The 101,170-nt window shown below is 57.0% G+C and overlaps 3 protein-coding genes and 1 long non-coding RNA gene across 8 annotated transcripts in view; 1 reads left to right on the top strand and 3 right to left on the bottom strand.

Annotated features, from left to right (window-relative positions):
- EIF4H (eukaryotic translation initiation factor 4H) overlaps positions 1–6,182 on the bottom strand; it is a 25,727-nt gene extending 19,545 nt beyond the window's left edge. Inside the window, exons 1-2 of the mRNA XM_059416039.1 lie at positions 5,547–6,182; positions 5,351–5,409 (exon numbers count right to left, since the gene is read on the bottom strand). Of these exons, the coding sequence (XP_059272022.1) occupies positions 5,351–5,409; positions 5,547–6,182 (695 nt within the window). The remainder of the gene's footprint in view (positions 1–5,350; positions 5,410–5,546) is intronic.
- Positions 6,183–33,462: 27,280 nt separating this feature from the next.
- LIMK1 (LIM domain kinase 1) lies at positions 33,463–58,135 on the bottom strand. 2 transcript variants are annotated; one of them, XM_059414706.1, is made up of 16 exons: positions 58,026–58,135; positions 56,180–56,276; positions 49,991–50,129; positions 49,659–49,768; positions 48,405–48,611; positions 44,005–44,110; positions 43,748–43,914; positions 42,586–42,769; positions 41,765–41,851; positions 41,360–41,491; positions 39,932–39,991; positions 39,615–39,680; positions 36,728–36,884; positions 35,261–35,316; positions 34,868–35,025; positions 33,463–34,763 (listed from the first exon to the last, which is right to left on the bottom strand). In XM_059414706.1, exons 1-16 carry the CDS (start codon positions 58,078–58,080, stop codon positions 34,601–34,603), a joined length of 1,944 nt encoding a protein of 647 aa, XP_059270689.1. In that variant the 5' UTR covers positions 58,081–58,135; the 3' UTR covers positions 33,463–34,600. The 2 variants fall into 2 exon arrangements, with proteins under 2 accessions (XP_059270689.1, XP_059270690.1); XM_059414707.1 differs by lacking the exons at positions 56,180–56,276; positions 58,026–58,135 and adding an exon at positions 53,207–53,262.
- A 276-nt stretch (positions 58,136–58,411) lies between these two features.
- LOC132027163 (uncharacterized) lies at positions 58,412–63,275 on the top strand. Of its 3 annotated transcripts, none has more exons than XR_009407067.1 (3): positions 58,412–58,735; positions 59,517–59,699; positions 62,494–63,275. It is a non-coding gene; the product is annotated as an uncharacterized LOC132027163 (long non-coding RNA). The 3 variants fall into 3 exon arrangements; XR_009407066.1 differs by having other exon boundaries at positions 62,491–63,275; XR_009407068.1 differs by lacking the exon at positions 62,494–63,275 and adding an exon at positions 62,226–62,283.
- A 3,276-nt stretch (positions 63,276–66,551) lies between these two features.
- Positions 66,552–97,414, bottom strand: ELN (elastin). 2 transcript variants are annotated; one of them, XM_059414704.1, is made up of 37 exons: positions 97,069–97,414; positions 91,101–91,151; positions 89,968–89,997; positions 89,453–89,485; positions 87,346–87,375; positions 86,131–86,166; positions 85,679–85,771; positions 85,338–85,433; positions 85,185–85,253; positions 84,443–84,490; positions 83,508–83,579; positions 83,163–83,192; positions 82,576–82,647; positions 81,966–82,007; positions 81,528–81,587; positions 81,192–81,239; positions 79,762–79,851; positions 79,624–79,677; positions 78,906–79,097; positions 77,718–77,771; positions 77,052–77,168; positions 76,756–76,806; positions 76,329–76,415; positions 75,414–75,470; positions 74,424–74,543; positions 74,271–74,330; positions 73,731–73,835; positions 73,017–73,055; positions 71,558–71,611; positions 71,401–71,460; positions 71,089–71,166; positions 70,470–70,508; positions 70,225–70,278; positions 69,789–69,833; positions 69,355–69,384; positions 68,741–68,791; positions 66,552–67,570 (listed from the first exon to the last, which is right to left on the bottom strand). In XM_059414704.1, exons 1-37 carry the CDS (start codon positions 97,148–97,150, stop codon positions 67,527–67,529), a joined length of 2,373 nt encoding a protein of 790 aa, XP_059270687.1. In that variant the 5' UTR covers positions 97,151–97,414; the 3' UTR covers positions 66,552–67,526. The 2 variants fall into 2 exon arrangements, with proteins under 2 accessions (XP_059270687.1, XP_059270688.1); XM_059414705.1 differs by lacking the exon at positions 70,225–70,278 and having other exon boundaries at positions 97,069–97,411.
- Between the last annotated feature and the right edge of the window lie 3,756 nt (positions 97,415–101,170).

Raw genomic sequence — 101,170 nt, 5'->3', positions numbered from 1 at the left:
AAAAAAAAAAAAAAAAAAAAAAAAAAAAAAAAAAAAAGGAAGGAAAAGAAATGCAATGGTTATGTCCAGGAAAACACTCGCTCAAGTGAATTACAAGCTGAACTAGCTCTTCCTTTTGTGGACACCATTTTTACCTGAAGACCTAAACAATGGTTATTCAGACTTTGATATCAGGCTGACATTTTCTTTTCTCTAAAAGATTTATTTGACAGGGAGTGAGAGCGCACAAGCAGGGGGAGCAGCAGAGGGAGAGGGACAAGCAAACTCCCCACTGAGCTTGGAGGTCAATGTTAGGCTCAATCCCAGGACCTAGAGACCATGACCAGGTACCCAAGCCACCGAGACAGACACTGTCTTGAAAATGAAGTGAATCTGTCACTTCAAAGAAAATAGTATCTGTTACCAATGATAAAATGCAGACTGGGCTTTTAGGCAAAAAAATAAAGTTTTAGAAAACTTGTAGGGGCGCCTGGGTGGCTCAGTGGGTTAAAGCCTCTGTCTTCGGCTCAGGTCATGATCCCAGGGTCATGGGCCCCGCATTGGGCTCTCTGCGCATTGGGCTCTCTGCTCGGCGGGGAGCCTGCTTCCTCCTCTCTCTCTGCCTGCCTCTCGGCCTACTTGTGATCTGTCTGTCAAATAAATAAATAAATAAATAAATCTTAAGAAAAGAAAAAAGAAAACTTGTATCCATCAGCATAAGCTTGACAACCTCACAATACCTGAAATTTCTGATAAAATCAATGGTGATATTAATAAACATGATTTTTGATGCTCTATAACGAAACGTGCCAACAGCTGGAAGATTGGCGTCACCCAGTAACAACCAACCCATCACGCTGCAAATCACGCACTTGTGAAGAATCCCCCTGAACTATGCCCTGTGGGCCCTATCCCGAAATACAAGGTTTAACCAGAGATGCCATGTCTTCAACGGGGTCCCAGCAAGAACGTTTCAGAGGGGCGTCTGGGTGGCTCAGGCGTTAAGTGTCTGCCTTCTGCTCAGGTCAGGGTCCCAGCTCCTGGGATCGAGCCCCATTTGGGAGCCTGCTTCTCTCTCTCCAGCTCCCCCATGGTTGTGTTCCCTCTCTCTCTCTCTCTGTCATAAATAGGTAAAATTAAAAAAAAAATGTGGAAAACTTCAAAGAACCAAGGACATTCAATTAAAAAAGCCAACTTAGGTCTTACAGTTGTTAAGTTCTATCAAAAATCAAGCAATCACTTACGTGGTGGCCCGAGTATGCAGGTCGAACCAGCTGTACAAACGGACTGCAGAGGCACGACATGCTCTCCCACCCACCCCTCTCTTCTAGTTCTAGGAGAAGCTGGAGACTGGAAGGGGGGGTGGGTGTCTAAACTTGGGACTGCTACCCCTCCCCCACCAATGTTTTAACATGGTCCAAGTTTCTGGGAAGGCTACTTGCTTGAACTTGCATCATAGCCTCCCAGAACACTAAAGGTTAATTTCAAAACAGAAATATACTAAGAAAGTTTTTAGGAATCTCAGAAGCACTTACACTAAATATTCCAAGCATAAATTGTGTAAGAAACCAATTAACATACAAGAACGAATTACTCAGCTAGCATTCATTTATAATACAGTACGCTCCTCCTAAGATGCTTTATACCTATGTACTGAATAGATTTTGCTTACTTGGCTTTAGGAATGCAGCCAGGAAAGTAAAAATTCACTCATTAATTCAACAGAAATTTTCCCATTCTTACTGATGCAAGGGAAGTATTTTAAGAACTAAAAAAATTATAGATTTTTAGTAAAAATCATAATTTATAAAAAATTATAAATCAAGAGCTAAGATTTAATAAGCATACCGGACGCCATGCTGCATGCCTGAGACATCTCACTGAGTATTCCTGATACCCTCAGAGAGTTTCTATCTTACATGTGGGGAAATGAGGCTCAGAGAGGTAAAGGAACCGGTCCCCCGTCTCACAGCTAGTCTGTGGTTCAAGGCTCAGCTGACACCTGACCTTTGTCCTCTCTGCCTGATTCTAATCCAAATCTAGGCCTTTCCCCCAAACTGTGTCAGAGGCTCTTGGTAAAGCCAAGTACTTCATAGAAGATAATGATTTAGAATCAAGCACTGGGAGATTAGGGAGTGGGGAGGGGGGGGAGGAGGACAGGAACCCCAAGCTACTTGTCATTCAGTAGGCAAACAGGATTTTAAAAATAAGCTTTTAAATACTTTCATGAATTCTACCATGATCGATGCAAATAGTTAGTTTTTATAGACTGCTTTCTTCCCCCTTTTAGTCTTAAGATATGCTTAGAAATTTAGATGGAGATGCCAAGCTTAAGTCTAAGAAGACTCAAAAGCTAGAATTCCAATCCCCCTCCCCCCCAACCTAGAACTTGATGAAGAATACTTAAAACGTGTAGTTTTACCACTTTTCAGAAGGTACCATTTTCAGCAATTTCAATTCTTGCTACCTCCAAGTTCCACTGATTCTCAGAACTGATGGTTTTAGATGGGAGCACTCAAAAGCGTGTTGTAGTCAGCAATGTAAACACTAGTACTCTACCACCAATGGCAAATGAGGAATTAAAACCCAGGAAGAAAATTTAGCAAACTGCCGAACAAAATACACTCCAGATCTAGTACAGTTAACTACGTTAATTTGGAATTCTGATTGGACTTGTTTTTCGGCCGGCAATGCAGTCCCCAGGTCTCTCTCTGGCTGCCAGGGACATGCCTCTGTAAGTGGAGAAAATTAAGCAGTAGCTTAACCCTGCTTCCTGACAACAGCACTGATTACTACATACGACTACAAAACAAACTTACAGGGAATGTATAATTATTAAAACCAAGTTTTTTGTTATGACCATGTACTTCAAACCTGCGATTCCTTTAGTCTGTGACCCAAGTGGCTTAGAGTTGAGACCTCTTACTCAGCTAAGGTGTTTCAGACTAGAGGAAGGTGTCTTGGTATTGAAGTACCAAACACAGCGATGCAAAAGACTGGCTTTCCAGAAGCGACAACCTTCTAAAATGCCTAAGCATAAGCAGAGAGCACTGAGACATCTGTGGATGTGACACATAACGCGCATAACGGTAGAAATGATCACTGAAGGTTATCAACTAGCCTACCATCTTGCTAAATTTCAGAGAAACCAGTAACTTAGTAACTCCAGATACAACGAAATTAAAATTAACATTGACACTGGAAAAGGAAGCTTCGGCCCAGGCCACACAGCGGCATGTTTGATTGTCTGCGAAGCTTCTGGACCTGTTCCAGACACTGTTTACATCAACACACAAATTCACCAATAGGTTTTTAGAACAACTTTTAGAAATCTGAGTGGTATTTCCCGTGTAGTTTTACATGGATTTGAAGTCAAGCGGAAAGCTCCAACAAGGTCAGATGTGAAGAGCTTTAACAGTAAAGTGACTTTTTATCAGAAAGTTTAGGACATACAGGAGTGCCTGGGTAGCTCAGTGGGTTAAGCCTCTGCCTTGGCTCAGGTCATGATCCCAGGATCCTGTGAGGCCTGCATCTGGCTCTCTGCTCAGCAGGGAGCCTGCTTCCCCTTCTCTCTCTGCCTGCCTCTCTGCCTACTTGTGATCTCTGTATGTCAAATAAATAAATAAAATCTTAAAAAAAAAAAAAAAGTAAGTTTAGGACATGCAGAGGGCCTAGCTATTTTCCCACTGGAGCACATCTGGACACAGGGCTAACATCTTTTACTTGTCTTCTGATGTTTCTAACAAAGAGCAAAGCAAGAGAATTTCGACCACTTGATATCGTTTCAAGGCAACCCAACTGTCAAAATGTGACATCCACTGAAAGTCTGCCTCAAACACCTGAAGTCATCGGAACAGCTGGCAAGTCTGTCAAAAGGCAGAGTAAGGGGAAAAAAGAAAAGAAAACAAAACAAAACAAAACAAAAACCCATCCAAACTCCAAAACCCAGATTCAAAATTAATATGACTAACTTATTATAGTCCCAAACCCAACTAAAACTCCTCGGATCTGCCTTCAATCAAACCAAACCCCTCTGTTTAAGAGTTTTCCTGGGCACTTCCAAATGTTTCTTGGAACTGGAAAACAAAACAAAACAAAAATCCCAGTTATTAAATTTCAAGATGACTTAGCTGCAAATTTCACGTCTAGAAACATACCCCAAAGGCAAGTACTTTTACAGGTCGTCCGACATCTATTTCTTTTCTTTTTTTTTTTTTTTATTAGCAAATAAAATATTCTTTGAAAAGAACAGGTGGCTCCACCTTCCCGGACTCCCATGTTCCAGTGTCATTAATACCGGGTACACTCCGGCACCCGAACAGCCTTTGTCTGAGCCAGTCCCAAACCGAGGTTTTAAAAGATCGCTCTTCACCGAACAAAGATACTTCTCGGATTGAAAACCCAGGAGACCGGACACCTCAGTAGGCACTATTGTGGGGTTATCCTGGGAAAGGAATCCTTTCTGTCAAAGTACACAATGGCCGAGTGTGTCCTTCACCAACAGGAAGATGCCTAAGAGCCCATCTCCTGAATTCTGGAGAAGGAAACTTGCATTTAAAAAAAAAAAAAAAAGAAAGAAAGAAAAAATCGCGCAAAACCCAGCGTGGAAACGAGGTGTCTCCATTATATAGGGTCTGGATACGACCGAAGTCAGAACGAGGCTTAACTGCGATTCCTTCCCCAGGTCAGAGAAGGAGAAACCGGGGAGGAGCGGAAGATTTTCCGCCGGGAAGCACGGAGCACCTGTCACGAAGGCGCCCTGACCCAAGACACAGCAGGAGGAAATCCGACTGTGCTTTCCTTTGCTCGGGGCCCCCCGTCTCCCGGCGCCCATCGGGCCAGTCCCGGCCTCGCGCGCCAAGGAAGGGAGGCGCCCCTCGCCCTCCCGACCGTGCGCCGTCCGCTGGCCTCCCAGCGAAGCGGGCCGGGGAGCCGGCAGGGCAGCGACCGCCGGAGGCCGCGACTCCGACCGCGACCGGAGCGGGCCCGGCGCCGGCCCCCGCCCCGCGCTGCAGCAGAGCCCCGCGCGGGCCCGGCCGTCCTGGGGGATGGGGACGGCCGCGGGAGCCCGTCCTCCCGGGCGCTCGGGGCCACCGCGGCCTGGCCCTGCGGCCGAGGCAGGGCCGAGACGACGCGGCGGCCGCGGCGGGACACACGGGGACGACCTGCGCCGCGAGCAGGACGCGGGGGAGCCTAACCGCCGCCGCCCCTCCCGGAGCGCGCCATTTCCAGGCCGCGGCCCCGCCGGCGCCTCTCCCAGGCCTCCGCGGGCCCCGCCGGGCCGCCCCCCGCCCGACCGCCCGCCGCCCCCGGGGTCCCCGACTCCGCCCGCCCCCCGCGCCCGGCCGGGGCCCGCGCACGCCCGCCTCACCCTCTGCCGCCGCCGAAGCTGCGGTGAGCCCGATCGTCGCCGGCACCCAAGCCCGCCAGCTGCCGCCCCCGCGCCGAGAGGACCCAGGGTGAGCGAGGAAGGACCCCGCAATATAACTCCCCCCGCCCCGCCGCCGGGGCTGTCCGCCGCGCCGCCTGATCGCAAATCGCACGCACGCACGCGCGCGCGCGCGCACGTACGCCGCGCCGCGCCCGGCCTGGGCCGACGGGCCGCTGCTGGCCCGGCGCGCTCTGCGGCCCACGTGGTGCGGCGGCGCGGCCGCGGGGCGCCTGGCCTCGCGCCCCCGCCCATTGTGTGCTGGCCCCGGGGCTTCACCCGCAGACGCCCGCCGCCCCCGCCCCGCCCCGCCCGTGCGCGCCGGCCGGGCTGTCCCGCGGGAAGCTCGGGTGGGTGGCCGGCTCGGCGCGCTCCCACGGCCCCTCGGGCGGCTGGCCCGGGACCCTGCGCCCGGCGCGCTGCGCTGCCGGCTGCCCCTCAGCGTTCCGTACTCCGGACCGGACAGGCCCCCCGGAGGCCTGCTCCGCTTGGCCCCGCTCCCGACGCCCTCTTTTGGGCAGAGGGTCGCCCGCCTACACCCGAGTAAGGGCCGCCTCCTCCAGGGACCCCCTCCCTCCCCGCGCCCCCGCCCCCAAGCTGGGCACTTGCTGAGAATGCACGGGGACGGACGGCCCCGGAGAGGCGAGGATCCGAGCGTGCCAGGCGGTGGGGGTGCAGCTCGGGATCCCGCGTCCCGGGGGGGTCCCCCGGCCGCCTCAGGGCGGGTGGCGGGCGGCGGAGAGCGGAGCGGAGGTCGAGCCGGCGCCTCGCGCATCCCGATCTTGCAGAGGTCATCGCGCCCGGAAAGAATTCAACACGGACTTGAATTTCATCTAGCCGTAGCGGAGAGCGGGGATGCCACGAGAATTAATGACACCGGCGCTTCCCCGGGCTTCTCGGTGATACATTGTATCTAGATTTAAAAGAACCTCGGGATAGTTGCACTATACGCTCGGTGCTTTTCTGCTTAGGCAGTTTTTGCTGCTTTCTCCCGGTGCTGGGATGGACAGAACGGCTATGAAGTCTTTTATTTTTTTCCTTTTTTTTTTTTTTTTTTTTTTTTTGCTTTCATCTCTTTTTATCTCCAAGTGATAAAACCACTTGACTGTGCGGTAGATCCAGAGGTCCTTGGGCTCTGTCTCTTGCTAGCTGCGTGACTTTGAACAAGTTACTTAACCTCTTTACTGTCTCAATTTTATCATCTGTTCAAGGGGAGGGTATCGCCTACTTCCTAAGCGTTGTGTTGGGAAAATTCCTGGTGCACCATAATTTGTATGAAGCACACATCCATGTGCCTGGCCTCCTTAGGACTATAGGGCTGCTTCTGTCCCTGCAGAGTTTGAACTTGGACCCTCCTTCGACCTCTCTCCCCCATCACTCCATTACTCTTAGAACGTACGTAAATGCGTAAATGCACTTCACTGAATGGAAACCTTATTATTTTTATTTCCTTTCTCCCAGTTTTATTGAGACCTTAATTTTTTTAAGATTTTATTTATTTATTTGACAGACACATCACAAGTAGGCAGAGAAGCAGGCAGAGAGAGAGGAGGAAGCAGGCTCCCCGGTGAGCAGAGAGCCCGATTCGGGGCTTGATCCCAGGATCCTAGGATCATGACCTGAGCGGAAGGCAGAGGCTTTAACCCACTGAGCCACTCAGGTGTGCCCCTTAATATTTATTCTTAAATGGCCTTACACTTTTTTTTTGGGGGGGGGGCCTTACACTTTTTATCATAAAGTCTCCCACTGTGAAATCCTGGGGGACAGGAACCCATATTGGGTTCTCTGTCATCCCCCATAGGGCCCTACATGATAAGGGGGTAATTGATCATTAATGAAATAAAAAGACAGAAAACTTCTAGAAAGGCTGACGGCTGGCTCATCCCCTTAATTCCAACTTAATCCTCCCTGCTGTATCCAGCCAGCACCCAGGGCCAGCCTCCGGCCGCACTACGACTAGCTAAAACCCTTTCTCTTTTCGGGTCTCCAGCACACAGCCTGCCTCCTGCCAGGGATCCAAAGGATGGAAGCTAGCCCTAGAAAGTTCCAGAGCTTCTTCTGCAGAGTGCATATCCTAGCCTTTACAGTGCCTGGGAGCCCCCCGCCCAACCCCTTGAGGCCCAAGCAGAAGTCACTTTCTCTGGGAACCTTTTGTGTAGTGAGTGGTGAGGCCTGCCTGTTGCATTTCAAACTGTTTGTGTTTCATTCTGGCCAAGCCATTCACTACTAGCGATGTGACCTCAGGCAAATGTCAGTTCTTTGTGTATAAGACAGAATTAATAGTCATTGTGATCTCAGTTTTTAGTATTCGGCTGTTTTTTAAGTTCTGATTGGTGTGATCTTGTTACCATACCTAAAACAACCCCAATCTGAATCATTTTCATGTCACGATTACGGTCAGTGATTTGAATAGTCAGTTTCTGTGCAAAGACGCATGGATACTCGGCACGTGTGTACAGATCCTCTTCCTGTTCTCAGTAAGCATCTTTGTTGAGCTACAGTAGCATTTCTGTTACAAGCGTGTTACTCAGGGTCAGAGACTTTCCAAACAAGTGAATCGGAGTATGAGAAAAGTGGAAATTGACTTGAGGAGTTCTCCTTCTAGGCGCATGATGTTGTCTCTGTAACCAAAACGGTAGTCCTCTGGCACTAAAAGCGGGCGGACTTGGCAAAATAACTGGGGAAAAAAAAAACTGTTTAGAAAGATCTCAAATTTATCAGACAAAGGATGGGAATGTTTGAAGAAGAAGGATGCTTGGAGTCTGTCTTCTCGGTCTGGTCTGTTTGCCAGGGAGCAGCTACAGTGTTTCTTGGAAAACTGAAATCAAGGCGTACCACTGTCTCAGCTCCTGTCCTCCTGTCCTGAATAGGAGCCAGGCCCTCCCTGTCTCCCCTAGAGCTCTCTGCCCAGCCTCACTGGTTTCTTTGGTCTGTACGTGTAATGCCCCAAACTTCAAGCCTCTGCATCTGCTGTTCCCCTAATACCCACAAGGCACCCACCTTCCCTTCCTTTAGGCTTCTGCTCAGGGAAGCCCTCCCTAGCCCCTCCACTTGAAATAGCAGCATGCCTCAATTCCCATCTCACCGAAGATACCATCTGTTGTTTTCATATTTAAGGTCTGTCTGTCCTGAGAGCAGGGAGGGAGCTTGTGTTTTGCGCTTGCTGATAAAGTCTCACCACCTGCAGCAGGGCTCATCACAGAGAGGATGCTCAATAAATACTGGTTGCTTCTACGGAGACAGGAATCCGATGAAAATCAGATTAAAAGCCTTTCTTCATCATCCTATTTCCTCCGGTCCGTCAACTTGGGTGGCGTCGCAAAGAGCTGCTGCAGCTGCTGTGCCTTCATGGACCCAAGGACCCTGGGATTCGATGGTAGCACCACTCATGGGCTCTGTTAGAGTTATTTTTGACAATTTTATTGAGATATAATTCATGTACCATACCATCCACCCATTAAGGTATACGATACAGTGGTTCTCAGTATCAGAGAATTGTACAACCATCAACACAATTTTGTTTTATTTTATTTTATTTTTTTAAAGATTATTTATTTATTTATTTGACAGACAGAGATCACAAGTAGGCAGAGAGGCAGGCAGAGAGAGAGGAGGAAGCAGGCTCCCTGCTGAGCAGAGAGCCCAATGCGGGGCTCGATCCCAGGACCCTGAGATCATGACCTGAGCTGAAGGCAGCGGCTTAACCCACTGAGCCACCCAGGTGCCCCAGAACATTTTCATTACCTGAAAGAATGGGCAGTGCTCCCCTTAGTCTTAATTTCCAAATCCCCACCTGCTCCCCAGAGCTGGGACCCAACCAGTCCACCTTTTATCTTTACAGGTTTGCGCCCTTTGGACATCCGTGTAAAAGGAGTCCTAGAATACGTGGTCCTGTGGGACTTGCCTTCTGTCACTCAGCATGATGTTTTCAGGGTTCCTCCAACCTGTGGCGTGTTATCCTTCTTTTCATTGCCAAATAAAAATCTCATTGTCTAAGTAGACCCCATTTAATTTCTCTGTTCCTCAGCTGATGCACATGGGAGTTGTTTCCATTTTTGGTCACTTAGAAACAATGTGTGAGCATTTGTGTACACATCTTTGTGTAGACACATTTTCCCTTCTTGTGGGTATGCACCTAGAAGTGGAAACGCTAGACACTTGGGGAATTCTGTGTTTAACTTTTTTTTTTTTAAGATTTTATTTATTTATTTGACAGACAGAGTTCACAAGTAGGCAGAGAGGCAGGCAGAAAGAGAGGAGGAAGCAGGCTCCCTGCTGAGCAGAGAGCCCAGATGCCAAAGACAGAGGCTTTAACCCACTAAGCCACCCAGGCGCCCGTGTTTAACTTTTTGAGGAATTTCCAGACTGTTTTCCTAAGGGGCTGCGCTATCTTACGTTCCCACCAGCATGTGTAAGGGGTCCTGTGTCTCCCCGGCCTCTCCGACACTGGTTGTTAACTGCGTTTTTGGTTATAACCATCTCGTGAATCCGAAGTGCTATCTTGTTGGGTTTCAATGTGCATTTCCCTGATGGCTGCGAACATATTTGCATGTGCTTATTAGCTGTTTATAGATCTTATTTAGAGAAATATGTTTTCAGGTCCTTTGCCCATTTTTAAATTGGGTTGTTTATCTTATTATTATTGAATTGTGAGAGTATATTATATAGTCTAGATACAAGACCTTTATCAGACATAGGGTTTGCGGAATTCTCCTATTCTATGGGTGGTTTTTTTTTAAATTTATTTTTATTTTTTTTAATTGTGTCAATCTGGTAAATTTTAATCCTGTCCAATTTATGTCTGTTTTATTATTTATTTATTTTTTTAAGAATATTTTATTATTTATTTGACAGAGATCACAAGCAGGCAGAGAGGCAGGCAGAGAGAGAGGAAGGGAAGCAGGCTCCCGGCTGAGCAGAGAGCCCTGGGGCTCCATCCCTGGTCCCTGAGATCATGACCTGAGCTAAAGGCAGCGGCTTAACCCACTGAGCCACCCAGGCGCCCGGTAAGTTACATTTTTAAGGCATATTGTCTAATCCATCTGAAACTAATGATGTACTATAAGTTGGCTTAATTTAAATGAAAAAAAAAAAAAGACATATTACCTATTCCATGTGAGATTTAAAATTTACCATCCTGAATTGGTTCATAGTACAACATCCTATTTCCTCCCCATAGTTTTTATTTCTGCACGGTCTCTTTTTATGTCTTTCGCCTGAGGATTTATTAGGGTTTTAAAAGAACCAGTTTTGCGTTGGAGACCGCTCTTTTCTTTGTTCTCGATTTTATTGTTTCTTTTATTCTTTTTTGGGATTTTTGTTTTGTCATTCCCCCCTGCCCCCCACTTCCTGAGTTGACTGCCCAGCTCACTGACTTTTGGTCTTTATTTCTAACATACGCATTTAAGGTTATAAATTTTGCCCTAAGTATTCCAGTAGCCATATCCGCCCAGTTTTGTTATAGGGTGTTTTCCCTTCTTTGACTAGTAAATACTGAGAAGTGTATTTTCAAGTTTTGAATGCCTGGGGATTTGCTTATGTTTTGTCTCCCTGATTTTTCACTATATTGTAATATAGCCAGAGAATATGCTATGCATGATGGTAATTTTGGGGTATTTATTTATTTATTTTTAAAGATTTTATTTATTTATTTGACAGACAGAGATCACAAGCAGGTAGAGAGGCAGGCAGAGAGAGAGAGAGAGAGAGGAAGCAGGCTCCCCGCTGAGCAGAGAGCCCGATGCGGAGCTCGATCCCAGGACCCTGAGATCATGACCCGAGCCGGAGGCAGCGGCCTAACCCACTGAGCCACCCAAGCGCCCAATTTTGGGGTATTTATTAAGACTTGTTTCTTTTCTTTTTTTTTTTTTTAAAGATTTTATTTATTTATTTGACAGAGAGAAATCACAAGTAGATGGAGAGGCAGGCAGAGAGAGAGAGAGGGAAGCAGGCTCTCTGCTCAGCAGAGAGCCCGATGCGGGACTCGATCCCAGGACTCTGAGATCATGACCTGAGCTGAAGGCAGCAGCTTAACCCACTGAGCCACCCAGGCGCCCTTAAGACTTGTTTCTAACTTAGCATGTGATCAGTTTTTGAAAAGAGTCCATATGTATTCTTTAATTATCACATTTGGAGCTCTATTTCCTTTTCTTTCTTTTTTTTTTTTTTAGATTTTTAAATATTTTATTTATTAGAGAAAGGGGGAGGGAAATTGAGAGCATAAGCATAGGGAGGGTGAAAGGGAGCAGCAGACCCCCTTCTGAATGCAGACCACACCCCCCTGCATGCCCAGTGGCCAGACTCTGTCCTAAGACCCAGAGATTATGACCTGAGCCGAAATCAGATGCTTAACTGAGCCACCCAGGTGCCTCAATATTTTTTATTTTATTTTGTTTTGTGAGTAATCTTTACACTCAATATCAGGCTCAAACCCAAGATCCTGAAATCAAGGATCACACACTCTTCCTGCTGAGCCGGCCAGGTGCCCCTATGAAGGTCCTTTAAATCTTCATCGACACTGATTTTTGTCTGCTTGACCTAGCTCTCAGCTGGTGAGGGGGGGATTTTAATGTCTTTCCCTGTGATTGTGGATTTGCCAAATTTATTTTCGTAAGTAAGTCTGTAAGTTTTTGCAGTGCTTATTTGGAGACTGTTATTGTGGGCATCCAAGTTTAAATTCTTTTATCATCTTGGTCGGCTGATCCTTTTAACATCAAATCCTGACCCTCCTTTTTCCTACTAGTGTTTTGTTTTGTTCTGTTTTTGCCTTACAGTCAGCTTGAATATGTCCATACTAATGTGTCAGACACACCTGCATACCAGCTTTCTTTTGCCCTGTCTGTTTTCCCCTCATCTCCTTACATTTAGCTTTTCTGAATCTTTGTATTTTTAGGTGAGACTCTTGCAAGTAGCCGATGGTTACATATTACTAATAGATATAATCACTATACCCGAGAATTGGCAAGTTAGTCCATTTCCATTTATTGTGATGACTGATGTATTTAAATTATTTATGTCCTTGTATTAAGTTGGTCAATATCTTTTATTCCTTCTTCCAACCTTTCTTATAATTCTATTTCAACTGTTTTAGAGGTTGTCATGCAGTACCCAGCACGCATTTTTTAAAAAGATTTTTATCTATTTGACAGACAGAGATCACAAGTAGGCAGAGGCAGGCAGAGAGGGGGAAGCAGGCTCCCCGCTGAGCAGAGAGCCAGATGCGGGGCTTGATTCCAGGACCCCGGGATCATGACCTGAGCCAAAGGCAGAGGCCTTAACCCACTGAGCCACCCAGGATGCAGTTTTGATTCCACAAAGCCTAATGTTAATCCCAAACAAGAGAAGGGCCCTAGAACTCTTTATGTTTTAAGTTAGCTCAAACTCAGACCCTGCGGATCAGGAGTCGCCCACTCCTCTGTCTGAGCCAGCCAGAAGGTGCCCCTCTGCTGTCGGTCTTCCTGATGTAGTTTTAGAATGTTGGTGAGGTTCCATGCCCATGGCCGAGAACAAAATCTAGAATTGTCTGTGATGCAAAAAGGTCATTTTATTTAAGGCACAGAGTCAATACCCTTGGGCAGGAAAGAGCTGCACTGGGGTTATGAGGAATAGCTGATCATACACTTGGGAGTTTGGGGAGGGGAGGTAAAGAAAAAGGCCTTTCATCTGCTAAAGGAGACCCTCAGGCTACTGGAGGCCTTGCTATTGTCAAGCTAAGGTTGTTTTTCCCTCTGGCAAAGCATTAACATTAAGACAGCCTGGAGGGGCGGCTGGGTAGCTCAAGATGGTTCTGCCTCAGCTTAGGTCATGGTCACAATCTCCAGGTCCTGGGATCGAGCCCCACCCAAACAGGAAGTCAGTTTCTCCCTCTCCCCTGGTTTGTGTTCGCTCTCTCTCAAATGGCTTAGAGAAAGACAGTTGTGAGTTTCCTGGAGGAATGTCACATAGATCTCACATCCAGGAGTCTGGGGTGCAGGGAGTGGGGGGGCTGGAGGTGGTTTTGGGGTGTTAGCCGTCCTCCGCTTGCCTTCTGCTCCCTTATCATTATGGTCAGATAATCAACATTTTGACCCCCTCTAGTAGCTTTAAACTTCTTTTTTTCCATTTTTGCTTTTGTTCTGTGCATTCACTGTAATGGTTTCTAAATGAAGACTTACCATTTCTAAGCATGGGTAGGGTTTTCACTTCTTGAATCTTAAAAATCTTTAAAATACCTTTTGTTAGTTTTGAACATGTAGACTTTGTTAGTCTTTAAACCTTGCCCTTCCCCTGTTCTTTCTTTCTCCTTGGAGGATCCTCCTAGAGCTGTGTTCACTTCTGTTATTCTCTCTTTGATGCCTTCTAACTTCCCCTCATTTTAGCTCTCTGTGCATTCTGGGCATAGAAAATCTGTTCTGCAGACATGTCTCCCAGCTTGCTAGTTTTGAGTTTAGCTATTTTTCTTTAAAGATTTTATTTATTTATTTGACAGAGAGAGATCACAGATAGGCAGAGAGGCAGGCAGAGAGAGAGAGAGAGGGAATCAGGCTCCCTGCCGAGCAGAGAGCCCGATTCGGGCTCAATCCCAGGACTCTGGGATCATGACCTGAGCAGAAGGCAGAGGCTTAACCCACTGAGCCCCAGGGTAACAGGTTCTTAATGATCCTTGCCTCCAATAAAATGTGTTGTGGCCTGGATCGAATGGAGCATGGCTTCCTTCACTTATGCCCCAGGAGTATCACCAGACTAGGCCCAGTATTTATGTCAGTGTTTGGCCTGGGACTTTCTGGACCGTCTGAGTCTGGTACATTGACATCTCCAACCACATGATGCTGGGCTGGGAGTTGTGGATTCTCGGGGTGAAACAGACAAAGCGTGCTTGTCACCTCCCTGTAGATGGGCACATTTTTTCAAGGTCCCTGGTTCACTTCTCAGAGGTCTCAGGAACCCTCTGGCCTTGGGTGTGTCCCAGGGCTGTCTCCTGTCCCCACCTGGGCTCTATGGCCCAGCCCCTGCCGCCCACCCTTTCCTCAGCACAGGGCAGAAGCAGGATGAGCTCATTAGCTGTCAGCTGCTGGGGACAGGGCCCTCTTGTTTCCGGCATCTGGGGATTTCTCTTTCTTTTATGCCATCGCAGCTGTGCATTTGAAATAGTTTCTGTCTCATTGACCATTTCAAGGAGTGGGTGATGAGAAAAATTCCAGGTCGCTTTGATATGCAAAATCAGAAACACCTGAGGGGGTCTTCACGGAGCACTTGTGGCTGTGTCCGAATAATGTGGTTGTGGAACTGGTATTTAATTTTCATTAATGGACACTGAAGTCTAAGTAGTGACAGGTAGCTAGTGGCTCCCGTACCGGGCAGCATATTCTTGGGAAGGAAAGAGGTGCTCCCCGAGGGCCCAGGGGCTGGGCAGGCTCAGGCCAGATGAATCCCAGGGTGTGGACAGCCTGCATTCCAGCCTTGGTCCCCGGCTCTGACCATCTTGAAGGAGCTCAAGTGGGAATCGTGTGGGTTGGCCTAGATTCCATGCTGTGGATTTGATGAGCAAGTGCCTGAAGAATGGGTCAGTCTGCCTGGAGGACAGGCCTGAGGGGGTGCCCCAGGGACCTCTATTAGGCCCCACCTGTTTATCTGTTGAGGGCAGTTTCCTTAAGTGACAGTCAGGTCCCCAATGGGAACCCTTTTGTCCCTTGAAGCCTTGGCTTGCTTTCTTCACCACCCCCCACCCCTTCTGTCCTAAGCCCTTTCTGACCCTCAGGATTTCCCTGGAGGGCTCCTCCCCTGCCAGGGCTGCCCACCCAAAGGGCTTGAGCTCCCCAGAGGGCCTCAGTGACAGCCTTACAGGGCTCAGGATCCCGTAGACACATCCCGCTTTCCCCAGCCTGTGTGTCTGTACCTGTGCCATTCCTCCTTCCTAGCTGTCCCTGTCACCACCACCCCCCTCCCCGACTTTCTCAATGGGCGCATTTTCATTCTTAAGATTTATTTTTTTGAGGGCGCCTGGGTGGCTCAGTGGGTTAAGCCGCTGCCTTCGGCTCAGGTCATGATCTCAGGGTCCTGGGATCGAGCCCCGCATCGGGCTCTCTGCTCAGCAGGGAGCCTGCTTCCCTTCCTCTCTCCCTGCCTGCCTCTCCGTCTACTTGTGATTTCTCTCTGTCAAATAAATAAATAAAATCTTAAAAAAAAAAAAAATTTGTTAAGATTTATTTTTTTGAGAGAGAGCACAAGAAGGGGGAGCAGCAGAGGGACAGGAAGAAGCAGGCTTGCCGCTGAGCAAGGAGCCCGATGTGGGCTCCATCCCAGGACCCTGGGATCATGACCTGAGCTGAAGGCAGACGCTCAACCCACTGAGCCACCCAGGTGTCCCTCTTGGGTCCCCCCAAATTGGGTACCCCAATAATGGGTCCATGATTAAAGGAGCGAGACTGATAAAAAGCGAAGGTCAAGCAAAGCTTTATTTCGTGCCAAGCATCAGGAATCAGACCGACCCGTCAAACATACCGGTTGGGGGCGCCCCTCCAGAGAGGACAACCCCTCCCTGCTTCCCAGACTAACTTTTTTTTTTTTTTTAAAGATTTTATTTATTTATTTGACAGACGGAGATCACAAGTAGGCAGAGAAACAGGCAGAGAGAGAGGAGGAAGCAGGCTCCCTGCTGAGCAGAGAGCCCGATGCGATGCGGGACTCTGAGATCATGACCTGAGCTGAAGGCAGAGGCTTAACCCACTGAGCCACCCAGGTGGAGCACCCCCCCCCCAGACTAACTTTTATAGAGCAAAGGCCACGTGGTTGGGCCTGGCCACGCACAGGTGGCCAATGAGATTGTAGCACACACAGGAAACTCCACAGTGATGCTAGGCGACCAACTGAATTACAATTGACCCTAGTAGACATTTGAACCAGCCTATCACACCTTGGTTAGGATTGGTGCCAAAAGGCTCCCAAAGGGCGGGGCCCATACTCCTTGGTAGCTAGGGGATATTGTCTCCCTATCCCCCCCCCCATTGAATACCTCCACCTGGCCTGACCCACCCTTGTACTTGGACTTTGTTACCTGGGACTGGTTTCCCGGACTTGCTTTTAAATAAGTTCCCCTGGGAGGAGGGGGCAAGGTCAATTTAAGCTTTACAGCAAGAACCGCAGTTCAACCGGGTGGGGCTGCTCTGGCTGAATAGGCCCTTCCAGTGCCCCATTCTCTTTCAAACCGATCTCAAATTTCTGTACTCCCCAAACTCTCTGGACTCTCATACTCTTCTGATAGGTAAGTGTGTGTGTAGATCTGTATATGCTCAAGTACATAAAACGTTCATGGAAGGACATTTTATGTGCACAGTGGACAAAATTCACACCTCATCCCTGAGTAGACAGCAAGGTTCGTCTCCCCCACACCCTGGGTTCCAGGCCGCCCTCTTCCCCAGGGCAACTGCTGTCCCTCAACGCCAGGAACACCCTTCCTTCAAGAAGGACCTGAGGATTTTTTTTTTTTTTTTTGCTTTTGTTTTTGTTTTTTTAAAGATTGTATTTATTTATTTGACAGACAGAGATCACAAGTAGGCAGAGAGGCAGGCAGAGAGAGAGGGGGAAGCAGGCTCCCTGCTGAGCAGAGAGCCAGATGTGCATGTGTGGCTCTATCCCAGGACCCTGGGATCATGACCTGAGCTGCAGGCAGAGGCTTTAACCCACTGAGCCACCCAGGGGCCCCTCAGCATTTCTTTTGACCTGTCAATGGACAGCAAGTGCCTGGAGCCCGGGGCTGATCTTGCCCATTCTCTGCAGGCTCTCTGGGCACAGGAAGGCACTTAAGCCTGGGCAAACCACGGCCACCTGCGGACAAGGCTGCGGGGCAGTAAAAGTGAGAATAATGGAGCCTTAATGGGGGTCTGTGAGCCCCTAACAGAAGAATGGACCACTGTAAAAACCCCCCGCCCCAAGCTTCGAAATCAAAGGCGCAGGGCTGGAGCTGGAGCCTGGTCCCCGGGCATCACGGGCATCACAGACAGTAGCCTCCGTTCCTACCACCTCCCTACACAGAAGTGACACGGCTCAGGGCAGGTGTTTTGGGCTGGGATGCTGCCACCTCCTCTGGCCTACCTTTGGAAATGCGACTCCCTTACTTAGCAAGGTGTCAGGGAGACCCAGCCCCCTAGGGAGGGCAAGGACCCCGGGGAGGCAGGTGGGAGAGGGGGGGACCCGCAGAAGCCCTCAGCTTGGAAATCAAGGCCAACTTCGCCTTTCCAAGAATATTCGGACTGACCGATCAAAGATTTCGATTCGAGGGCAGCACGTTTCTGGGCGCCAGGCGTGGGAAGGACACTGATGCTCTTGCCAGGTCCCTCCAACAGCCGTGCAGTGCTGACCCAATGGAGAACCGAGTGGAAAGGCCATGCCGGGAACACCGTCCGGCACCTCAACAAGTAGGTGTTGGACGATTCCTTGAAAGGCGGACCGTTTCCATATCCAGGGGCATGGGGGTGACTTTTGCTTTTGTTCCTCTTGGGACTGGCTCAGAGAAGAGCGAGCGGAGGGGTGGAACACGCAGAATTGGGCAGGCTCGTGCAGAAGCTGCCCCGCTCCGAGCACCGCCAAACGTGGTTTTTATCCTACATTTGTTTTTCTAGAGTGGAGGCCGAGGGAAGGGAGAGGTGGCAGGCTGTTGAGGGGCGGGGTCCTGAGAGGTACCGGACAGTGGGGAGGTTCCACGGAGAGAGCGGCTGAAGCAGCAAGTCAGGGGAGGGGCGATGGGGCCGAGGTCGGGGTGGAGCCCCTCCCCCGAGCTCCGTGCCCTGACCTTGTCGCCACCAGAGAGGTTTATCTGAGGTGCGATTTTTGCTAACTGGAAGCCCTCCTGGAGACCTCAGCGGCCCTTGGCCCTTGCGGGGAAGACACTGGGCTTCCTGAGTCCCCTGGCCCAGGTGCTGGATGGCCAGTTGTGTTGTAGAAGCCAGGGAGCTTGGCGATCCTGGGGCCACAGGTGTCACCATGCTGGTTGGAAGTCGCCATAGGGTCCTGCCTTCCCGAGCAGCCCCATCCCCAGCCTGTGCCCCCCACTAAGTCCTCCTCTGGTGCTGGATACTCCCAAGTCCTTGCTCACCTCCGTGCCTTTGCCTGTGCTGTTCCCGCTTCCCAGAACGCTCCTCCCTCTCTGTCCCTGTTGCTCCCACGTGCCCACCAGACACCCACCTACCCCTTTTCTAGGCTCCCTGCACATGCCGCCTCCTCCAGGGAGCCCCTCACAGCCCTGATTTCCTCATCACGGTCTCTCGGCATGGCCGCCTCCCCGACTGTGCTGTGGGTCATCCAGACGAAGGGCCCCATGGGGTTCATTTCTATTCCACCCAGCCCCCCAGATCGCAGGCAATGGGCCTCTCCTGCGTGCTGAAGAAATGAATTTTCTAAAAACCTGGTAGCATTGCAGGACGCGTGGCTCTAGACCGGGCTGAGATGGAACTTGCGCGCACCTGGAGGGTGGTTCTGGGAGGCGGGAAGGCAGATGCCACCATTGTGGTTTCTCATGCCCGCACCCAGCCACCCCCCGTCAGCGAGGACATAGGATCCACGCCTGGGCTACCTGGGGACAGCGATCCGTCCGGATTGGCGTGCATGCGAGCCAGCAGGTCAATCGGTCGCATTCCTTGTGACAGATGCCCGTTTGCAGGGAGGCAAACCCTCCCTCCCTGGGGTTGCTCAGCGGGAACGCCTTGGTGAGCCACTGGATTTGATCTGTGCTTTGCTGCGTTTCTCTGAAGCCAGTCTGAGTTGGTTTCCATTGCTAGAAACCACAAAAGCTGGACTTAAATGAAGGCCAAGTCAAGGCAAGTGCGTGCTTCTGGGCAGAGAGCTATATCAGCCGGGAGCAGTGCAGCGTTAGAGGGAGAGAAATAAAATGCTGCTCATTCCAAGTGCGGTGAGAGGTCTGGAGACCTCGTCCTCTATGTAAAAGGAGCAAGACCTGGGGAGTTTCAGCCAGGAGTCGGGAAGCTCCCCTGGCTGCAGAGAGGTAACCTGATAGGACCGGACTTACATAATAGCCATAAGAGACAAGAGGGTCTTAACGACTGGACAGTGACCACAGCTGTCTGACAGTGGAGGTGCTGCCATGTTAGGTAGTGAGATCCCCGTCACTGGAGGTATTCCAACAGACATGGAATAGGAATCAAGAATACTGGCAGGGGTGGGAGGGCGTGCCTGGGTTGCTCAGTAGTTAAGCATCTGCCTTCGGTTAAGTCACGATCCCAGGGTCCTGGGATGAAGCTCCGCATTGGGCTTCTTGCCCAGTTGGGAGCCTGCTTCTCCCCCTGCTTGTGCTCTCCCTCTCTCTCTGTCCGACAAATAAGTAAATAAAATCTTTAGAAAAAGGGAGAAAAAGATTGGTGGGGGCCGTGTTTCAGAGTAACAGAGAATGCTAAAGACCCAGCAGGCAAAGTAGCCCCCGAGCTTTGACTGGCTCCTTCCGTGACCGACAAGACAAAACAGCCAGAAACTACTTTTCTGAGACAACTGGGGAAACTTTAACTAGGGACTAGATACCGGAGAATACTGGGAGTTACCGTTAATTCTCTCGAGTCTGATAATGGGATTGTAGTTTTGTTTTTTTAAGATTTTATTTATTTTATTTTTTAAAGATTTTATTTATTTATTTAACAGATAGAGACAGCAAGTAGGCAGAGAGGCAGGCAGGGGTGGGGGAGCAGGCTCCCTGGCTGAGCAGAGAGCCCGATGCGGGGGCTCCATCTCAGGACCCGGAGACCATGACCTGAGCCGAAGGCAGAGGCTTTAACCCACGGAGCCACCCAGGCGCCCCAAGATTTTATTTTATTTTTTTTAAGTAATCTCCACACCCAACATGGGGCTCAAACTTACAACCCCAAGATCAAGAGTCACATGCTCTACAGAATGAGCAGCCAGGTGCCCCAGAGTTATGTTTTTTTTTGTTTTTTTGTGTGTGTATTTTAAAGTTTTTATTTATTTATTTGACGGAGAGTGCAGCAGGAGGAGTGGCGGGCTCCCCACTGAGCAGGGAGCCTGAGACAGCGTTCCAATTCCCTGAGTGTATTATTCCCTGTGGCCTATGGTCGTTTGTAAACTAAGGAGAACCAAAAGCCCAGTTGATAATCAGAATGGCTCGGGGACACTGGGGAGGGCTTGGGATTTCTGGGATCTGGGAAGGTTTCAGAAGTACTGGGGTGAGGCCAGAGAGGGGGCCTGGGTGGAATGAGGAAGGGCCTTGAGTGCCAGGTTAAGGAGGCTGATTTTGTCTGCAGGGGCCTGGAAGCCATGGCACAGCCCGGCATGTCAGTGGGAGCAGTGAGGGTGCTGATGGGCCGGAGGACGGAGCCTTGGTCTCAAGTGCCTTGAGGGGCCAGGCAGCCTGGGGGGGGGGTCTGGGACCATCAGGGGAGATAGGAGTCCCCTTGGTAGGGAACAGCTGCCCCTGGGGGAGCTCCGATCGTCCCTCCAAGGGGGCAAAATGCACGTGGGTCCAGAGAACTTCTCAAGAGCATCTGGGATTCTTTCTTTGTATGAGAATCGTCTAGTTTGTAGCGGCTCATTTTTAAAAGGAGAAGCAAGGGGCACCTGGGTGGCTCAGTGGGTTAAGCCGCTGCCTTCAGCCCAGGTCATGATCTCAGAGTCCTGGGATTGAACCCCGCACGAACCCCGCATCGGGCTCTCTGCTTGGCAGGGAGCCTGCTTCTCCCCCACCCCACCGCCTCTCTGCCTACTTGTGATCTCTCTCTCTCTGAGTCAAATAAATGAATAAAATCTTAAAAAAAAAAAAAAAAAGCAAAACCCTATTGGAAGCAGACAAAGCCAGATTGAAGCCATGGTCAGGTTCTGGGGCCACCATCCCTGGGGGAGTGAGGAGGTGTGACAGTCCGGGGGAGGGGGGTGCTGGGGCCGACCTTAGGTGGTGATGGGGAGGCCTGACGGCAGAGGCATCCCGAGGCAGAGGCATCCTGAGGCGGCGGCCTCCAGCCAGGAGACTCGGTGACTAAGCAGATTCGGGAAGGGGAGGGTGGAGTCCACGGGTCCTCGTGTCTGCGTGGGCCCCGGATGGGCGGGGAGGAGACTCCAGAGCTGGAATCACAGGAGGAGGTCAGGAAGGGGAAGAAGTGGTGTCCTGGCTGGAGACCTGGAGAGGGAGCCTGAGGCCGTGGGGAGAGTGGCCCTCCCAGAGGAGGAGCCCTTAGGGAGAGAGTATGAGGATCCGAGGATCCGGAAAGAGCCTGAGCGGCTGGGGACCGGATGGGGGAGGCAGGAGGCGTGGGGAAGGACAGCCAAGCCTTTAAGGCGCAGAAGAGGCCCTGGCCTTCTGACAGTCCTTCTAGGTGTTCCTAATCGTTCTCAATCTGTGCCACACCCTCAACAGATAAACAGGTGGGGCCTAATAGAGGTCCCTGGGGCAGCGCCGGGGCCTCCTGTCCTCCAGGCAGACTGACCCATTCTTCAGGCACTTGTGGGTCCCAATCCACAGAATGGAATCTAGGCCAACCCACACGGTTCCCACTTGAGCTCCATCGAGATGGTCAGAGCCTGGGACTAAGGCTGGAATGCAGGCTGTCCACACCCTGGGATGCGTCTGGCCTGAGCCTGCTCAGCCCATGGGGCCATGGGGAGCCCCTTCTTCCTGTTTTAGGGGAAGGGAAAATGGCCTTTTACTGAGCAGTTACTATGTGCTGGGCGGTCAGGCACTACCTGGTTTGATGGCGTATCAGATCAGACCTGCACCATGGGCCTTATGCTACTCATCCAGTATCTCCTGAGGGCCAGTAAACTGCACTGGGCGTTGGGGATACAAAGATCTGAGACGCTGGGAATTGAATCCAGAATCTTGTGTGTTGCTTTCAAGTTACACAGGAACGATGCCCCCCTCCACCCTATTTCTGGCTCCAGCTCCCCCCAGATTTTGGCGTATTCCCTAGCAGGCTGTATCAGAATTCTGGCAGGCCAAGAGGGGCTACGAAGCTTGTTCTCCCGAAAATCCTCCCCATATGTCTCTGATTTGGCAGGCTCAGATAAGCAGAAAACTCTGCTAGTGAAACTCTTTGAAAGGTTTCATGAAATTTTGAAAATTTTTTTTTTTTTTTTTTTTTTTTTTTATTTTTTTTTATTTGTTTGTGAGAGAGAGAGAGTGAGAGCGAGCACAGGCAGACAGAGTGGAAGGCAGAGTCAGAGGGAGAAGCAGGCTCCCTGCAGAGCAAGGAGCCCAATGTGGGACTCGATCCCAGGACACTGGGATCATGACCTGAGCCGAAGGCAGCTGCTTAACCAACTGAGCCACCCAGGCGTCCCGAAATTTTGAAAATTTTATTTTAAATGCACAGCTGAGCTCCCAGGACAGAGAAATCCCAGGAGTCTAGGAACAAAGAGGGGACGAAGCACGGTAGATGATGGCCCACGGGTTGATAATGTTGGTGATTGCCTTAGGGGTCCCTGAAGGTCAGTAACCAGGAGAGCCGGGAGCGGAGACCCTGCCTGCACTAGGGTTGCTAGGAAAAAAGTACAGGATGCTCATTTGTGTGTGTGTGTGTGTGTGTGTGTGTACAGATAAACGCATCACATACATAAACACACATGTATGTAAGTATGGGGGCTTTTTTTGGCTATGGCAACTTGGACCCATTTAAAATGGAAATTGTAGGGGCTCCTGGGTGGTTCAGTTGGTTGAGCGTTAAAATAATACAAAATCAGGAGCGTCTGGGTGGCTCAGTGGATTAAAGCCTCTGCCTTCGGCTCAGGGATCGAGCCCTGCCTCAGGCTCTCTGCTCAGCAGGGGGCCTGCTTCTCCGCCCCCTGCCCCCTCCACCCCGCTTGCATCTCTGCCTACTTGCAATCTCTGTGTGTCAAATCAGTAAGTAAAATCTTTAAAAAAATTTAAAAAAAAAGATAAAAAAAAACCCCAAATCAGAGAGGGAGAAAATTGTGAGAGACTCTCAGCTCTAGGAAACAAACCGAGGGTTGCGGAAGGGGAGGTGGTTGGAGGGATGGGCCCTGAGGAGGTCACGTGATGCGATCAGCCCTGGGCGTTGTTTGCAACTGGCCAGTCACTGACCTCTACCTCCAAAACGAATAATACACAATATGTTAATTAATTGACTTTCAATAAAAAAAATTTTTTTTAAACTTTTTAAAAAAGATTTTATTATTTATTTGACAGAGAGAGATCCCAAGTAGGCAGAAAAGCAGGCAGAGAGGGGGAAGCAGGCTCCCCCATGAGCAGAGAGCCCGATGCGGGACTCAATCCCAGGACCCTGAGATCATGACCTGAGCTGAAGGCAGCGGCTTAACCCACTGAGCCACCCAGGCGTCCTAAATAAAAAATTTTTAAAAAAAGAAATATCAGAGCCTTGAGGGGATAATTTTCCACATGTGAGACTCAGAGGCACAACAATTAGGACAATCAGAGCCCCTGCCCCAATCTTTTTTTTTTTTTTTTTAATTTTATTTATTCATTTTACAGAGATCACAAGTAGGCAGAGAGGCAGGCAGAGAGAGAGAGAGAGAGGAGGAAGCAGGCTCCCTGCCAAGCAGAGAGCTCGATGTGGGGCTCGATCCCAGGACTCTGGGATCTTGACCTGAGCCGAAGGCAGAGGCTTTAACCCACTGAGCCACCCAGGCGCCCCCCACCCTGCCCCAATCTTGAGATTATACAACAGGAAAGGGAGCATAAAATTCAATATGTTGATGTTGATTATGGTCATCAAATAGGAAACCCAAACCCTAAGAAAACAAACACCATAAATGCCCCCCCCCCCCGATTTGACAAAGAGCCAGAGTTTCTAACAATGAAAAGTGTAGACGTCGAAGCAGATCACAGATCACATCCCGCGGAAGAGAGGATGGGTGAGCTGTGATAAGATTCCAAGGACTGTAGAAAGCTGAAATGATGAAAGAAATATGAAAAAGACGTTAGGAGACGCAGACAGCGGGATCCGAATATTCAACGTCTAATAGAATTTCCAGAAATTGTACGATCCGCAGAACGAGGCAGAGGTAACATCTGAAGACGGAATGACTAAAGACTTTTCTGCAGCGGTTGGGTCCTGATTTCTCGAGAAACGAGGAAACACTGTGAATCCTGAACACGGTGAAAGATGGTGCGTGTAGATTTCTGCAGTAGAAATATGCAGAAGAACAAAATGTATAAAAAAAGATTTTCTCTCCCACAGACCCTTTCTGAAAGAATTGTTAACTGCGAAGTTGAGGAAGAAGAAACTTCTGTTTGGAGTATTGTAAGAAAGGAATGAGGGACAAGGAGAGCAGGTGACCCAGGCAAGACCCTGGTGAAGGTCTTGGCTCAAAAAAGCAGTGGGAAAAACTGGCAAAATGATCAAAAGCAATCATTTCGGGATCCTGGAAGTTAACCAAGGCAGACAGCAATTTGGAAGGCATTTATTCGACAAAAACTCGAGAGTCTCCTTCATAACGGTGGCATCTGTGACTTTTTATCTCCAGGTGACTCCCGTTTCCCACCCACCCCCTGCCCCCAAAGGCCAGGACACGGTGGCCATGAAAACTGGCAGCCTCACTTCCGCTGGAGGGGCTGACCTGATTTGGAGCTCTGCAGAAACAACTCATGGTGAGAGGCAGTGTTGAAAATAATATCAATTAGCGGCAAGCAAATGGGCGAAGGCCAATGTCATGGCCACCTAAGGCTGCAGCGCCGTTTGGGGCAAGCAAATGACTCGACACAATTTTGAGAAGGGGATCTAGGGCACAAGATAGCCACAGGGGAATACGGAAGCCTCCAGCATATAATCCAGAGTCAAACGCTCAGCGGACTGAGCCACCCAGGCGCCCCGAGACAGATCTCATTGAATCTGTCCCACAGAGGACATTCTAGCTCGCATTTGGGAAAAACGAGGCTCAGAGAGGTCAAGTAACTTGCTCTAGGTCACACAGCTAACACACGGCGGGGCTGATACAAGGACCCCGGTGTGCGGGACACGCAGAGAAACAGGAGAGTAGCCCGAACCCAGCAGAAAGGCCAGGAACCGTCAGAGGGGGGTCCAGATGCTAGACTTAGTAGACAAAGATTTTAAGTCGGCTTTACAACTGTGTTCAAAGAACCAAAGGAACACGTGTTTAAAGAATGAAAGGAAGTAGGAATGTCACTCATCATGCAGAGAATATAAAAAAAGAGATACTGATTTTGGTTTTTCAGAACTGCAAGACAGACGCTTAATTGATGGAGCCACCCAGATGCCCTAAGAGTTTATTTTTTTATATATTTTTTAAAGATTTCATTTATTTATTTGACAGAAATCACAAGTAGGCAGAGGGGCGGGGGAGCAGGCTGTCTGAGCAGAGAGCCCGATGCAGGGCTCGATCCCAGGACGCTGGGATCATGACCTGAGCCGAAGGCAGAGGCTTTAACCCACTGAGCCACCCAGGCGCCCCGAAAATACACTTTAAAGGGAGGAACTGTTTCTAGTTCACTGCCTTCTTCTTGAACGGTATTTTAAGTCTTCCGAAAATGACAACACAACAGCTTTAGGGATGACTTCTGTTAAATGTTGGAGGTATTACACAGAAGCGTAATACAAATGCTTCCAGAAAATAGAAAGATAAAAGGAAAAGGAACCGTACACACGGATTCTATGAGGTCAGTATAAGCTCAGTGCAAAACAAAGCTAAGACCACAGGACAAAGGCAGAGGACCATCTTCTTCTGAATTATGGGCATAGTAAAAAAATCTCCACCAACAGAATCCAACTGCATGCATAAAAATGAGGACGTTAGAGCAAAACTAGGCTGTTCCAAGAATGCAAGTTTTTTTTTTTTTTTTTTTTTTTTTTTAAGAATGCAAGGCTTTTAACATTGAAAAAATACTAACCTAATTCATCACATCATCAGTTTAAAAAAAACACCAGGGGGCCCTGGCTGGCTCAGTGGGTGGAGCAAGTGACCTTGGTCTCGGGGTTGTGAGTTCGAGCCCCATGTTAGGGGCAGGGATTGCTTACACATAAAATTAAAAACTAAAATTTTTAAAAATATTGTATTTATTTATTTGATAGACAGAGATCTCAAGTAGGCAAAGAGGCTGGCAGAGAGAGAGGAGGAAGCAGGCTCCCTGCCGAGCAGAGAGTCCAATGTGGGGCTCGATCCCAGGACCCTGGGATCACGACCTGAGCCCAAGGCAGAGGCTTTAACCCACTGAGCCACCCAGGCACCCAAGCCAATGATATCTGAATTGGAATAGATTATGTTGGTTCACAAAAAAAAAAAAATTACATACGTGATCATCTGTATTTTGAGGGTTCCCCTATTTATGGAAGTCTTTTTTTCTTTCTTTCTTTTTTTTTTTTTAAAGATTTTATTTATTTATTTGACAGACAGAGATCACAAGTAGGCAGAGAGAGAGAGAGAGGAGGAAGCAGGCTCCCTGCTGAGCAGAGAGCCCCATGCGGGACTTGATCCCAGGACCCTGAGATCATGACCTGAGCCGAAGGCAGAGGCTTAACCCTCTGAGCCACCCAGGCGCCCTATTTATGGAAGTCTAACAAGATTTGAAAAAGGTAATTTGTTATTGGCAAGTTTGAGGTTCTTAAAGTAAAAGTTTAAAGACTTTCATGAGTGGTTTGGGCCAACCTGGGCAGGAATCAGCACATTTTATAGCTATGTAACTGCCGGGCTCTGTAAGCTCAGCAGTTAACAAGGTGTAATGAAATCTGAAAGAAGGAAATTGCATAAATTTAAAAACTATAGTAATTTGTATAAAACAACCAGCTCTGCGATAAACTGCCGGAAAGACAGTGATTTGACTTTACGCTTAAACGGTTGTTTTTGTAGTCGAAATGGTCACTGAGGTGATACAGAAGTCCAACAATTGCAACCTAGTTTTACTGGATTACAAAGAACCAACAGGATCGTATGCATTTGGCAAAATTTTGTCATTTGGAGAAGGAATTACCCTCTTTAGATTTGTGCTTCCAAAAAGTCTCTCCGACGTAGAATGCTGTTATCACAGGCTGATTATGTCCCTTGAAAACCATTACTTACACCTCGCTGTGCTCTAAGCTTCCATAGAGGAACAGTTGTTCCCATCTTTTAGCATTTTAGATTTGCCTAACTTTTATAAAATTGCCGTGTGTCAAAAATCACACTTCCGTCATTGCTAAAGCATGATATGTCGGATTATCTGAATGCAGTGGCGTTTTGAAGTAATCGTGGCCACAAAGCCGCCTTCTTCTTCTTCTTCTTCTTTTTCTAAAGATTTTACTTATTTATTTGACAGACAGAGATCACAAGCAGGCAGAGAGGCAGGCAGAGAGAGAGGAGGAAGCAGGCCTCCGGCTGAGCAGAGAGCCCGATGCGGGGCTCCATCCCAGGACTCTGAGACCAGGGCCTGAGCTGAAGGCAGAGGCTTAACCCACTGAGCCACCCAGGCGCCCTAAGTTTTGTCCACTTAAAAGATTGTCTTTGGGGGCACCTGAGTGACTTAGTCTGGCTTTGGCTCAGGTCATGATATCAGGGTCCTGGAATCGAGCCCCATGTGGGGCTCCGCACTCAGTGAGGGATCTGCTTCTCCTTCTCCCTCTGTCCCTCCCCTGCTTGTGCTTTCTACCTCTGTCTCTCTCTCAAATAAATAAAATATTAAAATAAAAAGACTTCAGGGCTCCTGGGTGGTTCAGTGGGTTAAATGACTGGCTTCGGCTCAGGTCATGGTCCTGGAGTTCCAGGATCGAGCCCCGCATCGGGCTCCCTGCTCAGCGGGGAGCCTGCTCCCCACCCTGCTCATTCTCTCTCTTTCTTTCGAATCACATCTTCAAAATAAAAAATCCTGAAACAAAATCTTAGTATAGAATATGTGCTGTTGCCTTTCAGCTGCACAAATGCAGACACTGAGTATTATGAAGTGGTTTCTAATAGAGCGGTAACTTGAGAGCATTCACAGAAGTATCATTTCTGTGCTAATGCCATTTCTGTACTACTACGGAGAGTACGCGAATGTAGGATTTTGTATAATTTGTTCGAATGAGTCTTTTTTTTTAAATTTTATCTATTTATTTGAGTCTTTTTTTTTTTAAGATTTTATTTATTTATTGGACAGAGATACTGCAAGAGAGGGAACAGAATCGGGGGAGTGGGAGAGGGAGAAGTAGGGTTCCTGCAGGTTTGGGCGTCCGATGCAGGGCTCCATCCCAGGTCCCTGGGATCATGACCTGAGCCCAAGGCAGATGTTTAACGACGGAGCCACTCAGGCGCCCCTCAAAGGAGTCTTATAAGACAAGCAGACTTCAGGGTTTTTTGCTGTATTCTGTGAACTCTATTCAGTAACCCCCCAAAGCCGGCATTCTAGTTATTTAATAATTTGTTGCCCTTGTAATGATGGTTAATTTAATGCCTGTATACTTTTGGTGTATTTAAGAAATATAAATAAGATTCTTTTTTTAATTCAGGAAAGGGTCCTTGGCGCTTTTTTCCTGGCCTTACCTCTGAATCTGTTGAAATAAACCTCTGAATCTGTTGAATTTCTGTTGAATCTAATAAACCTCTGAATCTGTTGAATTTCTTACTCACACAGAGGGCGGTGAAGTCTGAGCCTCAGTTCCATGTCCAGTCCTAAGAAGTGGAAGCAGAAGGGGGTTGACGGGTTGTTTGATGGAGTGGCCAGAGGTTAAGGATGGCGGAGACTGAAAGTTGAATGATGTAATTACTAAATGTAATTACTGAAGGAGTAATTCAGCTCTCCAGCCTGAAGGTAAGATGGCAGCTGAGGGTCCTCCAAATCTTGCAAGTTCAATTACACATTATTATTTATTTTTTTAAAAGGTTTTATTTACTTATTTGACACAGAGCGAGAGATCACAAGTAGGCAGGGGAGGGGCGGGGGAAGCAGGCTCCCTGTTGAGCAGAGAGCCTGACACGGGGCTCGATCCCAGGGTCCTGGGATCATGACCTGAGCCGAAGGCAGAGGCTTAACCCGCTGAGCCACCCAGATGCCCCTCAATCACACATTATTTTATTCATTAATGTATCCAGCACATACTCCAGCCCCCTCTCCTGGTACCCAGTACTATAGCCATCAGGGGCCAGTGACGATTAGGGAAACCAAAACTTGTAATTTACCAGGGCTAAGAGCTCTGAGTGGTGTTCAGAACCCTACGGAAAGGATGCCCTTGCTGGGTGCCCAGACTACGGTGGAGGTGGTGGGTCCTGCAGCTGGCGCTGGACCCTGAAGAGAGAGCCCCGGGCAGCTTGGGCTGTGCATTCTGCACATGGATGGGGACAGAAGCCAAGTGGTTGCCTGCCGTTGTTGGAGAAATACAGACACCCCCGGGAGACCGGAAGGAAGGTCTTTCTCCTCTTGGTCCTTTTTCCAGGGTCCCTTTGGTGCTTCCCGTTGTCAGAAGTTAGAAGGAAGCCCGCAGGAAAGAGAAACGGACCTTCACAGGTGGGACTGTGAAATGCACTTGGTTAGATTTTCGACCTTGAACTCAGAGCATCTTGCTAATTTAAATGGGATTCTGGTATCTGCTGGCAGAGAGAGACCAGCAAGAGAAGAGATAATCTAATTACCCAATGAATTAGATAACCCAACGTGCTGTGGAAACAAATGGGTAAGGAAAACCTGGAAGAAAAGGTTTAGCTTGGGGCTTTAAGTTCTCAGCTCAAGTCAAGGTCAAAGAACCAGACGGGTTTTGTGCTGGCTCTGTCAACTATCTGCAGCTGTGAAACAAATGACTCTAGAGTTTAGTGGCTCAAAATAATAATAAATACATCTCTCTCCCAGTTTCTCGGGGCCTGGAATTCAGGAGTGGCTGATCTAGAAGGTTCTGGCTCTGGGTCTCTCCCGAACTTGCAGTCAAGAGACTGGCCGGGGTCCCCAGTCAGCTGAGGCCTTGACTAGGCGGCAGGACCCATTCAAAGGTTCTGCTTCACATGGCTGGAAAGTGGATGTGATGTTGATTTTTCCTTTCAGTTCTAGTTTTCACTTCACGTATTTCAAAACGTTTTTAGGTGTGTACACATTTTTTTCCCCAAGATTTATTTATTTGAAGTGGGGCACAGGGGGAGAGGGAGAGAGAAGCTGTAAGCAGACTCTGTGCTCAGTGTGGAGCCTGATGTGGGGAAGCAGAGCCCAGTGCCCGTGTTGGGGCGCAGAGCTGGTTGTGGGGCTCGATCTCATGACCCTGAGGTAAACCGGGAGTCAGTCGCTTAACCAACTGTGCCTCCCAGGCGCCGGAAGGGGCGCACATGATTAGACTAGACAAACCTGGTGGTTAGTCAGCTGTTTTATTACTATGCAAATGCTCTTTATCCTTAATCATTTTCAGTTTTTTTTCTTTAGACAGTTTTTTTTTTTTAAGATTTTATTTATTTATTTGACAGAGAGAGATCACAGGTAGGCAGAGAGAGAGGAAGGGAAGCAGGCTCCCCGCTGAGCAGAGAGCCCGATGTGGGGCTCGATCCCAGAACCCTGGGATCATGACCTGAGCCGAAGGCAGAGGCTTAACCCACTGAGGCACCCAGGTGCCCCAGCAGTGTTGTTCCATATTCACATCAGCGTGGGTTCCAGTTTCTCCACATCCTCTTCCACACTCATTTTCTTTCTCTTTTAAAAGAGTATGGCCATCCTGGTGAGTGTGAAGTGGCGTCTGGCTGCGTTTTTTGCAAGCCTTGACTACTGGACTGTGAGTATATTCCCAGCGTCAAGCTGGGAGCATAAAGTTGGAGTATATTGTTTTTAGACGTTCTCGATTCTACTTGCTGATACTTTGCCGAAGATTTTTGCTTATTTTATCCCTGAATGCTATTGGTGTGAAATTGTTCTCTTCCTATACTGTATCGGATTTTGTGTCAGGGCCATTCTGAGCTCCTAAGATGAATTCAAGAGTGCTCCCTGCTCTTCTGTTTTCTGGAAGAACTTGTGTAGGTTTGGTGCCTTTCCTCCTTTAAATTTGCCAATGACCCCTTCGGGGGCCTGAAGTTTTGTTTTTCTGAGTGTCCTGAACTATAAATTCAGTTCATTCAGTAAATAAATGAGCGGTCACATTTACTGTTTCTTCTTTGGTGAGTTTTGATTGTGTCTTTTAAGCCACACGTCTATCTCATCAATATTTAACACTTCTGTGCATCAAAGGACACTATCAAGACTGTGATGAAAATGTTCTAAAATCAAACTGTGGTGATGGTCGCACAGCTCTGTGAAGACATCAGAAACAACTTTATAAGTAGTTGACTTGCGTGTGAATTGTCTCTCCTTCTAAGTGTTAAAAAATCAATTATGACATCAGAACCGGTTTTGTTAGTGAGGACCACAGCAGCTCTGGATATTTCCTTCGTTGCTTGCGTGTCCATGAGCTAACTGCCCCTCCCTTCCGTTATCTGATGTGAACGTATTGGTGAAGATGGGGAACTTCGTGATTTAAGTTGCACGGCACTCCAGGGGAACCCAAGGGGTGGATATGGTGACTCCGGCATGCTGTTTGTCCCTCCCTTTTAGGAAGAGAACAGTGTGTGCACAAAGGATCCTCACTCCCTGATAGGGGGAAGCAAGAAGTTGTTAGACTCGTATGGAAATCCAGTACAGTAGAAAGGTGTGTACGGGTGACCACCAGCCAAAGGGTGGACTGTGCTGGTTACTGTTTCAGCCCCAGACCCACTCCACTTTCTGTGATGCTGTTGCTGGACCTCGGAAAACTACATTTCCCAGGCTTCCCTGGCAGCTGGCTTCCTGTTAAGGGCCACCTGCTAATAGGGGCCAGCTGGGGGAGACCTGGAACTGAAACAAAGGAAGGGTCTTTCTTGAGCTCTCCGGCGCTAGTCAGCCTCGGCCGATTTTGGCCCCCGGGATGACTGTTTTTACACCCACCTTCTTAGAAGTTCCAGCATCAACTGCTTTGAATTCAGCCTTTCCCCCCAGCACCCATCAAAGATCCAAGCACTGCAGGGGCACCTGGGTGGCTCAGTCGGTTAAGCATCTCACTTGATTTTGGCTGGGGTCATGATCTCAGGGTCGTGAGATCGAGTCCCGCCTTAAGCTCCATGCTGAGTGTGGAGCCTGCTTAAGATTCTCCCTACCCTTACCCCTCCCCTGCTCTCTCTCTTTGAGAGAGAGAGAGAGGGAGCACATACACACAAGTAGGGGAGAGGGACAGAGGGAGAAGCAGAGTCCCTGCTGAGGAGGGAGCCTGCTGCGCCGGCTGGATCCCAGGATTCTGGGATTGTAACCTGAGCCGAAGGCAGACGCTTAAGCGACTGAGCCACCCTGGTGTCCCTCAAAATAAGAACTTTAAAAATCCGAGCACTGGTCTCCCAGGGTCTCTCCAAGGTCCTAGCCAGCTTCCAAGACCCCCACTGATCTCTTCTGGTGGCCTTGTGTCGTCCGCTCCTACAGGGAATCAGGGTGGCCCACGTGACCAGCGGAATATGGTGGAAGGAATGTTGTGACTTCTGAGATGGGGTCATGAAAGGCAGCACCGCTTCTGCTCGGCTCTCGGGATGCTCCAGGAGCCCGGTGGAGAGGCCCAGATGGGCACCGAGGCCTCGGGTCAGCAGCTGGCATCAGCTTGCCGCCATGTGTGGAAGCCCCAAGGGTCCTTGAGTGGGGACCCTCCAGCTCCCATCACGTCCTTAGAGGGCTGCAGCCAAGACAGTATGCGAGCACAACCTCAGGAAGAGACCCCAGGCCTAAACCACCGACCCAAGCTGCTCCCCAATTTTTTGGAGCTGCTGAGTTTAAGGGGTGATTTGATACAGCAACAGCAGATAGCTAAAGTAACCCCTTCTTTTCCTAAATGCCCCCGCCAGGGCCACGGCAGCCTTCTATCGAAAGCCTCTCCATGTGAAAGAGCCGGTGACCTTTCCTGACTGAACCCCTTAATGTCGTAGGAAGAACATTTCTTAGTCCGTGAAAGCAATACATTCCCTGGTACCTCGTCCTCCCGGCTCCCAAACCCAGCTTTGGAGAACTTTCCATTTTGGGGGGGCCGCCCCTGCCCCCCACTCCCGCCCTGCCAGCTGTCCCCACCCGCGTTCCTCTTTGGTCTTCCCTCGGGGCTTCTGTCACAAAGTGCTACTCGTTCCCGGTTCCTTGGGGCCCCAGACACACACGGCGACGGGGAATCCGCGTGGGGAGTATGGAATTTATTTTATTGTTCTGAGTCTGGATGCGTGTTCCTTAGACATCACGGTTCCCGGACGGAGGGGACGTGTCCCCTGTCCTGGCCTCGTAATGCCATGGGCCTGTTGGGATTGTTTTCCAGGTTCAAAGTGCACTGAGAAGGCTTCACAGTTTTAATACTTCCTAGATGCTCAACCGAGGCGAAGTGACAAAATGGCCCCCCCACCCCCGCCCGCCAGAAAAATAAAACCCCAAGCCCCCCCCGACAGCAGCTGCTACGGCCGTATGAAAAAATAATACAAATTCTTCTTAAAAAATAGATTACACAGAAAGAACCCAGAGGACAGAGGGCCACGGCGGGGGAGGGGGATGGGGGGAGGGAGACACCTGGGGAGAAGCCCCCCCCCCCCGGGGGGGGGTACTGAGATGAACTGCGGGGGCGGGGATGCTGGTGGACACCTGCCTCGTCCGCTCTGCCCAGCGTCCCTCTGGGGCTCCGCCCGGCAGCTCTGACCCGGGGCCCCGACTCCCCTGTCCCCCGCGGACCTTCCCTTCACCCTGAGGCCTGGTACCTGCTTCTCACTAAAGTGGCTTCAAGAAAGACACGAAGAGACCCAAAGCCAAGAGAGGCCTGCGGCTGAGCGACCGGGGGTTTCCATCCTGCAGGGGCAGACCTCTCCGCCTTCGGGGGTTTGAGTAAATATGGATACCTCCGGCTACGAGACACCCCCGGGGGCGACGCACCCCAGCCGCGGGGCCTCTCCCTCACTCCGCGCCCTCCCCTGCCTATCCGGGCGGTGGGAGGCGTCTACCAGTCCAGCCTCAGAGGCGCTGCAGACGGGTGGGGGTGCACAGGACGGCTGGGGGGAGCGCGGAAGGGTGCAGGATGGGGCTGGACTCACGCGGGCCCTCCGGCTCATGCAAGGAGAAGCGAGAGGGGGCGGCCCCACCGCGGCGGAGGTAAGGCAGGGCGAGGTGACTGTGTGTGCGCGCAGCCAGGCCAGCTCCGGGGCCTCGGCCCGCAGGGGAGGAGAAGGCAAGGCAGGGCCCGGCGCCAGGGAGGAGTCTGGGGGCTCCGCACCCCGCCAGGACCCGCAGAGGAGCAGCGGTGCCGGCGGTGGGGATGGGGGCGGCTGGGTGGGCCGGGCTCAGTCGGGGACCTCGGGGTGCGCAGGCAGTCCGCTCTCGCCGCGCCGGTAGGTCTCCCAGAAGCCCTTGTCCAGCTGCTCCAGCTGCGGGCCCAGCGGCAGGTGGCCGGCCAGGTGCATGCGGAGGGTCTCCAGCCACTGCTCCAGCTTCCCGAAGGAAGGCCTGAGGGGGCACAGGCGGGGGCAGGGGGTGTTGGGTTCTGCCCCGGAGGGGACGGGGCCCACCCCTAGGGCTGCCCCTCCCTGGGGAGCCCAGGCTACACTGACCTCTTCTCAGGGTCCAGATCGCAGCAGCGCACGGTGATGGGGAAGAAGCTCGGCGGGCAGTTCGGGGGGCAGTAACGGTCCAGGAAGCCTCGCACATTGAGGCCGAAGTCCATGGTGCGGGGCAGGTAGTCGGGGTCTGCGTTCACCCGCCCAATGATCTGTCCAGCGCAAGGCCCAGCAGTTACCCAGGGTAGTGGAGGGCTTGGCCGGGGCAGGGTGGGGGTGGAGGGGGTGCCCCGGTGGCTGGGAGCAGGTGCCAGGCCACCACACTCCCCCAGGGGTACAGCTGCTGTGGGCGGCTCCTGCAGACTTCCAGCCCGGGCCCCGGGAGTGTCGGGGGTGGACCGGAGCCACCAAGCCTGATGCCGACTGTCGCCCGCCCCCCGGACCTACCTCGCACAGGACGATTCCAAAGGAAAACACGTCCACCTTCTCATCGTAGCTGCGGCCTGGGTGGAGAGACCGGCTGTCAGCAGGCGAGGCTGGCTCAGGGACCAGGCGGCCGGGGCCAGGAGGGGACGCTAGCGGTGTCCACAGGACCAGGGCTTAGGCTCTGCCCCCTTACCCCCCCAACCCTACCAGGTCTGCGCAAACCTTTGGGGGATGAGAATGAGAGCCCTGGGCAGGGCTTGACCACTGACCAGCTGTGACTTTAGGCAAGTCATGGACCACATGGTGGCCTCGAAATATATCCATGTCGGGTGACATGGATATCCGGGACGGATGACCCCTGCTCTCTTAGAAATAAGGTCTTTGACCATATGATTGCTAAGGACCTGGAAACGAGAGAATCCTGGGTTATCTGGGTGGGCTCTAAGCACCGTTATGAGGGTCTTAGGAGGAAGAGGAGACAGGAGAGGCGGCGGGGGCCACAAGCCTGAGACAGCTCCCGGCAGCCGGGAGTGGGTTCTCCCCTCAGATCCCTGGAGGGCCCACGGCTCTCCTGAATTTCCGACTTTGGGTTTCCAGAACTATGAGAGAATTCATTTCTGTTGTTTAAGCCGGCCAGCTGGTGGAAGTCTGTTGACGGCAGCCCCGGGGATGGGCACAGGCTCTCTGAGGCTTGGGTTCTTCAGCTGTGACGTGCGGCGTGCGACTGTCTACCACGCGACATTAACGACCCGTACAGCTGCTCCCCCATGTCCGATTCTCACTAGTTTACAAGCCTCAGCTCCTCAGCGGATGCTCACAGACCCCCTTAAAAGCAGGGAGCGAGCCCCGTCTTGCAGGCTGCCAGCGGGCCGGGACGTGGGTGGTGCTGCGCTGAGGGGCCCCATCCCCTGGCCATCCCGACCCCGTGTGTGCACCTGCCCGCGCGGGGACTTTATAGCACGCCGTGAGGCCACACATGGGGCACTGGGTGATGGGCCTGACCAAAAAGAAATGGAGCAGGAGAGGGGCCCCACCACCTACTCCCTGGGCCCCGTGGAGATGTCGCCTTGCGTGGGACATGCTCATTTGATTAAGCTCAGGATCTGGGCGTGGACAGAGGACGGTACAACCACGTTCCTTATGAGGGACGCAGGCAAGGAAGGAGACCTGACAACGGACAGAGGTCAGAGAAGGGGCCAGGGTCCTAGCCTTTGTCGGCGAAGGGGCCTTTCGGGCCAAGGGACGGAGGCAGCCTGTACAGGCCAGAAGGGAAAGGGGTTCTCCCCTCGAGCCTCCAGAAGGAACCCGGCCCAGCTGACACCCGAGACCGACGTGGACTTCCCACTCCCGGGACTAGTGGTAACTTGGTCTCCAAGCCACGCGGGGGGCGATCTGTTACAGTGGGACAGGGAACGGGTCGCAGGAGGCGAGGAGGGAGCCGAGGGGAGGAAGCGGAGGCCGGGGACTGGGGGGGGGGCGCCCACTCACCGTTGATCATCTCGGGCGCCATCCAGTATGGGTTACCCACCACCGTGTATCGCTTCTTACGGTCTGGCTTCTTGAGGCTTCGCAGGTCCGCGGGCTGGGTCTTCTCTTCCACCATGAGCCGGGCCAGCCCGAAGTCGGCCACCACCACGTTCTTGTTCTAGGGTGATGAGGAAGCAGGGCCACGCTGGGACAGGCTCCCGGCACCACCAGCCCACCCCACGCCCGGTCGGGACCGGTCCGCCGCCGGCTCCGAGGACATGCCCCGGACTCCTGGGGGCCTGGGAGTACTGTGCCCGCCCTGTCAGGGTGCCAGGGCCGCCGGGCTGCATGGGGACGGTGGTGGCTCCCCTTCAAGACCCAGGTGCTCTGCTCTGCCAGGGATAGCTTTGTCTCTTACTCCTCCCTCCAGCAATCTGGGGAGGTTATTTTCACACCGACTTCACACAGGCTATTACTCAGGCCCAGAGAGGTTAAGAAAGCTGCCCGAGGCCATCCAGCCGGTCAGCTCCACTGTTTGAGGTTTGCAGGAAGCCCCTGTACGCCCCGAACCCTGCGGAGTGGAGATGCTGACTGCTGTGTCTACCCCGCAGGATGGAAAATCAGGGGGCGCCTGGATGGCTCAGTTGATGGGCCTCTGCCTTCCGCTCGGGTCATGATCCCAGGGTCCTGGGACTGAGCCCGGCATCGGGCTCCCTGCTCAGTGGGGAGCCTGCTTCCCCCTGACCCCCACCGCCTGCCTCTCTACCTGCTTGTGATCTCTTTCTTTGTCAAATAAATAAAATCTTAAAAAAAAAAAAAAAGATGGAAAACCAGGGAAGGGCCCCCCTGAAGGGCTGGGGGGCACCCCAGGGCACCGGTGACAAGTCAGGGCGCTGGGGAGGTCCTCTAACGGACCCTCTGTGCCAGCACCAGGATTGGCCATGGTGCCCGGACACTGAGGAGTGGGCCCAGAGTGGGAGGCCGCGGCCCCGGCCAGGGGGGGCTTAGAACCAGGCTCTTTTTTTTTTTTTTTTTAAAGATTCTATTTATTTATTTGACACAGAGAGATCACAAGTAGGTGGAGAGGCAGGCAGAGAGAGAGAGGGAAGCAGGCTCCCCGCTGAGCAGAGAGACGGATGCGGGGCTTGATCCCAGAACCCGGGGACCATGACCTGAGCCGAAGGCAGAGGCTTTAACCTACTGAGCTACCCAGGCGCCCCAGGACCAGGCTAACTCTTAAGAGAAGGACTCTGTGTCGCCTCTAGGAGTGACACGAATGCGGACAGCTGCCTAGAGGACACTGTACAAGGACAGCAAGCAAGGGAGGGGCTGAGCACAGGCAGGGTCTGCCAGGATCGTTCAAGGGCTCCTTCCAGCCCCATCCCTCTGTGCAGGCCTCCACTTTTGAGGGGCCCCCCAGGGACTAATGATACAATAGCCGCCCAGACCCTGCAGTGGGAAACAGCGAAGGCTGACCAGCCAAGGGTGACCAGTGGATCCTCAGAGGCCCCAGATGGTGGGCAGAAGTTCTGCTTTGTGCAGAGATGGATTCTGGGGATGGCGGGCGGGGAGCTCACAACTCCTCATCCTCAAGGGATCCTCATCCTCAAGGGATCCTCATCCTCAAGGGATGCCCCCTGCTGCGGGTGTCGGTCACCCTCTCCAGGCCCTGCAGGCCACAGGGGCTCAGCCCTGCAGTGACGCTCATCACCAGCAGGGGCAGTGTGAGTCCCGTGGATACAGCCCCGCCCACCTCGGTGCTCAGCTTTCTGCCACTTTCCAAGTGCAGGTGGCCCCAGAGCCTCCGGGAAATTCCCAGTGGGCTGAGACAACCGCCCCTGCCCCCCAACCGCACGGACTCTACGGCAACCAGCTCATAGCTTCCCCAATGTCATACTGCCGGTGCCTGAAACCCTTCTTGTGCTGAGTTCATTCAGCAAACACCTGCCTGGAGAAACTGCCTCCTCCACGCCTGGATCTCAACCTGCCTAGTGGGATGAAGAGTTTCCTTCTCCAAATTTATGTCCACTTAGAACGTCAGATCGACTGTGTTTGGACACGGGACTTCTGCAGATGCTACCAGTTCAGATGAGATTATACTAGATCGGTGGGGAGGGGGTCCCTAAATCCAGGGCCTGCTGTCTTTGTACGAAGAGGACACACCGTGAGAAGTCAGTCTCTGGCAGAGGCTGCAATGATGTGGCTGCCGGCCAAGGAGTGCCAGCAGCCTCCGGAGCCGGGAGAGAAGCACGGGACAGATCCTCCCCCAGAGTCTCCAGGAGGAGCCCACCTTGTCAGCACCTGGTTTTGGGACTTTTTGCTTCCTGAACCCTGCGAGTGCGTTTCAGCCACATCCAGGCTATGGTTCCCCCAGGAAACGAGGGAGCCCCGTCTCTAGCTGGGCATGGTCGGTCACCCCCCGCTATGGGGCCTATGGTCCCTTCCATCCCCACCTCTCAGACCCTGGGCTCGCAGCCCCTCCGCAACCCCCACTTCCTGACTTCAGTGCGTGCCCCCCACCCCCCAGCCTCTGGGAAGCCGGCCTTGACCACGCCCACCCACACACCCAGGCCTCCCTCCAGATCCGGGGTTGTTGGCGTTGCGTGCAGCAGGCCCAGTCGCTGTGCCGTGGGCTGTGTTGGCGACAGCCGTGCTCACGAGCCGTCACGGGTTACCCATCACTTTTTCCTTTATCCGTTTATCAGAGCCTCCCAACAACCGGGAGCCACGGTCCAAGCAGATGGCCGCGCCGGGTCTGGCGGCGGCCTGGCACTGCTTCCCCGTGAGCCAGAGGAGGCGTGGAGGAGGCAAGCCAGGATCGCCGTCCCTGCAAGGCCTCCCGAGGCCAGGAGTGTGCGGGGTGGCGGCGGGGGGGGTGTCCTCCCTCCCCGGGACCCAGGCTGCTCACCTCTCGGACCAGGCAGTTGTGGGAGTTGAGGTCCCGGTGGATGATATTCATGGAGTGAAGGTAGGCCTGGGGGCAGGGGGCACGGAGGTCAGGGGGCCGCTGTGCCCAGGGAGCTCAGCCCAGCCCGGCCCTGGCTCCCCCCACTCAGACGAGGGAGGGGTGCTCCTCCCGTCCCCCCGCTGACGCCCTCTGCTTGCTCTCAGAGCTTTCTGACAGCTTCTGCCTCTGACTTTCCAGTAAAGAGTTAGGTTAGTGGGACAGAGTTTTGGTACAAGTGGGGTCAGCTCACCAGCCCCCCCCCCCCCGAGCCTACTCACCATCCCTGAAGCGATGTCTTTGGCAAAGCTCACCCTCTGACTCCACGGGTACTGGCTGTCCTGTGGGGGAAGAGAAGGGCCAGGCTGGGCAACGGGGCCACGGCGGCGGACGGTCGGGTGAGAGAGATCAGCCAGGGCAGCGAGCGTCCCGGCGAGTCCCGTGACCGCCCCCCTCCCCACTCTCTGGCACCCACGTCTGTCCGCATCGAAGGGGTGTGTCTGGAAAACTCGAAAACATCATTCTCGGGGCGCCGGGTGGCTCAGTGGATGAAGCCTCTGCCTTCAGCTCAGGTCATGATCTCGGGGTCCTGGGATCGAGCCCCGCATCGGGCTCGCTGCTCAGCGGGGAGCCTGCTTCCCACCACCCTGCCTGCCTCTCTGCCTACTTGTGATGTCTCTCTGTCAAATACATAAATAAAATCTTAAAAAAAAAAAAAAAACCAAAACAAACAACAACAAAAAAACCCACATCATTCTCCACTATGGGATTTCAAACACAAAGCGGGGAATATTCCTCTATGACTCCTGACCCCTCTCTTTGGAGGAAAAAAAAAAAAACACCATCTTCTATCTTCAACACAATCCTGTTCTTTCAGGTTTTTCGAAAATCCGAACCTGCTTTCCTGTAAGGGCAGACAGACGTGCCCAATGAGAATGCCTACGGGGCACCAGCGAACAGGGCTCTGGGCTCAGATCCTCCGGGGAAATGCTTGGTTCTCCCCACTGCCGGGGACCTTGCTTTGCGGGGTGAGGACACTGAAGCATATCAAAGACGGGTGTGCAGTGAGGAAGGCCCAGAGGGTGTAGCTCGGCATTTCCAAACTGAACTTGACCAGAGCACCCTTTCCAGGAAGGTGCACCTGTTAGGGGCCTGGCCTGCAGGGACCCAGCCTGAGGAGGGGGAGGCATCCGGGGAGCAGGACCGCTCGGTCTCGGTGGTGGTGGGGGGGGGGGGACACCAAGGCGGGGCGCCATCCGCGAGCACCGGGGTGCTGCCGGCTCCTCCCTAAATCTGTTTTCAGTTTGGATTTGCAGTTTTTCTTCAAGCCCTTAAAGAAAGTTCCGAATTTCGCAGAACATAGTAAACAGTATAAAAGCCCCCCCATGGGGACCGCACAAAGGTGCCTCTCCTGAGGGGTTCCACCCCCAGCCCAGACAGGTAAGGCTGGGTCCGGCTACCCAGGGCCCGGGTGGGGTCAAGCCGGGGGTCCACAGGATGGCCACCCCAAAACAGCCTGTGTGTCCGCTCGGAGGAGCTGCTGCCCACTCTGGACCTCTGCTTTAGGTGGGAGTGGGCGGTTCCCCGTCTCCCTGTCTGATTCAGAATCACTGAAGGGGCTGGGGGGCCCAGAGAGCAGCCGCCCGCCCAGGGCCCGGGGTGCTGGTGGCGGGGGTGGGGCGGGGAGCGGGCAGGATCTGGACGCTCACCATGCTCTTGATGATGCCCCGGAGAGTGCCGCCCTTGATGTACTCGGTGATGAAGTTGAGCCTCTTGTCCTTATAGAGCACCCCGATGAACTTGAGCACGTTGGGGTGCTCCAGGCATCTCATGACCTTCACCTGGTGGTGGGAGAGATAGGCTAGGCCTGGGGCGCTGCCCCTCCAGAGGCCCCCACCGGTCCCGGAGGTGGAAGAGTCCCCACCCGTCTGGTCCCCGTGAGGTCTGCGAGGGCTGCACCCACCCCCCAGCGATGCCCCTGCCCGCCTCATTCTCCAGGGGAGACACTTTCTCTTCTTCCAGCCTGTGGCTTGAGTGTCTCATCCTCCCGGAACCCCGTGCCGCCCCCTCGACAGAGAAGTCTGGGGAAGGGCGGGGCGGGTCCGCTTGCCGACCTCCTTGAGGAATGTCCTCTGGGTCTCTTCGTCGAACCTGATCAGCTCCTTCATCACCATCACCTCGCCCGTCTCCCGGTGTGTCACCTGTGTGGGGACACCGAGGCACAGAGACTCAGCACCGGCAGACAGAGGCTCTGCTCTCTGCTCACCGTGCAGGAGGCCCAGCTGCTCCCCAAAACTGCAGGGGAGACGGACACACCCGGCTTGAAGCTTTTCATGGGCATTTCAGGGGATGTCCCCAACCCCCGAGGGGCGGGACTTATCGACCGCCTCACGGATGAGGCTTCCTGAGAGCCCGAGGTCACCCAGCAGGAGGGAAAGCGGGTGGCTGGGGTTCAGGTCCAGCACCGCCCGACCCAGAGCCCAGCCCTCTTTCCTCGGCTCCGCTGGGAGGTCAACTGGCGGCTCTACCAGGGACTCCCGTCCCCCGGGATGGGGACCAGGCACAGGGCACCTTCTGCAGGATCCTGAACCTTCCAGCCCTGTCATAGTCAGGGGACATCAGAGCCAAGGGTTTCTCCTGGGGGACTGTGGGAAGGGGTAAGCAGTTGAGGCTGGCCTCAGGCTCGGTGCAGGGCCCCGGAAGGACCCTTCTGGATCCCTCCCCCCATCTTCCAACCATGTCCTCCACATACAGTTCTGGGTCTCCCTGAAGTGGGTCCCCCCGTCCTGCTAACCAGCTCAGGGAAGCCCGGCCGGATGAGAGTATGGGCCAGGGAGTCTGGAAGCTGGGTGCCCCTTCCACTGTGCGTTCCTGGAGGCAGGACGGACAGGTCTCACCGGGACCGCCCCCATCCCCGCACAGGTGCACCCCGTACCTTGATGGCCTGGCCAAAGCAGCCCTTGCCCAGCACCTCCCCGTGGATGAGGTCCGACGGCCGGAAGATGCGGTGTGGCCGGCAGACCACGCGCAGGGACTCGGAGCGCCCCAGGTCCTTGCGCTGGGAGGCCGGGGAGCTCAGGGAGCCGGCTCCGGGAGACCTGTCGATGCTGTAGCTCCTCCTGGGAAGGTGCACGCGGGGCTCAGTGTTCCCGGGGCACACAGGCACCAGGCCTCAGCCCTGACCCCTCCTGCCTGCCACGCTCCCATCCACGCCCGTGCACTGCACGCAGTCAGCACCCCCACCCCAGCGCGGGAGAGCGTGGCACGGGGCGGCCCCCCTGGGTGGTCGTACGGCCCTCACCCCATCCTGACCCGGTACCCAGGGCCCTGTCCTAGGCCTGCTATCCTGCAGGTGCCTCTGCAGCACCGTCTGCCCTCGGCCTTCTCTGCCGGGGGACCGGAGGTCAGGGGCTTCATCTCCCAGCATTCGGGCGCCAGGCCCTGGGGTGTGGAGCCAGATAGCCTGGCCGGGTGCTGTAGCCCTGCCGTGTGAGTGGCTCCCCGGGCCAGCGAGGCCTCCAGGCAAACTCAGACAAGCAGGAACCACAGCCCTTCCCCACCACCACTCTCAGAGTACGTGCGATTTCCCCAGGAGGTGCCCCTTCCCCCAAAATCTTTGCCCGGAGTCCTGAGCAGGCCTCACGGTGTGTGCTGTGAGGACCCAGGCTGCCTTTGGGTTTCTTCCTCGTGCTCCCCCTCCCTTCGAGAGTTTGGGGCTCCTGCACCGCCTGCCTGGGCCCCTGCCATGGCCCTGTGAGCCATCTCTGGGCTCGGGCACCTGGTGCGCAGGGAACCAGCGCGTCTCTAGAACACTCCCAAAGACATTCGATGCTCCCACTGTCCTGAGCTACCTGTCTATCCTCCCTGAAGCCAGGGTGCTGGTCCCCCCTGGAGCACTCCGTAACCCCCAGCCGGGGCAGCTGTGCCCCTCTCCCACCTCTCATGACCCTTCTCCTGTCTTAGCCTTCTGCACCCCCGACTGGCCTGCTTTTCTGCAAGGCACACTCGGCCACCAGACTAGGGGAGCCTCGAGAGCAGGGACCAGGCCCCATCCCCCGAGACCTGGTTTCCAGTTACATGGCACAGGGCTGACTTACAGGACAGGCTTCTGCCGCGTAGAGCTGCCCACCTCCCCACTGGGAGTGGGAGTTGGGGAGCTCAGGGGGCTGGGCTCAGGCCCTGGCCCATGGCCCAGTGTGTCGTGGGGGTCGTGCTCGAGGGTGAGTTGCAGCAGGCGGCTGGTTTCCTGGATCAGCAGGTCAATCTGGGGAGAGCGGGTGGGCAGATGGGTTGAGTCCGAGGCGGGGGAGGAGCCCCGACCCTGCTCCCGGGACCCGGGACCCGGGACCCGCACCTCATCCAGGGGCACATTCCGGATGGGCGTGCCATTGATTTCCAGGATCCGGTCTCCGACGTGGATGGAATTCTTTACGTCCGGGCTCATGCAGCCTGGGTCCACCCTGGGGGTAGAGAGAGGAGTGGTCAGACCCCTGCCTGCCTGTCCCCCGGAGCCCTGATGGGAAACCAAGGCGGAGGGGATCAGACCGGGGTGAGGAGGAAGCGACTTTCTCTGTGGCATGCCTGACCGATGGCAGCGGTCTAGATCGGCAGTTCTGGTTTGGGGGAAAGAATTCTGTCACCGACGCCGGTTGTCGGCTGTGGCTGTGAAAGCGGAGAGAAGTGGGATTTGCTGCTCTAGTCCTGGAGGCTCAGACGGATCCTTCCAACTGTCTGGTGCGTTTCAGGCAGACGAGTGCCCCAGGAGGAGTCCCCTGCGGGTCTGGAACCATCGGCTTCCTGAGTCCCAAACCGGCCCCTCGAGATGAAGCAGAGGCTTCTCCTCCCGCAGACTCAGAGGGAGGGGCCGGGAGCCCACCCTGAGCCACAGCCGCGGGCTGGAGGCAGGACAGCACCCACGCTTGGACCTGGGGAACGGCCAGTTTGCCACATTTATCTGCTTCTCTGAACCCCTCGGCTACCTTGTCTCCACGCAAGCTTTTTTAAGGGACGTTCACGGTCTCTGCGCCGAGATGGGGAAGGGGCCGGCAGTGGGACGGAAAGGAGACCGGGGACTTGAGGGACAAAAGTTCCTAAGGGGGCGGCTGGGTGGAGCACTTGGTTAAGCGTCCGACTCGGTTTCCGCGCAGGTCACGGATCATCTCAGGGTCGTGAGATCGAGTCCTGCGTCGGCTCCGTGCTGAGCGTGGAGCCTGCTTGGGATTCTCTCCCTGCCTCGGCCCCCGCCCCCTCCTCGTGCACATGTATGTGCTCGCTCTCTCAAAAAGAAAAAGGTTCGTTCAAGTTCTCCATCATCAAGGGTATAGTCTCACACGGGGGAGAAGCTCTCCCTTACCCTGGAAAGCCAAGTCATTCGTGGGAGAGGAAGAAGAAACTTGGGGACCACCGCGGTGTAGCCATCGCAGGAGTAAGCGAGACAGCCAAGAATCCTGCACGGGTGCCCAGACCATCTGGGGAAAGGCTGCTGGGGGCAGGAGGTTTACAGACTCAAATCTCACAAATGACTTATTGATGATGTTTCAAAGGGAAAAAAAATATCCTGGATAGCAGAGGACTGTACTTCTGACCGAGGAATCAACGGCGGGCTTTACTGACTTCGTGGGTCAGGTCGGCGGCCGCAGGAAGGACACGGCATCACGACGCGGCATCAGGTCAAAACCCATAACCTGAGTCTGACGAAGTGGTCAGAGCACCAAGTCAGCCAGACCTGGATGGAGGGAGTTCTGCTTAACCGCTGGCCCGTCCTCTTTGTAAATGTCCAGCTCACGGAGGACGACGAAAAGCTGAGGACTGTCACAGATTCAGAGATGGAAAGGGACACACGGGTTCAGCGCCATGTATGGTCTTGTGCTGGAGGCTGGGTGGAGGGAAGTAGCCCTAAGGGTGTTGAGAAAACCAGTAAAACATGAACGTGGGCTGGCCAGTGGATCCAAGTATCACGTCGGTGCTCAATTTCTTTAGCGTCGTAACTGTGCGATGAGACACGATTGGTAATTAGGCAGGAGAGCGCCCTTGTTTGTAGAACCATGTCAGGTGTCTGGTGGGGGCAGAAGGGCCAGTAGAGCTTGGAACGGAATCTCGAGCCACTTAGTAAATTTTCTAACAGTAACGCGTACGTATGTGTATGTGTAAATATAAATCAGTCCAATGTACACATACGCATATGTAGAAAGAAACGCATACCCTAAATGTGCCCCCCTGCCAAAAAGTTCCATTAGTGAACATCCCGTAAATTTGAAAATTTCCAGATAAAAACTCGGAAGGGAGTCTATTTCGTCGATACAGTCTTCTTGTGGATGCGGTCTTCGAAGTGTATCCCCCAGCCTCCCTGCCTCCCCCTGATCTCCTGCTGGGGCACAGATGCAGAACTCTCCTTCCGATGCTGCCGGACAAAAAGCGAAGTGGTCCACGGGGGCGGGCTTAAAACAAACACGTAAATCCGCTCAGCAGCCTCTGGGCAGGCAGGGCGGCTCCTCCGAGGGGCGTGGTGGTCTGGGCCGAAACTGCCGGGAAAGCAGCTGCCGGCTGGGCTGGCGGAGGCTCCGCCGGCGAGGGAGGCAGGAGGAGTGCCGTTCCTTGGCTTTCTGTTCCTAAAATCCTGCCTGGCTTCCAGAGACCAGCTGGTCTGGGGGTTCCCCCAGCTCTCTCACCAGTCTGTCTGCCCGCTGCTGTAGACGAGGCAGCTGCTGGCCTGGCTGGCGTTCATGGGGCGCGAGGCGGGGGGGGGGGGGGACAGGCAGAGGCAAGGTTAAGACCGTTTGCATCCTGCACCCAGCACCTCCCCCCTCCTGACCCATGCCTCGCGGTGGTGCCACAGAAGCTGGCACTTGGCTCCCAGGCCCACTAGTGACTTCTCAAGGAGTCCATCAACGCCCAGGAGACATCTTAGAAGGCTCCAAGGTGTCCAACTGCCTCTCTGTACAAAGCCCAGAGAGGGCAGGGGGCTGCTTGGCGTCACACAGCGGGCTGGCCAACTCTGCTGGCTCCTTTATCTGCCTTCTTGCGTTTCACACCTTTTCCACATCCTTTAGAACCCTGGTTAGGGACCACCTGCCCATCGCTGATCTTGGTTCCCTGAATCCTGTCGGCCCGAATACGTTTTTTCTCCCCCCTTCTTGAAGACTACTTTCACCAAGGACAGAATCTTGGGCTGATGGTTATTCTTGGCTCAGGGCACCGAACACATCCTTCTGCTTCTTTCCAGCTTCCCCACTCTCTGTGGAGAAATCAGTGGCCCCTCTTCGAAGATGTCTATTTTTTATGTTTTTTGAGAGAGAGTGCTTGTGAGCAGGGCGAGAGGGAGGGAGAGACTCAGGAAACCTCCGCATCCAACACGGAGCCCGCTGTGCGGCTCCGTCTCACGACCCTGAAATCATGACCTGAGTGGAAATCCAGACTCAGACGCTCAACCGACTGACCCACCCAGGCTCTGTGGCCACTTTTAAGGACTTCTCTTTCACCTCAGGCGCAGTAGTTCCACGGGATGGCGTGACCCACGGCTGGATTTCTTTTTGTTCTGCTTGGGATTTACTGGGCTGGAGGTTCGTGGATTGGTATAGTTCTAGGATGTTCTCAGCCACTGTATCTTCAAACACCACCTCCTTCCTACCGTCTCGTGCTTCTCCTGGAACCCCAAATGGCTTCCCTATGTCCTAACCTCTGTCCTCCACGGGTCCTAACCTCTCTTTCGCAGCTTTCATCCTGTTGGTCTCTGCCTCTCCCTTCAGTAGCTTAAAGCCCTACCCCACCGTTAAAAACCTTGCATTGAGGTTTCCGTTATTTCGTTCCTAGGGGTTCTGTTTGATTCTTTTCCATTTACTTGGAATTTATTCGCTCTTTGCTCATTTCTTCCAAATCTCTCTTACTGATTACAGCACACGGAACGTACTGATGTTGTATTGTGTCCAATCGTCCCGGTCCCTGGAGGTTCTGTAGGTCTGGTTCTCCTTCCTGTGTTTCGGCTGGCTGTTCCTCACAGGCCCCGCCTCCGTATGCGTTCAGTGATTCTTCGCGGAACTGCTCATCTTCCTTGGGACACTTAGCTCAGGAAACTCAGTGAAAGGACCTGCATCTGATTCTTTCAGGGACTGGAAACACTGCTAGTGGGGAAGCACTTGAAACTTGTACCCTGGCGACTTGGGAGTTTCTGAGCCATCCAGGCCTCCGAATTTGGTTTGCAAACCCAAGTTCATGAATTCTGGGAGGAGATTTCCCCCTCCCCTTCCATTCAGGCTCCAATCAGTTTATCTTTCGGTTCTGGGAGTGGGGGACTGATGGAAGGTGTGGTCTGTCTCTCATTCATCCATACCCGGAGAGCCCTCTGGGATCTCAGCTTAATGGAGGAGGAGTTGTCTAATGGGACTGGCTTTCTGGAGCCGGTCAGGGCTTCCAGAGGCCCAGCCAAAAAAAGGACTTAAAAACTGAAGCTTAAGTTGCCTCAATTTCAATTGGGCCTCAGGGCATGGCCGTCTTCAGGGGTTCTGCTGTCTGTCCCGGACTCCCTGCATCCATTATCCTTGACTTGGTTACTCCCCTTTCTTGTTGGGTGACATATGGACTAAAGAAGTTTTAAAATATTTTATCTAACGCTGGTCGTGGTTTTTAAAGGAATGAGTGGACCAAGGATGTGGCATACCAGGTTGTCAGAGCTGGGTTCTGTGTGGCCCAAATGCTTCCCAGCCCTAGAGCCCGCCACCCCCCTCCACCCAGAGCACCCACGGGCAAAGCCGGACTCACCCCTGGACCCGGACGGTGTGGGAGTGCTCCGTGCTGCAGCCCGGCGGGCCGTGGGGGGGGTCGATGGAGACGGACAGGCCACGTCTGCCATGAGCCGAGGCCGGGATGGACACGAGGGTAACCGTGTGGGGCAGGCGGGAGCCGGGGGAGTCGGGCAGGATCTGCTCGATGACGGGGGTCACCACGGTCTGGTAGTAGCAGTGCCCACTGCGAGGGCCATGGATGGCAGGGACCCAAGGAGGGGGAAGAAAAGGGTGTGAGGACAGCTACCAGCATCACCGCTGCCTCCCCAGGCTCTACCCGCGCCCCAGGCTCTTCTCTCCTGCCCACCTCCGGCTCCCCAGGGCAGGAGGGGCCGGAGGGTCGTAACTGCCCCATAGGCCCGGAGCAGGAACTGAGCATGTCCAGCCCAGTCCCTGCCCCCTCGGTCATTCTGGGCTCGTCTACCACTGTCATGCTTGTGAGCCGGCCAGGAAAAGGCCAGGGGATGAATCCAGTTCAGGAGGAAGTCATTAAAAGCCCATTTGGGACTGAGCCATGCTGCCCGGGGAATCCAGCTTGATCAGCACCATCGAATAAAGAATCGGTCTGGTCTCTGTCCTGGTTCCTGGGAAAGAGGCTCTGAATCTTTGGAATGTAAGTGTCCCTCAGCCCATACCTGAGCTTGTGTTAACAGATGACTCAGGGTGGGGGGCAGTCACCAGGAAAAAACCAACCACGTGACTAGATGGTGGGCCTGGGACCCAGCCCGACCTTGGAGGCGGCAGCAAGGGTGGGCAGTGGAAGAGTAAAGCTCGATCACGTGCCCAATGACTCAACCAATGGTGCCTCCATAATGAGACCCCAATAAAAACTCTGGTGATGTCAAGGCATGTGGGGGCGTCACACGTCCTGATTCCGAGGTGCAGGGGACGCATGGAAACTCCACATTTGGGGACCCCTCCAACTCTGCTCTTTGTGTCGCTTCTGCTGGCTGGTCCTCATACAGGAGGATCTGCAGCCTTGATCAAAACCCTTGAACTCGGGGTCATTGTGGGCTGGGCCGAGCTTGTGGGGTGCGTACCAGAACTGCACCCCTGTGATGTGGAAGAGCGGGTTTCTGGGGGGGGGGGGCGCGACCTCCCTGTGACTCCCGCGTCCTCTCGGTGACTTCCGAACTTGTCCTCACACCTGCCCCACGCGGGGAGGAAAAGGATGCTGGCGCAGGAGGCTCAGAACGAGCACCCCGGGCTTGGAGGGGGCCTGGGCACTCACCAGTACAGCTTGGAGTGCTCCACGAGTGTGTAGGTGTCCCCGTCACCGATGAAGGTCCCGCACGTGAGGCAGATGAAGCACTCGGGGTGGTATTTCAGCTCCCCGGCCACCTGGCAGGGGGGTGGCGGAGACAACCCAGCTCAGCAGCCCCTTCCGCCCCTCCGGCTCCTCCCCTTGGAAGGACAGCCCCGAGCCAACTTTGGGGGCCCGACTGGCTGGCTCTCGGATGCTGGTTCCAGAGACACACAGATAGACCAAGGGGCTCAGAGGGCCGGGGGGGGGGGGGGGCAGAGTCCGAACCAGCGAAAAGGCGAACCAGAGAGGGCGCTTACCATGACCAGTCCCTTGGTGATGTGCTCTGAGCACCCATGGCAGGACTCTCCATAGCGGGCCCAGTAGTCTCTCTTGCAGAAGAGCTGCCCATCCTTCTCATAGTACTGGTGTGAAAGGGGGGCACTGCACTCACAACACCTGGGGGGAAGAGGCACAGGGACTCAGTCTGGCCCCTTTCCCCAACAGCAGGTGCCCCTGTAAGAATGAGAAAAAGGGCCACCTTCCTTGGGCAGAAACAGCGTGTGCTGGGGCCCAGGGCTCAGCAGGTGGAGTCTGGGATGGCTTCAGCCAGAAGCCTCTGTGCAGTGCACAGCCTGCACAACCACCCATGGCCATTCTGCCTCCAGAGCACCAGATCACCTGGCCAACCTGCCAGCCCCAGGGTGAGAAGTGCTCTTCACTTCTGAGCTCCTGTCCCTCGTCATGCAAAGGAGATGGCCCAGGGAAGGCAAACGACTTGCTCTTGTGCTCACCAGTCCGGTGGAGGGGGAAATGGAACCTGGGCACCCGGGACTCGGGTAGGGCTGATGCGGATGGCCGTGACCTGGGGGGAGCTGTGGAGAACTACCAAAAGCCGGCACCTGCCCACTGTCTGGGCTCAATGTACTTAATCCACACTGGCCACCATGAGGCAGATGAATTCTGGAGGCTCAAGATGGCTGAAGGTCATGGGATGGGTGCCACAACCCCAAGCAAAGCTCCTCCCTGTTCCACTATGATATAAGGCAAGAATGTAGCTTGGCAGACCCCAGCCAGCATCACTGAAGACAGAGGAGCTCCCTGATTCCTAGATCTTATCCAGCACTTGGGTGCTGAGGTCCCAAGAAGGGGGCACAGCCTGGGCCAGCTCAACCCTGCTCAACCAGGACTCCAGCGCCGGCCCCCGCCCTCAGAGGAGCAGTCACACCGTAGGTATGACACCCAGATGTGCAGTCATCAAGGCTGGGACCTCCTGCTTTGCCAGGAGGGGATACAGGACAGGCCCAGCTGGGGCTCCTTAAAGGACCTGGGGAGAAATGAGAAAGCTTTCTGCTTCCTTCCCTGTGTTATCCCACAGGCCAGGAACTGGACCTACATGCCTGGCTTCCTTCCACCCAAGTGAACTGGATGGGGACCAGGGGCTCAGCTAAGTCAGGACAAGCAACTGCAGAAATACATGATGTCCCAAGAGCCAGGAGCCATGCTGGGTTTTGGAGAGCCTGACGGAGGGTCCTGGCTGCTCAGGTACGTCTGGGTCAGAGTCTGCAGTGAGTAGACAATCTGTCAGGCTCCTCCACTGCCCTCTAAGCATGCTGGGTCATGTGCCAAGGTCATGCAGGGACAGGGGACCAGGCTCAGAGCTCAGTCCCAGTAAGGGAACAATCCAGGAGAGAGGAGGGGAGGAAAGACGGGGACCTGAGTGAGACCGCCCGGTCCCCGGCGGGGCAAAGAACCGTCAGTCTCTGCGGCCAGCCCCCTGATGGCGTGACCTCACTCACTGATGCTCTTTAGCAATGGCAGATGAAGAGGGGGGAGAGGGCGGCAACCCAGAGTAATGGTGGGACACTGTCCCTTTAAGAGGATCCAGCCAGTTCCCCATTGTCTGGGAGCCTGAGGGGAGGGGCTGGGGGACCACAGCCCGGGGGCTGAGGGTCGAGGAGGAGAAGGCACAAAGCGCCTGGGTGCAGAAGCACCCGGGTGGGGGTGCACCCAGGAAGGGGGGGCATCCAATGAGCTCCCCTAGGAAAGGTGGGAGTGGGGGAGGGAAGGCCTCCGGAGACCGCCCTGGGGCGAGAGAGGAGGCAGCGGAAGCAGCGCTGGCCGGGAGCCATGACGTCATCCCCAGCCCTTCCTGCCCCCGCACACCCGGCCCCGGGGCCCCGGCGCCCTTAGGGGGCGCATCTCACCGCGGGGTGGGCGAAGGGGCACGGAAGGCTCGGGGCCTGGAAGGAGGCCACCCAGGAGGAGGGGGATCCCCAGTGCACGCCCTCAGGGGCCCCCAGCCTGGCGAGAAGGTGCGCAGCCGAGGAGCCGGCTCCGCGAAGAGGCGGGCGCGCGCCCCGCACCGTGACCTTGGCGAGGCTCCCCCACCGCCCGCGCGCCCTGTGCCATCCGCGAGTGATTCACTTTGCCCTTCCACCGGCTAGACACTCGGCGCGTCACAGCAATGTCACCACATTAGTCTCCCCCTCACTGCGGGCTGCCGGGCTGCAGGAAGCAGGGCCCCGCCTGCCTCTGGTGGGTGGCCTGGTGGGGGCTCCCGGCAGCTGCCTTCCTCTGGGGGAGGAGAATGTTCCTCTCCAGCCGGCCAGCTCCTACACACCCGCACTAACATTCCTCACTGTAGTCGCCCCGGAAGATGGGGCGCTGACTCCCCCAAGGACTGGGAGCCCATTTGGCTCCCTGGTCACCACTTCCTTGAAGTCCACTCAGTCAGTCACCTGGCTGGAGTGCCCCCCATGCAGCCTCCATCACCAGCCCTGGCCGGCACCCCCACTCTCTGCCATCACCCCAAGGGCTCTCTGAGGTCCCATGCCAGAAGTCCACAAATGCTGGACCCAGAGAGAACAGAAGTGGTTCCTGCAGAACACTGAACCTGGAGAGGGTCCGCCCCGAGCATCCCAGACTGCCCCTGCGGAGGGGGTCTCCACCTCAGACAGGGGAGCAGCTTGGGGCCGGCACTCAGGGCCTCAGTGGACCTCTGCATGTGGAAGGCACAGAGGAGCCCCTGGCCCTGTCCATCTCTTCACCTCTCAGACTAGTATCTGGCCACCAGCCAGAGCAGGGAATGGGGGGGCTCTTAAGGGCACCCCACCCCTGCTGCTGCCTCCAGCAGGGATGTCAGGGGGGAGCACCAGGCACTGCGGGCCGCAGAGAAGGCCCTGGGCCGGACAGAGGAACTGCTGGAGGGCAGGCAGGCACAGGTCCATTCCTCCCAGGGATGCCCTCCAGCCAGGGCCACATCCCCGGACACCAGGGGTGAAGAAAAAAACAGTCCGAGGACCAGCCTCACGGGGAGACCGGACCAAAGGGCCAGAGGAAGGCTCAACAGCTGCCAGCCTGCCTCCCCCAACAGGCGGCCAACAGTGACCAAGGAGTTTCAGTTCTCCTGCCCCCGGAGCTGCCCGCTCCCAGGTAGGTCTGCCCCACAGGGCGGCCTCTGGCCCCAGGGGGCCCTCAGACCAGGCACCCAGCCTGAGGTGTGGGCTGGGTTGGGCAGGGGGATTTGCACTTACTTGGCTCCTCTGAGGAAGCGGCTTCTTCTCAGGGCCAGCATCCCTTGCCACAGGGGTGCAGCGTGGGGGGGTGGGCCCAGCCAGCTGCTTCCCCATCCTACTCTAGGCCCTCAGGATTGGAGGCCGCAGAGGGTCAGAGGGTGGGGCCAGAGCGGCCACATGGTGGGGGAGGAGGCTGCAGGGCTGCGGCTGAGGAGGCTGAGGAGGACTTGGTCCAGGCCCACAACAGGAAGCCGTTGGGGGGCCTTCTGCTGGTGCAGGCAGGGAGGCGGGCCCCCCACTCCGCCCTCAGCCCTGTGCACCTCGGAGACTGCCCTTCAGGCCCCTTAGCCTCTGGCTGGACCAAGGGATGCTTGGGACTCCCTGGGGACAGGGACAAGCCCCAAAGCAGCTGCTTCTTCCGGTGTTGCTCCCAAGGGGACAGAGGTCGACTTCCACGAATGGTCTGTCCTCCCTGCCTGAAAGGTTCCCCGGAGAGGGGGAGACCGCACCCTGGCCCGGGCTCTGAACTGCGTGCCTGCTGCGTGCTCACCCCTACTCGCCGGGGGCGCAGCCCACCCAGCCTCCGAGATGTCACCGGAGCTACGGCGGGGCCCCAGGGCCGGAGGGCTGCTGGCTTCTGGGACGGACTCTTTCCGGCCAGCAGCTGGACCTGAGCAACGCTTGGACCACTCCGTCTGGCCGTGACCTCCTGGGAGGTGGGGCCCACAGGAAGTGGGACAGCTAGAACGGAGAAAGGAGTGGGCCCTGTGGTGACAGTGACCCCCTGTGCTAATGCCAGAGGCAGGCGATGGGCCTGTGCAACTCTCCCACGGCAAGGAACTCGGGGCCCGGGAGCTGGTGGCAGCCCCGCGTCATGGTCCCGAGAGGCTCCTAGGGACAAAGCAAGAAGAGTCCAGAGCCCAGCTGCCGGGTGGCCTTGGGACTTGGGCACGCGGTGACTCCTCTCGGACAGAGCTTCCTAACTGTCACGGCGGTGGGGACACCACTGGCCTGGCTCAGGTCTGGGGGCCGTTGGGAGAAGCGCAGACCACTGGGCCAGGAGCACGTGTGGAGGCGAGAATGCTGATGCCGTGGTTCCCAGGGAGCTGAAGGAGCGCCACGCTCCCCAGCGCCCAGGGCAAAAGCCCAGGCGGCTTCAGATGCTCCCCTGCTATTCCCAGTCCCCATTCCTGAGCCCCTCCCCTCTTCACCTCTGCAGTGACTTGGGGCGAGGCCGACACAGGCTCTACCCTGTGGTCGTGTGTAAATGCACAAGTCGTGGTACCTCACAGGGGGATGGTGAGGGCTTCAAGCCATCCAGCTGGCCCTCGAACGATGCCAGAGTTAGGGGCACCAATGCCCACACAGCCACAAACCCATGAGTAACTTTCAACTCCCCCAAACTTCACTGCTCTCGGCCTGCTGGTGCCCGGAAGCCTGCCCCGTAACATCAACAGTCAATGAACACGGGTTTCCTGTGTTATACGGAGCACCTACCGTATTCTTACAGCAAAGCAAGCTGGAGAAAACGTTACTAAGAAAATCACGGAGAGAAGACACCTCTGGTATCAAACGGCAGAGAAATCTGCGTGGAAGCAGACCGGCGCAGTTCAAACCTGGGGTGTTCGGGGTCAAGGGTAAAGTCAAAAACACCCGATAAACAGTGGCTAATGTGGTCGCTCGCGGGAACTGTCCCCTCTCTTCATTTGTCGTCGCTGTCCTAGGTCAGGCCTTATGAGCTGAGATCCCTGAAATACTGTGAAGTCCCTTCCCTGCCAAGTCACCGCCATCTGCCCACTGGGATGGCATTTTTCACTAGCACTTCCGCCCACGTCCCTCCCCTGCTTTCTGCAAACCCTCGGCTGACGCCCTCGTGCCCTTGGAAGGGCCTTATCTTGGCCTTGAGGTCCTGCCACAGGCTGATCCCAACCTTCCTCCCCCGCTCGCTCTTTTCCAAACCAGATGAGCTCTTCCCATTTCTGTCTCTGTGCGTGTGGCTTTCTCCAGCTATCCAGAGCCCTCTTTGTCCCCAAAGGCCCCTTTGTGAACCCCTGATCGGGAGCCCTGGGCCCTGTGCCTGCCTCCCCTCTGGCCTCATCAGCCAGAATCATCGCTGGCTGTGTGACTGGTCGAGAGAATTAACGTCTGTGTCCCCAGTAACGGAGACAACACAGTATCTGATTAGACAAAGTCCTTAGAAGGATGCCAGGCCCTTGCTAAGTTGCAGAAAATGTTGGACGTTGTTCTTAAAGAAAAAACAAATAGACCAAACTTGTCCGAGGTTCCTGCCCGCGGAAATAAACCCCTGAAGCGGGCGGTGGATGCCTTCCCACCCCAACCCTGCTCTTCACCGACTGGCCCTGTCCTGTCACCCTCCACCCCTGCCGGGAGCCGTAACGCCTGGAACTGTTTCCTGCCATACTTCCCCGCGCAGCATGTCTCATGTCTCGAGATCCCGGTTCCGGCCCTAGGGCTAACCCTAAGGCTATCCCCTGCACCTGCCTCTCAGGATGGTCCTGCTGGGGGGCTGGGCTACGCTTGGGTCCCCAGTGCTTGGCCACAGCCCTGACCTTGTTCTCTGACGCTTGGAGCTGCTTCCTGGAGGAAGGGGCTGGTCTTATTGGGCTGTGCCTGTTCACAACCAGCCTGGGTTGTATCCTCCCTCCTCTGGAGTGTGAACACCCCATAGGCAGGGGCACACGGCCTTCCATGGCCTCCCCCTGCCTAGGTGCCAGAAGGCCTCAGTAATACGGGGGGATATGCAGGCCTCCCTTCTCCTCTCCTAAGAGATCTAGGATGACAAAACAGAAAGGCCCCTGGGGACCCCATGCCTCATTTTACAGGTGGGGAAACTGAGGCCACAGACTTGCTAAAAGTCACAGGTGGAAACGGTGCCAGAGGGACTAGCCAGGTCTCCCGGACCGCTGAGCCAGCCTCTGGTTGCTGGCAGGCCTTGCTCGGGGCACCCCCACCCCCATCAGCCTGGCTTACCTGAAGCAGTCTGCGTGCCAGTCAGCACTCAGGGCCTGGAGGTACTGGCCGTCATAGATCCTTTGGCCGCAGCTCGCACACACGGGCAGCTCACTTCCTGCAAGGACACAGGCAGTCAGCAGCCCCTCTTGGGAGGCGTGGTCTGGCGCAGGTCCGGCCTGCCCGGCCCACCCCACGGGGACCCGGCACCTTCTCCTGCACGTACCCAGAGCACCCAGATGCTGTGCCTAGCAGAAGGAGAAAGGACGTGGGTCTGAGAGTCTCACTGAGACCTTGGCTAACTTGCTAGGCCTCTGCGGGCCTCAGTTTCCCTATTTGTCAACTGAAGAGGAGGACAGGATGTCCACTCTCCAGCAACAGCGTTCTCCTGCCGCGACTCCTGTTTAGCAAGGTCAAAGCAGAGAAAGCAAGAGGCAGCATTTAGAGATAAGGCAGCAGGCGACACTCCTGTCATGGCCTCTTTCCTCCCCTGGCTGTCCAGAAAGAGGAAGCTTCAAAAGGGCAGGGACTGGACAGGGCTGGGACGGTGTATCCAGAGCTGAAGCCCCTATAAGAGGAGAAAGGCAGGAAGCCCAGAGGTGCTGGCCTCATCTGAGTTTCAGCTGTGCCTTGGCCTCTGAGGGCCTGGGGCTTTAGAGCTGGGCACTCGCAGACACCTGCTTTGGGGACGCCTGGTGCCTCTTCAAGCCGGCCATTAGGTGTGCTTAGTCATTCTAGGGCCTGGTATCCTTGGAGCTGGGTGGGTCCTGGAGGACCCCCCCCACCAAACCTACTCGTCCCCATTGTACAGATGGGGAGACTGAGTCCTGGAGGGGGCAGGCCTGTCATACAGCCAGGCTCCCAGGCCACAGCCTGGCCCTCCGTGAGGATGCAGGGACCAAAAGGTAGGGAGGGGTGACAGTGAGAAGGGCTCTTGCTCCAAGCAGGCCTTCAAGGGCCTGGGGACGGCTGGCAGGAGCCCTAGGGAAGGGCAGGGCTGGAGGAGTTGGCATCAATGGGACCTGGATTGGACCAGTGAGCCTCTGTGATGGCTGCTGGGGAAACCCCTAGGGGACACCAGGGAGGGAGTCTCAGAGGTCTTCATTCCCTAACTGTCGGGCAAGCCAATCCTTGGGCCCCAGGAAGGGGAAAGGGGCTGAAGAGGAGACTAGGATGAGACTCATCTTCCCAGCCACGACGGATGGCAGGCACTGGGTTTGGTGCAGGGAGAGGGGGTGGAGGCCCCGGGATACCGCCGCCGACGGCTCCCTGGAGGAGGCTTCTCAACCCGGCCCCAACCACCAGTACCGGGGGCCAAGTACCCAGCCCCCAATCGTAAAGACGGGGAAACTGAGGCTTGGCACGTAGCCCCCACCCCCATCTCAAGGTCAAGGAGCTGGGCGGGCGGCACGGACCCAGGGCTGCGGCTTTCCCAGCCCCTTTCTTCCCCGCTGGCTTAGAGACAGGATAAGGGGGTGGCCCCAGTGCGAGTACCCGGGTGGGCAGAGCACGCGGAGGGAGGCCGGGGCCGGCCCGGCAGCGCCTGGGACTCCTCCCGGGTGGTCGTCGGTCGGGGGAGGGGGAGGCGGGGATGAAAGGGAGGAGGGGCCCAGCCCGGGCCGAGCGGGGGGAAACGGGGTGGGAGCGAGTCAGGGAGGGGCCGGAGGGCTCGGGAAGGGCGAACTCAGCCCAGAGAAGGCAGGGGCGCGGCCTCGCGGCAGACCCGGCCTCCGCGGCCGCAGGACCCGGCCCCCTCCCGGCCGCCCGCTCCCCCCACCCCCCGGGCCCCGGCTGCCCCGGCGCGACGCCCCCGCCCGCTCGGCCCCGATGGGCGCCCCTCCCGGCCCGCGCCCCGCGCCCCGCGCACCTTCCTCTCCCATACGTTCTTCCCTCCAGGTGCAACAAAGTAGCGTCAACCTCATGCACTCGGCGGGGGGCGGGGCCCGGCGGGCTGGGGCTGGGGGCGGCCCGGGCCCCGCGAGCTCGCCCGCAGCCGCAGCCGCAGCCGCCGCCGCCGCCGGCCCGGGAGGCGGAGGCGGAGAGCGCGGGCCGGGCCGGGGTGGGCTCGGGGCTCCCGGCGCCGCCGCCGCCGCCGCCTCTCGGACACCGGCTCGGGCACCGGCTCCGCGCCGCGGCGGCCTGGGGACCGAGCGGAGGGGCGGGCCGGGGCGGGGCCTGGAGCTGCGGCACGGGGGCGGGGCGGGGCGCGGGCGAGCGGCCGAACTGCCCTGCGCGGCCCCGCCCCGCGCCCCCGGCGGCGCCCCGCCCCGCCCTTTCATTCATCTCCGCCCGAGCGCCAAGTCCCCGCTGGGCGCCGCGAGGCGGGGCCTCGTAAGCGCAAAACTGCGGCCTCGGAGGGGAAGCGTGCTCGGGTGCGGGTGCGGCAGCCTAGGAGGATGCGGAGGCCCGGACGGGGGGGCCTCAGTTTCCCCGCGGGGGGCCCCTGTGACCTAAGTCAGCTGATGACCAGGAGCCCAGACCGGCGCTGGAGGAGGCGGTGTGGACCCTGAGGAAGGACCGTGGTGGCCGCCTTGAGGAGGGGCGCCTCTCACGTCCTCTCCCTCTCTGACCCCTGCGGTGAGGTCAGGCCCCGGCGGGGGGAAGGCCATGGCCCACGTCTCAGGCCCTCACCGGCTAGGCAGGGAGCTGAAGGAGGACGCTCTGGGGAGGAGTGGACCCCTGGGGGGCAGTGACAGATGTGCTCAGGGGTCTGCTCTCCCCAGTGTTGCAGACTTGGAGCTCCAGCCCTGCCCAGGGTGCAGGAGGAGGCACAGCTTTGAAATGGCCAGAGGAATTGCGCTGTCCCCAAAGCACGGGTCCCCGGGCTAGCACTGAAGAGATGAACCATTCTGCCTGGAAGTGAAGAATCCTAGAATGCTGGACCTGGGGAGGGGTGACCCTTTCTCCCTTTAGACTCCTCCCCCACTTCTTTCCCTTGCAGAGAAGTGGTGAGCAGAGAGGCTGAGCACCGTGCCCAGGGGCGCCCAGTGAACAAGAATTATCTAGAGCTGCCCCCACTTGGGTTCTACATAATCACAAGTGTGTAGGCTCCTCTAGCCAGGGCCAGCAGCCAGTGCTGGCTAGGCAGGGGCCCTCAGCCCTGGATGCAAAAAACAGTTACCTGGGGGAGGGAAGAGAATATTAGAATTTTAATTTCTGATAAGAAAGAAGCTGGGCTTTAAAAATACTTAATATTTATATTGGTGTCGGTGCCCTTGCTCTGTCTTGGTCAGATGGCTTCCCGAGCGGGCCATTGTGCGGGCTGGAGGGGGGCACAGAGTGGACCTGGAGGGACCCTGCGCCTGTGCCGACTTAGCTGGGCGATTTTGTCAAGTTTTAACAAAACTAACCTTCACAGAACGGACCTGTGGCTGCCAAAGATTCCTGAAAAGAAATCCGAAATGGAAGACAATGCTGGTCCTGTAAGACCAACGAAAAAGACGGAGCATCTGTCCCTGGTAGGAACTGCTTGTCAGCCCCCGCTCCCAGCAGAACCAGGGACTGGATCCTCAGATCGGACATGTTCAGTCGCTTGTATAAGGTATTACGTCTTTTTTTTTTAGGACAAAAAAATGAGTTTTGTATTTTTAAATAATACTATCGTTCAAGTACTGTTTTTCATCTTTGGAGGACTCTTTGTGAACTCCGCTTTTGCGCGGTGATGGGATGACCGTGTTTTATTCGTGTGGTTGAGTACGTCTGTGACTTACAAGTGAGAAAGAGTACGTGTGTGGGGTGGGGAGCAAATTGAGAGCCCCGGCTTGGGTCCATTAAGTTTTAGGAGTCTGTTTGCCATATAATGACGTTTGCTCAAAAATATCTTACTGGGGCGCCTGGGTGGCTCAGTGGGTTAAGCCGCTGCCTTCGGCTCAGGTCATGATCTCAGTGTCCTGGGATCGAGTCCCGCATCGGGCTCTCTGCTCAGCAGGGAGCCTGCTTCCCTTCCTCTCTCTCTGCCTGCCTTTCTGCCTACTTGTGATCTCTCTCTGTCAAATAAATAAATAAAATCTTAAAAAAAAAAAAAATCTTACTGATGGGAAGGGCACCTGGGTGGCTCAGTGGGTTAAAGCCTCTGCCTTTGGCTCAGGTCATGATCTCAGGGTCCTGGGATCGAGCCCCGCATCAGGCCCTCTGCTCAGCAGTGAGCCTGCTCCCCGCCACCACCCCCCCTGCCTCTGCCTACTTGTGATCTCTGTCTCTGTCAAATACATAAATAAAAATCTTTTAAAAACTAAAAAAAAAATATTTTACTGATGGGGTTCACGATAAAAATTTTCGTGATGGGTCAAGAGCCCTGGGGGAAAAGGCTCATTTACTCCAGGTCACTGAATTGGATTTGTCCAAACTTGCTAAGTTGGTGTCTGGCGAGAAACACAAGCTTGTGACAAGCAAGAAGCTCCGTGGGGGATAAGGACGCTGTCACAGGATGAGCCCAAGACTGTCACCCAGGCAGGGGCCTACGCCTGAGCTGTCCTAGCCTTGGGACAAAAAGAGTTGGCACCACAGGATCCCTGTGGTCAGACGCAGTCTGCCCCCTTCTCGCCCACTCTGGGTGACCTCACCCAGACACGTCGCTTGGTGACTCGCCTGCCCCGTCTTTGAACTGCGAGACCTGAGCACCCAAATGTCTCCTCGGCGCCTCCACTTGGATGGCACATGGGCACCTCACGCTTAATGTGTCCAGGCCAGAGCTCTTCATGGGTGCCCGGGGCTGCCGTTCGCAGCGGTTCCTCATTTCTGTCGATGACATACCATCCTCTCGTGGTTCAGGCCCAAACTTGCCGGTGGCCTTGACTTCTCTCATTCTCTGCCTCTGCCCCTTGTGTCTGTTCCGTGGGCACATTCTGCTGCCTTTCTGCACAGCATATATCCAGAATTCCACCACTTCTCCCTCCTCCCTGGTCTAGCCGGGTGCACCGGGCAGTAATCCCGGGTCACGTCCTCCTAATGACCTTCGGAGCTTCTGAACACATGGGTCAAAGCGTGACATTTTCTTGCTTTTAAACCCAAAGCCCTACTTCGATCTTTACAGGACTTAGCCCCTGGCTAGTTCTTTGCTTTTATTTCTTCTCTCTTTGCTCACTTTTGTTAACCATCGTGGGCCTCCTCTGCTGTTCCAACGTCCCAAGCCTGTGCTCATCACTGGCTCTTTGACTGGAGGTCGGGTGTCCTCACCCATCCCAATGACTTAACATTCTCCGTCACTCCCTATCTCCTTCCCCGGCTTTTATTTCTTTCTAATTAAAAAAAAATTTTTTTAAGTTTATTTATTTATTTTTAAAAGATTTTATTTATTTGAGAGAGAGAGAGAGACAGAGAGAGCAGGAGTGAAAGGGAGAGGGAGAAGCAGACTCCCTGCTGAGCAGGGAGCCCTCTGTGGGCCTTGATCCCAGGACCCTGAGATCACGACCCGAGCCGAAGGCAAATGCTTAACTGAGTGAGCCACCCAGGCGTCCCCCAAAGTCTATTTATCTATTTTTTTAGTAATCTCTACTCCCAGCGTTGAACGTGAACTCACAACTCTTCCCACTAAGCCAACCAGGTGCCCCTATCCTGGCTTTTAATCCTGGTGGAGCTGATTTCCCTGACATTGGAGGGAATCTTTTTTTTTTTTTTATAAAGATTTTATTTATTTATTTGACAGAGAGAGATCACAAGTAGGCAGAGAGGCAGGCAGAGAGAGAGAGAAGGAAGCAGGCTCCCTGCTGAGCAGAGAGCCCGATGCGGGACTCGATCCCAGGACCCTGAGATCATGACCTGAGCCGAAGGCAGCGGCTTAACCCACTGAGCCACCCAGGCGCCCCTGGAGGGAATCTTTTATCGACTGTTTTCTGGGGGCTGCTCTAGAAAATTACCACAAACTCGGTTTAAGTGAGTGTGTGTGTGGGGTGGGGGGGCAAATCAAGAAACTACAGAAATTAATTCGCTCCCTGTTCTGGAGACCAGAAGTCTGAAATCAGTTTGAGCCCAAGTCAAAGGAAAGCGCCTTCTGGAAACTCTAGAGGAGAATCAGTGCCTTTCCTCTTCAAGCTTCTTCTTCTTTTTTTTTCTTTTTCTTATTTCAAAGATTTTATTTATTAATTTGACACAGAGGGAGAGATGATCACAAGTAGACAGAGAGGTAGGCAGAAAGAGAGAGGGGGAAGCAGGTTCCCCACTGAGCAGAGAGCCCGATGCGGGACTTGATCTCAGGACCCCGAGACCACGACCTGAGCCGAAGGCAGAGGCCCAATCCTCTGAGCCACCCAGGTACCCCTAAGCTTCTCCTTTTTAAAACTGCACTTAAAAGCACATAATATAAATTTACCATCTTAATCATTTTTTCTATTAAGTAGGCTCCACGCCTAGCACAGAGCTCCAGCACGGGACCCGAATTCATGACCCTGAGATCACGACCTGAGCCAAGATCAAGAACCCGACACCCAACCAAGAGAGCCACCCAGGAACCCCCAACCTTAAACCCCCTTTTTTTGTTTTTGAGACAGATCAAGAGAGTGCTAGCTCGCACGTGCACGTGACCAGGGGAGAGGGGAAGAGAGAGAGAGAAACTTAAACAGGCTCCACGCCCAGTGTGGAGGCTGATGTGGGGCTCGATCCCAGGACCCCAAGATGGTGACCTGAGCTGAAATCAAGAGTCAGGTGCTTCACTGACTGGGTCCCCTCTCCCCGGGGTGCCCCTGTTTGTTAAGCTTCGAATTTTGTTCTGTTCCTGATCTTGTTGAGTTGCATATCCGTGTCCTCTCATGGTTCCCCGGGCTTCTCGGAGACAATTACTTTGCATTCTCTGCCAGGGCGCTCATGGCTCTACATTTCTTCGGAGCTGGTCACTGGAGTTTCATTAGTTCCCTTTGGCACTGTTGTGTTTACCTGATTCTTGGTGATGTGTGGAGCCTTGCGTGGGTGTGCGGGCCCTGAAGGATGCACCTTCAGACTCAATTTTTTTTTTTTAAGATTTTATTTAGGGGCGCTTGGGTGGCTCAGTGTGTTAGAGCCTCTGCCTTCGGCTCAGGTCATGATCTCAGGGTCCCGGGATGGAGCCCCGCATCGGGCTCTCTGCTCAGCGGGGAGCCTGCTTCCCCCCTCCTCTCTCTCTGCCTGCCTCTCTGCCTACTTGTGATTTCTGTCTGTCAAATAAATAAATAAAATCTTTAAAAAAAATTTATTTACAGGCTTTGCAGACTCATTTTAATAGCTCAAGACCTTCCCCTGCCCGTTACCTGGATTTATGGGCCTGTCTTGGGGATTGTGTTATAGTGGGGCTGGAGCTGGGCTCATCTGTTGGGCCCACAGAGGGGTCCAAGGTTGGCTGGCCAGGCACCAAGTGGTGGGCGGGGCTTCTGCTGGGTCCCTGAATGTGCTTCCGTTGTGATGCTGGCTGGTCCTTGGGTGGGCAGGCCTGCTTCCAGGCCATGGTACAGTGGGGCTGGAGCCAAGTCGGGGCCGTTTTAGGGACTGTAGTCAGGTCTGAGGCCAGCAGGGCTGTTTACTGGGGGCCGGATAGGACCTGCTGCTCCTGGATCTCGTAGTGGTGGCCGGTGGCGGGGGCGGCGGGAGCCAGAATCATGGTCTGCCTTCAGCTTGGGTCATGATCCCAGGGTCCCGGGATCGAGCCCCTCATCAGGTTCCCTGCTCAGCAGGGAGTCTGCTTCTCCCTCTGCCTCTGCCACTCCCCCTGCTTGTGCTCTCATTGTCTCTCGCAAAAATAAGTAAATAAAATCTTTAAAAAAAAAAAGAAATTTACCAGAGAAGCCATCTGGTCCGGGCTTTTCTTTGTTGGGAGATTTTTTTTTTTTTTTTGGTTGGGAGAATTTTGGTTATTGATTCAATCTCCTTGTTAGTCATCTTTTCAGATTTTCTGTTTCTTCACGATTCAGTCTCGCTCTGTTGCGTGTTTCTAGGAGTGTATCCATTTCTTCTGGGTTGTCCCAATTTGTTGGCATACAGTCTGTCCCGATGGTTACGAGGATACTTGCCGGTGGCATTTAGGGCCAACCGGGAAAATCTCCCGCATCCCACGAGCCTTCGCTGAATCACACCTGCGAAGACTGCTTTCCCACGTAAGGTAACTGTCAGGGCTGACATACAGCTCTGCAAACTTCGCATGTTGAAGTCCTCCCCCCCAGTACCTCGGATCGTGACTGCGTTTGGAGAGAGAGCCTTTAACGAGACAATTAGGTTAAAATGAGGTCATCGGAATGGGCTCTGGTCCAGCCTGACTTAAAAGAACCGAGGAGATTAGGAACAGATACGGATCGGAGGCCACCGTGGGGAGACACAGGGGGAACAGGCCGAGGAGGGGGGTCTCCGAAGAAACCAAGCCTGTCCATACCTTGATCTTGGAGTTCTGGTCTCCAGAACTGTGAGAAAATGGATTTCCGTTGTTGAAGACCCTCGGTCTGGGGTGCTTGGCTGTGGCCCCCTGAGCAGATGAACACAGTAATATTCACAGGGTAGGGGAGCCGGTGTCTTTGAGGCTCTCATCAGCCCAACACAGTCACGGGCTGTCTTTCTACCAGAGCGTATAACCGAGGAAAGCCGAGGCGTGTAAGGATTTTTGTTCTTCAGACAGTGTTTAAGCCTCAGGGGAATTTATAGTCTGGGATGGAGCGCGGATGGATGAGGGACAAAGAGGGGAGACTGTCCCGTGTCACGTGGTGGTGGGCGCTCTGGAGAGAAAGCAGGCGGGGACAGGTGAGGGAGGAGGGGACAGTTTGTCATCTGAGACAGGGAGGCTGAGAAGGTGACATTGGAGTCACTGGAGGCAGCCGGGGAGCCAAGCACGTTGCTAGGCAGAGGGAAGGGCGCTCCAGGCAGGGGGAGACGGCAGATGCTGACCCGTAGGGGGGAGGCCTCCTCCCTGCCAGGCAAAGCGAGAGGGCCTGGCCTGGCAGAGGGCTGGGGAGCGGGCGGCGTGCTCAGAACAGCTGGTGCGACTCAGGTGGGGGCTCCGAGGCTGCGGGAAGGCCTCTGGCTCTGGCCCTGATGCCTTGACTTGAGTTGACTTGGGTTTGGAAGGGTTTGTTTTGGCTGCTACGTGGAGAGATGGCTAAGGAGGAGCCCCCGGGAGAAATGGCTTTTTCCGCTCCGCTGTGCTTTGGGATTTGCTCCCAGAGCATCAGCCCGCCTGCTTCTCTTTCCATCCCAGCCCCTCCTGGCACCGCGTGGGTCTTTGCAGGCAAAGGCACAGATACCCACACTCCCAACCAACAGCTCCCTCTGCAGCCTGCTGCGTTAGGGGGGGTCCCACGGGGGCCATCGGGTTGGCTCTCCAGAGGTCGGTCGGATGCAGGCGTGACGCCACATGGGCCCTGGAAGTGGAATTGGTGGTTGGGGGAGGGGAGTCTAGAATCTGGCCCCCAGGGCGCCCTCTGAAGGGGGAGTCGTGGGGGTGCCTGGGTGGCTCAGTGGGTTAAAGCCGCTGCCTTCGGCTCAGGTCCTGATCCCTGGGTCCTGGGATCGAGCCCCGCATCGGGCTCTCTGCTCAGCTGGGAGCCTGCTTTCCTGCTTCTCTCTCTCTGCCTCTCTGCCTACTTGTGATTTCTCTCTCTGTCAAATGAATAAATAAAATCTTTAAAAAATAAAAATAAAGGGGAGTCGTGGGCTCCAGGTGAGCCTGGGCTCAGGCCCCGTGGATTTCTGGCCCCGAGGGGAGGGGAAGGGGCTTGGGAATGAGGGCCTCCGAGGCTCCCAAAAGAACCGAAGCAGGGCCGGGTAGGTGAACAGCGCTTCCTTCCCGGGGATGTCTCACAGGGAGGTCTTCTGGTTCGCTTCAGTGGGGCCATTTCTCCCCTCTGCACGTGGCTGTGCACCAAGGCCAAGGGTTTGGTCTGGTCCACCCCTTCAGCTCTGCGGTCAGCATCTGGAGACCACCTGCCAGGCTCTGTGCTCAAGGTCTAGGGCCCAAGGGCTAGGTCTGGGGAAGGCGTGGCTGGCTGGGAGACCCACTTGGATGGGTTTGGCCCTGCCAAGGGGCTTTCCTTGGTAAAGGGCAAGCAGAACTTGGGGGAGGGGTTGGTACACCCAGGGGCCGGAATCGGAGGGCAGGTGATTTTGATAAATAGCTCCCCCCCCCCCCCGCCCCTGCAAATACACCTTGATGAACAGAAGTTCCCATTCCCACCCCGGGGCAGATGAGAGAGGACAAAGTAGACCACAACAGTTTCCTTCTGAAGGTTTTCATTTATTAGTCTTTTCTCAAGCAGTTAATTCTCTTTTCGTATTTCAAAGAAAAAAAATATGTATTTCATCCAGAGTTATACCAAAGTGATTAAAATTAATCTTCTACTGGGGAATATAGCTCCCCAGATCAGAAGAAAAAAAAATTTTTTTTTTTTCAATTAACCACGAAAATAAAACCAGGAGAACATCAACAATCAAAAATCATCCCCAAGTATCCAGGACAAAAAATAAAATATTTATTGATCTATCACAGCGAGACACAAAGAGACGGGCTCCCAAAACAAGGGTCCGAGGGAGGGACGGGGGATACAGTACTGCATGGGGGGGACCCAGGTCGGGGAGGAGATTCCTGCCGCCCCAACTGGCATGCTCCTCGAACCCTGGGTACTCAGGCCCCATCGTAGGGGTGTGTGGAGGGGGGTGGAGGAGGGGCACAGGCCGTCTGGACTGGTTAAACAGGCTGATGGTGGGGGCCCCCCAGCCAGGTAGCGGTGCTGGGCGGTCAGCTGGGGACCAGGACGGATGGACGGATGGACAGATGGCTGGATGAATTCCACAAGAGCAAGAGGGTTGTTCCCAATGTTGGGGGGGGTGTCTTTTCATCCGCAGGTGTCCCAGACTTGGGGAGTAAGTCAGGGACTGGGGGCTGAGAGGTGGTATGACCGAATCCAGCTTGAGCCTTTAGGTGCTTGGGTACCAACTGGACCACAGCCGGGGTGGGGGATGGGGGTTCCTGATGGGCAGGGGGGAGGTGGGACTGCCCAGGGAGTGTCTGCACCATCTTCAGAGGAGCCCCAGGGAGGGGGTTCCCAAGGGGCTGCCCTTCCCTCCTCCCTCCCCCCAGGAAGATGAGAGCACCAGCGCGTAGCACCAAGTTCCCCTGGAGATGGAGAGTGTATGGAGGGGGAGCTCCTGGGTAGGAAGGGGTGGGGGCAGGGGGCTAAGCCCACCCACCCCTGGCCTCTGAAGTCGGGGGAGGGGGGGCTCCTGGGTCCCGCTTGGCCACCACTCTTGTTTCCTCGCTTTGTGGATTTCCAAGGCCACCCAGCCTGGCCTGTCCCCCTCCTGGGGTGGGGACTGGGGAGGGGCGACGGGGGGGGCAGGGGGAAGGGGTCATAAGGGGTTTACATTCTCCACCAAGCAGTAGCACCAACGTTGATGAGGTCGTGAGTCAGGGGTCCTGGGACGCTCACTTTCTCTTCCGGCCACAGGATTTCCCCAGGCAGGCCCCAGCTGGGCGAGAAGAGGCACCCATGACGGTCTGACCCCTCCCAGGGTCTGCTCAAGCCCCTGCCCAACTCAGACCAGCTCCAGACTCTTCTTGGACCCACATCAACGCGGTGGGGAACAAAGGCCCCGAAGCCATGAGAAGCCTGGCCACAACCTCCTGCCCAGCTCTGAGCCATCGCGCTGCCCTAATTCCTAATCAGGCAGGGGGGTGGGAGCAGGGCCCACGGGATGGTGGTAATCAAGGCTCAGGGAGGGGAAGGGGCCTGGCTCGGACAAGGTCTCTATATTCTGAGTGCCCTGCGTTTGGGAAGCCTTCAGCAAGCACCCTGATTGGCAGGCCTTGTTCTAAGCCGTCAGGGCACCGCTGTAGGACCTGGAGTCCTTCGGCGCCTGATGGAACCAATGCAGCTGCTTACCGCCACCTGGTGGCAGTGAGCCGCCGAGTGGGGCCGGGACAGGCTTCTCCCAGTGAAGGGGTTCCGGGGGGGAGAGGGGGCTGGAAACCGGTGGGATTGGGCCACAGGCAACAAGCCATGCCCCGACGGAGAGGTGCGTATCCCGGAGAGGGTCAGGCTGCCCTTGCCTCTGCCTCTCCTGAGCAGACCAGGAGGGAGCTGGGCCTCTTTGGGTCTCCTTTGAGCACTGTTGGGAGGTTCCTTGGGGGGTGGTGACCATTACCTGCCCCCCACCAATTCCCAGAGGCACGTCTGCATCTTGGAGCCAGGGTGGGGCTCTGTCTGGGCCTGGGGTGGCTTCTGCCCACACTGCCTGGCTGGGGGCACCTTGGGTCCCCATCCACCCCTGAAATTCCCTGACTGTAGGGGTCCGTGGTCCCCTGAACCCTCTCTCTCTTCTGTTCCTCCCTTCTCTTTCTCTTGGCTCCTCCTGGTGGGGGTGGGGTGAGCTGCCCGGGCGGAGAAACTGCCAGGGCTGGCGCAGGGCGAGCCAGGAGGGTCCCAGGCCCACTAGTAGCTCTGGGTGTCTGTGTCAGAGGTAGACACAGGAATGGGAATGAGGCCTCTGGCTGCTCCCCGACCTCCCCACTCCCTCCCCGCTAGGCCTAGTCCAAATGTCGCTCCTCTCTCCCAGGCTGATGGACGCCCCCCCAGCCCTCTGTCTCTGTCTGACCCCCTCCCTGCACTGCCCTCTCCCAGGGGCTGGGTCTCTACTCACCTTGGTATCCCAGGGCTCCCAGGGCCCCTCCATAGGGCTTGGGAGGTTTGCCTGTGGAGGTAAGGGTAGGGGTTGGGAAGGGGGCCGGGCTTTGCTGCGTCTCCCCGAACCCCCACCATGTACCGGGCCTCCAGCCGTCACAGAAGGTTCTGAACACCTTCCTGCCCGCAGCCTGGCCTTCGGTCTCACCCAGCTGGAACAATGCTGTGCTCCTTGTGGAGGGTATCCTGCCCGTGGAGGTCTGAGCAGCTAGGAGGGCTCCCCCCCGCCCCCCAGCCAGACCCTGGACCATACAAACTGCCCCACCTAATATGCCTGAGGCTTTGGCCTCCCTGGTCACCTTACGTATTTCCTTTCCTTTTCTGTGGGTCCCTCAGGCTCTCCAGTTACACCAGAGACCTGGCCGGCCCAGGTCTCTGTCTCCTGGTGTCCCATCACATGCTGGGCTGGGAGCCCCAGGAATGGGCTCCTTGTCCCCAGCCCTATATCCCATGGCTGCATTTCCTTGACATCAGAGAGCCAGCCCCGGGGGGCCGTGGCCACGGTCACAGCTGCCACAGTAGCCCCTAACCCCTCCCATCCCCCCATGAAAATAGCTCAGTGCCCTGACTCACCACCAATGCCCAGGCCCCCAGCTGCGCCACCTGCGGGACAAGGAGAGGGGCTGTGAGTGAGTCTGCTCTGGGGAGCCCGCCCAGCCTCCCCAGGGGGCCCCCCTCCCCACCCTGGGGGCAGCCGAGTTCTGGGCCTGGGTGTCAGGAGCCCTGGGCTCGGCCTCACTCCTTGCATGACCCTGGGCGAGCCCCTGGCACTGTCTGAGTCTCAGGCTGCCGCATCTGGAGCGTGGAGCTTTGGAAAAGCTGATGCTCCCTGGCTTTGCAGGGGAGCGGGAGGGGAAGGAGGGGAGACCCAGCTTGTGTAAGGGAGGTCATGGGCCAACACCCGCCCCCCCCGCCCCCCGGGGCCTGACTCTGATCTCAGATGAAGCAGGGGTTGGGGAGGACGGGGCTGCAGCCCGGAGGGGGGGGGCCAGGGAGCCCGGGTGTACCTGGGAAAATAGGGGACAGTCCGAAGCCGGGTCTTGCTGCAACTCCTGTGGGAGGAGCTCGGGGTTGGCGTGGGGCAGGCCCTGCTTCCCTCCCCTGGCCTCCTGCCCAGGACCACCTCCTCCCTGCCACGTGCGCCTGGCTGGCAGATCAGCTTTCCTTACAAGCCTTGTGTCTGCCTGGCATCCTGGTGGGGGGGGGGCGCCCATATCCCCAGCTCATCAGCCAGGTGTCTGTCGCCCACGGTGTGCCCGCTGGCCTGAGGTCTGCTGCGCCTTTCCTGGGGCACAATGGTCCCTTTCCTGGACTGTCCCTTCCGCCCTCTCGCTCGTGTCCTTGTGCTGGCTATGGTTCCAGGAGCCCACCCCCCCTGCTAGCCAGACGGGCCTCCTCCAGACCCGGGCAGAGCAGAGGTTCTTGAAGAGAGGTGGCCCCTACCTCCAACTTGGAATGGCCTGGTGGCTCCCAGGACACCTCCAAGGCCAGCGGCACCTGAGAAGAGGGTGGACGGGGGCTCGGACGAGGCACAGCTGAAGGGGCCCTGAGCATCCCCCTCTGGTTCTGGGGACAGGGATGTCCTGCACAGGCCTTCAGGGCTCCTGTGAGCAGGACTGAGTGGGACCTGGGGCACGGACGGGCAGAAGCAGCTGCCTGGGCAGAGGGAGGCCGCGGAGGAAACTCACCATATTTGGCTGCTTTAGCAGCTGCGGCTGGGGACACACCTGGGGAGACACGGGGCAGAGGGCTCAGGAACTGCTCCCCGCTCCCAGAGCCACGTCCCCTCCTGGCCTGCTCACCCACTCGTCACCTGCCACCGTCCCTCATCTACCCGTCACCCCCCCCCCACACCCAGTGCGCACTTTAGTGAGTTCTTCCCCCGTGTCCAGTCTGGAGCACGGGGATGAGATTTGGGCCAATTTAGGCAGGGGGGACACCATGACAACCCACCAAAGAGTGACACGTCAACACGAGCCCCCCCCGCCCCAGGTGGTGGCAGAGACTTCGAGGAAACACATTTCCCTGCTGGATTTGCTGTTCTCCTCCGGAAAATGGGCACAGCCACCATCATCCCAATGAACTCCCGCTTAAAGCAGGTGGGTGGGCTGAGGCAGGAGACAGACAGGAGGGGGCGCGCGGCTGCACCAGGTGGCCCCAGCGGCCGCTTGCGGAAAGTCCTTCAAAGGCTGGGGCTGGTGTGGCAGGTAGGAAGAAATCTCAGTCTCTCTCTCTCTCTCTCTCTCTCACACACACACACACACACACGTGCCCCCTGCACCCTCTGATTCCACAGCAGTTCCTCACCTCCAAAGCCCCCAACCCCTGGGATGGCTCCTCCGGCTCCGAGCCCCCCGGCTCCCAGGGCTCCGGCTCCCCCGAGGCCTGTGGAGAGAGCTGTGTGTTAAACTAGGGGTGGGAATGGCAGGTCTGCCTGTCAGACGGTTGGGGGCTCCTCCCGGGACCCAGGTAGAACCTGAGCTTCCAGGGCCTAGTGGGGCCAGGGTGTGGCCTGAGTTCTGGGGAGATGATACCCCTGAGGGCACCAGGCACGGTCAGAAGCCCCCCTCCCCAACGAAGCCCAAGGGGCTGGGTGGCCGCACCCCAACCAGTGCTCACCATACTGGGCGGCTTTGGCGGCAGCTTTGGCAGCAGCGGCTGAGGCCGCAGGTCCGACTCCTGGGGACACAGAAGGAGCTCAGGGTTGGGGGGGGAAGGGGACTCTCCACTGGTCTGTCTTCCTCCCTGCCCAGCCTGTCCTGGGCTTTCGACTCACCTGCCACACCGCCTGGGACACCTGCTCCTCCGAGAGCCCCGGCCCCTCCAGCTCCTGCGGAGAGAAAGTGGGAAGTTGGTACCCCAATTTCTTTAGGATGGGGGCTCCCTGGCCCAGGGACGCTAGGCAAGCAGACAGGTGGCCAAAGCCATGTGACCCAGTGGGAAGGGGCATAGGACAGACACTTGGGTCTGAGTCCCAGCTCTGTCCTGCCCAACTGGGCAAGGCCCGCCCCCCCGCCCCCAAACCTTGGCCTGCCCATTTCTTCTCCTTCCCAGCCAGTTAGTGCTGGGACCCACTGGCGGCCACGAGCTGCTGAGGGGTGAAGCTAGTCTCAGGTTCTGACAGCCCTGTGTCCGAATTCTGCTTTCTCCTCTCCTAGCTGTCACCTCTCTGAGCCACAGAGCTGGAGGTCCTTGCTCTGCTCCTGCTGTGGGAATCTAGGGGAGCCAAGGGAGTCCCCCCACACCCAGTGCACACACTCTGAGTTCTGAACCACCTCCTAGGGCTGAGCTGCCAGGTGTGGTCACAGCTAACACCTGATGCAACGTTCACCGGTCTCTGTGCTTTGCACAGAGTCGCCTGCTTCTCATTCGCTACAGCAGGGAAGGGAGGGACCCTTAGCATCCCCATTTTGCAGATGAGAAAATTGAGGCACACCAGAGGTTAAGCAATGTCCTCGCGTTTCCACCGGCAACATGTGGCTTGGGAGCCGGTGCTCTCAACTGCTTTGTTTCCCTGGCAACGTGTGTTAGACTCAGACAAGCCAGCTGCTGGCCGGGAACAGAAGAGGGGCCTGTGGGTCACCAGGCCCGTGGGGGGTGGGGGCTGAGGAAGCCGGGATTTTCCGAGGTGGAAACTGGCCCCAAGCGGGCTTGCCAGGGCTGGTTGGCGGTTCCCTGGCAGGGGTCCTGGGCCGGCTTCTCGGAGGCCAGGAATGCTGGGGCCACAGACAGCGTGGGTCTGGCTGTCCAGGCGGGGCTTGCCACGTCCTCCGGGCTCGCTGCTGAAGGTCCCAGCTGCCGGAGGCTTGCTGCTGTGCTGACAGCAAGGCGGGCGGGAGGCCGAGGGCCTAGACGAGGTGTCCCAGCTCTGCTGGGGAGGCAGGCCTGGGCCCTGGCCCCTGGTCTTGGGTCCCATGAAACTGTCAGGGGCCAGGAGGGCCTTAGGGACCACGGTCCTCCTCAAGGAGCTGCCACCATGGGTGTTGGAAATGTGAGGGGCATTTTGAGTTGTCCCAGAGCTGGGGGCATGATAGGTATTTAGCGGGCAGGAACCAGGTCTACTAAACCATCATTAATGTGTCCTAGAAACTGCCTTTCCCTACCCTGACCCTCCTAGCCCTGTGCTGTGGGCTCTGGGCACTGGGCCGCAGCCCCACGGAGGGGAGATGGGTTGGTCAGGGCCAGGGCGGGCAGCAAGCAGACTAACCACAGGGCCCGTTGGGGAGTGCACTCACCGTATTTGGCTGCTTTAGCTGCAGCCAGGGTTCCAGGGACTGGGGGAAAAGAGACAAAAGGAAAAGGGAGCCGGTCAGCAGCCGAGATCTGGGCCTGGGCGTTCTGCCTCCTCTAGGGAGCCCTCCCTGACTTCCTCAGCCTTCCTCGCTCCTCTCAAGGCTCTGAAACAGTGGCGCCCCAGCCAGGAGCTCACCGTGCCAGGTAGAGAGCTCTGGTATCTAACAGCCTGGTCTGGGGCTGGTTGAAGGCTGAACCATGTCTCCTCCTTCTGTCCGCCCTTTCCTTCTCCTCCAGGCACAGTGCAATCTGCCTGAGGCTGGATGCGGAGCAGGCAGGAGGTGAAGACCCGGAGGTCCTAGTGGCCCCCTTACCATAGCATGCTCCTGGAGGGCAGCCAGACCGGCCCCCTCAGGCCCACTGACCCCACGGACCTCCACCCTCCTTTCTGGGGTAGTGGGTTACTTTTCTGTTTGGAACCCTTGTCACTCGTCTAACTGAGTGGGCAGAAACTCTGCAATCTAGCGGCCTGGGGCCCCCTTTGCCCAGCCTGCCACCCGTCTGTTACCCGGTCATCTCTGATGGCTCAGGAGAACCTAGTGGGGGATTCACTACAAGGCCCCGGGTGAGGCTGCTTGGGATGTGCAGGCAGGAACAGGGGTCCCCCTCCTCTGAGCTCAGGGGGCAGTTTCTGCCTAGGCTCAAAGGCTCCTCACCTGCACCAGCTCCAAACCCGGGAACACCAGCACCAACTCCGAATCCGGGAACGCCGGCTCCAACCCCAAAGCCAGGAACGCCGGCAGGAAGTCCGGCTGCAGCCCCTGGGGGACATGGGCAGTGGTGGAGGGGGCCCAGCAGGCAGTGAGCATGTGCAGGGAGCATGGCGAGTCCTGCCTGGGGAGCTGAGTCAGCCCCCCGCGGGGCGACCCAGACACAAGTAGGGGCCTCCTGCCACTGAACCTGCCCTCTATAGCGCCACCAAGAATGGTCTTCCTAAAACGCCCACTGACTGCCAGGTCCGGCCCCTCCCAGGCTGGCATTCTGGGCTACACAGTGGTTGTGGACACCCCATGTGTCACACTGGAGGACAGGGACGGAACTCGGAGGTCGCCTGGTTAGAGTGGGACCCAGGACTTGAACCCAGGTCTCCCTCGTGCTCCATCTGTGCTTCTGAGCCCTCTGGTGGCTGGTCTGGGACCCGATGAGGCTGCGTATCATGGAGGGTGGGGAGGGCGCCCCTCAGGCTCGGTACTCACGGTACTGGGCTTTGGCGGCTGCCTTAGCAGCGGCTTTGGCTGCAGCGGGGGTCCCTGCTCCTGCAGGGAGAGGGAGGGAGGGAGTTCAGGGTCAGGGACAGCACCCAGGGAGGATTCGGAGGCCCCTCAGGCCCGCTCACTCGGGCAGCTCACCTGCAACACCGCCGGGGCCAATACCAATGCCGGGACCGACGCCGGGACCGACGCCGGGACCTACGCCGGGACCCACGCCGGGACCCACACCAGGACCCACGCCGACCCCGGGGCCTAGCCCTGCAAGAGTAAGAAGAGATCGTTCATAACCAGGTCATGACCAAGGACGGAAACTGACAGAAAGAGCCACGGGCTCTTGTCCCAGCCCGGACAAGTGATGTGTGACGGCCACATTACTTTCCCTCCGGGGGCCTCAGCGGCCTCATCCCTGCAAGGAGGCACATACAGGACCAGGAGCTCTTAGCCTCTGGGGGACAAGGACCCCTTGGGGGCTTCTGAGGGTGGCGGAGGCAGTTACACAGTAAAGGGAGCTCGGCGAGGCGGGTAGACCCGTGTTCAAAGCTCAGCTTAGCTGCCATTGAGCCGAGCAAATGTGGGGCATGACTCAAGCTCCCAGACTCTCAGTTTGCACATCTGGAAAATGGGACTGGGGGTACCAACTCCATAGCATGTGTGTAAGGGTTGCCTCTGCACAGAGTAGCTTGGCCAAAAAGGGGTCATTTGCCATACATGAGTTTGGGGGTCAGCAGACCAGCAGTCAAGGTGTTCTCTGGCCTAGACAGTGCTAGACTTTGTGATCAGAACCTTGATGTCTGCAGGTTCCTAAGGCTAAGGCACAGGGATCCCCCCACCTGCCACTTTCTGGCCCAGAGGCTGGCGTATGGTGGGAATCTGTAAAGTGGAGCTGCTGTGGCTTGCTATATTCAGGAAGGTGTGGGTGCCTGGGGTTGCCAGGGTGGGTTTTGGAGGTAGCAAGAGATGGAGAGAGCTTCAGCAGGGGGCAAGAGGTCCTCCAGGAGGCTGGGAGTCCGGGGAGCCCAGCCTGAGGTCCAGAGGCAGGCAGGCCCCAGCCAGATCTGGGCTGGAGCTGGGGGCAAGGCTCCAGAATGGGGGCTGGGGGTAGAATCGGGGGGTTGGGGGGACACTTACCAAACTGGGCGGCTTTGGCGGCAGCTTTGGCAGCTGCCGCGGCTGGGGTCCCTGCTCCTAGAGAGATGAAGAGTAGGGGTCAGGGGGCAGTCCCCGACACCCCGCTCCACATCGCCTTTCCCGTCCCCTATTCTGGAAAGATCCCCTGTAGGGAAGTGTCCCCTCCCCTAGAAGACCCTCCCCACGCTGTCTCCTTCGACTGTAGACAGAGAGGGAAGCACAGCCAGCCAGCCTGGCGGCCAGAGCTGCCCTGAAGCTGGCCCCCCAGCCAACCTGGGCACTGTGACGTTCGGGCTCTGGTTGTGGCAGAGGGAAGCCCAGCGCTGATGGGGAGAAGCCCAGACCCTCTCCCTAAGCCTCTAGAAGTCTTGTGCAGCTTTCTGTGAAGCGTTTTGTTCATTAAAATAAATAAATAAATAAATAAAAAATCCTAAGACTGCTTGTATCCCAAACTGGAGGAAATGGTTCGTTTTGGTGGTGGTGGGGAACCTCAAAAGGAACATTTTTCTCCCAGGAAGAAGGCATGCCGAAGAGACATCGGGTGGGGACAAACAGGGGGTCTGTAACTTATCTCTGCGTGACTTTCTCTCTTCCCTTTGGCCTCTGACTGGTGGGGGAGAATGAACCCAGGAGAGCCAAAGGGTGGCCCAGGCAGGCCCTCCCACCTGGTCTGGGACCAGAAAGGCCACACTGGAGTAAAGGAGTTTCACCGCCGAGCTGGATGCCGGCTGGCTCCCGAGCCTCCCCAGCAAGCTAGGCTCCCTTGGACGGTCTTCGTTCCCAGCAGGGGAGTTTGCTCGCTCTCCTCCCCATTCTCTTGTCAAGTCTGCAGAAGGATGCACTTGACCTGGGCAACGCCAGGGATCCTTCCACGAGACGAGACAAACCCGTCTCGGGGTTGGCGACGCCGCTCACCTGGCACCCCTCCCGTGCCTGGGACACCTGCCACTCCGTCTCCGACCCCCGGCACCAGCCCTCCCAAGGCTCCGGCGCCTCCAGCACCTGGAGGAAAGAGGGACATCAGTGGAGGCGGTGCGGGGAACAGAAGGGCGGCGAGGACTTGCTGGTTGGGGCTGGGGGTGATGAGCAGGACCCCAGTAATTGCAGTGCCGGGTGACTGAAGAGAGCAGAAGGGTTCAGAGTGGCTTTGGAAGATGGAGCCAGGGACCCCCGACCTTGACCCGGACAGAGAGGGAAGCAAAGGCCCGAGGGCAAGGTGGCTTTGTCCTCACGCTGGCGGAGGGCTCTGAGCTTGGGGCCTGGGCCCCCTGGGGGAGCAGGGCTGGGGAGGAGCAGAGGTCACTGGCCTTGGCGTGGGGACAGACAGGGCTGGGGCACTTACCATACTTGGCTGCCTTGGCCGCGGCTGCCTGGGCAGCTGCTGCTGCTTGAGCTGCAGATGTTGGGGGGAGCAGAGAGAGAGCGAGCCCTTCAGAAACCCCCCTGGATCTCTGGGGAGGGGAGGGCTGGGCTTACAGAGCTCTTACCCAAAGGTGCTGGAGCCTCTCCCTGCGCCCCCCACCCCAGCTCCTCCCTGAGCGCTCTGAACCCCAGCCTGTGCTCCCCTGCACCCTTCCCCCCATAGCCCTACAAAAGAAAAGCCTTCTCCCAGTGTCTCCATGGGGAATTCAGGCTTACGGGTAAGCGGGGCTCCAGGAACCCCTCCGGCTCCAGCTCCTACACCGTAACCAGGAAAGCCCCCAGCACCAACCCCGAAAGTGGGAATGCCTCCAACTCCCACTCCGGCTCTGGCCCCTGCAGGGGGGAGAGAATCAGGTGGAAAGGCATCTCAGTAAGAAGGGCTGGGGAGGGGTCGGGGTGGGGCGTGGGGGGATGCCGGTCAGCTGGAAAAGAGGAGGCAGGTCTCCCCCAAGTCTGGTTCGTGAAGGACCAGAAACCATAGAACACAGGCGCCCCTGAAGGGAGTCTTTACTGACACCCCCCCCACCCCAGCGCTCTCCAACCCCTCTCTTCTCTGAGCACTTGGGGAAGGGCCCCATCGTTGGCCTTGGAGAGACTGTGGGAAGGTCCCATATCCTTAAGCAGGCTTGGGCTCCTCTGAGAGGGTCCCGATTAGGGCAGGGAGGGTCAGGGACGCTGTCTCCACTGGGAATGCTGGACTGGGACTCTCCCATTACTCAGCCCTGTGGCCTCATGGTAGGAGACACCCGGAGGAGATATTGTATGGGGGCCCACCAGTTCCAGGTCCCAGCTCAGCCAGTGACTTGCTGTGTGACCCTGACCAAGTCACTCCCCTTCTCTGGCCAGAACAGGATGGGGCAGAGCTATCAGCACAGGACTCACCGTATTTGGCTGCTTTGGCGGCTGCTTTAGCGGCTGCAGCTGGTGACACAGCCCCTGGAGAGACCAAGGGGGACACAGATGACACAAGGGCCTACCTGTCCATTCACCAACGCATATCCCCCTCGACTCATCCGTCCATCTGCCTACTTAACCATCCATTCATCTACCCATTGATTTACCCATTTGGTCTGTCCCTTTGTTTGTCTATCCTTGGACTTCGATCCACCCACTCAACCAACGTAAGTGTCTGTCCATCCACGCACCCACTCACCCATCCAATTCGCCACTCCTCTGCCTACCTATCCATTCATCTAGATATCCAATGGTTCATTTTGCATTTGCCTTCTGCACACCCATCTGCTCATTTACTCATCTACCCCTGGGCTTTTCCTTCCATCATCCACCCCTCCACCCACACATTCATCTACCCATCCGTCATTCTCACCACTTATCTAGTGCCCTACCTGCCTTTCCATCTGTCTTTCCATCTCTGCATTCATCTCTCCACGTCTCTCCTTCTAGTTGTCTTTTCATTTACACACTCCCCCATCCAGCAGCTTGTCTACTCATCTACATGGCCATTCACAGACATACTCAGTTGTCCATCTCACCATCATCCATCCATCCATCCATCCAAACATCCATCCATCCGTCCATCCATCCATCCATCCATCCAAACATCCATCCATCCATCCATCCAACCAACCATCCAACCATCCGTCCATCCAACCATCCATCCATCCACCCAACCATCCATCCATCCAACCATCATCCATCCATCCAACCTTCCGTCCATCCAACTGTCCATCCATCCACCCAACCATCCATCCATCCAACCATCCATCCATCCATCCACCCAACCATCCATCCATCCATCCATCCATCCATCCATCTCGCTATCATCCATCCATCCATCCGTCCACCCACCATTACTGAGCACCTATTCAGCTAAGAGCTGGGACTACACACTGATAGCCAAAAGATGAATTAGAAAACTCGACACTGGCAGGGACTAGTCAGGAGATCGTTATAGCCCAAGGAAGAGAAGACGAGGCATGGCTGAGGATGTGAAGAGAAGAGGATAGTTGGGTGAGGTATTAGGGGACAATCCAAAAGTCATATCAAGGGTTTCAATAGTTCTCTCTTACATGTGTGTGCCCACGCGTGCACACGCACAGCCCAGCTCACCTGGTACACCCACACCTGGGACTCCAACACCTGGGACTCCAACACCTGGGACTCCAACACCTGGAACTCCAACACCTGGAACTCCAACACCAGGGACCCCAACACCAGGGACCCCAACACCTGGGACTCCGACTCCTGGGACGCCTACTTGGCCAAAGCCTGGCCCACCGGGCACCACGCCTCCAGCAGCTCCTGTGGAAGGAGAGGGTTATTCTCCTGGTCTGGACCCTGGGAGAACCTCAGAGGGCCTCCAAGGGCACAGCTCTGGGAGCTGTGGGAGTGGCAGGTCCCAGGGAAGGATCCCACCCATCCGAGAGGTAGGGAGGTCTGCTGGAACCTGCCCGGAGCTCTGAGGGTTTGGATCTGAGCATGGGAAGACCAACATCTAGGTCTAAAGCAAAGTCCAATCTCTCCACTGGGCCCCCAGGCAGTGGGTGCAGCGGCGGTGGGGTTAGGGTAGGAGGGGAGAAGCCAGGTGCTCCATGGGACATCCCCACCCCCGAGCTGGGCCAATCCGTGGAGAACAACGGTCTTCCAGAAAGAGTGGCCAGTATGGGCAAAGGCAGGGAGGTAGGAACATTGCATGTTTGGGGAGATGGGGATAGAGGCTGCCAGAGATGGACAGAGGCCCAGCCTTGTAGGACTTGGCTGTCCAAGGCCCCTGTGGTTGGCGGCTGAGGGCACGGGGTCTGGGCTGGCCATCCCACGGGGCACTCACCGTACTTAGCTGCTTTCGCGGCGGCCTTGGCTGCAGCAGCTGGAGTCCCCACCCCTGGAGAGACAGGCGCAGAGGGTGAGACCCTTTTCCTGGGGCCCTCTCCAGAACGCCCCCAGCCCCGGCTGGACAGATGCCCACCTGCGATGCCTCCGATCCCAGGAATTGCGCCGGGCCCACCGGGAATGCCGCCGCCTCCAACACCAGGGAGAACCCCGGCTCCTCCGGCACCTGGTAGGAAGGGGGCCGTGAACATGTGGCTCCCAGGGCCCTTCCGGAGGCCGTGCAGGAAGGCGGCTTGGATGCTGGGATTTTAACCAGCACAATCTCCTCTGGGAATGCGGCCCAGGCATCTCCGGCTGGGCCTGCTTGAGGAGGCCCCCACCCCACTGTTCCTTGACTCACCCCCAAAGTGTCCATTTCAACACGCTCATTAAGGGACTCGTATGTTTTCAGACAAATCCCATTCTAATCACTGCCACATACTGAGAAACCACAAGCGGCCGCTCCCCGGGCCAGAGGGGCCCCTGTAGGAATGTTCAAGGCTTCCCCTCCCTGTGTTCCGAACACTCGGCCAAGTTTGTAATCCGCCAGGCAGCGCCTGGCTGCCTGGCTCTGGCAGCCCCTTGTCACCCCACTCTCCTGGTCCCACATTCCAGCCGTCCCCTCCAGCCTTGGGGGCCTAGAGGGAGGGCCTGCGGGGCCTGCACGGAGCGGGCCTCCAGCTCGCTGATCTCCCTTCACTTTTGCCTCCTTGGGCTGGTGGGGAGACGTCCTTTGTCCCATCAGGGTACAGGAGGGGCTCTCCTGGGACTGGAGGGGAAGGCAAGGCTCTCAAACCCAGTAATGTGATTCTGAACTGGGGGGTGAACTGGGAGGGGGGCATGGATGCTCACTCTGCCCACCACACAGGCATGGGGAAGGCCACGCCACGTCTGCCAAGGGGTCGTGGGCTTGAGGAGCGGGATAGAAGTTTTGTAATACACGTGACATTGATACTGAACAATTACATGGTTTAAATACTCATAGGTACCACCTAGAATTATCCTTCTAACCACCACAGTACCCATTCCCCTCTGCCTGGACTTCTCCTTCCTAGTTTAACCACTTGGCAAACTCCAGAATCAAATGTCATCTTCTCTGAGAAACCGTCTTGATTTCCCCCATGTAGAAATAATGTCTCCCTTTTCTCGACTCCCACCACAGTGCCTGCCTTTTCTAGCAGAGCTCTTATTTGACCCTGGTCTCTGAAATGGATGGACTGATGGATGGATGGATGGACGGATGGATGGACGGATGGATGGATGGACGGATGGATGGACGGACGGATGATGGATGGGCAGATGGATGAGGATGGATAGGGATGGTTGGAGAGAAGGATGGAAGATAGAGTGAATAGATGGACAGATGGAGGAGTGGGTAGTATTGAAAGCATTAGATAAGTGGGGGTGGCAAAGGGCTGCCTTGGTTAGTTCTCCACAGGGCAGGCTCTCAGTGATAACCGGGAAGGAGAGGCTGGGGGCTGGGGGCGGGGCTGGCAGGTGCACTCACTCACTCACTCACTCACTCACCGAACTTTGCTGCTTTAGCTGCTGCCGCTGCAGCCTGGGAGCCAACTCCTAGGGCAGGGGAAGGAGAGAGACGCTGAAAACTGTGTTCATGCACTTCCAGGGCCCACCTGCTCCAGCCCCACGAGAGCCGACCCTTTCGCAAAAGATGCTGGGTGAGGGGCTTCCTAGCAACAGAGCGGAGGGAGCTGCCCTCGCCCCAGATCGTCCTCCAGACTGGGGTCTGGATGCAAGGTGGGCTGGCCTGCATCCTAGAGAGACCCTGGCCAGCCCCCCGGGGCTCTGGAGCCTGGGAGATTGGTGCCCCTTGGGCTGAGAGTTGGCTGAGGGTGTCCTTACCTGTCCCCGTCGGGTACCCAGCCTTGCCTGCAGCACCAGCCACTCCTCCCGGCCCGTAGCCTGCGAAATAGAAGAGTCTCAGTGGGCCGCTGGGCCGATCTCACTGTGGCTGTCCACCCCCAGCCCCCCGGCCCCCCGGCCCTGCCCTTCAGGGGTCAGGCTGCCCAGAGTCTCTACCCTTTCACTCCTAGCCAGCGTGAAAACAGACACAAATGGGTGTGGGGTACTTGTTCCCAGTTTACAGATGAAGAAACTGGTTTGCCCAAGGCCTGGGACTAAATGTGAGGGCCAGGGTCGAGAACCAGGCTGTCTGAGTCCAAGTTCTATGGGATCCCCTTTCCAGCCTCCACCCCATCCCCGGCTGGGTGCTCCCGTTGCCAGGCCACTGCCGCTGGAAAGAGCTAGAAAAGCCCATCCCCTCGTGGGGTGCTCACTCACCAAAGGGCAGTTTCCCAGTGCTGTAGGGCAGTCCATAGCCACCTGAAGAGAGGGCAGGGCGGCCTCAGGGGCTGCTCTGCTCCTTGGCAAGAGACAGCCCTATTCTGGGTAGGCGGCCCTGCCTCCCAGGTACTGAGGCCTGAGAACCTTCCCGAGCCGCTCTCAGAGGCTCTCAGGAGGGCAGAGGCCCTGGGTGGAGGAGGGAGAGAGCACCCCTGCTCCAGGGGCTGAGGGCAAGCCCCTCTCCCTACAAATCCACGACCTGCCATGGCCCTAGAATCCGAGTCTCTTTCTTATCAGCCTCCCGACGGACGGGAACTGGTGGCAGGGGCAGGGGGCTGACATCAGAGGGGTCTTGCCATCAACATCTGTGGTTTCCCACTGGGGCTACGGATCTCTGCAATTGTGCATGTGGAGGAGGCCGGCTCCTACAGGATGGCCTCCCTTGCTGGCGACCGGAGGTGGGCGTCCATACTCAGGTGTCTTACCCACCCCCTTCCCCTCCGCCTCACAGAGACACGAGTGGGTGACCAAGGTGTCCCCCCACACGTTGGATTCTCAGCAGGGAAGCCCGGGGAGTGGTGCGTCCCGAGGCCTCCTTCTGACTCACCTGGCAGCTTGGGTGCCTTGATGGGGTACCCCAGTGGGACGCCAGGCTGCTGGCCCCCAAAGGGTCCGACTCCTGTGGGAACAAGGAAAGCGAGCTCAGGTCCTGGCCGAGGGGGCCAGCAGCCCCGCGGGGCTCGTCGGCCTCACGATCCACGTCCCGCGCCGAGGGAGCTCCGGAACCTAGCCTGTCTTCCTGCCTCTTTGTCACCGGTCAGCCTGGCCCTCCTCAGTGCCCTAGGTCCCTTCCCCGCCCCCCCCCCCGCCCTGGGGCTCGGCCACCGTCCGGGCCTGCAGCTCTCACGGCATCTGGCACAGACGGGTGGGATTTCTGGGCTCATTTGGCTGCGGCACAGACGGAGGGGTTGGGGTTGGGGAAGCGGCCTGTGATGGAGGCTACATCGTGCTGAAGCCAGTCCAAGGCCTGGGGCGGGTAGGCATGAGGGAAGCCGGGAGGCCTTGCTGGGATGTCGGGTGCCCAGCCCCTCCCAGGGCAAGGGACCCTCCCTGCCTGGCTGGCTACTCTATGGGCCTGCCCACCCGCCAGAGGTGGGAGGGGATGTTGGGGGGGGACATCCCACTCTGCCTCACCTGGGATTCCAGCAAAAGCTCCGCCTCCACCTGCAGGGACAGGAGCCATCAGCTCAGCCCCACCCCCACGGGCCCCGGGCGCCAAGGGACCCATAAATGGCAGCTGTTGGGGGGCAGGCCGACGGGAGCATGGCCCCATCTGCCTGGACCTCCCGGCTTACACTGGGGGTTTCTGAGAGGGGTGCTGCCCATCTTGGCCGGCTACACCCGGGCTGGAGCCCCAGAGGCACACACCCGGAGGGCCCTGAGCCCCGAGTCCCCATCCCCACCCCCACCCAGGGCCACAGGGGGCCTGCAGGAGTGTGGAGATTCCCGCCCTGGGCTCCCAGCCCGCTGGCCGCGTACCTGGGGCCTTGGCCTTGACTCCAGTTCCAGTGGGAACCCCAGGGAGCACCCCGACACCCGGGAACCGAGCTCCTGTGGAGCAAAGCAGGGAACTGGCAGTGACGTGTGGGAAGACAGGCCTTGCGGGTCCCCAACCTGCCCCGGGGTCGCCGAGCTGAGCTTCTGTACTGACTATCAGCCAGGGGCACGGCTCACGGGGTGGGGGTGGGGGGCCGTGTGGCCGTGGGTCCCTGTCTGACCCAAGGTCAGAAGCCCTGAGTTTTAATCCCACGTCCTCGCCACTCGAGCCTGTGCCTCAGTTGGCCTTCTCGCTAAACTGGAGGTAATTTGTAACCACGCTGCTCACCGTCCCCGGAGAAGGCAGGACGGTCGCTCCTTCCCCCCCCATCCTGTCTCCACTGGGGCTGGGCTACCTCAGCCAGGGGGACAGTGGGGTGGGGGGTGGGGACAGACACTCTTGTCAGGAAATCCCTCCGAGCGGGCCGATTCTGGGCTTTTGGGGGAATTCAGGAGGTCACATGCCGGGTGGGGTGGCCAGGCCCTGGCAGGGGAAGGAGGACTAGAGGGCAGCTCAGAGGGGGTCTCCTGCAGGGCAGATGTGCTGGGCGGGCCCCCTGGTGACTCAGAGCTTTTAGGAAAGAGCTGGCTACCCTGGGACTTGCTGTGTCCCCGGGCAGGGCGGGGGGAGGGGGCCCTTCCTGGGCTGTGACGACGGTCTGGGTTTGGGCCTAGGATCAGGGCTGGGGACAGGGGTGAAGCTGGCTAGCCTCTGCGGGGAAAGACGACTCTGGTCATCTTCTGTCCGTTGGTCTGAGCTTTGATGCTTAGGGGGACAGAGCCGGTCAGGGCCCGGCTGGGGAGGTCACGGGCCACCCGGGAGGTTGCCGGGGGCTTCTTTCCTTGCCCTAGGGTCCGCTCCTTCTTCAGGCCCTCACCTGTGCCTGGGAGCACTCCGCCTGGGTAGACGCCGGGCAGCCCCACACCTGTGGCCGAGAGAAGAGGTCTGAGCTGCGAGCAGAGGTTTCCCGGGCCGGTCTCTCCAGAGCGGCTCCGGGGCTCCCAGACCCCAGCTGCCCTGGGGCCCAGGGAATGTCGCCAGAGACCCAAGCGCAGTGGCCGCAGGTCTCTGACGCGTTTCGGAAGTCATCTGCAAGCCCTGCTCTCTTGTGTGGATTTATCTTGTCTCCTGGAGCCTGTTTACACGGCTGGCTCGGCCCACCTCGGGGCTAACAGCTTCCAGATGTTCCTCCCTGCTGTGTGGACTCAGGCAGCCTTTTGTTCAACCTGAAGTCACTTCCTCAAGGGCTTGGGTGCAGGGGAGCAAGCACCAGATGGGGGGGTCAGTGTGGCCTGGGCTCAGCCCAGCTCTGCCGGGACGGCCACGGGCCTTTCCGCCCTGCCTGTCCCCCACCCTGCGCCCATCTGGCGCTTGAGTGCCTGCCACAAAGCGAGCCTCTGAGGTCCCTTTCTGGTCTAAGATCTGGAAGAAGGGCCCGGAGGGTAGGCCGGGGCCCCTCTCCGGCATTTCTGCCAGGTTACCATGCATGGGACCTGGCTGGCTTCCCTGCCCGCTGCTGCCTGACCTCTCCCTTCCCGTTGGTCTGTTGCAGAGGGGGCACCTCTCCCCTCCCCGCCCCGCCCGGCCCCCTCCAGTCCCCCCGGGGACTACGCACTGACCAGGCACTTTCCCGGGCTTCGCTCCGGCTCCGACTCCGACCCCGGCTCCAGCCCCGGGCACCACCGCGCCTGGCACGGGATGGGGGCACATCAGAGTGGGGTCCGCCCGGGCTTACGGCCTTCCACTGGGCAAGCCCGCTCTACCCACCATACCTGTAGACACTCCTAAGCCGCCGACGCCACCCACGCCACCGACACCACCGACACCACCAACACCACCGAGGCCGCCGACACCGCCCAGCCCAGCCCCTGCAGAGTGGGGAGTGGGAGAGGCCAGGGGTCACGCAAGGAACGGCGGGAGGCAGGAGGGCCCTGGGCCGCCAGCTGAAGGCCCCATACTAAGGTCTGGCCCCGGCTGGTGGCCTCCCCGAGGCTGGATGGATCGGGGCTGAGGATTCTGCCCGCCCGCCTGCCTCCCGGGAAAGGGTCTCGGCAAAGCTGGGAGCTCACAGAGGCCATCGGGCTTACGGCCTGTCCCCGGGGGTGACACTCACCAGCCTTGGCTGCCTTATAGGCTGCAGCAGCTCCCGCCGCTCCGCCGGGCACCAGAGCCCCCGGGAAGGTGCCTGCGGGAAAGGCCCCGAGTCCTGCCGAGCAGAGGACCAGGTGAAGCTCTGAGCCCCAGCCCCGCTGGGCCCTGTCCCTCCCTGGAGGCGCCTTTCAGGTGGCTTCCATGCCCAGCAGCGACCCCCGCTTCCCCGGGCCAGGTTTGGGGATGGAGAGCAATGAGATGGCCCCTGGGGCTTCTCTGCAGCTCTCGGCCCCGGACCCAGCTGTGACCTGCTCAGACCCTGGACAGCTGCTCCAACATCACGCCCACGCTAGCGCCCAGGACAGGCCCGGCACCCCCCATCTCTGAACCCCAGCTGCCCTCCCCACCAAACAGATGCCCTGGGCTTGGCCTCTGGCCCCTCGACGGGCATGCTGCCCGGATGTCCGCACTAACCTGCCCCCAGGCCAGCGCCTGCGAGCCCACCAGCACCTGCGGGAAGAAGGAGACCAAGCCGGTGAGGAGAGGAGAGGCTGGCGTCGCTCTTGGGCCTGGGAAGGGTCTTGGGTGGGGGAGGGGGATTAGGAACCAAGCAGGACCGTGTGCGGTGCCCACAGCCAAGCTGGACTCCAGCAGGTGGTACTGAGGGTTCGATCCTGATAAAATAGGGACCTGCCACTAGTTGCCATGTAGAGCATTGACCCACGCCCCTTCACACCCCCCAAGCCAAACCTTGCTTCCCCTAGGCCTGTCAGCAAAAGGGGGTGCCCAGCAGGGGTCTTACTATCAACACCCCTCCCCCCAGGCCTGGGCTACTTCCTCATAGGGGTCCCCAGGCTCAGCTCGCCCCTCCTCCCCTCTATCTGGAACCCCCTTCCCTCTCCCACCATCTGTATGTCTGTCCAGCCTGTCCTGCTGTCCAGGAGTCTCCTCGCTTGCAGACGGACGCTAAAATGTTTATGAGAAGCCGGACGGGTCCCTCTGGCTCTCTCCTTCCCACATCTGGGCCCAATTGCTCCTTCTCCCCCTCCAGAAGACATTCCTTCCACGGCTTTGGCCGGGACCGAGGGGGCAATCAGGTTGGAGTTCACCCCCGAGCCAGGTTTGTTTCCAATTCTGTGAGAATCCCTTCCTGCGAGCTCCAGTCCGCAGCCCAGGGGCAGGCTTCTCTGGGGACAGGCCCCAGGCATGGGGGGGAAGGCTGAGCCCCAGAGGGTCTACCTGGCTTTCCCTGGGTGTGGTTCCCCTTCCCATCCTGTCTCTCCCTTGTCTGAGCGGGTCTGGAACTCAGCCGGCCCCTCTGAAAGGTGGGTCTCTAAGCACCGCCCCTCGCCCTATCAGGCAGGTGCAGTATGTGCCCAGCTGGGTCTGTGTTTCCTTAACACCGAAGGCCCTGCCCTTCCTCGGTGCTGCCAGAGGCTCTCAGGCCAAGCCCATTTCCTGAGCTCCAAGAGGGCAGGCAACAGGCTCAGGCCTTTCCTGCTCACAGAAGGGCTGGGAAGAGAAGCTAGGGGCCCAACAGGAAGTGGGAAGAAGCTGGGGCTGGTGGGGTGGGCAGGCCGTCCTTCTGCTCTGCCCTTTTCCCATGCTCCCCCGCCAGCTGTCTGCTCCCGGGGTCACCTCCCGCATGACCAGTCCCGCCCCTGCTCGCCCTCCTCCCCGGGGACTCACCTGGCCCGAACGCCCCCAGGAGTCCAGCCCCTGGAAAGGAGAAGAGAGGTGAGGAGCTCAGTCTAGCCGGGGGGAGCCCAGGGGCCCGGCCCCCGGAACCCTCTCTCTTCCTGGAGTCCCAGAGCCCAGGGAAGAGTCACTTCACAGTATCCCCACCTGCAGAATGGCCAGCAGGTCCCCGACTTCCCCGGGACCCGAGGGCTGGGGAGCAGAAACCACATAGTGCGTGCCACCTGCCAGGGCACCCAGTGGGTGTCCCCCAGCTCCCCCTGGTCCTGCCCGGCCGGCAGCTGGCCCCCCAGCTGGTGCCGGCGGGTGTGGGTGGTGCCGCTCCCAGCTGCCCGGGCCCCCCCAACCGAGAGTCCAGGCAGGCCCGGCCCACGGACGCCCGCGTGGAGCGGCTGCCAGCCCACCCACCCTCGACTTGTCAAGGGATGAATTGTTCCCAAGCACGACACGCGCCGTCTGTGCCCCGTTTCATCCTGCCTGGGCAGGCCCGGACGTCCCTGAGGCCAGGCCCGGTGCAGCTGCTCGGGGAGGGGCAGGGAGGTGGGCGCTGTGACCAGAGCTGGGCCTTTATGGCCCAGGGTGTTGAGGCTGAGAGGGGACGATCTCGGGCCCTCGCCGTCAGAAGGTCATGTTCTGACTTCCCTTGTGGTCTACTGCTACTACCCGAGCCTGCAGTATTTTTGGATGTCTACACTAAGTCTTTTACCCGTGAACACCTCCATTTAGCTCTCATCCCTGATTGTCCTCTGTGGGCCTGTGTCCCGGTCCCGGTCTCCCCTCTGGTGCTTTATCGCCACCTGCCACGGGTTCTCCTGCTGCCGGCGGGGTCCACTCACCGCACCCCCCTGCTTTGCAGTCTCGACCCCCACGAAGTAAAGTCCTTAGCGGGCTCTCCCGGCTAAGCAGAGTCCTACTTCTGCACCTCCGTCGCCTCCCTGCCCTCGGGGACCCTGTGAGGACGGCTCGCCCCTCCAGGAAGAGGGGGTGCAGGTGTTGGCAGACCCAGCAGTGAGGCCCCAAGGCTCCTGGCCTCGCAGACCCCTACAGACCCCAGAAGAGCCCTGGCCCAGGACTCCTGCTGTCTTCTCTCTCGCGCTCGCCTGGCCCAGCCCTGGAGTTTCACAACCCAGATGGGCTTGTGGAGAAGTGGGATTTGGGTCTTGTGGACTCATCTGGACTTGGACCATCGAACGCTGAGATTTCGTAAGAGCCGTCGCATTTCCAAAGTGTCCTGGAGCCTCTGGCTTCAGAGCCGGGAAGACGCGGAGCAGGGGGTGGGGTGGAGGGGCTGGCCAAGCCTACATGTGCAGCATCTCACGCCGATGGGGCCATCAATCTGGACCATTTCCTCCACCTGCTCCTTATCTGCCAGTGTTTCCCAGAGGGACCTACCCTCCCCCTTTCCTGGGGGGTGTGTTTTTTGGAGCTGATGGGGGACCTCAGTGGCAGATCCGGGCCCCATGGGCAGAAGCCTGGACAGATGGAGCCAGATCTTCTTACTGGAAACCTCCAAGGTCTAGACACAGCTGGAAGAGGCCTGCCTGGTCGGCAGGGGAGCTCATCTGGGCCCAGCATCTGGGTTTGGGCTGGGGTTAAGTCCAGGCCTCGGTTTTGGGTCAGGGTTCAGCCCGGGGCTGGGATAAGGGCTCCGATGGTCACTGAGGTCAGAGATGTCTAGAAGTTGGAGAAAGCTTGGTCTGGGATCAGGGGACCATCCAGGCGGGGTCTGGAGCCCACCATCGGGGTCAGCACCAGAGTGACATTCATGGGCTTGGTGGTCACTGGAAGGTCTGGCCCTGCCTCCCCCACCCCCCACCCCCGGCACTGGGGGCTGTTGCTGCAACCCTGTGCCAAGGGGGCTCTCCAGGAAGCTGGGCTCATGGGTATTTGCAGGGTAGACCCCAGACCCTCCCCACCCTGGATGGAAGACATCCAGCCTCCTACTCCTAGAGGTCCTGGGGCCCAGCCCCAGCCAGAGTATAGCTGCTGCTCAACACCCCCCTCCCTCCTCTGGCCTGTTGCTTCCCTCCCTGGATTCACAACTTTGGAGGCCCTGCCCTGCCCTGCCCTCCCCTTCCCCGGGGGCCTCAGGTCTTACCGGTCTTGGGTGGTTTGCCTCCAGCCCCCAGAGCTGCAAAGCGGAGAGATGGGAGTGAATGAGCAGACCCAGGCCGAGATTTTTCTACTATTTCTCTCTCTGGGGCAATGCAGGGGCGGGGGAGGGGGTGGGTATCTCACTCCCCAGGTCCTAGAAGAGCTCATGGGGACGGTGCTCCCGTTCAGCCAGGGAGCTGCCGGGAGCCCGGGGTCTGGATGTGTGGGCGGGAAGTCTCAGCCCTGACTTACGGTTTCTACTGTCTCAGACTCCGTTTCCCAGCCCCGGAAGACCTTGCAGGGGTATTGTGGAGGGTCCAAACCCGGGGCAAAGGAGGCTACCAGGGAAAGAGGCTGGGGGAGTGATTCGGGAGGCCAGTGGGTTCTGGCAAGTCTCTCCCATCTGGACACTGTCCATAGACTGAGGGATGTCTAGGCTTTCTGGGGTTCTGAGCCCGGGGGACCCGAGTGACAGCTGGACCCCATGGGCGAGAAACCAAGTTCGGATTCTGAGCTTACCTCCTCCTCCCAGACCTCCGAGACCAGCACCTGTGTTGAGAGAGAGAGAGAGAGGGGGAGAGAGATAGAACCATCAGTGTCTCTGCCAGAAAGCTGCCCACGGATCCATGGTCAAGTTCCTCACTGCTTAGCTGCGTGACTTTGGGCCACCCTTAACCTCCGTGAGCCTCAGTTTCCCCATTGGGCCAACAGCCCGGTGCCTCTTTGTGTCTGAGACTGACCCGGCAGCTGCCCTCAGTCCTGAACCCTCAGATGCTTTTTTCTTTCTTTTTCCTCCCTAGATCATCTGTTTATTATGAAAGGATGTAACCCAGGAAAAGGCCAGATGGAAGAGGGGCGGGGTGGGGCACGGGGGGGGGGCGGGGGCAAGGTTTGGAGGATGGGGCGGGGCTTCCACGCCCTCTATGGGCACCTCCTCCTGCTCGTCCCGGGGTCCCCCTCTCTGGAAGTGCCCCTCCAATACTTTCTAAGTATTGAAAATATTACTTTTGATTTATCAGTCTACTTCAAAGCATGATGCTTTTTTTTCTTTCTTAAATTAAAAGAAAACGTGCCGCTCCCCCACCCCATGCCAGAGCCACACCATTCTCCCCCTTATCTTTCCGGGGTGTTCCCAGTCTCCAGTTGCACGTGGTCCCTGCCTTTATATTGTTAGCAGCCGGAAAAGCACTGTGCTGTCCGGTTGAGCAGGTAGGGCACTGCTATATTTTTCAGTAGCCGTATATTAATTAGAACAGATTTGACTCAATCACACCTTCCAGTCAGGGGGGGATTTTTGGTTTATGCCTTTGCAAATAACCCTCTGATAAACCTTGTACGGGACCTCTCTTTTTCTCTACCTCTGAATTATTTTCTTTGAACGGATTCTCAAGAGTGGGATTCATGATTTGAGGGGGGCAGGATAAAGATGTCCACTTCCGTACAGCCTTGCAAGCAAATGCTGTCTTCCATCTCAGAGAATTTATGCTCGAGTCCTTGTAGAAGTGTCACGCAGACGACTTTTAGAGTGGCTCACGGGTCTGCGGCGGGAGGCGCGCCCGTGTCCTTCCTGTCTGCGTTGCCACCGGGCGCAGCTCTTATGATCTGGTCACAATCTACCTTACCTGGGTGCATGGAAGTTTTGTGTACCTTACCTGGGTAAAACACGCCTCCAGGAACTCCACCAGGAACAGCCCCCGGAACCCCTGGAAGTAAGTAAGTAGAGTCCTCCATCAGCCAGAACTTAGGGGAACCCTAATGAAGCCGAGGGCAGAGGACTGTAGACTGCTGTGTCTCTGCAAAGAATGTCGGCCAAGCAACTGATGATCATAAAGCCTTTTCTCATTCACGCTCCTCAAGATGGCCCCATGAGGTTGGAAGGGCAGAGATTACTACTACCTTTGTTTCAATGGATGTAAAATCCGGCTCAGAGAGGTGAAGAAGGGTGCCCGGGGACACACAGGTGGGAAGAGACGGAGTCTGGATTCAAACCCAGACCACCGCTCTGAGCAGGATGGTGGGCACTGTGTTACCTGCTTCTCTCCCCGTTCCCCGGAGAGGGCCGGGCAGGGGACTGGGGCCGGGAACCTTCTGCTGGGTGGCCCGTTCTCTGCAGCCCCGAGCGGCGTGAGCCCGGCCCGGCCCGTCGCTGTGGGAGGGCCGGCCGGGCTGTGACAGCGAGCAGTAAGGAAGTGTGGCTTCAGGGAACACAAACACAGCCATTCCCACACTGATAGGATAGCGTGAGGTCAGCGTCCTCGGCCACTGGGCAGCGACGGCTGGGTGGGGTTCTGGCTGTCGGACGCAGCGCTGTCTTAGGACGTGCCGGGGCCCAGAGGGGGACACCATGAATGACCAAAGTGAATAGTTTCCTAAGGAAAATCTAATTCACTGGCCAGTCCAGGGGCGGTCTGCCCGGCCGAGATCACGAGTTCATTCCCCATGGACCCGCATGGCTCTCGCGGGGGAACGCCGTGCTGCTGGGCGGCCCCAGCCTTAACCAGCAGCCCTGCCAGTACTCCGGCCAGGGCCCCGGGACCACCCTGCCGACAGGGGCGTGGGTGGGGTTGGGGGACAGGGTCGGGCAGCCCTGCGGTGTGTCTGGAGACCTTATGACAGATGTCTGGTCTCCGTGGCCTGCCACAGCTGGGCCTGCTGGCCCCATGGCCCTGTTAACCGCAGAAACAGCCCAGCAGGGCTGGGAGTGCCAAGCGGTCATGGTTACCCCGTGCCAAAGCCCAGTGCTTTGTCACTCCGGCGCCACAGGCCCCCCGGGGCCTGTCACCCAGACCTGGACTGTGCAAGCAATCAGGTCTGAGCCTTGGGGGACGCAGAGTGGCAGGGCAGCAGCCTCCGGGGGCTGGGCCCGCTGGGGAGGAGCGCTTGGACACTGTCCTCTGCTGCCGACCTCGCACACAGCCTGCCTTGGGCCTTTGATGCCTCCCTTGGTCCCGGGCCTCCAGCTCTGAGTGTGTCTCGTGCCTTGCCCCATTGTAGTCCGGGTCTCTCTCTGCTTCGGCTCTCAGCCTCCTCCCCTCTCCCTCCCGAGGACAACAGCACTCTCTCCCCACCTCTCTCTGCTCTCTGGCTCCTGGCAGGCTGCTGTGTGGGGGGGCTCGGAGCCAGGGGCTCGGGACACGCCCGTCTGGCCTCTAATCCTGGCCGTGCCACTTCTTAGCATCTGCAGGACCTTGCACAAGTCACTTAACCCCTCAAAGCCCCAGTTTCCTTGTAAGCAATGGGGGACTGATAACCTCGGCTTTGCAAGGCTGTCGCAAGGTGTCAAAGGGTTCAAGGGAGGGACCTCCTGCCCTTGCTCTAGCATACAGTGATCACCGCCCCCCCCCAAAAAAGGAGGTGAGTCTCTGTCCATGCTTTGCTAAGCAGTGCACGGCCTGGGGGAGGTGTCCAGCAGATAGTCAATAAACCAGCCGGTGAATGAGTTGGAGAGGGGTCAAGGATATTGCCTATGGGTCGGGGTCCAACCTGTTCTGTCCCCAACCAGCCTGGGGGCCCCCCACCTTGGGCTTGGCTGAACCCCGACTTCCTCTGTCGAGGTTCTGCTCCCCACGCCCATTGGCGGCTGCTGGTCCACCTGCTCTCTCCCCAGACCTGCCTCTCTCTCTGCAGCCGTCCTGGCCTGCCCCGGGCCCCCCCGGCCCCCCCATGATTCAGATCCCAACAGCGATTGCTAAACTCTGAGCCTGAACCATGCCGGCCTGGGGGAGCTAGAGATATTTTGCTCCCTGTTCCACACGGAGCTAAGGGAGAAGGGGGGGCAGGGCCGAAGGATCCCAGCCCCCCCTCCTCTCGCCAAGTGCAGGAGAGCTGAGAACAGATTAAGGCTGTCGGCCGTCCGTCAAGGGCCTCCAGAAGGGCAGACTCCACACCCCAGCCGGTCATCTCCCTCCTCCACTCCTTGGCCAGAGCTGTGCCTCCCGCCAGGAGCGCCTCTCTGCGACCCAAGTCCTGCCCTTCCTCCGAGACTGATCTCAAATTCTTCCCCTCCTGCCTTCTCTGAGCCTGTGGTTCTCACCCTCGGCGGGCCCAAAGCCGTTGGCTTGGAGCACGCTTGTCTTGTTTTATGTGGGTTTGGCTTGTTTTGCAGGCTAGCCCATGGTGGAACTCGTCTCTCTCGCCTCCTAGACTCTTAGAGATCACAACAGTCTTCTGGCCCGGGCAGAAACTCCTTCCGCAAACATCGCCCTGGGCTCCTGCTTGCATGCCTCCGGTGACGGGGAAGTCACCCCCAACCGTCTCCACCTGCGGAGACGTCTTCTTTCTGCTGAGATAGAAGCAGCCCCTCCGTCTCTCCAGAGCCGCAGAGACCCAGCCTCATCTCTCATCCACAGACGGCCTCTCATGGCCCTTTCTTTCAAGGTCTGACTCGAATGCCGCTTCTGCTATGAAGCCTTCCTGGATTTCCCAGAACTCTTCCGGGCACCCCCGGGGACCCCCTATCTGCTTCCTCCATCACCCATGCGCGCTCCACCCAGGAGACAAAACATGGCGTGAGTAGCGAGAGGGAAAGTTAAACCATAAAAATATGCACTAATTGTAAGAGTTAGTCGGTCCAAGTAAACACATTCTGAATCAGAAGATGAATCGTCTCAGAAATTCACATTCCCACAGTCCCCTTATTTGATGTGACTTTGGCAGGAGTCTCCCCCTGAGCCTAGGAGATAAGTAGGGCAGGGATGTCTCTCCTCATTTTACGGCCGGTGAGATGAGGCGCCTGGCCCGGGACTCACAGTGGACCCCGGTCCCACGCAGGGACGCAGGGCCTTCCGTCTGGGCCCTGGGCTTCAGGTTCAAAGACGTGGAGAAGGCCGTTTGGGAATGAGCATAGGACCAGGAGGCCTTGGCAAGGGACTCTGCCAAGCCTCAGTCCAGGGGACTGGCGGGGGGAGCAGATAAGACCTCACGAAGCTGTTTATTGTTTGCCTGGAGAAAGGCTGCCAAGGGCTTTTCGAAAACAATCTGTCCTCTAGTGGGTGACTGTCCTCTCCCTCCCCCTGGGCACGGCTGTCTTTCAGCCTCCGGCCCCAGCCAACTTGGAGAGCGGGATTAGCCCCCCCCCCCCCCCAAACAGCAGGCCATCTGCCCCGGAGGCTCATCTGAGTTACCTGGGCAGTGTTTACAAAACCTCTACAATCCAGTGCCCTCCTCGGACCAAATAAAGCAGGAATTCTTGGGTGGGACCCTGGTATCAGCGCTGTTTAAAGCCCCCCCCGGTTAACTCCAGCCGGCAGCCAGGGTCCGCAATCTCAGTTCCAAATCATCCTTAGTTCCGGAATCAGGAAAAGAAAAGGCTGGTAACATTTCTGGGGCACGGGGGAAAGAGTTCTCCCCGATGTCATTGTTTTCTGTCTCTTTTTAGATGGCATGGGGGTTAGGGGGCGGCTGGTCCTCCAAGCTGCTTTGGAACCACCCTGAATGGGTGTAGACAACCCTTTCCATCACAGTTTTCCTAGGGAGCCCCCTAGGATATAGAATATTTTGGAGGTGGGGAACCCATGGGAGCCTCTTGGTGGGTGGGGGCAGGCGTGGGGGAGCTGGCTCCCCAGGAGAGCTGGGCAGGAGGCTGTGTGTGTGTGTGTGTGTGTGTGTGTGTGTGTGTGTGTGTAGGTAGACGGCCCCTCCCACTCCGCCCCCTGATCTAACCCTAACTTCTCTCGGAGGCTCTGGGCAAAAACCCCAACAGATGTCATGGATTCCCACACCCCATACTGGGACCCAGTTGCTCTACCACCAGGGACCGAGCTGAGACTTAACGCTTGCAAAAAAAAAAAAACCAAACAAGGACAGGGGAAGGTTAGCAGTGTCACCGAGGACACAAGCAAGGGGTGCGTTCTGCTCAAGGGCGTGCCCACTCTGGAAGACTCATCCCTGGGCGTGCTCTTCCCCGGAGGCAGCCTGGTACCCGGCCCCCGCCCCTCATTTTTTGGCAGAGAACTGGCTGGGGCTCGCCCCCCACCCCCCGACTGCCTTAGCCCGTTTCAGCCTCTATTTCCCTATTTGCAAAAGAGGATAATATTCTCGACTCCCGGGATTTTTGAAGGGGTTGAATTGTCATGCTCTGGGGAGGCAGGTGCTCAGGGGTCACACCTCGGGGAGCGGAGAGGAGGTTCAGGAAGGCCTAGAGCTGCTGCTTTTACGGGGGGCCCTGGGGTGGCTTGTCCTCTGGGGCTTGTCTCCATCCCCCTGCTGGACCCACCTGATGGTGTGCGAGTCCCCCTGCCCCTCCTCCAGGTCCGGGAGCTGAACCCCCCGTGCTGGACCCTCTGCGCCCAGCGGTCCTGCCCAGCTAGGCTGTCCCACGGAAACCTTGCAGCTGTCCAGCCCCTAACTCCAGCACCCCCCGGCATGGCCCTGCCCCCACTGGGCCCCCCATGCTGTCCCCCGCACCGAAGGTCTGGTTCTTACGGCAAGGGGGACGCCCCCAGAAAGCTGACCCCGCCCAGGCTACCCCACCAAATGGCTCAGGTATCTGCACCCCTCTCTTTCCATGGCCACGAACACCTTCGGGGACCCCGGGGGGGCCACTCCTGGGGGCCCTTGAGGTGCGTAGCAGCCCCATGGCGGGGTACCCTTGTCCCCTGCGGCAGAGAGCATGCCAGACGGTCCGGGACTGCCCCGAGCCTCTGCCAGTGGCCACCCTCTCTCTCTGCCAGAGGATGAACACCTTCCCCGGTTTCCCCAATCCTCATTCGTGCTCTGGACCGTGCACACGCACACACACGCACACGTGTGCACAGTGACCATCCACACCCGGAGAGCGCGTTTCCCAGGTGCACATGCCTGTCGGGTGGCAGACTTGTGCACACGCTAACAACACTATAGCATACCTTACAACTCCCGCCCCAACACCCGCACGCACACACGCACACTTACACCTGCTCAGGGATGAACCTGTGAACAGACATTCCCCCTCTCCTGTCTGATGACACACCTGGGCATACACATACATGCTCACCTGTGCGATCGCGTGCCACACACTCGTTCCTGTGCACGTGCACACACTCACACACATGCTGGGATGCCCCCCGCCTCCTCCCCAGGGACAGACCACAGCAGCGGCTTTGCAACCCACAGCCCCATAATCCACTGAACTCTGACCTTCCTCAGACAGGTGTCCTGACTTCCCCGGGGGTCAAGGAACCTGTTGAGGTCACACAGCTCACAGCGGCAGAGCTGGCCTCCAGCCCAGGTCCCCCGCCTCCCCGGGGCACATGTGCGCACCTACTGGATCCACAGGTGTGCAAACTGCCGGTGCCCAACGACCCAACGGGACCCCCACCGGCCCCTCCCCGGCGTGCTCAGGAGTCCCCCCTCCCCCCACTGGGACAGCACCCCGGACAGAGCAGGGGTCCTCAGCCCCGTTGGGGCGGCAGAACCAGGACTCGGTTGGGACCATCCCGAGTCTTGTGACAGGTTCCTCCTCAGCACGGGCTGGCTCTCGGGAGGGGCGGTTCCAAGGATCCAGTGGCCGAGGGGGCTCCCGCCTGGGAACCCCTGGAGGACGGCGGGGTGAAGGGCGCCCTCTGGTCTGTCAGCACGACCACCTGGCTGGGCGGTCCCCCCCAGGGCTGCCGGCATCCCCGGGAGCAGGGTGAGGCCTACCTCCAGGCTTCGAGGGGTGGGCGATGGCCAGCAGGAGCAGGAGGACTCCGGGCCGCAGGGTTGCAGCTCTCAGACCCGCCATCTCGGGGAGGAATGCCCCAGCCCGCTCTCTGCGCCTCGTTTTATCCCCAAAGCGTAATTGCTGCCTCGGAGAGGGAAGGAGGGCGGGCGGGAGAAGGGGGCGGCCTGGGGGAGGGGCCGCGGGGAGGGGGCCTGGGGGAGGGGGCCGCGGGGAGGGGGCAGTTACGAAAGGCCCGGCTCACAAGCCTCCCAGGCTGGGTCTGACGGGACTGGACTGTGGGCTTTTTTCCTTAAAACACACTCACACGCGCACGCACGCGCGCACACACACACACACACACACACACAGTCCCCCCCATCTCTCTCCTGCTGTTCTCTCACTGTTGGCCCTGTTCCCGCCAGAAAGTGCGAGGGGGGCCTCTGCCAGGACAGCCCTCGGGAGAGGAAGCAGGAGGCAGGGCCCTGCAGCCCGGCCAAAAATCCGGCCCCAGCCAAGGCCCGAGTGGCCAGGCCCCCGCCCCTCCGGCTGGGCCCCGGGCCCAGCGTGGGGACACGAGCCAGCTGTCCCGAGCCTCTGCCCCCACCCGGCCCTCCAGACTCCCCCAACACCCCCGGGTCTGGCCAGAGACGGTCCCTGCCCGAAGCTGGGGAGGTGGGGTGTCGGGCAGGTCTGGGGTCCAGGGCCTGGGGCCAATGTCTGCTGAGACTGAGGGCCTGTGAGCAGAATGGCCTGGAAGGGGAGGTCATGTTGGCACTGCCCCGTGGGGCATCTGGGGAAAGGAAGGGAGACCCTGATACACTATTGGGCTCCATTCTTTATAGGCTTAGGTCACAGTCTCCTGCCTGATGTTGGGGAGGGAGTGCGGGGCAGGTCCGGGATCCTTAAGTGCAAAGGCAGAGGGGCTGCACCAGGGGAATGCCTGGGAATTAAGGCCATGTTGGCGTTGTCCCCTGGAGCATCTGGGGGACATGTGGGATCCCCTGACACACCACAGAGATTCCATCTGTCATGGATCAAGGTCACAGTCCCACACGCAGGCCCGTGCAGACCACAGTGTCTGGTGAAGTTCAGGCCGGATCCCCAGGTACTCTACGGGGGACCCAGGGGTTGGGGACCTCACCTGGACTGAGAAGTGGCTCAGCCACCTTTATCACCCAGCCCCCATCTGTCTCAGGGGGCCGAGCACCGCTAGCACCAGGACCAGACTCCGGCCCAGGAGAACGCCCCGGGGGCCTGACATTCCGCTGGTGGCCAGGAGGGGGCGGCCCTGCGCTGAAACAGCGGGGACCCGCATCTCCAGAAGGACTCCGGAGGTCCCAGCCTGCCTGAGACACCATGAGGACCCTGGGGATTTTTCTGGGGTCGGATAGGATAGGAGAGGGTCATGCCTCCCCAGACCCCGAAAGTGGGAGAAGAAATTCGGGAGCCAGAGGACTGGGGCGGGAGATGGATACTTGCCTTCGTCAGAGCCTCCAACAGGGAAAAAGTCTCTGTGAGCTTTTCCCTGCCTCCAGATGGAGAGAGCCCCGGGGGAGACACAACCGCAGGTCTGAGCAAGGGGGCTAAAGCACCCCTCCTGCAGCCGGGAGCCCCGCGGCCACCTGGAGGTCTAGTGGCAAGGCCATGCACTGGGCTCTGGCGAACCTAGCATTAAATTCTAGCTCTAGCGCTTTCTACTGGGGTAAGCTCCTCACAGAGCTTCCGTTTCATCCCACGTCAGGGGCCGATAAATATCCCTGCCTAGGAGGGTGACTGCGGAGATAAATAAAATATGGTCCTATATTCCTGCACCGCACCTGCCGGACCCAAAGTGCTCCCTCCTTGTTGGGTCTCAGTACCAGCAGTCACGCTGTGGCTTCCGCTCGTCCTGCAAGGACTGCTCCCGTGTTTGGTGTAACTGTAAGGCCAGCTCTCTGCGGGACCCCCTTGGGACCCCGGGGCCAAACCTGCCTCTTCCTCTGGCCTCAGGCAGCAGCGGCAGTTTGGAAGGGGGGTGGGCACGTGACGAGAACAGGCTTGAAACAGGCGTCCAGGACATGCACGGCTCTTGTTTCCAGCGTGTGTTCTTTGGGGGGACTTTGGGGCAGCGGATAGAGGTTATGAGCCCGAGATGGTCTTTGTTGGTAGGGGCTTGGGGCTGCTCAGGGACGGGGTCCGGCGGCTCAGCGCCTAGGGCGAGCCTGCGTGTGGGGAGGGGAGGCCGGCGGGGTAGGGGTGCATCTGTGCGCCTGCCCCCTCCTGGGAAGGGGGAGCGGAGGGGGTGCTGGGGAGGAGCTGGGCCCCACTTCTCTCGGGGCAGTGACGTGGGCAGGAACCGGCTTTCAGAAATGCAAACCGCAGTCTGCTCAGAGTCTTTATTAATTCCAGGACCGGGAGAGAGGCCGGAGCCAGAAGGAGAGCTTTCTTGCTACCCGGGGACCTGGGAGAGGTGTGGAGGGGGCGCTGGCAGGGAGAGACTCGGGGCTGCTGGGCCAGACCTCTCCCCGCACGGCTGGGGCCCTGTGTCCCACCCCCACCCAGGACTCCCTTCTTTTTAGCGCCCCGAGCTCACGGCAGCAGCTCCAGGGACACTCAGCCTAGAGTCTGCACACGGCGGGAGGGGCTTTAGTTCAGAACTCACCCACTGAGCTGATTCTTCAGTACAATTTAGCCCAGCGCCCTCAGTACAGAGTTAAGGACCAGGCATTACAGTTATTAGCCAACACTCGATCATTCATTCCCTCGTGCATTCCAGAAACCCGGCCGTCCTCAGTTGCTCTACGCCCACCTCCCTGCATAGCTGCGTAGGTTAAACGAGGCCGGGAAGGTGGAACCGCCCACGGATGGCCGCGGGGCGCATCCCGGGCTGGGCGAGCCTGGCTTCTCTGTGGTCACCCACGAGCCTCCCTGCCTGCTGGGCAACCAGGTGCGTCACTGACAGGCCGTCTCCGTCCCCCCAAGTCCTCCAGGAGCACCTGTTTAGAAAGGACAGCGCTGTCTCCTTGCACGGCTCTGAGTGCCTTATTGCTTTGCCTGGAAGCCCTCTCTTGCCTTCCAGATAGAGTCCAGGCTTCTGAGTATGGCCTTCAAGGCCCTGTATGACCCAGCGCAGGGGCTCTGACGCTCTCCTTCCTTTTGGCTGGTCTCCCTTCTAGCTGGGGGAGCTCCTCCCCGGCTCCCAGACTTGTCCCGGAGGGCCGGACGTTGGCAAGGGTCCCTAGTCTCAGCTTCTGTCCCTGCATTCCTGTGCTCTTGGCATCCCTGTCCCCAGACCCTCTCTGAGGGGCGTTGGTGGGAACCTTTGTGGCTGGGCTTGGCATTTTATCTTAGACCCTCTGCCCTGGCCATCGCTGTAGGTAGTTTGAGGATAGACCCAGTTCTGTCTCCCGTGTCATCATTGGATGATAAGCGATAATAGCACACTTGTGCCTTCTGGGAGATGGGGGGTGGGTAGGGGCTGCTGGTGTGAGTGGACCCCCCGGAGTCTGGGTGCGGCTTCTGCTTTCCCTCCGTCTACACATGGTCCTTTTATTGGTTGGGTACAGGATGCGCTCTCTGCGTGGGGTCTGGAACCAGAGAGAGTGGGAGAGAGACAAACACTTGCTTCAGGGCTAGATTGGGAAGAGCCTGCTGTCCATCGGACCCGGGATCCGCGCTGGGCTCCGTCCCCGCGCATGGGGCCCTCTGCTGTCAGTCACCTCCCCCTCCGTGTGAGTAAGGGACAGTCCTGTAGGAAATAAAGTCAAGGTTACACTGGTAGCAAGAGCATGAGTTTTTCAGATGGCCCCAACTGAGGTTTCGGAAGGAACAGAACGCTGGTTGCGGGTGTGGGTCCGAGTGTCGACGCTTGTCGAGAGAATCAGCAGCAAGGCCGGGCGACGCGCCCGTTCCCGCATCGGACAGACCCAGCTGCAGACATAAAGCCAGACCCTGCCCTTCCTCTGATTCAAAAAATTTTCCAATAGCCCCGTAAAATAAAGAAAATGTAAGTAAAATGAATTCTAATCATACGTTATATTTAACTGATTATATCTAAAATATTATCATTTGTTTTTTTTTTAGAGATTTTATTTATTTATTTGACAGAGAGAGAGAGAGAGA

Source organism: Mustela nigripes, chromosome 11 (genome assembly GCF_022355385.1).
Source record: "Mustela nigripes isolate SB6536 chromosome 11, MUSNIG.SB6536, whole genome shotgun sequence".
NCBI lineage: Eukaryota > Metazoa > Chordata > Mammalia > Carnivora > Mustelidae > Mustela > Mustela nigripes.
The sequence above is the reverse complement of the archived record's forward strand: the minus strand, read 5'-3'. Positions and strand labels throughout refer to the sequence as shown.

Excerpts from the sequence above, each read along its gene's own strand:
- LIMK1 (XM_059414706.1), bottom strand. The coding sequence starts at position 58,080 with ATGAGGTTGACGCTACTTTGTTGCACCTGGAGGGAAGAACGTATGGGA. Across the intron at positions 39,992-41,359 it reads GGGGCATCATCAAGAGCATG|GACAGCCAGTACCCGTGGAG; the intron begins GTGAGCGTCCAG and ends CTTCCCCCACAG. Across the intron at positions 36,885-39,614 it reads ACAACTGCCTGGTCCGAGAG|AACAAGAACGTGGTGGTGGC; the intron begins GTGAGCAGCCTG and ends TCATCACCCTAG.
- ELN (XM_059414704.1), bottom strand. The coding sequence starts at position 97,150 with ATGGCGGGTCTGAGAGCTGCAACCCTGCGGCCCGGAGTCCTCCTGCTC. Across the intron at positions 91,152-97,068 it reads CCACCCCTCGAAGCCTGGAG|GGGTTCCGGGGGCTGTTCCT; the intron begins GTAGGCCTCACC and ends ACTTACTTCCAG. Across the intron at positions 79,852-81,191 it reads AGCTAAAGCAGCAAAGTTCG|GTGCCGGAGGAGCCGGGGTT; the intron begins GTGAGTGAGTGA and ends CCTTCCTACCAG.